This window comes from Triturus cristatus, chromosome 11 (genome assembly GCF_964204655.1).
Source record: "Triturus cristatus chromosome 11, aTriCri1.1, whole genome shotgun sequence".
Classification (NCBI taxonomy): Eukaryota; Metazoa; Chordata; class Amphibia; order Caudata; family Salamandridae; genus Triturus; species Triturus cristatus.
In genome coordinates this window covers 609,762,927-609,907,105 of record NC_140594.1, presented here as the reverse complement: position 1 = coordinate 609,907,105, position 144,179 = coordinate 609,762,927, and the positions used below count along the sequence as shown (strand labels likewise).

Genomic DNA, 144,179 nt, shown 5'->3' with positions numbered 1-144,179 from the left:
GCTGCTCTGTGTGGCTCCTCAATGGTCTTAGGGATGCACCCTGACAGCACCATTTTAGCAGATATATTGTGTTGCCTGATACTTGCTCACTATGTCTGCTAAATAAAATGGATTGTGCCTGTGTTAGAGGATTGTAGTTGACCTGCGCCTCTCACATGCACAATCAAGACATCCAGCTATAGAGTGCTGTGTTTTTAAACAGCACTCTGTAGGTAGATCATCGCACACCCCTCTCCTCTTCCTCCTGTCATCAGGAGCCTGGTGGACAGGCTGAGAGGGTTGAACTTTGCACTGCAGAGTTCATGTAAACAAGAAAGTTGTGTTTGCATGTACACTGCTAAATTTAAATTATTACAAGTGTAATAATCTAATAAACCAGTGGCTCCCTGAATTTTGTGCGGATCACAGGCAGAGGGCTACGCCCCGAAACCCTGAAGAGGAGCCACCCCTACTCTCATCTATTGCTTTTAGGTTGAACTGCTGCTAGTTGTCTGTTGTCAAAAGATATCTTCTGGACCATACCAAAACTTACAGTGGGCTTAATGGCAGCCTATTGCGTATTGCTTATTGGCGTTCTCTTGTTCCTTTTTTTAAAATCCTCCCTGAGTGCTGACATCTTAGCCAACAATCGACCCATATCCCAGCTGTCAGGGCGGACTGTATTTTTGTATTTCCAAAATTTCATAATGACTAACAGTGTATTTATCTCTTCTTAACTAGGATTTTGTCCAAGCTGCAGCACTGAAGTTGTTATTGTATCAGCCCAGGGAAAGTTGTGCCACTGTGCAGATCTTGATTTTTCCACTGCCCTGATTATGTTAGACCTATCAGCAACCGTTGACACGTTTAACCACAACGTCAACTTCAATAGGCTCTGAGAGATTGGAATCAGGTGTATTGCACTCACCTGGTTCCCTTGTTTTCTTTCTGGCAAATCATTTCAGGTGTCAATTTCGCCATTCAGTTGATCAGTACGAACCTTAAATTGTGGGGGGCCTTCAGGGATCTATGTTATCTCCCTTTTTATTTCATCTCTACATGATCACTTTAGCTAAACTGATTCGCTCCTGAGGTTTAAACCTATTGTCATGTGCTGATGGCACTCAGATTGTGCGGAAGATAACCAGAAATGTTTACAAGAGAGCATCTGCACTCTACAATTGCCAATCCAATGTTGAAGGATGGATGACCGGGGACAACACTCATGTTAAATGGGAACCTCCCTTTCTGACCACCTTCCTTTCGGTCTGTAATCCGTATCGTCCACCTATGTTAAACTCTTTGACATAAAAATTGATTCATCTCACTCTTTCCGGGGGTATCAAGTCAGCACAGTAATAAAGAGCTGTTATTTCCAGTTACGCTCTTTGTACCCCTGTGCCCGCTTTTTTTCCTCATTGTACCCCATTTTTCTTTCTGTCCCCGCTGCCTGTGCCACCTTTTACCTTTTTGTACCCCTGTGCCCGTTTTTTCCTCATTGTACCCCATTTTCTTTTCTGTCCCGTTGCCTCCGTGTCCCCAGCCGTTTCTTTCCCGCCGCTGCGTCCCTGCGGCCCCACCCCCTTGATTTCCATTGGCCGCCCCGCTCCCACCTCCCAGCTGCTCCTCCCTCCCTCTCCCCCTCATATGGAGGCCGCGCAGCGGTAGAGAGAGCGACCTTTGACCCTGCCACCAGGTAGGTCGCTCCCCTCACCGCCACACAGCCCCCTGTGTGTCCTGCATCTCGCCGCCTCTGCCGCTCGTGTCAGCCGCTAAGTACTGTTTCCTCATTGTTGTTTCTCTGCCTGTGCCACCTTTTGCCTTTTTGTACCCCTGTGCCCGTTTTTTTCCTCATTGTACCCCATTTTTCTTTCTGTCCCCACTGCCTGTGCCACCTTTTGCCTTTTTGTACCCCTGTGCCCGTTTTTTCCTCATTGTACCCCATTTTCCTTTCTGTCCCGTTGCCTCCGTGTCCCCCGCTGTTTCTTTCCCGCCGCTGCGTCCCTGCGGCCCCGCCCCCTTGATTCCCATTGGCCGCCCCGCTCCCACCTCCCAGCTGCTCCTCCCTCCCTCTCCCCCTCATATGGAGGCCGCGCAGCGGTAGAGAGAGCGACCTTTGACCCTGCCACCAGGTAGGTCGCTCCCCTCACCGCCACACAGCCCCCTGTGTGTCCTGCATCTCGCCGCCTCTGCCGCTCAGTACTGTTTCCTCATTGTTGTTTCTCTGCCTGTGCCACCTTTTGCCTTTTGTACCCCTGTGCCCGTTTATTTCCTCATTGTACCCCATTTTTCTTTCTGTCCCCGCTGCCTGTGCCACCTTTTGCCTTTTTGTACCCCTGTGCCCGCTTTTTTTCCTCATTGTACCCCATTTTTCTTTCTGTCCCCGCTGCCTGTGCCACCTTTTGCCTTTTTGTACCCCTGTGCCCGTTTTTTCCTCATTGTACCCCATTTTCCTTTCTGTCCCGTTGCCTCCGTGTCCCCCACCGTTCCTTTCCCACCGCTGCGTCCCTGCGGCCCCGCCCCCTTGATTCCCATTGGCCGCCCCGCTCCCACCTCCCAGCTGCTCCTCCCTCCCTCTCCCCCTCATATGGAGGCCGCGCGCAGCGGGCGCGCCGCTGGCGCGCCTAAGGCAAGCCCGTCTGCGCCCGTCCGCGCCTGGACCGCGCCCGGCGCCAGTACCCCTGGCCCCTGCCATAGACAAGAAACCCGGCTGAGATACGACTCAGCCGCCCTCAACGCACTAAACACCGGACGAACACTCGCCTGCTACGGAGCCACCCCGAAGCGAACCCACGGACCCTTCACCTGTCAAGCCTGCAAATACACCTGCCTCCGAACCTGCAAACCACCCACCGGACCTCGCAACAACAACAACCATCTCAAGTGCATCCTCCTCAATACCCGCTCCATCTACAAACACGCCGTCGAACTCTGGGACCTCCTCGACACAACAGCACCGGACATCGCCTTCCTCACGGAAACCTGGATGAACGCCTCCTCGGCCCCCGACATCGCCATAGCCATCCAGAACGGCTACAAGGTCACCCGGAAAGACCACATAAACAGAACCGGAGGAGGAATCGCCATCGTCTACAGGAACACCATCAGCGCGCGACTAACACCGATGACACACTCTCCGCCGCCGAACACCTACACTTCCAGATTCACACCGACCCCAAGACCACCATTAGAGGAACACTCATCTACAGACCCCCAGGGCCACGCACACAATTCAGCGAAACCATCGCCGACTTCATCAGCCCACACGCCCTAGCCTCACCAGAATACATCCTCCTAGGGGACCTGAACTTCCACCTGGAGAAAAACAGCAACAACGACACCACCACCCTGCTCGACAACCTCGCCAACCTCGGGCTCAAACAGCTGGTGAACACCCCCACCCACACCGCTGGCCACACGCTCGACCCCATCTTCTCCGCCAGCAACCACGTCTCCTTCAACCACTCCACCGGACTACACTGGACCGACCACAGATGCATCCACTTCACCTTCAATAAGAACACATCCCACCACCGCACGCAACAGATCCCCCGCAGATGCTGGAGCAAAATATCCACAGACCAGCTCCTCTCATCACTGAGCCAGAACCCGCCAGCCAACACCACCGACACCAACGACGCAGCCCACAACCTCGCACAGTGGATCACCAACTGCGCCGATGACCTTGCACCACTCAAGAACCCCCCAGGCATGACCAGCAACAGGAAAACTTCATGGTTCACAGACGCCCTCAAAGAATCAAAGAAAACCTGCCGATCCCTCGAAAAAACCTGGCGCCGCGACCAAACTACAGAAAACATGACAGCCCTCAAGAACGCCTCCCGCAAACACCACCAACTGATCCGCACCACCAAAAGGACATCATTCAAAGAACGACTAGACAACAACACCCATAACAGCAAGGAACTCTTCAACATCGTCAAGGAGCTCTCCAACCCCAGCACCAGCAACAACGACATCACACCGTCACAAGAACTCTGCAACTCCCTCGTCACGTTCTTCCACCAAAAAATCGCAGACATACACGACAGCTTCGGACCTCAGACTCCACCTCCAACCTCCGAACCAGCGACCCCCACCACCACCCTCAGCTCCTGGACCCCCATCAGCACTGAAGACACCACCAACATCATGAACTCCATCCATTCCGGCTCCCCCTTGGACCCATGCCCCCATCATATCTTCAACAAAGCCGACACAATCATTGCACCCCATCTCCGGAACATCATAACCAGCTCCTTCACGTCAGCCACATTCCCGAATAGCTGGAAGCACGCAGAAATCAACGCCCTTCTAAAGAAACCTACAGCAGATCCCAAAGACCTCAAGAACTTTCGCCCCATCTCTCCCCTGCCCTTCCCGGCCAAAGTCATCGAGAAGACCGTCAACAAACAGCTGACTGCTTTCCTCGAAGCAAACAACTCGCTCGACCCATCCTAGTCCGGATTTCGAGCCAACCACAGCACCGAGACCGCCCTCATCGCAGCCACCAACGAAATCAGGACCCTGATGGACAACGGAGAAACAACCCCCTCATCCTCCTGGACCTCTCGGCAGCCTTCGATACCGTATGCCACCGCACCCTAATAACTCGCCTCTTCAACACTGGGATCCAAGGAAAGGCCCTGGACTGGATCACCTCGTTTCTCTCCGACAGAACACAGAGAGTCCGCCTCCCTCCCTTCCGATCAGAGGCCTCCGAGATCATCTGCGGTGTACCCCAAGGCTCCTCGCTCAGCCCTACCCTCTTCAATATCTACATGAGCCCCCTCGCCGCCATCGCACGCAAACACACAATCAACATCATCTCCTACGCCGACGATACCCAGCTGATACTCTCCCTCACCAAAGACCCAGCCGCCGCCAAAACCAACCTCCAAGAAGGAATGAAAGACGTCGCAGAATGGATGAAGCTCAGCCGCCTGAAGCTGAACTCAGACAAAATGGAGGTCCTCATCCTCGGACAATCCCCATCCACCTGGGATGACTCCTGGTGGCCCTCAGCACTGGGCCCCGTGCCGACACCATCGGACCACTCACGCAACCTGGGATTCATCCTGGACTCCTCCCTCACGATGACCAAGCAAGTCAACGCCGTCTCGTCCTCGTGCTTCAACACCCTGCGCATGCTCCGGAAAATCTTCAGGTGGATCCCCACCGAAACCAGGAAGACTGTCACCCAGGCCCTCGTCACCAGCCGACTGGACTGCGGAAACGCCCTCTACGCGGGAACCACTGCCAAACTTCAAAAACGACTACAACGTATACAGAACGCCTCCGCACGACTCATCCTCGACATCCCTCGCCACAGCCACATTTCCGCCCACCTGAGAAACCTGCACTGGCTCCCCGTCAGCAAGAGGATCACGTTCAGGCTCCTCACCCACGCACACAAAGCGCTCCACGACATGGGCCCCGAATACCTCAAAACCGCCTCTCGCTCTACACTCCCACCCGCCAGCTCTGCTCCACCAGCCTCGCCCTCACCACCGTCCCACGGATTCGCAGAACCACCGCCGGAGGAAGATCTTTCTCCTACCTGGCAGCCAAGACATGGAACTCCCTCCCCGCACACCTACGAATGACCCAGGACCATCTCACCTTCAGGAAACACCTCAAGACCTGGCTCTTCGCGCCCCCTCAGCGCCTTGAGACCCGCACGGGTGAGTAGCGCGCTCTATAAATGCTCTGATTGATTGATTGATTGATATATCTTTTATCTGTTTCTAATTCACAATTGTGCAGCTTAATTGGTCCTTCAATTGAATATGAGAGACTAGATAGCTCCTGTGTCGCCTCTTTACATTGGTTGCCTGTGAAAGCCTGCATCCTCTTTAAGTCCATATGTCTGGTGTACAGAACCGTCTTCTGTTCATCAGACTCTGTTTTGAGCTCCTGAGGCAGTCTTAAACAGCCAGCAAGATTATTTAGATCAGAGCAAACTCCTCCTCACTGTTTCCAATGTCTACCTCCAAACCTTTGGTGGTCATGCCTTTACTGTTTTAGCAGTGAAGGAATGGAATGTCTTGCCCTTACATCCTAGACAGATTGTGAACCTCCATAAGTTGAGCTGTTCTTTTATGGTTTCTCCTTGGTTGTAATGTCTTACCATGTCTATTTCGTTTCTTAGTAAGATCATTTTGGGTGAACTCAACATCTAAGCTAAACTAAGATGGTTTATTGCCACTGATAACAGATGCTTATTGTCAGTCACTGGTACTCATTGCATGGATTGACCAAAAGGATTAAGGGTTGAGTGGATCCACTGGGATTTGAACTTGTGCCTGCATAGTAAACACAGATCCTGGGAGTGGATCTATTAGTCCAATAGTCCACCAGATAATAAGCCACAACCCTCCAGTACGAATGCCAGAGGCTGCTGTGTATTAATAAACAGCTTCAATGACAAATAGCTGCTAAACCTAGTAGTCTCTCAAGGCACATTGGTTACACAAAATAGTCCACATGGGCTAAATGTAGCATCATAGTGTCACAAGAGCCATGGCCAGGGGCTGGTGTCACTGCGGTGGGGGCTAATTTCTTTGATGCAGACCAACGAAATTAGCCCCCAGCTCGGCAGCATGCCAAAACGCCCGGTAGGCAGTCCGGCCCTGGCCATGGCTAACGAGAGCTACACATCAGTGATGTGTCGACGGTGTTCCTACTTTAGGCCACAAGCAAAGATGTCTTGTGCAGACTTGCAAAACAATTTGGACAAAATTATACGAAATTTGGTCAAATTATTTCCTTAAATCTCGCGTGAAAATCATCGAGCTATCGGGCAGTGCATACCTCGCGTTAAGATGCAGATGAGATACGTGCAAGTGTAGTGGATAAGGGAGAAAACATCTCCTAGAACACTTTTTCTGCACGAACCACTCTCCGGTAAGACATCTTCCACTCCAGCTGAAAATGAACACTACAAAAGAGAAATTTGCGGATTTTCACGCAATTGGGTGGGTTTAATTAACGTCTTTTTCACCCTTTATTTTGTAATCCTTATAAAAAGAACACAGCCATGTCCTTGGCAGCTTATACGAAGGTCAGACTGCACCAACCTGACCTCAGCTTTATATCACCTCTGCTACCTGAGGAGGTAATGTAACAGAAGCACTTGGTCTGTGGAAAGTTAATCATAAAACAAACATTATGTTGGCAGATGGGCCCTTGAACATTTAAAGAACAGATTTGCAATTCTCAATTGTTCCAGCCCTTAATCTGCAGTTTTTATCTCACAGCAAATAAGGCCAGGCGCTGAAACAGTCTTCAGTTCTACCAGGCTGAACCACAGTTAAGATAACACGTAATTTATTGGCTTCCACTTGTTTTTCCTACCCCTTCTTGGATTCATTTGTTACAATAAATTAAAATTTTCAGCCGCTATTACATACTGTTTGTCTGCAGGGATTTGAGCTATAAATTGTGTGCCAAAAACCCCATCCCAGCAGATTTCTCCAGGGAAATGCCGGTAGGTCAAACCAGTAGAAATAGACCTAGGGTGGAATGCCCTTTACATTGTGAAATTTGGTGCTGAACTCACTCATTCAGAATGTAATTAACATTTTCAGTGGGCAGTTTCAGTGGGAATGTCCCAAGGTTCTCCCCCAAAAGTGTGTTTATGGAGTGCATGGAGGGACCGACCTGGGACAGAGCAAGATGGCAGGCCTGTTGGGGACCGCCCTCTAGCATGATTCTTTGTCCCCTGCATCTCGGAGAGGCAGGGAAATCACGCCTCAGGTGGGATGAGGTGATGAATGTGGTGTAACATGTATAGCCAATGAAAAAATGTAGCCACACTCCAGTAGCATAATTTCCTCCTTCTCTATGCACTGCGTATACCATTTTATATTAGCTCATTTATACCATGTAAAATATGGTATTTAGAAGAACAGTTATGAGTTCACAAATCAAATTTTTTGTGAGAAGACAGCGCATGGCAGAGTGGCAAGTTATGGTTAATGTAGTGTCGCTGTCGAGTTGATTTCACTGGGTTCAGAGGAGTGTGAGTTATAATAAATTAACAGTGTTGCATAAATGATAAATTAAAGTATAAGTTCAGAAATTTTCATTTTTGTGTACTTTAACTTTCGTCTCTAGCTAAAGAATAAATACAGTTCTATTAATTTAAAGGTGGTGCAAAAAATTATAAATTGAAGGTATAACTGAAGAATTTTCAATGTTTGTGTATTTTAAGTTTGGTTTGTATAGAAAGAATAACTAAAGTTTTCCTAACTATGACAAAGGTTTAACCTTTAGTTTCGCATTGAATGTCATTTTTTTTAAATTTTGAATACATTTTGAATACATTTGTTTTTGAAATTGTAGAGTTTACTGTCTTCGAGTGTAGTGTCATTCAGAGGAGTGTGGTATAGAAGAATGGAGGCGAGTGTCGTAAACTGTACTGCCATATTTGTATGTCATTGTAAAGTGGAGTAGAGTGGAATATTTGGTACAGTGGAGTTTCTGACAGTGAAATAGCCTACAGTGGAGTGGTCTAGAGTGGAGTGGGATAGAGTGGAGCGTTGTACAGTTGAGTGCGGTACAGCAGAGTGGCGTACTGTGGAGTAGTGTATAGTGGAATAGCGTAGAGTGGAGTGTTGCAGATTGGACTGCTGGAGAGTCGAGTGGTGTAGAGTGGAACGTGTACAGTCAAATTGAGTACAGGGGCGTGTCAAAGAGTGGAGTGTCCTAGAGTGCATTGTGGTAGAGTTTAATAGCCTACAGTGGAGTAGTGTGGAGTATCGTGGTGTAGAGTGGAGCGGTGTAGAGTCGAATGAGGTACAGTGTAGTGGCACACAGTAGAATAGCGTAGAGTGGAGTGTCATAGAGTGGAATAGCATGTAGTGGAGTGTTGTACAGTAGAGTGTCGTAGAGTGTAGTGGCAAAGAGTGAAACTGTATATAGCGGAGTGGCAAGCAGTGGAGTGGCATACAGTGGAGTAGCGTAAAGTGGTATAAAGTGGAATAAAGTTGAGTGTTACTGGGGTACAGTGGAGTGATGTAGATTGGAGTGGCATATAGTGGAAAAGTGTACACTAGAGTGGCGTAGAATGTAGTGTTGTACAGTGCAATAGGTTAGAATGTCGTACAGTAGAGTGGATTGCCATAGAGTGGAGTGGCATAGAGTGGAATAGCGTAGAGTGGCGTAGAATGGAATAATGTTGAGTGTTACTGGCATACAGTTGAGTGATGTAGAGTGGAGTGGCATATAGTGGCATTGTGTACACTAGAGTGGATAGAAGGGAGTCTTGTACAGTGGAATAGGGTAGAATGTAGTATGGTAGAGTGGATTGGTGTAGAGTGGAGTGATGTACAATGGAGAGGCATATAATGGAGTGATATACAGTGAAATAGCATATAACAGATTGTTGCAAGGTGGAGAGGCGTATATTCGAGTGACGAACAGTGCAGTGGCGTAGACTGGGGTAGCATAAGGTGGAGTGGTGTACAGTGGAGTGGCATAGAGTGGAGTGGCGTGGGGTAGAGTAGAGTGGTGTAGAGTGGAATGCATACAGTGGAGTGGCATACAGTTCATTAGCGTATATTAGAGTGGCATACAGTGGAGTGATGTAGAGTGGAGTGGCATAGAGTGGAATACCATAAAGTGGAGTGTTGTACAGTGGAGCACCATACAAAAGAGTAATGTAGAATTTATTGATCAGTAGTGTACAGTGGAGTGGCATAGACTGGATTGTGGTGCAGTTGAGCAGTATACAGTGGAATAGCCTACTGTGAAGTGGTGTACAGTGCAGTGGTAGACACTGGTGTGTGTTAGAGGGGAGTGGTGTACAGTGGAGTGGTGTAGAGTGGAGTGTTACAGGGTGGACTGGCATAGAGTGGTGTGAAGTACAGTTTAGTGGAGTACATTTGAATAGCGTGGAGTGGTGTAGAGTGGGGTGGCAAATACTGGAGTAGCATACAGTGGAATAGCGTACACTGGAGTGTGTAAGAGTGCAGTGGCACAGAGTGGAGAGGCAGAGAGTGTAATAGCGTAGAGTGGAATTACAAATAGTGGAGTAGCACAGAGTAGCGTGGCATAGAGTGGAGTGAGGTACAGCGTAGTGGCATACAGTGAAATAGTGTACAGTGGACAAGTGTACAGTGGAATAACGAGTGTTACAGGCCTACAGTATAGTTACTTAGAGTTAAGTGGCATGTAGTGAATTAGCGTAGAGTAGAATGGAATAGAGTGTAGTGTAGTACAGTGGAATAGCATAGAGTGTAGTATGGTAGAGTGGATTGGCATAGAGTAGAGAGGCGTAGGGTGTAGTGCTGTAAATTTAAAGTGATGTACATGGTAATAGCATACAGTAGGTTGTCGTGGAGTGAAGTGTTGTATAGTGGAGTGGAGTACAGTGAAGTGGCGTAAAGTGCAGTGGCGTACAGAAGAATAGAATACAGTGCCTTGGTGTTCACTAAAGTGGCATAGAGTGGAATAGCGTAGAGTGTAATGTTGTAGAGTGGAATAGCGTACACTGGAGTAGCATGTGGTGGAAGGGCGTACAGTGTATTGGCAGACACTGGAGTGTCATAAATTGGAGTGGCATAGAGCGTAATAGCGTATAGGGCAGTGGTGTGAAGTGGAGTGGTATAGAGTGAAGTGGCATAAAGTGGCGAGGTAGAGTGGAGTGACGTACAATGGATTAGCATAGAGTGGAGTGGCATATGGGAGTGACGTACAGTGGAATGCTGTAGAGTGGAATACTGTAGAGTGAAATAGACTGGAGTGGCATAGAGTATACTGTGAAGTATGGGAATCGAAACAGGTGATTAGTATGCTAACAGATGTAGATGTAATGTGGTAGGAAAATAGATTAATTGGTGTAATTGGTAATTTTAGTGTTAAAGTTATAATTAAATAATTTTAAAAAACTTAGTTATATACTGTTTGCAGTAAACCGCAGTACATGCGCATGATAAGGCACTATGTGATTGGGTAATGTCTGTGTTTACCAAAGGTAAAAGGCAGCCATGTCATTTTCAGCACATGTCTGCGTATTCTGGGTTAGGGTCTTAAATGTGGGTAAGTAGTTGGTTTTATTATTGTTACCTACTTATCACTTTTTAAATGTGTTAATAGGTAGGGAAATGTATTTTTAATTTTCAACATATTTTTATGGCAGTTTAGAAAGAGCTGTGAATTAAAAAAAAAGTTTTTAAGCAGTGTAGTAATTTGTAGGTAAAACCACGGTACGCTGTTTTCTTTTTAATGAAGATTTAAATATGTTAAAAATGTAAAGTACACTGCAAGGCACTATATTGTTAAAATATGGGTTACTACAGTGTATTTTTAATATTTTAACATATTTTTATTTTCATTTTTGACACTTCGGTACTCCCAGGCAGTATTGCGGTACTCTGTTTTATTTTTGCAGAAGGTTTAAATATGTTAAAAATGGAAAGTATACTGTAATGCACTATAATGGTAAAATATAGGGTACTCTAGTGTATGTTTAATATTTTAATATATTTTCTTTTTATTTTTGATAACGCGGTCCTTCCAAGGCAGTATTGCGGTAATATTTTTCTTACCTTTTACCAGTTTAACCAAGTGGAAATAGCTAGGGGAAAAATATCAAACCTAATACTTACCTACATCTAAGGACGAAATGCATAACAGAAGAAAAGTGTACCTAAAAACAACATGGCTGCCTTTAACATTTGTAAAGTAAGTTATTAGTCAATCACATAATGACTTGCAATCGCTATGTACTACGGTACTTCTGCGAAATGCTGTGAAATTTCTCAAGTATCTTGCACCAACACATATAACTAAGTTAAAGTGCCTTATAACGTGACAAATACGTACCCTACTTATCTGTAGTACCAAAAAGGATGGTTTGTACACCATAATGTCTAATCCTGCCAAAATATCATGCAAATTGGTTCAGCCATTTTTGCTCTACGCAAGATACAAAGTCTGTAGGAAATGCATTGGTGGAAAATCACATTCTGGGACCCTCCTTTTACCTTTGCACCCAATTGACCAATCACAATGATACCTTGAATTTTGTGCAAAATATAGAGGAAGAATAGGTCTGCAAAGTTTTGTGGAGATTAATCAAACGGTTGCAAAGCTATTAATGGTGGAACATCTGTGGAATTCCTATGTCTGGTAACCCTAACTATAACTACAGATTGGCTACATCTCATATCCAGCGTACAGCTGGAGGAGCACACCAGCTGAAATTGTGCATATTTTAAGAAAAAAACACTTTTTCAAGGCCAAATGTAGTGCACAAAAATTATTTATTTGTTCAAGCATCTCCTGATGTTTTTTGACCTAGCAACTACCTTGATCACATGCCAGGCATTACAGTTCCTTCGCCAAATCTACCCCTGATCACATAGAAGGCAGACTAGATTAAATCAATTGGCACCATATTTGAATAGTGCAGGGTGGATATATCAAAGCAATATCAGTAGAGAAGCTGTGCAAATCACCTGACAGTACCTGACCACAGTGAGCTAAAACAGAATACATAAAGCAAGAAATCCTTACAATTGATATCCTAGTCATAAGGTGCATATTAAGGGTTTACTATGTATAGCTATATTATTGTAATATGGTGAACTAAAAGTCAAGGTATCGCTACCTGATACAGTATTTTTTGTGTCCAAATAGACTCAGTCTCTTGCCAGGGTCAATTTATTCAGAAATCTCTCCACAATCATCACTGTTCATTCTCATTCTACATGCAAGTCCACACATCTAAAATACATGCCTAAAGTGCTCAATATCAGTCAGTACGCAGCTTCTCCTGGTGATGGACCACACTCATGTTTCCGTAACTGTTTAAAGTAATTCAGAAGAAACACAATACATAAAGGACAAATGGCCATCACTTCAAGCAATGTCTAGCAACCCTCTTGATAAATTACATCAGGCGCCCCAACACAAAAACAATGAGCAAAAACATGAAAAAGTGGACATCTTATTTGTGACTGCTATTCAAACTCCCAGGTGCGAATCGGAAGAAAAGGGTAGGTGACTCCCACCATGAAGCCTCCCAAGATGTCAGTGAGATCCCCTTTCTTCCCTCCTGCAACAAAATCAAACATATGTACAGATTTAAATAAATTCTGGGATCTGTGAGTAAGGAGAAAACATTTTTTAACATAGAGATCAACATAACCAGAACTATTATCCATCATCACTGAGCTGTACCCTTGGTTCTTCATCAGTATTCCAACCCAGCAGACCTTTGGTTTCAAGGTCTAGAAAGTTTCTTTACTCTTTTTGGAGCAAGATCATTGTGTTGCCTCCCCTAATGTTATGTGGTACATTCTCAGTTGTGAAATATAAGAGCTTAGATCTGTCCCTATCATATATTTCACTAAAATGTCTAGCCATAGGATAATGAGGGTAACCATTATCAATTGCTCTTATGTGTTCTAAAATCCTTTTCTTGATAGCATGTATAGTGCTGCCTGCATATCTTTTGTTGCAAGGGCATTCCAAGGTGTACACTAACAATTGTGATCTGCAGGTCAAAAAAGGTGTTATACTCTTAGTGCCCCTGCCATAAGGTACCTAATATTCCTTCCTGCTTCTGCTAATATTGCATGCTTTGCATCTCCCACAGGGTAAAAGCCCTTATGTTTCTGCTCTCTGGCCTGACTTTTGAAAGTAATATCACTATATACCAGTAGATCTATGAGTGAGCATCCCTTCCTGAATGTCATATTGGGCATGTCTCCTAGCAAACCCCCAAGAGTGGGATCACTTTCAAGGATATCCCAGTTTTTACAGATGACGTCTGCACTACCTTAGAATTGGTGTTATATGTCATCACCATACTTGTGGTCTCGGGTTCCTCTCTGTTACTGTCTGCTCTGAATTGTTTTCTCAAACGATCCACTGGACACATTCAATGGCCTTGAAGAGAACTGACTTGGGTATCCTCTATCCCTGAATTTAGTCCCCAAAATACCCTGTGTTTTAGATAAGGATCTTTTCTATTTCATTTCTTTTTTTCCTTTAGCAGCTCTCCGAAGGGAATACTTCATTTGAGGGTCTCTGTGTGATTGCTGACGGCATGCAGAAGTCTTGCCTGCTGTCTGTTTTCTGACCATGCTGGTGTCCCAGGCTTGAACGTATCCTCAGGATCGAATCGATGCTCTAGTGGTCCACCTCTCAACAGCCCCAAGTCTGGATACCAATAAAGCGCAGACTAAAGGGGGGTTAAGCAGGGGAAGGGAAGGATGGGGACAGCAGGGAGGGAGACCTGTATGAGACACAAAGATGAACAATGGTTATTACAAGAACCTTACACCTCTTCTCCCTCTCTCTCTATTGTTCTCTAGTACCCATACTTCCACCTCTTCTCCCTCTCTCTCTATTGTACTCTAGTACCCATACTTCCACTAACCTGTAAAGGAAAATAACGATGACCAGCCAACAGGGGTGTTGAGCGTGAGTCCTCTATGCCTGTGGGTGGCTTAGTACGTGAGGGAAAACCTTGGCTCTGTCACTCACCCCTGTGGAAATGAAAGGATATCACAAACAACGTGTTTTTTGGCTGCGTTAGTCAATAGGAGGCAAGCAGTACAGCGATGCACACAATGATTAACTGCAATAGTTTGCCAACATCAGCTGGTATAAACAGGTACACTTTCAGTAGAGTTACGTCACTCATACATCGTGCAATGTCATAGAAGATAGCTGTGGACTGAGGGCAACCCCTCCTTCGTATAGGATCTAGTGGTAATTTCCCTCGCATGAACTCTGCAAACTTATGCAGGGAAGAGTTCGCCAACGTAGGGAAAAGCACACCACGACATTAAAGCAGTTCAGTACTAATTTTACCAACAGGGCGAGCGTCCCTGTTTGCCCATAAGAGCTTTTGGCAACTTAGTGTACAACTCTCAGGAGGAAAGACTTGGGAAGCAAAGCGCGCTCCTCATAGAACAAGTATTGCCAAGCGTAGAAGAAAGGCTACAAACGAACTCACCGCCTTCAAGGAACCCTCTACAAATGGAACGAGTGGTGCCACTGGCACCCTTACCCGACCTCAGGGACCAGGAGACAGCCAGCGAGGACCACAATTCCGGCGGAATAATCGGCAGCATTCCTTCCTGCTGCCTCGCCATATCACCGCTTCCGCATCACGTGGGTCGCGGTGATCGGCGTCCGACGTCTGGCGGCGTGCCGAGGCTTCCGGGAAATGTAGTTTTCTCCGTCTAGCGCCTGCCAGCGCGAACGGAGCTGCCGTGACCCCTGACAGCTGGTCTGAATTTTATTATCTTCCACCTTGATGACCAAATTCATGAACTCAATCCTTTTCTCACGGGTGGTACAGAAGCTAATACCACAAATATGGATAGTTCTTATTAAAAATAGTGGACCATGGTGGCACCACCACTGAAGCTTGTTAACCAGATGAGGGTTTATCAAGGTCACCAATCCGATATAGAATATGCAGGGAAACTAAATCAGTCTGCACATTGCTAGACAGACATGTTGTTTAGCCAAACAGTGACGAGTAATGAAAGTGCAGTCTATTAATGAAAAAAGCTCACTCTAGATATCATACATTTAAACCACAATAATTAGATTTGCTCAATACTAACATCAGAAGATTTGTATGTCATAGGTCAATAGCAAGTGCTGCCTAGGCTGTAGCACAGATAGCATGCTGCTTAGGGGCCTGTATTTTTAAAAAAAGACCGATAGTATCCAAATTTGTAGTTAAAGAGGAAACACCATCTCCATCTCCCTCGTGTATGTTGTCAAGAAACAGTGCCAAAGATTAAAATTGCACCGGGTTTTAACATACTGGCGTAGCTCATCATGAGCATGTAAGGAGAGATACAACCCCCAGCCCCCGCTGCACTTACCTGTCCGTCGCTACCCCGGGCTCGTTCCTGAATGTCAGCGGTAGCGATTGGACGAGTGCACGGCATTAAATATGAAATAAAGACTAATTGTTAAAGGTCCTCACCTGTGCAGGACCGTTAAAGTCGCGGGTCTTCCAGCACAAGGCGGCATGTCGTACTGGCCGCGACTCACCAACGCACGCTGTAGCATGTCCATTGGAGTCTCATGAAACTACCCAGAAGAGTAGGAAGTCTGGGTAATGTAGTTCATCATTGACAACAGAGTGTTGTAATGAGCGGTTAAGTGCAAAGACCCTCGTAATACATTTTACAAAATAAAAGTATCCTCTCAAAGACACATGGGTACTAGAGTAGAAATAACCAGCGCCCTTTATGTACTTAGTGGCTTCTCTTAAAAATGTATAAACATATATGTGCATATTTGCTCATGGCGCCTTAGATCAACCGATAGAACAACTGACAGAGGCTACGCACATTTTATGCAAAACTTATGCAAAACCCTTTTTGCTGGTGTATTGTACACCATGGAAATAGATGGTACAGGTGCATAGCCTCCCAGAATAAGGTAATGGGGCTACAAGCAGGGTATTTGTATAGCATTAAAAGTGTCATTATTGTATAAGAACCAGCTTCGTGTACAATACATGAATGATACACTAGCAAGGAGTTGTAGCTCCTTGGCTGCACCAGGCTGCAGCCAAGAGGAGATCCCAAATGATGAAGTATGCCACCTCAGAGGGTGATGGGATTCCGTCCTCTAAAATAGGACATCCCCCATTTGTTTTTCCTGTTGGAGTGCGTTGTCCACTTGTCTGTTTATATATATCTTTTAGGGACCCGCGGATTCTATGTTGTTGTTATATATGGTTAGGGGACCTATCCGCGCAGGTCTATAAATTTCCCTTAGACCCTTTTGCTTACCTGGTGATATGTTGTAGTTAAAATAGTTCCCCTTACAAATAAATTCAACACTCAATAATAGTTTGTCGATTTAGTTTCACTAAAGAGCCATGTTGACTTTAAAACTAACCTGGGATACTACTAGTGGCCTAAATGTATATGTAAATCCTCACCGGAGTTTAATCCTGACGGGATTTTTGTATTAAACAACAATATATACGTCGATTCAAGCTGTCACAACTTGCGCTCTCTGTTTCCTCCCCTTCTCATTTACGTCACCTGATTGATTGCAAAATATGTCAATTCATTCACATTACCCTTGTGTATCTCATTTATATGACGGGTCACCGGGTAGATCCTATCGTTGTTCTTAACGACCCGTAAGTGCTGGAGAATACGCACATGCACCATAAGGATAGTGTTCCCCACATATAATTTGGGGCAGGAGCACTGTAAAATGTAAACCAAGTATTCACTCCTACAATTTAAAAAGCTCCTGATCTTCCATGGGCTCATCATAAGTGGAGATATGACTTGTTTTTCATTTTGGGCAATTTTACAGGCCTTGCACTTCAGGCACTTATAGAAGCCGAGGTTAGCTGTCAGCCAACCCTCAGATTTCACCACTTTTGGACTACTGTCCATCAGTTCCTGCCTCATAGATCTTGCCTTTTGAATGTAATCTGTGGTTTACGTTTGACTACAGTACTCAGGGTAGGATCACTTTTTATTAAATGCCAGTGCCTACTCAAACAGTCTCTCACCCTGGTATGGTAGGCACTGTATCCAGTAATCATCCGTATCTCCTCATTGGCTCGCCTGATGTCACCGTTATGGGAGTTTTTGGGTCTAAGTAGTTCATCTCTTTCAAGTCCATTGACTTTCTATAATGCCTGGTTTAAAACCTCCGTATTATAGCCTCTTACAATACATCTCTCAGTTAGGCTGCTTTGAACTTCCTTCAAAGCTTGTACCTCGCTGCAATTCCTCTTCATCCTCTAATGTTCAGCATAAGGTATGCTAATTTTTAGTTTTGCTGGGGGGAAACTTTGGGCGTGCAAAATCGAATTTCCTGCTGTGGGCTTTCTAAATGTTTGTGTATGTAAGATGTTATCCTTTACATATATTTCCAAATCTAGGAAGGATACCTGGGACCTGCTAATAGTGTCAGTGAATGTAAGATTTAATGAATTGTCATTCAACTGCATGACAAAATTTTGAGCAAATTCCTCCGTCCCTTCCCAGACCAAGAAGAGATCATCAATAAACCTTTTCCACACAATCACATTTTTTCCATTCCTTAGCAAAGTTCTCTTTGAGCACCTGTTCCTCCCACTAGCCCATATGCAGATTCACATTGCTGGGGGCGAAGCAGGTGCCCATAGCTGTCTCTCTCACCTGCCTGTAGGCGTCGTTGCCAAACATGAAGAAGTTGTTTTCCAGGTACAATCTGCCCATTTCTGCTAACATCCCTGAGTCCTGGTATAGAGCTATGGGCCGTGTATTCAAATAGTGTTGCATAGCATTCAGCCCATCATCATGGGCTATGCTCGTCTAGAGAGAGGTTACATCGAGTGTAACTAGAAGGAATGACTCTTTCCAAACCAGGTTCTCAATTTTATGTAGAAAGTCTCTTGTGTCCTGAATATATGTAGAAAGTTTCTTTAAGAACTCCTGCAAGAAATAATCTAAATATCTGGAGGTGGGCCCAAATAGGCTCCTAATAGCAGAAATTATAGGCCTTCCAGGCGGTACCTCTTTATTTTTATGCATTTTAGGAATAAGGTACAAAATAGGTGTAACAGGGTTCTCCACCTTTAGATACAAATATTCCCTTGGGATAACATGCCATACCCCTCCATCACGCTAGGTCTTTGTAAAATTTGTTTTTCACCTCTAGGATGTTGCTAAGGGGTACCTTTTGCTGTCTCTCAATTGGGACTTAGCTTCTGCATTATACATTTCAAGTGGATAAAGGACCACATTACCTCCTTTGTCCAACTGTCGGACAACTATATCTTTCTTGTTCTTTATTTTTTCCCATGACCATAGCATATATTCTGTCATGGAAGTTACTACCTTTCACAAAACCCTGACTCGATATCAGTGATAGTTCTTTCAAATCTTTAATAACCGCTTCTGAGAAAGTATCAATCAAATCTTTTCGAACATTTGGAACAAAAATTGACATTGGTCTAAAAGTGGTTCTAACACCTTCAAAAATATCTAGCACTAAGGCCCCTGCTGTCTCATTCATAGTACCTGGTGGCTGTAAGCCTTCACATTCTCTTTCTAGTTCGCTCAATTCGTTCAAGATATTCAAATCACCAACTTCCAGATTTGATACTTCCTCTGGAATATCTTGCATGAAATCAGATTGTTTTCTGAAAAAGAAAAATGTCCTTAATTTTAATGTTCTCACGAACTTAAAGAAATCAATGCGGGTCTGGCTGTAATTGAAGTTTGTTCTTTTACAATACGATAAGCCTAATAAAAGTATTGTTTTCTTCTTCGGTGAGAGTCAAGTCCGTCAAATTGATCACCGTGGCCCGATCACCTCCTACTTTAGTTGGTGGGTTTCCTTGGTCTTGGCACCTGATCGTACTTCCATTCCCTCCCCGTCGGGCTTTGCGCCTCCTAGGTGTTTTTTTATTTTTGGGTGTTGCGGTCTCTGTCTGTTGTTCTGAGTCCTGTCTAGCCGTAAAAAACGGAATTCATCAATCACTGATGGGCGCTCTTCTTGATCTCTATTACTGTGGGAACTGCCTGCACCATCTTTCGAGCCAGTCTCTGCTTCACAGCTTACATATGCACTTGCCTCAGAACTGCTGTCAATTCCCTGATGCTGCTCAGGTCGTTTTTTCTCCACCATCCCACTGCTGGACAAGTTCTGTCTCCGTATATTGTCAAATCGACGGGCAAATGTATAAATTTGCCCTCTTTGGTAGTCCAGCCTGTCTTTTAAAAATTTAGTGGCTTTCCTCTCTCGTATTGTTTGTTCATGTTTTTTTAGCCTACACTGCAATTCAGCCTCAAATTTCTCCAGGCTTTCTGGTTTCACTATTTTTGCCAATTCAGATTGCACAATTTTATTTTCCTCCAATATTTTCTCTCTGTCCTTTCTGGCATATTTCACCAATATTTTTATCATGTTACGCGAGGAGTCCGCACTGTTGGCGGCCCACTCCTCCAGCATCTCAGGATCTGGGTTTTCAAACGTTGGGGCCACAAGTATTCTGAGCCCACAAGGGACTCTCCCAATTTCCAAGTCCCTATCAAGGGACTTAACTTCCCACCATTTTGAAACCTGTTCTCGTTTCAGCTTCTCCAATTTACGTATGAAGTTTTGCGAAATGGCCTCATTAGTGGGGATTTCTGAGCCCGGTTTGTGACTGACAGTCTCCACTGCCTTCTCGTCAAAGACGGAATTGGCTGCTTCCTCACTTTCCTTCAGCCACGTAGCCATAGTGGCTCACCAGTACAGAAACGCTTATTTTTCACCAATTTTTCACTCAATAAACTGAAGACAATGGGATTCAGAACCCCACCGGGTAGCCTCCCCGGCTCCTCGCCTAATCTGAAATTGCTTGGAAACCGCTGAAAGTGGCACAGGACTTACCGGACCGCATGCGTCCTCCGATCCACTGCTCCCGGTTTCTCCACACCTTGTGGTTATTTTCCAAGTGTCCTCCAATGCTGCAGGAGGACTTCCAGCTATGCACCGTATCTCACACCATCTTGCCGGATACCAGGAACCACCTGATCGAGGGCGTGCCGGTTTTGCCGCTTTCCAGCAACCACGGCCCAAACATAAACTCCAACTCTAGTCTCCATCAGACAAGAATACCAACACAGGGGTATGAATCACTCATTTGAAATCTCCTTTTATTTTTTAGCGAGTTGTTACGCGTTTCGGCATTTCCTGCCTGGCTCACACAATAAACGTCATTTTCACATTGACCATTAAAAATACAAGGCTCTCGGTCACATGGTATACTGCTCCTCTAGCCATAGAAGACAGACTCAGTATACTTAACACATTTCTCCGTGTATTGTGTTGAAAATTATTTGTAAAAAACATGATTACTTGTCTCATGCTTAAAAATATTAATGAATTGTCATAGTATTAGAGATCACTCTTCTCTCACAGTGAATTCTGTCCCTACTTCAATCAAACTGTATTAAACTTTTGCGGGCAAGTGCCTACATGATTCAACAGTTAAAAATATCACTGCAATACATGCTACCCTTAATTAAAGCACAATTGACCGCATGGTACACGTAACAAATATATATATATGAGGAATTTAAAAAATATTAGACACATTCAAAATTAATAATTATTGATAATCAATAACGGGTGGGGAAAAAGCATTATAACTATAATGGTGACCCTTCTCTAAATTGCAAGCTCTCATGGTTGGTTATTTGAGTCCTACACAGTTTTCTACTGCTTTCCTCTCAAAGCATATTGAATATTATAATATAATAATATATAACATCTGAATATTGATTGTTTGTCTTTTTTCCTTGGAATTCCTAAACTATGCAGTATTATGTATCGATCACAGTGAAGTACTCTTTGCTCTGATTTTTCTAAAAAAAAGCAATTACTATATACAATTACTTATTTCATTGTTTTCTGAGATTTTCTAAACTCGATATTTGACAACAAAAAAGAAAAACATAAAACAACTCGAAGAAAGAGGGGAGAAGGTGAAAGTGCAAGCGCATTAATAATTCTCCTGTTCACAAATATATTGATCAAACAGTACATAATAATCTATTTGAGAAGCAAAACTTCAATAATTTAAACAATGCCGCATATATATTTAATAATTATTTTTGTCAAATTATAACAAAAAGTTACATATAAAAAGAAATTGCATTAAAAAAGTCTTGAAGTGTAAAGTACACATGTTTCAACAATTGTGTTTATATACCATGCAACAGTGTACCAGTAGTATCTTATTGATATAAAGTGCAGGTGCCTAATCAGCTATTAATGCCTTTAGCTATTTGATAGCCGTGTTGTGCAAAATTTTGCAGGAAAAAAGAGCAGCTTATTTGGATACAAAGTGCAATTCTTAAAGTAACCCTCAGTAGCATATTAAGATGCAAAATGCCTATATACTAGCATATTTAAATATAAGGTGCAATTATCTAAGCAGCTCGTTTATACTTTGTCTTTTGGCATCATCTACCATATAAGCGTTAATGCATGCATAACTTATTTTTTCCTCTTTTTCTTTGCTTACAGAGACAGAATTTCATCTACAATTTTTCCTCATAGTTTTCTCCTAAATCTATCTCAAAATTATGTCACAGAGAGCTCCTCAATGGTGATTTTAAATTGACATTTCTAGAAACCTCTCTGCAGACTTCTTTTTCCTCTAAATATTTTTTTCTGTATTCTGTAAAGCTGCCACATAATATCTTTCTAATCAACAATTGTTTTGTATATTTTCAATAGGCATAATGTTACAGTTGTACATGTAACTCAGTATCCACGTTATGTCCCATGGGTGTCTCAGTTCCCATCTGGATGATGAGCCTCAACTCCATTGTTCTCAATAGCAACTGTCAATCCCCTTCTCTTTAATTCTTCTTTATATGTTATGTATATGTATATAAATATTACTTACTGGCGGTCACCAGTAGGTAGTTATAGTTAGAACCTAGTTTCCATAGGAAAAGCATTTTTTGATTTGCCAATATCTTTGGCGCCGTTTGACGAATCTTGGCGACATGTTCAAAACTAATGGGGCGCTCCGGTCAGCTCCTGTCTTGATAGTTTCGGGGTGATTCGTCAAGCGGGGCCCGAGAAAAAAGGGGGTCCCAAAACCCGTTTTCCCCATGCTAATTTCCATAGGAAAAATTGGAACATGCTGCAGCCCGAACTGCTGAACGAAATTACACCAAATTTGGCAAAAAGGTAGGTCTTGGTTCAGAAAGTGACCTTTTTGTTAAATGGTGTAAATCCCTTCAGTAGTTTCAGACAAATTAGAAAAAGAAAAATATCGATATCTGAGCACCGAGGAGGGTTCGCGAACCCTCCCGGGCATGAGCTTTACTTTGATTGGCTGCCAACACTCCAAACCAGGAAGTGTTGGCAGCAACCGAGTCACAAGAAATCAGAAATAAAACATGAAAAAGAAGAAAAGGGGGGCAGGGTAGAAACACCCTGACCCCCTAGGCCTGCTCAGGGGGTCCCACAATGACACCCAGGGCCCAAAAACGCATTGTTTTTTTTTTTTAAACTGCTGAATTTGCATTGGGGTCGCGAATCCTGCCATGAAAATTTTTAAAAAACGAAGCGCTTCGTTTTTTAAAAATTTTCAAAAACCCCCCGGGAGGGCCAGGTCTCGGGGGCAATCATTGATTTATTTGCGGGGGACCCCGCATCCCCAGGGACCGCCACCTCCCTGGGGCTTATGAAATTGAATCCGGGGGGCATTCAATATTTAAATACGGGGGTTTGTTGCGGACCTCCGGGCCCCAGGGACCACCACCTCCCCAGGGCTTTGATATGGAGGGAGGGGGGGCTGCGTAGTCCCCCTCCAGGAGCCCTTGATGGCCCTGGGGACCGCCACCCACCACCCACCAGGGCCAGCTCCTGTAGAGTCCCGGGGTGCCCACCCCAGGACACTGCTTTTTGCTATGGCAGGGCGGGAACACGGCTCCCACCCTGCCATAGCAAACTCTGCTTTGCTTCCTTGAAGCGAGAGCAGGGAAACCTGCTCTCGCTTCAAGGAAGCAAAGCAGAATTGCTTTTGAGCAAGGGGAGCTGCATGTCAGCAGCTCCCCTTGCTCAAAAGCTATGCCGGCTCCCGCAGGAGGCAGGGAGCTGGTGGGACCGTGGGGGCATTGGGGCTCCCCCCACGGTCCCAAACGGAGAGGCCAGGCCCCAGGGGATGAGGCCCCCGGGGCTAGAAGTGGCCCAGGAGGGGGGCCACATGGCCCCCCTCCCCTATAATTAAAAAAAACAAAAAAGAAAAATGGAAAGGCAGGCCCCGGGGAATGGGGTCCCCGGGGCCATATTTGCCCTGAGGTGGGGGGCCACGTGGCCACCCTCCCAACAAAAAAATAAAATAAGGAAGGCTGACCAGGCCCTCGGGGGATGGGGTCCCCGGGGCCAAAAGTGGCCCAGGGAAGGGGGCCATGCAGCGCCCCTCCCATAACAGACCGAAAAAAGAAAAAAGGAACGGGGAACTCGCCAGATGCTCCGCCCCCTCCCAGCAGCACTCTGCGAACACTCCCCTAGGCACGTTCTAAGTTGGGGGATTAAGTCCCCTTGAATACTGAGGGTCCCCGGGGGCCAACTAGCCCACCAGGTACCTTCAGTAAGCTCCACAGAGCTGCTTTGCAGAGAGGTGGTCTGTGGCCATGCCCCTTCTTTACACTTCTCTGCAACGCAGCTCTGTGGCGCTTACTGGAGGTACCTGGTGGGCTAGTTGGCTCCCAGGGACCCTCAGGGTTCAAGGGGACTTAATCCCCCAACTTACAATGTGCCAGCGGGTGTGTTTGCACAGTGGTGCATGGAGGGGCGGGCCTGATATGCCAGGTTAGCAATCCTGCTGTGTGGGACTTACTGGAGGTAATGAAAGGGAAAGTTGTTCACCAAGGTTGATGTTGGGAGTTAAGTACCCCTCCAGTAAATCCCATACAGTGGGACTGCTAAAAGGTTTTTGGAGGCCACGCTCACCTTTCTCCAGCACTCTGCAAATGCGACTGCTATGTTATAGTTAGAAATTAGAATTTAAAAACCTTTGAAATTCACTGAAAAAACCATAGGTTTCAGGGACGTTATAGTTAGAAATTAGCATTTGAAAAACCTTTGAAATTCACTGAAAAAACATAGGTTTTAGGGACCTTATAGTTAGAAATTAGCATTTAAAAAACCATAGGAATTCAATGAAAAAACCATAGCTTTCAAGGACGTTATAGTTAGTTAGATATTTCACTCTTACAAAACCAGAGAAATTCGGCTGTTATAGTTAGTTGAGCTAACTATAACTTGCGCCCCCGCAATGCACTGCTGATGATGTCACATATTACATCATTCATGACATGGTCAGTGACATCAAAAATGTATTGAAAACTAGACCTTTATTGCCAATAGATGCAGTCGCGACTGGATGCTATTGATCATTGAAACGGACCAGGAAGTCCTCATAATAGAAAGAGGCAAGATAGAAGAAATGGAGCTTAAACTAAGAGAAATGGATGCGTTAGAGAAAGCCAAAAAAAAGCTGGATGAAATCCAGAGTGATAGCTCAGGATATAGGGAATATATGGTTAATAAGAAATCCAACAAACTTAGAAAGGATATCTCCAATTATAATCTAGAGTCTGTGTATCCATATCTTCAAAAAGATTTTTATGACAGACCAAGAGAAGAAAACACTAATAGAAGACCATGGGTACAACCAACTAGGAATTTTCCCAGGAAAAATGTGAAGTTCTTTGAGACCTCATATACGAGTTCCGACTGTGAAAATGAAACACATCAAGATAATCGCAACAAAAAAGAAAGAGAGTCAGGCCCGAGTATTAATAGAGAGTCGTTATCTTTTTTAGAACAACGACAAAAGAACTTCGGACCCACAAGGGGAAGAGGGAGGGGGAGACCCCCAGAATCAGTTCCAACGACGTCCCTACATGAATACGAGAAGCCAACAAAAATGGGATTAGGAGATAAAGCAACCATTATGAACCTTTCACGTAGAGCTCTATCACAGGATGAATTTGGTGTTTTAGAAAAAGGTCTTGGTTATTCTATCGCCTCACCATTGATAAATACAACTTGGAGAGGGATTTACAGAGTTTTTTTAGAAAAATTTGATTGAATGCTTTTTTTGAGGGTAAAGAGAGGAGCCCGGCGAATAATAAGTCGGGTTTTACACCTAAAACAACATGGACTCCACAAATTAAATTTGTGAATAAAGATATTGAAGTAATTGAACACGTCGTTGAAAAAAGTATTGATGAAAAAAATTTGGGTAAGCAATAATTTGAGTAAACGGGAACAACTGGCCCTTTAATCTTTAGAACAAGATAATAATCTGACTATTAAACCGCCAGATAAAGGGGGTAGTATTGTGGTGATGGAGACCACAGACTACAATAATAGAATGCGGTCTTTGCTAAATAATGACCAACATTACCTTAGATCAAATAGAGAAGAGTGGAATACTCTGACCCATAGGATCAAAGGTATATTACATTTTGCTAAAGAGGATGGTATCATTTGTAATGAAGAATTACATTTTATGCATAATGATAATGATAATCCTGTCATCCCGGCACTGTATGGACTCCCTAAAGTTCACAAAAGTACGGAAGATCCCCCTATGAAACCTATTGTCTCTAGTATTAATTCATTAACGGAACCGCTTAGCAAATATGTTGATGTCTTTTTACAGCCCATGGTAGTGCAACAAAAAGCATATATCAAAGATACCACCGCGATGATTCAGAAAATAGAAAGGCTAGAGTTTTGTCCGGAGACACAATTTCTTGTGACCTTAGACATCGAGGCATTGTACACAAATATTCCCCAAGACAGTACTATAGATATGATCAAGAAGATGTTTTCATTAATGTTTTCATTAAATGAGGAAGACCTTTCTCCACATGTGACCTTTATTGTCGAGTGCGTTTCAATTATATTAAAAAACAATATCTTTTTATTTGAAAAGGATTTTTACAGACAGGTCAAAGGTACCAGCATGGGAGCAACTTGTGCTCCTAGTTTGGCCTGTCTATATGTAGCTCAATTTGAGGAAATACATATTTTTAATACATTGGCACCATTCTATGAGAATGTATCGCAGTGGTGCCGATACATAGATAATGTGTTTTTTATATGGACTGGCACTGAAGAACATTTGAGAGATTTTATTGAATGGCTTAATCTCGGTGAGTTCCATCTTAAATTCACATCAACTGTAAACAGATAAAAATGTGAATTTTTAGACATCATAATAAAAAATGTGGATGGTATACTAAATGTAGAACTGTTTACAAAACCCACTGATAGGAACACAATGCTTCATTATAATAGCAATCATCCAGCATGCCAAAGGGATAATATTCCCTTTGGACAATTTTTGAGACTAAAACGTAACTGTACCAGCATTAGAGATTATGATAAACATGCGGACATCCTGACCCAAACATTTTAAAACCAAAGGTTACCCTAAAAGACTGGTTAGGCATGCATACAAGAGAGCGAAATATTTTAATAGAGATTTCTTTTTCGAGAATAAACTGGCACCTTATTACCAATCAGAAAAAGGAAACATTGCCTAAACCCATGTTCTCCTTTAGATGTAATCAAAAATTGCCTGGTGCATACATATAGAGATGTTAAAGTTAATACACAACACTGTATTCCTAATGCTCCATTACCAGCAGGCACTTTTGCTTGCTGCGGCTGCAGCATTTGCATAAACATCATTAAAGGACCTCTAATAACGCTAAATGGAATAAGTCACAAATTTTCTAATTTAATTAATTGCCGTACAAAAAATCTGATATACCTCATTATGTATCCCTGCCAGTTTGGATACATGGGGGAAACTTCCAGAGAAATTAGAACTAGGATCCTGGAACATAAATCATCCATCAGAATAAATAAAAGAGCTGCTCCCCTGGTAGAACATTGGATTAAAGAGAAACATGTATTGGATGATTTGAAATGGTGCGGGATCGAGGTGATACACATGAACTACAGAGGGGGTAACCCCACTGTAAAAAGAAAGAAATGGGAACAATTTTATATGTCCAGTTTTAATACCTTACGGAAAGGATTAAATAGTAGAGAAGATTGGGAAAAGCTTATTTAGGAAACCTTACGTAATGCAAACAGCCCTTTTCCTTATGTCATTTTATGCCCGCCTTAGTAAAATATGCAGATTTAGTTTCGTTTTTTAATTTGCTTTTATTTTTCAGACCTTAGTGATGTTGAGCATAAGTTTGAATATTGCTTCCTTGCACCACACAGTTAATATCACGTTTTATTTTACAAAAATGCAGATCGTATTTAAATAGACGTGATGACAACAACGCGGCAAACTGGAATCCGGAAGTGCTGTTCATTGGATGCAGGGAGGCTTTTCTTTATATATCAGGTGAGCGTTTTGCTATCCCGGGGTAGGGAGAACTTATCTACTCGTTTCTTTCCCCTCAAATTCGATAATATAGATGAAGAGCGATACGAGGGACATAAAATTATAAAATTAGTACTACATGATATGTACAATAAAAATTTGATGGAAATGCTTTAAAAAACAGTACAATGATGCGATAACGAGAGTTTCTCCATTTTCTATTTTTATTTTTATTTTAATTTTTCAATATAGATCTCTTAATCTGAAAATACAGATTGTTATAGGCACGTAGAAATTAGAAATGGGGTGCTATATTAAATGCCCAATATTCGCTTTTTTATAAAAACACTGCTGTGATGAAGCTGTTGTAAATACGCAGAAATACGAGTTGTACAACAGGCGCCCCTTTACCTTCTATCAAATAAGGTCCGATTTAATTCTCAGGTAACACGTAAATAAGCTACCGAACAGAGAGCGCAGTGACCATGAATTTATCAAAACAGGGAAATAAACGATAGAATTTTGGTATAGCAGAAATTGGTTCACCTTGTTTTACATACTATGTCCTTGATATAATAATATATCTCACCTAGAATCTTATTGGAGGAGGGATATACTTGCGTCATAATGTCCAAGAAAAATTATAGGTAGAAAGGCCAATAACTGTTAGGCTAATACAAACCCATGTTCTATCTTTACAGGCCTGCCATGTGTTTCTAGAGTTGCCCAAAAGATAAATCATTTTGAGGTAATGTTTCAAAACAGTATTATATTGATATAAAATAAATAACTGTAAATTGAATTTGAATATAATCTATATATATGTTTCTTTGCACAGTGTGAAAACCTACATTAGGATCACCCGAAAAAATATTTTGGGTCTGTATCCAGTCACGACTCATCACTTTGGCTCGTATAGGATCCACAACAGGCTATTTTTAATAATTTTATCCACAGAATATTAAGAATACCTTTGTGATTATATTTTATTAAATACGCCGAATTGGGGGATCGGCTTCATGAAATGGGAATAATCCTTTGTTTTTGTATTTAGAGAATTCATGTTTTAATAGAAATTAGATGGTGGCTCCAACGAACATTTCCTATACCCCATGGGCATTGACCTAGCGGTATGTGAATACTATACAGTCTCTTAAAATAAGACAATATACTATGGATAGAACTAGGCAGTTTAAAGTTAATTTTTTCTATCTCTGTGTTTTTGTTTTCTCTTTGGATGATGTATAGGTTTTAAAGTTTGGGACATCATCAAGATCCCTTTCCCGGTCTAAATAATTATCAATAAAGAAGATAAACAGTCTTCCCTATACTAGAGGTAGGGAATATTCATATTAATTGTGTTGTGGCAATAAAACTCTATGTGACATATAGTACAGAATGAAAAGGGATGAATTATGAGTACTTTGCTATGATAGAGCTGCATGTTAAAATATTAATTGGACATTGCAAAATAGATATTAAGTTATTTTCTGTCTTTGTTTTTATAAAATTGTATTAGAAAATTGTAAACTTAGAGTTAATAGGGATAATTATGTTTCTTAACATTTGTATTGGGTACGTCAGCAAAAAATAAAATGTATAAATAATAAATTGTTTCTATTGTTTAGAAAACTGTCCTGAAGAAGGTGAACATCTGTCTACTCACCGAAATGCCGCGTCGACTTTGTTTTCTAAAAATGTTATGATGAAATGTTTGTTTATGTACAAAAACTGTTTTTAAATTCCTGATTGTAATAATATATAGAATGCATTTTTTATGAATTTTTATTGTGTTTGTCTGACGTGCCTTATAATAATAATATCTCTCGTATTATACCTTCTGTATTTTTCCTGATACTGTGGATGAGTTTATTTTCAATGTGGTTTGTGATATAATCTTGGTTAAGCTGTGCCTTTCAGTAGGGACACCCTTGGTTTTTAGACATGGTTTATCACCGTCAGACTCGAATTTAGATCATTTTTGTGGCGAACTTGGGATTGGACCATATACTATATGCTTTACGAAATGTTTGGGTTTTCAAATTTTTGGAGGTGCAATCGTATTCTGAATGGGGTGATGTTACGATATATATCTCCTAGCTATAATTGTGGAGTGTTCTTCCACTCTATGTGGTGTGTAGAACTTCGCTACTTTAAGATGTTTGAGAGAATGCATAGGTATTTGACTTTGCAAGATTTTGATATTTGATTGAGTACAGTACCATAAGTTTAACAAATGAAGGTAGGTAACAGAGTGATTCAACCAAGTATTGCAAAGTGAAATGTAAGTTAAAGTTATGAGGAGGAATTGACATTTATAAACTGCTATACAGATATCAACAGTTTCATGATCTGTCAGGAAAAATTCCAAGCATTGTGCAAGTTCTTCTGATTCACGGTATTGCAGTTCCTATCAAACCCTCATTATAAACATGAAGAAAAAGGCATTACCACCCCTGAATCTCAGTTTATATTGGAAAAACCTGTAGATTAAACTGAAACCTTACAATTAAGGAGTAAGGAAACCCAGATTAACAATCCACCCTTGCCTCTGCCAGAATTAGATGGAAGAGTTGGAACTGCATATAATGCGAAATGGTCATTGAAAGATACAGAAATTCCACTCTTTCTTATAAATTAATGATATTAAACTTCCGAATAAAAACAACCCAGTCCGTGTTTCAAAGCTCGGACCATATGACTTCTATGTTACAAACAACACAACTAAGAACAGCATGAGTAATGTTAGAGTTCAGGTCGTTGGATAATAAAACACCAACCACCTCAGTTTGGCTTAGAACATCGCTGTCACTTATACATGTAGAGGGGGACTTACATCTAGAGAGTCAATCAATGTCCTCAAGTTGTTCAAGGGCAGAAAACCTGTTAGAAAGTGCCCAAGTGATGTTAAAGTAATGCAGGTGAACAACAGTGTTATTGACAATAGGATATAGTAGTTTGTTACAATGCTTGATGGTCTGTGGAAATATCCTACTGGTTGGGCTTTGATCTCAGAAGGGTTATTGATCCCAAAATGTATCATATTGAGTAAAGCTGTCACCTGGCAGCCTCGGTCTTTTAAAATTGGCAAATACACAGTCTCTTCACTATAAAAGGTTTTCTTACCGATTAACCTACCCTAACAACCTGCCTGATCATGCTAATATCATACAATTTTGTAACTCGCATTATCTAGGATAACCCATTTTGCTTGCCTTAAAAAGGATGATTAGGAAACATTTTTAAAGGCTAGGAACATGTTGTTTCATAGCCTAATTGTATAAATGTTCTGCTTTGCGAGGGAAAACCTAATGTGCACTAGGGAAAACAGATTTTTTTTCTTTCTGGCAAAATTGCTTTGAACTCACATGCTGTTTGGTAACTGGGGATGGCGTGCGGTGTTCTCTTGTCAACAAAAATACTTACGCCTACATTTAGAGTGCTGCAGAAAAGAGACATGGGCTAATCGGATGTTTGTACCTTCTACAATTCCTATAGATTTTGAGAAATAAAAGTTCCTTTCTACATAAAAGTGCTTTTGAAGGATAACCACCAGTGAACAATTGCTGGTAAATGAATACAAATTACCTCAATAAAATATATATGGGCACCTTGCACCAGTCCAATTCGACTCTTATGGTTGGTGGCAAGGTGGCCACTATAACTAGTGACCAGCATATGCCAGGCCAACTTCTCACAATTATATAAAATAATAATAACTTCTTTTTATGTAGAACTTCATACTGCAGTTCTGCCTTTCATTATTCAATGAAACTCACCAACATTTCCTTCGTGAGGCAGGGTGTAATAATTTTGTATAGGGAAACTACCCAGTGAACTATGATACTGCACAATGAGTTTTTCCCAGTGTTCCTTTACCTTGTCATTCCGCCTGTCAGAATGAGGGATAATACAGTAATATCATTAGTTTTACCTCTTTCCTCTGAGCCATGCAATTTTTCCCTGCACAAATTTTACCAGGCATTACTACCTTGAAACTTTTGTGTTGGGATATACCGTGCAGAATGAATGTACCAGCTTAATCACAAATCCATCGCAAATGTAATTTGCTGCAAATGGTGGGAGTTCTGCGGGGCAGTGGGGCGGGGGAGGAGCAGGGTGGGGGGTGAACTACGGAATAAAGCCGAACGGAGGTAAGTAAACAAATAAATAAATAAAACAAATTTCGTTGCTAGTGCTGCATTGCATTTGCCGTATGCCGTAGTTTACTACCCCCCACCCTGCTCCTCCCCCGCCCTGCAGCACTCCCACCAGGAGCCGCTACTGTCATTTGCATCCGATTTCTGAGGCACTAGAAATAATGCCTTACTGTAATAAATGAACCAAGGTCAGAAGGATTAAACTTGTTACCTGAAGAGAACAAGAAATGTCAGAGCCAAGCAATAAATCACTGCACTGTCTTGACAGCTAAGCAGGAAAAGTTACACAAAGGTGGCGATTCCGATGCGGATCGGAAAGCACTCCAACCGAGCCGGATCCGGAGTGTTTTCCGACTGAGCCGGAGTCCTGCAGACCGAGCGAGTACGATGCGGCCGTATGCTGCCGGACTCTGTTTGGTCGGACTCCCATAGAAGTCAATGGTAGCCGGTCGTACAACGCGTACATGGGCTCCCATTGACTGAATGGGTACGTCTTGCACAAGTGCGCCCCCTACAGTGGGTACACGTCAGTGCCATACGCACCGTACATGGCTGCGTTGGGGGGACCCTTGGGTCTCCCCCTGTGTCCGAGTCCTAGGGCTGCGAGTGACAGGGGGTCCGACGTGGCCCCCTAAAAGCAACCACCTGGAAGTTTTGCGAGCTGGACACTCCAGCTCGCACTGGCTGTCCGACACGTGCATCGTACTGACTCGTCGTAAATCGCATCCATTGCGCGCCACGGTTAGCTTACAACCAAGACCTACGGAGCGGTTCGGACCCGGAAACGACTCGGTCGGTGAATTTCACATAGCTCGCATCGTAATTGCTCGCTCGTACAGCTGTACGAATCGGGTGGAAAACACGCGTACGGCTCGTAGTTTTTCCGGCCGGATTGCGTTCGGTGCCCTTCCGACCCGGATCGGAATCGGCCCCAAAGTCACACAAAAGAGTTATAGGGCCTGATTTAGAGTTTGGTGGAAGGAATACTATATTACAAACAAGCAGATGTCCTGTCCACCTTACTAAAAGCATGTTGTAATATGTGGCACTTGTAATACAGCAGTCAGGTTTAGGGGCGGCTCGTCTGCTATGGCAGAGTAGCGTTGCCCCCACTGCTTTGAAGCAGTGCAAAGTAAAGGAAACATAGCATGATAATAACTTTGAGTTATTATCATTTTATGTTTCTGTGCTGCTTTGCGGACGGGCGGGCTGCTCTGCTCTTGGAGCAGGTCAGGGAAGGACAGGGAAGGAGTGGTTTGCCCACTTCTAAGTGCACTTGACTGTTTGGCCTGCCCAAAACTGTCATGCGCACTTTCCCTGTTCTCCATGCAGGCTGCATTACAGCCTGCGTGGAGAACATGCCCAGGCCCCCATTCCCGGGCTGAGTGACGAATCAGGACGCTCAGACCAATCACAATTCTGCACTACAGGGTTGTCATTGGTAGGGTAGCCTGGGTGCTTATCAATCACAACGCAAGGCAGGAGCAGAGACGTGGGACCCGGTGGCAAGGTAAGTGTTGTTTTATTTTTATATATATTGCACAACCCCCCCCGCGCACACCCTCCCCTCATGCCTGCACTTCGCCCTGCCACCTGCGAGTCATGCTGGCCGCCACTGCTCAGGTTCTGATGGGGTATCCCATCAGCCACACTCCGACTAGTCACAGACTGCAAAGACATTCAAAGGCATGGGCAATGTGTCCTGACACAGGGCCCCCACCTGAGAGATAGTGAGGGTTAAGGAAAAATACCTATTAGATTCTTGTTAGCTTCAGCAAGCATTTAAAATTTCAAAGTGCATAGGTCCAGCCCAATTGCACAAGCCTTTGTGCAGTTTGCACCAATTACTATGCAGAAAAGATTGGCAAGATTTTAAGGTAGATGTGTACCATGCAGATCACAAGGTGCATATAATGTAAATAGGTCAATGGGTTACTGCATTTGTCAGAGAGATATTTTTGTTACTTGCAGTTTATAAGTTAAAATCCTTATATAGAACAGTGAGCTATTAATTGTCATCAAAGAGCTGCATGCAAATTGCAAAGTATAGATTAGAGCATTATGACTTTTGCCCCAGTATTTCATTATCCTAATGTTGCAAAAAGGGTTCATTTGGGTAGAAATTAATTTTTATTATTAAAGAGAACCTCCAACCATGGTGTTCCATTTTAAATTCCGAGTTTGTGCTTCTCCAGACCAAGTACTCTTAAAACTATACTGCCTACCAATATGGATGATATGTGGCTCCTACACTTTGCAGTCCTCTGTCTTATGTAGCATTTCCTATACACTGATTCATGCAAGTATGATTGAATGTCTCAGTTTGATGTGTATGTGATTTAAAGTGAACTGCCAGCCTACACTGGTAATAGTGGCGCTATAAAACTAATTAAATGCATCAGACTGAGAGAGTGGCTATAGAGACTTGATGGGCACTGCTAAAGGGTAGTAGTGAGGGAATCCATAGAGGAAGTGGTCATTGGGAGGAACCAATAAACATTGTCGCACCGGGCACCACCAGCACTAAATCCAGCCCTAACCGGACCCTGAATATTAGTCCCACACAGTAAAAGCAGTGCAGTAAACAAAAGCACACATTAGCACTGCATGCCTGAATGATGGCGATAGACAAACTACACCACACATTGTGGATGGAAGGCTTGGTCGGACCATTAGTCTTACTGCTTTTTTTGCCCAGTCCAGCTGGAGATAGCTTCCACCAATGTAGGGCCCCAGGGCAGGTCATGAGGGTACACCACTTGTCAATGTGCAGAGCAACATTACATGATCCCTTCTTGACTGCACCATCCATGTGGAGCCACTGCTGGGCCATTGAAATCAGAGCATAGTGCCAACTGACTCAGAATCCCTGTTGCTCGCGCAGAAGGACTGGACTGCATTCAACATGTGCCCTCTATATGTACATGCCAAAAAAAGACGAGTAACCAGTCCACTGCACCACATGCAGCAATCTTGTTCACACTACTAGTGTCTTTCTGCTTCTCTGATGCTGGCCAGCCGGAAATAAACAGTTTTTTGCAGGATTGGGCCCAAATTTAGTGTGGCAAAGGAAGAGGTTGTAGTGATCCCACAATAGTTACTGAGATCGTAAATGAGCCAAAAATGTATAATAAATTCATAATTGTTCTGAGCAGGGGTCCCCAAATTATATTTGGCCCGGGGCACCCAAAATCCTTAAAATGTCCCTGACAGACTATCTTTCGAACCAAATCCCCATTGAAACTGGCTATAAGAAGCATAGTGAACAAGTCACATTTGGTCTCTTCTTATTTCTTCTTTACCTGCTACTGTGGTGAGGGCATGGAAGGTCTCTTATTTCTGGCATTTCATTTTGTACAGTTCTGAGTTTACAGTGCAGTTTAACTTGGTTGGTTGGTGGAAGGGAAGATTAACTGTTCTACTCTACTTCAGTTGCCTGAGTGGGCTTTTTGCTCTTCCCATTTAGCTGCTGTAGCGTTGGACTCATGTGAGTATTCAAAGAACAGGTTGGGGACGTGATATGTGCTGCCGTAGGCTAAAATATTATTTTGCCCCTTCCTTAACTACTGTAATAAGGACACATTTGTTGCTTACCTGTTATTATGGAGCTACCTACTTGTGGTGCCCTAGAATGTTGTCTTCCCCTAGCACCACCCCTCCATAGACTCCTTGCTTTGGTGCTCCACCCCTGGGGTAAGCAGGAGAGGTTGATCTAGAACTTTTAGCCAGATGTCCTGGGACCCGGCCTTCTATGGGCTCTGAGGAACCCAGCTTCAGCGTCTGAATCTCAATGTAGCACGGGTCGAGCAGTCCTAAGTCTTTCAGGACGGAAGCAGATGTAAGGCAAGAACAGACTCACACCTCAGAATACACCTAGCAACCCCAATAAATGATTGTCCAGTCAAATACTTGCTTTTATGTAAACAAGTGTACTTATCTACTAACACAAAGTACAATACAACAAACTCAAAATAATATGTGCATGCATATAAGTCTTCTTCGTCCCAGGGTGCTCCCGGACTCGGGTAGGAGAAACTTCATTCCAACTCCATGGATCACAACCCACTGGTGATTAAGTTTTCATGCTCTCTTATTGCAAAGGACCTCTTCCTGGACTCCGGCCCCTTCCTAATGTGCATGGGGTCTTCACAGCGCACACAGGTCGAAGGCCCTTTGTCTTCTCCTCAATCCCTTCCAGACATACGACAATTGCTTAGCAGCATCCGTAAGGGTCTTTGGGTCCCAGCACTAACAAGTGAAATGGCCTTACCATTGTGGCAGTATGGCATCAGAGCGATGACACTTTATCTCAGCATTGGCCCCCTCCTTGTATCAAGGGGTCAGATAATGCACACAGGCTGTTAGTAGCCCTATCTGTGAAGTCCTCTCCACAGCTCTCACCTGGCATACAGGGTTTCAACAGCACACCTGGGCATCTGCCTCGATCAGTACGCTGTTCTCCAAGGACCAGCATCTCACATTCCACTCCTGGGATCCTCTCTGTAGGACCCCCACAGGACCTCGCTTTCTCCAGGCAATCTCAGTGTTCTTGATTCTTCTGGGTGATGTCCCATCTGGCAGACCCTTAGCCACAGCTCTGGTCACAACCGTCAGAATTCGTGCTGAGCTACTCTACATTGATATACAGCTTCAGTTTGACAACTTGGGAGTCTCAGTTTCCCTTTTTATAAACCATTTCTGGACCCACCTGTGATTTGGTGTTTCTGTCTCTGAAGTTCCTGTTCTGGAGGTAGCCCACTTTGAAGGGTTCACTCCTTTGTTGTGCTCATCCTCCAGAGAGCAGCCTCACACAGCATGACAGTATACAATCTTAATAACCCCAAACACCACCCATGGGAGTGACTAGAGGTTCACACCTTGAAGTCAGAATCAGTGACACATGCATCCAAAGATCACCAGAGGGAATCAGCCCTATTCTTTATGACTCTCTTATACCCCATCTCCTTCCTCAGATATGCCCAGGCCGCTTTGACTAATGGAATCCTTTCAGAATCAAAGAGCCCCTACTGATTTGCAGGCTCTTCCTTTCTCCAATATGTGTCCCAACCATCACTCAGGAATTCAGCAATCCACAAATCTGTCTGGTGGACATTTCTACCTCTCCCTGCTCCTTCAGCAAGCCCTGTGCCTCCCAAAATGGAACCCACTATCTTTCTTGTGTTGTGTCCATTACAAGCACACATACACACACCCACATCCACACAGACACACACTGTGCAGGCACATGTGTGCAGCCTCCAATGTACTGTACCCTCTCATGGGCATCCGTACATCCCAGCACGCTCACGCAACACTGCACGCTATCTCCTTGTAACGCCCTGAACGTCTCAGGATCGTTTAACAGACACGACAATGAGGACGCAACCACTTGTGAAGGGTTAGTTCTTTTAATGAAGGCAAATAAAATACAAAGAACAAACAAAAGTTATAGTCACTGGAATCCTCCAGGCTAAGTACGTTACCAGCCCACAGCACGGATGGTCCTAACCGTCCTCTGCATATACGCCGATCCCGGCGTATGCCAACAGAGGGCAGAAATGAAATGGCCGACAATGCCAATCGGTAGGCTGTGAGGGGCACGAAGAGTGTTGGGGAGAATCGAGGAGTCAGGGAAACACCCAGCCGGGGTCTCTACCTGAAGGGAGCAGCCGCTCAACCTCTTCCTCAGACTGCACCGGGACGCGGAGTCACCTCCTGGTGATGCGTCACCGATACCCCAATCACAAGCAAGAAGACTGAACCGAGAGCAGCCGCTCGATCGATCCTGTGGACTTCCGAGTCTGTAACGCGGCAAACACCTCCTGGTGTGCGTTACAGCTGGCAGTCCCTGTGTCTCTGGTCGGGCTGGGAGTTACGACTCCAACCAGCAAAAGCGCCACTGCGCTTGGACTCAGCCGAGTCAAAAAGCGAAGCTCAATGGTTGACCGGTAGAGCTTCCGGGTCCTTCACAGGTGACGATGGGGCAAGACACGGCCCAGGGAGTAACGACTCGACCTACCTCCGTTCTTGCCTTACTGGAGCACCACTCCGGAACACTGCTCTTCACGAAGCAGGTACGTCGGTGTAAACACAATATCCGACAGCCTTGTACCTCCCGGTTCCTCCCTTTATAGGGCGTGTTTTCCTTGAGTTATGTAACAGCTCTCCTGTTTACATAAGGGCGTGTTTCCCTTGAGTTATGTAACAGCTCTCCTGTTTACATAAGGGCGTGTTTCCCTTGAGTTATGTAACAGCTCTCCTGTTTTCATAAGGGCGTGTTTCCCTTGAGTTATGTAACAGCTCTCCTGTTTACATAAGGGCGTGTTTCCCTTGTATGACAGGAATTCTTGACACTCCTACATGTGGTACCAGCTCACACGCCCACATATAGCCCTGCACATACATATAACCTTGCATGCTATTTCATGATGCAATGCATCTTCTCAGAGGGCACATGTATCCCAAAACTTGCATGTGAACATACACACTATTTTTTGATGCACTGTACCTTCTTGTAGGTACACAAGTATCCCAGCGCTGCACACAATCCGGTGCGGGCGAAGGATAAGTTAAGGACACAGCAGTGGATCTTTACCAGAGCGAGCCACAAGGCTCCACTCCCATGAAACAGGTAAGAAGGCCTGTTCACTCAACTGATCACTAAAAACTAAAAACAGGGTTTACTGCCACCATTGTGGGCATGCTACTCAACTCCTGGTGAAAGCAGAAGTCTTCCACAACTTGAGGGTGGCGCTTTGGGCGCCCCTATCAGTCCAAGCAGACTGCAGTCCATGAGACAGCCCTAGGTCATAGTGCACATGCTTATCACCAAAAACCGTCACCAAGGATCCAGATATCACCAGTGCTTGGGCACTCAGGGCAGGGGGACACATCTATCACCCTGCAAGGGGCTTTTTCATCCCACAAGGGTCATTGGGTGGCGTGTTTGCTTCACCACTCTAGCCACTAACACAGGGGCAGATGAGAGCTGGGCTATTTGCTATATCACTTCACTTGTTGGGGAGATGGCAAGAGGTCATGCCTTTCACACACCTTACATTTTTTACAAACTCCACACTGAAGCAATACAAGCCTATACAAATTAATAGTGTCGTTTTAAACTGATTGTCAAGCAAACATAAACTCAGATTACCATGGGCCTTTGCTGATGACCGGTTTTTGCAATGGAGAGAGTCTGTATTTCATTGCTATCAATCAATGCATCCATTGCTTTCATTCAAACAGGGTTGCTCTCATTTACACATAGTTGCATAGCCCATTTTTTCATCCATGTAGGTAAAGAGCAAGTGTGTTTAAAATGCTGAATTTAATTTTTTCCATGGGACATTATTTAATCAAGTTACCATTATCTTTCTAAATAGTACAGCGCTCATGTCGAATCTTCCTGTTCCTTAAGTTTTATTAAGGATACAAGCCACCATTGACCTAATACCCATGTATTTAGACCATCACGCTTTATATATCTTGGAGCCCCTGTCCCTCTGATCTGTAAACTACAGAGAATCCAGAACACATGTGCAAGACACCTTTAGTCAGTTCGCTGTATGCCTGTGATTTACATATTACCTTTAAGGCACTGTGCATCACCCAATAAGCCAATTTATGACATGATCACTTCGCGCTAGACTGGCCCTAGTCCTGACCACCTCTTTGTTTGAAAAGTCTCTTCTTTGAGAACGCGCTTTCTCAGTTCACATGGCTAAGATATGGAGCTTGTTGCCGCCTAAGAAAAATTGTCAACCACCTTAAATTGTGGAGAGCATGACAGACCTGGGAATCTTCCATTGCACGGAATTATTTATGAAACAGACCACTTCCAAAGGGGTTTCCATCCACATGTGCAACAGCGTCTATGCTCCCGCTTTTCACCAACTTCTTCTTCAACCATGTACTCCAAAGGGGTGCCAAGAAATCAGTTGCAAATTGGAACACTTAACAATCCTATCAGGTATATAAAGCACTGCAAAAATTCTACAATACAATTTTTTACATTACAAGTGCTACCAGTAGGGGCATTGGAGAAGTTAGAACTGTGCTAAAATGTAAGGAAAGTTACAGAAAATGTTGTGGCATCTCTCTCTACCTTTCAATTATTAATGAACTATACATGAAGCAAAACAAATCTAGGCCAGTTAAACATAGGAAATAACAGATAAGAGTTTGTGAGCACTCTGACTGTGTCCTGCAATATACCAATAATCCTCAGGTTAGTAAGTGTCTGTAAATTCATGGGGGCTTTCGAGCAGCACAGGATTTACAGCTCCGTAAATCTGTCGAAAAGGCGATTGGCTCTTTAAAGTATTTACATGTGTACATTGTCTTCATGCTAGACGGCCATAAAGAATGTGGGGGTGTTTGCTTAAGATTTATGAAGGAGTGTAAAGCATGATTGATGAGAACAAGTGTGTCAGATGCGAAACCCAAATCATAAATCATTCCTGGTAGACTTTCAGAGTACATAGGAGGGCTCACACTCTAGTCTGCAAGTGCAAAAAATTAGCTAATAGCATTTACATTTAGGGAATGATGTAAAAAGCTCTTTTGCAGTCTCAAACCTAGCAATTCGCAAAATCATAGGGTTTGTGACTGAAAAGGGATTCGTACAATGTTGAAAATCTATTTTAATAGTCTTAAAAATCTTTCCATCTTTTAAAAGTGCTTTACAAAGTCTTTCCTGAATCGCAAATAGAAAGGAGGGCGCAAAACTGGCATCATGCTCTTATTAGCAATATGGAAAGGGGTGTGTCAAAGTTGACCACAATTGCAGGAGCAAACGATTGATCAGATACCGACACCTCAAAAGAGGTGGTGAAACTAACTGTCCTTGGGGCACAGCTTTCCCTGTGTTAGTGGCCTGACAGGGAACAGGAAATGATCACAAGGACCACTGCCTGTACAGAGGACCACTGCCTTCTCCCCCATATGTCTTCCCAAATGGGATTTTTTTTTAACACAGCACCATTCCATTTAAGGACATTTGGAAATGCAAATAAAGAGACATATGCGGACCCTAGTGGGTCTCCGTCAACTACGTTTGCAACCAATTACATTGTGTTACTAATAGTGATCTACCTAATTAATATTCATACGGCAAGCCATTTTGCGACGCGCCCCGCCTATGGGTAACTTACCATGTGATCTATTAGTACATAAGTCGCATCACATATTGCATTTCCGCTCAGAAACCAGTTGGTGTGAAAATTGTGCGTCCCTGTTTAGTAAATGCCACAATATATACCAGGCCCTTAGTCTTCTAATGCAATGGGGCAACAAAACGTGAGTGCCAGTCTCTCACCGCTAATTTGCATTACTATGAAATGTACAAACTAGGCTCAACTCGCACCCAAATCAAGTTTGACACCTCTGAATGGGGCATGATGTGCTAGCAAACAGCATATGAGTGCTATTTGCTCCTGCAAAGGCAAAAACCAACAATCTGTGCACACATTATTATCCCATTTTGGGCAGCCCAAACCTAAAATCTACGGGGGCCGATTCACAGAACTAATCTGAGACAATATCCTAAACATACTACTTTTGGTATTCACAGAAGGCATTTAGTAGTAGTAAAGTTAGCATTTTGTCTTAAGTTTGACTTAAATTTGACTTAAGACAGACTTAAGACAGACTTAAGGCAAACTTAAGACAAACTCAAGACAAACTCAAGACAGACTTAAGACAAACTCAAGACAGACTTAAGACAGACTTAAGACAAAATCCTAACTTTACTACTACTAAATGCCTTCTGTGAATACCAAAAGTAGTAGGTTTAGGATTTTGTCTCAGATTACTTCTGTGAATCAGGCCCAAGGAGAGGCCACACATAATTCCTGTCTTCATTGTAACATAAGCACAGTGCTAAGGCACTTTGTGTGAAGCAGCAGGAATCGGAAAATAGAATATAGTTTCATTAGCGGAGACAAAGTTGATATGTAGCCAGGTGGTCCTGTCTCGCTGGGCCTCATCTTGCATTAGGATGCATGGACTTTGCTGTTTTACAGCCCTGTGTGCTTGAGCTCCTTTGCCTTTGCTCATTTGTGATCTGCTCGTGTCTGCCTGCTTTTAGCTAGGCTTTTTCAGGCCTGTGTTTTTGGGGTCGCTATGCCTGCATGCCAGTCACTCTGTATTGGCCCTGTGTGCTGTGGTCTATGGGCTTTTTGATTCTGGCTTGCTTGTAGGTGGTGTTTCCTGCGCTGTTTGCTTTTGTGTTGAGCAGTGATTCATTTGTAAAAAAAATAGGTGCGGGGATCTCTCCTCAGGAGGCAGCTTGCACCAGCCCATTTCTCCATTGAGCACCGTCTAAACAGAACCAACTACTAACCATTAAAGCGGGGAGAGGATGTGGTGTAATGATCAGAGCTGCCGACTTCGGAGCTGGGGAACCAGGTTTGAGTCTCGGCGTGGGCTCAACATCCTGTGATTCTGGGGAAATCACTTCATTTCCCCGTGCCACTGCCTAACATAAATAAATGTGTCCTGAACTGGTGCTAATGAGAAGCGCTAGTGTTGATGATTAAGTGCCGGCACTGAGTACCGGAAACCACCGGCTCAAATTAAGCACTGGTGTTGAGTCCCCACTTCCTTGATTCTTCTTGCATTGCTTTGAGGGTTTTGTATGCTTTCTAGGTAATCAGCCATGGGTTTCTGCTTAGGTAGATCATCATAGCAGTAACGACTAGAATGAGGAATGGGCTGAGGAGGTAAAGGGTTGATTGCTATGATTACTGGCAAGTAATTAATGTCTTTGATGACACCATGATAATAATGAGCCTTTTTACTGAAACAGTCTACATACTGTCAGCAATTCAGAAACACAGTCACGTGATCTTACAAAGCAGAAAACACCTGTAAGGTGAGCAGTCATACGTACAGCAGGTGCAGGGGCATGAGGGGTTCGCAATAATCCCATTATGGCCGTCTTTTACTGGCTGTCCGAGTGAAAAGGATTCCGTTTTCCTTGCTTGCATTCGGACCCCTGCACTCCATGATGTTACAGAGTTTTGATAAATTATCACATGAAATATAATGATAATACTGTATTTGTATGGTCTCGCATTATGCGAAGTAAAGCCCGCTGCTGTCTGTAATCAGCCTGGGAAGCGGCGGTGACATCTCAGGGCACTCGACCTTCGCTCAGGTGCGCCATGACGTCCTCGGAGCCCGCGCGGCGCTGCGCGCGGCCTGATAAAGTGCCCCGGTAATCCTTCATTAAAAGTTTTATTACAGGTGACCTTCCGTTTGCTCTAATCACAGGAAGTCCAAATGCAAACAAGCCTGGAAACACCTCCGGCTGTTTTGTACCGCGCGTTCCACGTGGACGGCGGATATTTGCCTGGGGCAAATACTTATGTACACTGATATCTAAAAGTTATTTAATCATTAAAATAGATCGCATTCCCCTGCCCGTTCCAAGTGCAGCAGATGGGTCTAAAATGCTCTGAGAACACGGTTCTCATTTCGGAGAGACGTGGAAGGGTCGATAGGAGCTCCTAGGTGGGGGCTGCCTGATCCGTGGGCATGAGCGAGCTAAAAAATGTAAAGAGAGAGCAAGGCCTAGGGCCTGGGCTGACTCCAAAAGCCCCTGCACGAGCCGAGCCTTGAAAATGTTTGGCATGCAAACAGTAAATCGTGTTACAAAAATCATATAAAAATATGATTAACGCTCTTCAAAATTCTAAAAAGTCTTCTCTGACCTGTGGGCGCATTTCACTGTAGTACAGCCAGTGATATCACTCCATGGGGACGCAGTTATTAAAAGTGATAGTTTTTAAATCTGAATAAAAAAAAAAAAGTATGTTTCCCTGCCCTTAGAACTTATGACAATGTCAGTTAATGAAGAGGCAAGTCGGACTTCATATGTATTTTCTATGTGGACGAAGTCCTTGTTGTAAACGAAGCGACATTATAGTGTATTCAAACAGATAGCATTTTTGAAGAAGGTTTTGATATGTGGGCAGATTTTTGGATGAAGTGGTTTCTGTGTTGAGAGCCTTTGTTAAGCAGAAGATACAACTGAATGTCGAAAGGATTATGGCACATGGGCTGCGGATTGTGGCACAGGGGCTTTTGCTGCCTGACATTGCAATTTTATGTATGAGCAGCGTAGCGTCCTGCTACCCAAGGCACTCGCCAAAAAGGACTGCCCACACGGAGAGTAGTTGTACACGTCGCTATTCTGCTGCGTGTAAGTCAGAACTCAACATTCTAAGCCTGCCTTCTACTCATCCCTCCTACACTTACGTCATGGCCCATGGTATACAATGGGAACCAAAAGAGTTCCATCGTTCTTCATTTACAAGACACTACAGGCAGTAATGATGTGTCCCAACATGGCTGTAAAGGTCTAACTGATTTATTGATTTCAGAGTTATGTGGGCTTACACAGATTTTTTCAGGTTCAGGGGTGGCATGTTCACATCTTATCCAGGAAAGTTTGAAGGGATAGGGCATCTGTTCGGGTACAAAATGAAACTATTAACTGCTTTAACAAAAGAATGTTAAAACTACTCAATACTTCTCCCCAACGGTCCATACCGCATGGGTGCCCCAAGGTAGAATAGATTTTTCACCCCAATGGGGTTAAATTTTACTCAAATGAAATGGAATAAGGTACACCCAAAATACTTGGTTGAATTTGTCCACACAAGAAATGGCAACTGAGAATGATTAACATGGCTTAGGCGGAGTGGAGGCCCTAGATGAAATAAACTACATGTACTTCCCTGATGGTTAAAGAAGTGCTTTTATAGTATGCATTGCCCAAAAAAGTAATCTCCCTGGTATTCAGCTACACTGAGAATAGGAGTTGTGATGTCATGAAAAAAGCCTGAAGTTACTGATCATCACAAAAATTCCCTTTTGTAGTTAGCTATATCATTTCTTAATTTATTCGACTTTTCACTAAATATTAGCTCCGTTCAGCCAAAGAGCCAGGTCTTGAGACTCTTCCTGAAGGTGTTCAGGGAGGTGGCGCGTCTGATGTCTACCGGTAGTTCGTTCCAGGTTTTGGCTGCGATGTGAGAGAATGATCTTCCGCCTGCTCTGGCTCTGTGGATGTGCAGGGTTTCAGCCAGTGCGAGGTTGGAAGATCGGAGGTTTCTTTTGGGTACGTGGAAGTTTATTCTGTCATTGAGGTATTTGGGTCTGTTGTTGTCTAGACATTTGTAGGCGTGGGTGAGTATTTTGAAGGTGACTCTCTTCTCCTCAGGGAGCCAGTGGAGCCTCCGCAGGTGTTGGCTGATGTGTTTGTGCCGGGGATGACGAGGATGAGTCTGGCTGCGGTGTTCTGTATAGTCTGGAGTTTGTGGAGTAGGGACTTGTTGATGCTGGCTGTCTTCTTGGCGTTGAGTTTTAGGCAGCTGTTGGTCATCCAGGCTGCAATGTCTTGCATGCCTCTCTGAAAGTTGAGTTTTGCGGTGGTGGGGTCTCTGGTGAGGGAGAGAATGAGCTGGGTGTCATTGGTGTAGGATACTATGTTGAGGTCGTGGTGTTGGACGATGGCTGCAAGGGGGACCATGTAGATGTTGAAGAGTGTCGGGCTCAGTGATGACCCCTACGGGACTCTGCAGGTGATTTCCGTGGGGGTGGAGAGGAAGGGAGGCAGTCTGATCCTTTTGCTTCTTCCGGTGAGGAACGATCGGATCTAGTCCAGGGCGGTTCCTTGTATTCTGGCGTTGTGCAGCCTGGCAATTAGTGTGCAGTGAGAGACGGTGTCGAAGGCTGCAGACAGGTCGAGGAAGATGAGGGCTGTGGAGTGGCCTTGGTCCAGAAGGGTGCGGATGTCATCTGTGGCAGCGAGCAGGGCGGTGTCGGTGCTGTGGTTGCTCCGGAATCCAGATTGGGACGGGTCGAAGATGACGTTCTCTTCGATGAATCGTGTTAGTTCCCTGTTGACTGTTTTCTCTGCCACTTTGGCTGTGAAGGGGAGGAGCGAGATGGGTCGGTAGTTCTTGAGGTTGGTGGGGTCAGCCGTGGGCTTCTTGAGCAGGGTCCTGACTTCTTCGTGCTTCCAGTCATCTGGAAAACTGCTTGTTGTGAAGGTGGTGTTGATGGTCCGTTGCAGTTCAGGTGCGATGGTGTCTGCGGCCCTGTGGTAGATGTGCGGGGGCAGGGGTTGGTGGGGGCCCCCGAGTGGATGCCTTTCATGGTTGTGGCGGTGTCTTCGGTCGTGATTGGTGTCCAGTTGGAGATGGTGGGCTGGCTGGTGTCTCTGGAGGGTAGGCGGTCGGCTGTGGCGTCTTGTGGGCGGTCAACAAAGCTGTCGTAGAGTGTCCTGATTTTGAGGTGGAAGTAGGTTCCAAGCTTGACGCAGAGGTCTTGGGACAAAGTGATGTCTGTGGCTTCACTGCATGGGTTGGTGAATTCATGAATGACACTGAAGAGTTCCTTGGAGTTGGTGGAGTTGGCAAGGATTTTGTTGTGGATGAAGTTCCTTTTGGTTGTTCTGATTTGGTTGTAGTAGTCTGTCATGGCGTCCTTGTAGGTGGAGTAGTTATCGGGAGTGTGAGATACAGAAAGAGAACAAGGCAAAGAAAAATAAAGAGGACAAAGAGACTAATTAAGATGGAAAAGGGAGGTCAAGAGACAAAGAGCAGGAGAGGCGTGGAGAGGGAAAGATGAAAGAAAAATGAGGCATAGAAGGAGACAGAGAAAAAGAGAGGAAAGACAGTTTGAGTTAAAGAGACATAGAGGAAGACAAGGAGTGTGTGCTTGAGAAAGAGTTGTTGGGACAGTGTGGACAAAGAGTAGTGAAGACTGTGAGAGTGAAAGGGAGACAGAAGAGCGACAGGGAGTGGTGTGTGTTTGAGAGGTAAAGTAATGGAGAGAGAGAGGAAAATGGGAGGAGGTGTCTGTGCATAAGAGAAAGAGAGAGAAATTGCTCATAGTTCACTCTTAGAGTTAATGGTTTTGTTTTCATAAATCTTTGTTAGAGGTGAGCCAGTATATTTGATAACATCTTCTTCTTCCTCTCTCGTCCTCTCCTTTCCTTCCCTGGATCAGATTGTCATATCCTGGCAAGAGTTTTAACGACAGGAGTCAATATTGGTGGCACTACAATGATCACTGAAAGCAAAGAAATCCTACAGCTGAAAGGTTCCTTTATAAATCGTAGTAACTGGTTATGACAACTAACTTTGGTTCTGGCAGGTGTTAGCGGAATAAAGAGATTGCTTTCCATAATCGAGTTTCCATGCAGATATAAATTACGTTCCCAGCTTAAGCAGCATGTCAGCTAACTTCAAATATAGTGTAACGGTTTTGTGAGATTTGCTTTCCTTTAAATATGACGTAGTATAACATGTCGATATTGGTATATTCCGCCACTAAAATTACTTTTGCAAAATATGTTTTAGTTAGTTCTGCCATCAGTATTGAAAACGAAAGTGACACGACTTGACAGTTATGCAGGTAAGGTAGTGTTACAGCAACACTATTCACAGGTAGGAAGTATATTACTACAACAGACAATACCCAAGGTTGGTAAAATATTATTTATTTTTATTTATTTATTGAGTTTACTTGAGTGACATGACATTTCCAGTGTTGGCTGGTGACATTTGAAAGTGGTGGGGGATAAACGTTGAGTATGACTTTTTATATAGCGAGCAATGTGAACAAGATCAATGGACAAATCTGGGGTCCAGGGTGAGTCCCTCTACCGAGAGAGAAAGAAGAAATAGATTTGCAAATGATACATTTTAAAGCAAATGATTGTAGTGATAAAGCAAGGCTTATTAAGCAGTGGGAAGTATAGTCTTGAAATATTAAACACATCAAAAACTACCCCATATCTTCCTGCATTAATTTGCTCAACCGTTAATGTAATGTGTAAATTGTACAGCATGACAACTTTAGCCCTTTAAAATGTATACTTGCCCATTGTCTTGCACTGCATGCAGCATTAACTGTGGAAAAATATGCTCTAACCAGACTTCGAGAAGCACCCACAGATGCTGGCTGTAACCAGTCATATAGAAATATGTGCAAACAGGCCTTTAAGTGGGATGAAAAAGTGGGTGCTCTCTATGAAGGAACATGTCATATAAATGTCTGTGATTCCCATAGTGCGCCACCTGACCGGTATTTTGGTTTCTCTCTGAGATGTAATTTTATCCAGATGAATGACACGATAGCTGACATACACCTAAAGCCTGTCAGGATGATTGGCTTTGTCAATGGGTGTCAGCTGTTTAAGATAAATGAGTAACAACAATGATTTCTTATAAATAATTAACAGTAGAAATGTTTAATTTCTGAAATAGTGAGTCTGTGAATTAAATAGCATTGAGGCCTGTGGAATTAGTTTTGGCCTTCAGTTATGTGTGCTTTATGTTAGATATGTATCCTCTTTTTCTCTGCATATCTTGTCCATCTGAATATCTTCAACCCCCTCTCTTTCCTCTTCAGCATCCTCTTGTCACTCTTCCCTGAATGCACTTCCTTGCATCTCTGTCACTTCACCGCTCCCAACATGCACTGCACTTCCTCAAATATAAGCACTTTAATTTCTCTTACTTTTGACATCTGTGTACCCCCTTCACACACATATCCATGGAATTTCAGTTGCAAATGTAATACACAAACATTGTTCTGTGTGCTCTGCAGAGAGGCCAACCCACTGACAGACACTTAGGGGGTCATGATGGCGGAAGGCCCGCCATCGCCAGCTGCGCGGTGGCAGGCCTTCCACCATCGGAGCGCGATTTTCCCCCCGCCAAATTAGGATGGCGGGGGGAATCCGAACGCGACCGTGGCGGGGGCAAAGACCGCCCGCCACGGACCTGCCACAGGCAATCGGTCCGATTGCCTGGCAGAGCGGTCAGCATCCTTAAAATGGTGGTGGTGCCTAGCAGGCACCGTCCGCCATATTACAATGCTGCATTCCCACCAGCTGTGTATGGGGGTGGAACCGCCATTCACAGGATGGTGGGGATTGGTTTTGGGGGCCCGTTGCGGGCCCCCCTTGTGTTGGGGGGAGGTGTGGGTGCACTGGGTACCCCCGTACATTTCACTGCACTAAGTGGCAGGCACCGTGTGGTGCCTGCCACGTAATGCAGTGAAATGCACAACCTGCATTTTTAACATTGCGGCGGGTGCTGCTGTCAGCAGCACCCACTGCAATGTTAAATTGCAAAATGCGACCGCCATGGTGGCGGTCGCATCCTAATTTGGAGTGCGGGACTGCCGCATGCATGGCAGCCGGTCCCGATCCCCACCACGTTGGCGGGTGGACTCTAGTCCGCCTACCATCGTAATGACCCCCTTTGTTTGGCTTCAGCCTTAGCGCTCAATCAAAGCCCCTCATAAACACCTGACATGGCTCAACCCTCAAAGTATGCACAGAACAAAATACAGATAAACATCAACATTATAAAATAGCTAACTCTTGGGGAATGCAAGATTAAGTAAAGCATGTGAACTAAGAGAGGAACTAAATCACTGAAATGCATTCCCCATTTTTTACATTTATTGTTTGCAAGTCAATCCATGTTTTTGGGATCAGGGTTAACTTAAGTGCATGAAGACAGGGCCCGTTTTGATGTCATACATCAGAGAACTGGCCACTGTAAGCACAAATTCCGCGGTAAGTACATATCTCTTGCTTTGGGCTTGACTCTGATATTTTGATCAACTTTGCAAAGAAACAAGAACGAACCCTGCTCCTTATTTGGATCCATTTCGCGGGGCAACAAATGCTGCAGCTCCACTTCTAAAGGAGCGAGCGATGTGCAGCGAGGGCGTGGGGTGTCACAGTGTGGGAGGTTAGCATGATGTGGGGTCTCAGCACAATATACAGAACACAGCATTAGCTTGCAAACACTTACCATTACCGAGAACAAGGCACCGAATCAGAAGTGCTTGCATCCACTCTCAAGTATGAAGAGAGAGTGGGATCTACGACTTTGAATGACAGAGGTCTGAAATCCCGCAGGAATGAAGTCTCCGACGCCCGAAACCATGACGCTTATTGCATCACTGGCCTACAGACCCTAGACCACAATGGCAATGAAGGGCTTTAAAACACAAAGCCCTGCATCACAGTTAAGAAAGTTGATTTACTGCCTGGCTTCTGTCTCCTTCTTCTTGGGGAGGCGGGGCAGGCAGCCTGAAACAGACAGCCCAGACTTAAATACATCAATTTATTTAGAGATCCGATCGTATCTCTAAATAAATCGATCTGTTTAATATCTTTTCATGTAAATGATAGAAATTTCAGAGGGGCGCAGCCCTGGAGCCCTAATGGAGAAACCGCCCCTGGACATTTCTATGAGAAATGTTACACAAACTGGCAGGAAGGAGTGTAGCAAAGTTAACAGAATAGTGTGAGAAGCACAACTCAGATTGGAGGTTGGAGGCATTGTGAAAAAATACTGCGGAACAACAGGAAACAAAAACGAAGATACATGGTAGCCTTATTTACAATGTAGCATTATTATGTACTGTCAGCTGCACATATTTAGCAGAAGCAACAGAAACAATGTGAATAACATAAATGCGAGTGGCTGCTGTTTCAGGTGCTTGTATTTTATGTTTCTTAAGGCAAAATGCTTTGGATGCGAGAATTAATTTCACACTATAATATAGAACCAAATGACAGTTTTGTATTTTGCGCAAGTATGTATAATTTTGTGTATTTGTTCACAAATTTTGTGGAATTGCGCAAAATCAAATTACGCAAATTTCACGCATTCCTAACCTTTAGCTTGAAGCCAGCTGACCACAAGGAAAAAAAAGAACTTCTAACTAATTATTTCAATTGGTTTTAAATTTTGCCCAACCAAGTTACCAAGACCTCATTTGTCGAATGAGTGCTGCCAATACTCATCCCTATAAATGTAGTGATTCTCTAAATTAGTCCAGTGCTGAAACAGAAATGTTTGCAATCCTCTCTCACCTGAGAGTTTCCTGCTCCTTTCCTGGGTGCTGTTTTTAATGATGCCCCCTGCTGGCAGACTTATGGATCTTGCTTTTCCTGATACCCAATGGGCACTGCTTAGTAAATATGTCCATTTGAACTGATCCTGAAAAGGTTTTTGACAAAACTCCATTTTAGCACACTCTTCTTAGTCCCCCAGGGCTCCTCCCTGAGCCCCATCATCTTCAACATCTACATGGCCGCGCTCGTAGCCATAGTCAGGAACCACGGACTCAACATAGTCTCCTATGCCGACGACACCCATCTAATCCTCTCGTACACCAACGAGCCCACAATCACCAGAAGCAACTTCCACGAAGGGATGAAGGCAGTTACCATCTGGAAGAGAGACAGTTGCCTCAAGCTCAACTCGGACAAGACCAAAGCCCTCATCCTGGGGCCACTAGGGAAGACTCCTGTTGGCCCGCCATGTTAGGAACCCCTCCCCTCCCCACACCCACGGACCACACATGAAACCTCGGCATCATACTGGACTCCTCATTCACGATGAACCGCCAGATCAATGCCACCTCTTCATCATGCTTCCACTCTTCTATAGACCTTCAGATGGATCCCCACTGAGGCCAGAAAGACAGTCACCCACGTACATCATCAGCAGCAGACTCAACTACGGCAATGAACTCTACACTGGGGTCGCCCAGACACTCCTCAGGAAACTACAGAACGTTCAGAATGCTGCAGCCAGACTGGTATACAAAAGATCATATAATCTTCATGGGATCCATACATTTAGTTACCACCTAGGTCAAAATAGTAAAAATAGAGTGTAAAAACTGCTCAACAATTTGTACAAATAGAACAAGATGACAGGTTAGTAAATTCCTGGACTTGTTTGTTCATTGTAAAAACTGAATTTAAGTACTGCTGGAATCTTATTATAGGACTTAAAGACAAAAGTCCCTAAATCAAAGCGTATGGGCAGAGAAAAAGCCTCTCACTGGGCCAAACAATTCCTAAGAGTGGTGAATCATTTTAAGAAAAAATCTCTTCTTCCAGTAAGAACCACTATCTAAAAAAGACCTTTAACTAACTCCTATTTATAGTAACACAGTACAGCATATAGTTTCCTAAATATACTATTCAATTCAATCACGATGATAAAAAAAGGCAGTTTATTATAAAAATATAATATTACATATTCAGTCAATTACCATGTGTGGCCTTCCTCCCACTATAGGTTACAATCTAATCATAAAAACGTTAAAGAGCATTAAAAACAGTCGACGCGGCGTTTCGGTGTTTAGTTCAGTATTTTCACCTTCTTCAGGACAAATAATTTTCATAAAATCTAAACATAAATAATATATAAGTTAAGAAACCTAACTTGTACTGTGTATCCTATAAAGCATTTATACATTATGATATATATGTATACATCTTCTCTCCTTGTTTGCTACCATCCATTTCTAATATGTCAATCTTTTGTATCAATGTTTTATTCTTGTATACCACTTCAATGTCTTATGATAAAGGACTTAGGCATTAAACCACAACATTTTATAAAAATGAGGCCAGAGATCTGGTTTACATATATTATTCATTCTATACAATCAGTTCTTAAAGTAACCAGTGCTAAATCTAAACACATCTATTTCTGAGATTTCTGTTGGTAGTGCTTTTTTCATACCTTAATTGTGCGATGTATTATGTTTATTCAATTGCATAGTCTTGTGGAGGAACCTATCTCACCACAGTTACGGCCTCGATGTAGGAGCCTCTAAACAATAAGAAAGAACATACGATATATTCTTTATCTTAGATGCAAATAATCCATGTATTAATTATACATCTCCCGTTGAATTTAATAAAATACATGTACCTATTAAAATGTAGATCCTTTCCTGATATCCGTTAGCGCCACCGTATTATATTTTGAGGTGGAGGAATATTATCAGTTTGAATTCCTTTGTATAAGAGATTCTATAAGGAAAAGAAATGTTTATGGATCTATTACGTTTTGAGATAGCTAGATTAAGTTTGGGATATATTTTAAACCAGGCTCACCTATTCAAATGACGTCAGAGCAGGCACTTTATTCTTTATCACCACAGCTTTTTAGAATTGCTTGTATGGTTATGTACTCATCATGGTACAATATTTTAAACCTGAAAAAACAAAAATAATTTCCTTTGTAGCCATATTCCTTTGAGAGTGTAGATGCTTCTCATATCTTTTAACTTATGGTGAACAACAATGTACAATATTCTTATATCTACTAAGAATCGAACAAATTGCATTTTATATGCTATTCTGAAGTATATTTATATATTTACGTGACATACTGACAGTCAAGTATTATTCATATCGATTCTCTAGAATGGATTAATTTACGTGACGTCCTGACAGTCTGATATTATTATTAACCTATATAATACACTACGTGTTACCTTCTATACCGAAAAGGTTAGGGCTAAACTCAAAACACGGTGTAGCATTAGTTCTTAATGTAAAAAATGGTTGCCGTACCGCGGTATGTTACAAGCAAATGATATCATGGATAACGAGAATAACCAGATTCACAAATCCTGCTTGCATCCTATTTAGTTAGGTTTATATTCTCCTCAATCTAGATTCAAAAGGTCTCACGGTTCGCTCAATTCGACGTACCTGTATAGATGGAACCGGCCTCCCTGCGTTAACGAATATCCGGGATATAGTCACTAAATGGCTTCCGGATCCCTGTCTACTGATATAGTAACAGTCACAGTGCCCGGATGTCATGTGAACACCTTTTGTTACGATAAAATTCTTTTTTACCTGACCAGTTAGAGATATTATTGAGGCCATGCGCATTTGTTAAAAATCATTGTAAACTAAAGTGTGAAGACCGTTCGACATACACTTACGATTTGACGTGCTGCGTGTTCATGGCAGCCATCTTGTAATGTCCAGCATTACACATCAATGTGTTGCATAAGCATAGTGTTTTTGGGACAGAAAGACCAACCCACTCGTTTTTATGAAAGTCATTTGCAAAGGTTTATAAAGATAATATTGTTATTGTTTTAAACTAACCATTGTATACTCCTGGTTAGTGTAATATATACTTATACCAATCATCTTGAGTGAACTAGAGGCTGATCGCAGTTTATTTTAGAAGAATAAAAATAAGAATTAAAAAATATTTTTGGTTTAGGTTTCATTGTGTACTAAAGCGTGAAAACCATTCAGCATACGATTATGATTTAACGCGCTGCTAGACACTGTGAGAAATGTTTGGTTCGCAAAGGTATGCACCCTGTCCAAGCAAAAGCCACAATCCTCGTCAGGGTAAGCTAGATACACACTAAAACATAACCTGTGCTCACCTTCTGGTAGCTTGGAACAGAGCAGTCAGGTTTATCTAAAGAGGCAATATGTAAACTATTTGTGTAACACACACACAGTAACACATTGACTACACAACAAAAAGACTCCACACAGGTTTATAAAAATAGGTTATTGTTTAATAAACAAAAAATGATCAACATGACAAAATTCCAATGTATAGAAGTTGAGATATTGAGTTTTAAAAGAATGCAGTAAAGCATTTAGAAGGAAGTAGCGCTAATAAGGTTACTTTAGGTTTAACTGGACCAAGACAAATTCAAAGTCCGGGCTGACCTTGTGGAAGCACAGGCTGACCTACAGGACCCACGCAGGCCCCGGTGAACAAAGTACCTTTTCTGGTCGCCAGCAATGAGATGCGTCGATCTTCTCCATGCAGTGAAGGAGATGCGTCAGTTCTGAAGATGGGTGTAAAGTCAAGAGGCGTCGAGCTATGTGCCGGATTCTGCCACGCAGTCAAGGGGATGCGTCAATCTCACCAAACTGCCGTGGCGGCGATAGTCTATCCGATGCCTCGATGCAAAGTGTTGGTTCCGATGCAATACACCGATTTTACTCTCACAACCAGATTGATGCGCTGGTTCTGTTACTTACATACAGGAGATGCATTGAAATCTACGTTGCAAGTATCTAGGACACTTCTAGTGAGCTACGCACAGGAGCCTGGATAGGGACTTTGATATCCCTGAGTCTCAAGCAACAGGAGGCAGGCCAACGAGCCCTTGGAGATCACTTGGAACAAAGGCAGAGTCCAGCTTTCCTTCTGGGGGAGTCAGAAAGCAGCAGGCAGCAGGGTAAAAACCAGAAAAGTAGGCCTTCCCAGGGGCGTAACACAGGCCCCCGCAGCCCCCGCATTGCGGGGGGCCACCGCGCTCCAGGGGCCCCCTCACTCTGCAAGCCTCTTCATCATGATGGTGCGCAAATAAATTAAATGGGGCGCACGCACGCCCGAGCCCCAGCAGGGCCTCTTCATTAATTAAATCGTGCTCGGGTCCCGGAGGGGCCCCTGAGGCTCTTTATTAATTAAATATGCACAAAAAAACATAGTAGCTAGAGACAGCAGTGTAGTGGTTGCTTCAAGGAATTTAAGTGCCATATTTCCAAAAATACAACCTTTTTGCACTTCTCAAGATGTACCCGTGTGTTGGAAAATTGTCTTTTTGCGTGCTTTTTCGATAGTTAATCTTTCGAAATATAGGTAACAGTTGATATGTGACGGATGCCTTTAATTAATGGAGCACAGTACCTTTTAAAATATAATTCTCAATCAAACACTTATACTTAAATTAAGTATGCCTTGGCTAATTGAGTTTTTTTTGCAATTTATGATTTTACCGTTTTTAGTTTTAAAACAATGTTTTCCGACTGAGCTCCGAAGAGCATCAGTGATGTAAATGCAGCTTTAGACAGCAGACCTGTCATTTTTTTATGCTAAAAGCAGCTGCTTACCTTACCTTGAAACAGTTATAATGTAAAAGCAGTCCAGGCTCCAGTTGGAGGTCATCTAAACGATGGTGTGCAAATAAATTCAATGGTGCGCACATACGCCTGGGCCTCTGAGCCTCTACATTTATTAAATCATGCTCGGACCCCGGACAAGCCTCTGAGGCTCCTTATTAATGAAATGGTGGGCGGGTGGGTGCGCGCGGCGCGCCGTTGTCTCCCCGTCACGCGTCTGCGCGGTCTTCAGGGTGTGGGGCTGGTGACCAATGCCAGATTGAATTTGTTGTCATGCGCATTGCAGAGCGCCCGCAATTAAAAGTGTGCGTGATACTTGTGAGGTGCATCAGAGACTGAGAAGGACCGTCACCGGACATAATTTAAGTCACCGGCCATAAATTAAAATTATTACAAGCCCCTGCCTTCTGCTGCCCGCTCGCGCCTGCCTCTGAAGCTGCAGGCCAGCCCTCAGGCCAGGTGACTGCCCCGGGCCCCGGCCGGGCCTCAGAGGCTCTTCAGTAATAAGGAGTATGTTGAGAACAGTAATAGCCGTAGTAATAATAGTTGCGTAGTTAGGGTGCATGTCTTAGTCATTCGGCTTCACAGCTCTGTGAAATACACTATTGGAGACTGCAGACCTCTAGTCTGTTTTGAAACCTGGTTTGTCTGCAGCCATGTAAGCTGCAGGCAGTTCACGTCATGTACACCTCATTTCGAGTTTTAACCCTTTTCTCTACATTGAGCTGTGTTTTGCTTCATGCTTAAGTTAAGGCACTTGATTTAAACGAGGTTCTTTTTTAGGTTGTATTGTTTACCGAACTGGTTTATCTATTTTCGTACAATGTAAAATGATTATAAACCGAAAGGAGCATCCTTGTGACTGGACCATACACCTGGCAGTTAAAGAAAAGAATTTACTACCTTTTATAGCAAACAGTAGGAATTCACCTTTGTACTCTGTGCCGAGCCTGGTGTGATGTTGCAACCATGCTGTAAGACAACCAAGTAGGTAAACGTTCCTGCTACTGAGAACTGTTTCCATAGGCGCCAAACTCTGTGGGGATAGGGGCGCCAGGAGTATTTCAGCGGAGGGGACCTACGTTTGTAGGGAGAGGGTGTGAGCTAAAGGGGCAGGGAGCAGAGAAGTGGAGGGCAGTGTAGTATTCGAGTGACCCGTGTGCAATGGGGCAGTGTTTGTGCAGAAGGGCCAAAGAGACTAGAGGGCAGTGAGTGTGCAAAGGTTGCAGGCAGTACTGAGTGCAAAAGGCAGGGTGAGAGCTAAGTGGGCAATGTATATGCAGAGGGGGTCGAGTGTAAACTCCTGGGCAGGGTGCAGAGGGGACAATGTGAGAGCAGATTGGGCTTGGAGCTGAGAAGGCAGTGTGTGAGCAGAGTTAGAGAGTAGTCAGGGTGGGCTCAGAGTGAATCTGCAGGGTGCACAGCGGGTGATAGTGTGAAAGAGGCGCAGCAGCACAGGAGGGGTCCTGCACAGCACAATGCAGCTTCAGGACCAGGTTCAGCTATTGAGACGCAAATCTAGGCACACAATAAATGCCCAGAATGTGACTGAAAACCATTTCTGGGGACCCGCTCCGTGTATATTGGTCCTGGTGTTTGTTTCTTCCATTAAGCATGTGTCAGAACAGTGAATGGAGGGGCTATGACGTGCACAGGATCGAACATTTTGTTAAAGTAGTAGACCCGAGAAGGCATTTCACTGCCATTTGTTGCAAAGTCTTACAGTCACCACCATGTTGCATTTTGGTGAATATACCACGAGACCTGGCACTTCTCCACTCACATTTAGAAGTCAAAGAGTTTCCCTTTGGAGACTTGATATTATACGATGCCGGGTGCACAAAAAGCAGTCGTACACCACTTACAGCTAGCACACTGATGCCGTCCCTAGTCAAATATAATGTGGTACCTCAGAAGTAATAGATTACGAAGAGCTTTAATGTCACATACGAAAATATATATAATTCGGCAAGACCGTAAGGTTACATACCGCATCTTTATATCGGTTGGTAGATTTAACAATGTTAACTAACACAATTAAAAACCTCAGCAGCAAATTTCGGCGTAGACGCTTAAAATATTTGTTTCGAAAAATCATGCAAGTTGGTTTTAAAAGATACTATTTATCTGACATGGGGTTTGATTTCTTTTCGCCTTGCACCAGAGAATCTGGCAAACCAAGCAGACATAACCAGCGACAACCTTATCTACACTGCACCTGCTGCACCCTCTGCTTGAGTGGCTCCCCTCCCCGGATTGTGCAGAGGCGTAGGTGAGGTGGAAGAGGGAAGACCACACCTGAAAAGGTTTAGGCAAGGCCGGATCATCCATTCCCCCTCCTAGGGCAAGGGCAGAAATGTAACTGTAGAGCAGGAAGGCCCCACACTCGAAATCGGTGAAACTGCGTCATCAGAGGAAAGCTGTGTGAGGCTGTTCATGTTTTAAAGCAGAAAGCATAGATGCCAATGCCCAAAAATGCCAGGGATAGTGAAAGTGACATCAGACGCCCTTCGAACTTGTGGTATCACAGTGTTGACCCGCATTCCTAGACACTGTGGCTGACCCTCAACAGCCTCCTATTTGATGCTGGTGGGCGCAGATAGGCTGTCTGTGGCAACAGTACCCTGCGGCCAGCCTATATGGCGTTTGCCTCATCACTCTCCCCATTGGCTACGTCACAGTGAGCGTTACTGTCAAGAGGTGAAAGGCGTCCAATGTGCAGCACTCGGCACCCACAGGGGCCTAACACAGGCCCCTGCAGCCCCCATGTTGCGGGGAGGACCCCACCCTCCAGGGGCCCCCTCACTCAGCAGAGGCGGCTTGCGGTTCCCAATCTGTGCACTGTGGCACCCCGGTGCACCATCAAAACTAGCCAGGGGCGCTGTGAGCACTAATGGAAATTCAGTGCTTTGAGGTCCTTAGGCTGTGTGGGGGCCGCTCTGCACTGCAAAGGCATAGGTTATGCCCCTGAAGTTTTCCTCACATTTCACAATTCAGGCATCTGAGGGAATCATGTGATGAACAGCAAAGGAATCTTGTTGCTAAGGGTTTTTTCTCTTACGAGTATCGCTTCCTTTTAATGGTGCGACTGACGTAAGACCACGTTGCGTGCATGTCGCAGTAGCGGTACTGCGCAGTAGGCAGTTGTGTGTCTGATGGGAGCTATCGTTCTTTGAGTTAAAACGCACATGGTTCACTATGGTGGCTCCGATAGATATGGAGCTGAAAAAGGTAACATGTAATTATATAACTCTATATTTTAATTACAGATTCGAACGGCTAAAAGTACATTCAATCCTAAGTACCAAGACTAGCTTTGTTCCAGACACAAGATCACTTGTATGTACCCAGGGCACAAGTCCTAAAAAAAGAAGTGGGGGGACGCTTCAAGTTAGGTGGTGTCACCGGAAGTGACCTCACAGCCGGAAGTGACGTCACGAGATGGAGTCCCCACTAATTAACAAAGGTTAGAAGGCGATGGGGGCAGGTTCAAAGGGCAAAGGAGAATGTTTACGTTGGAATTAGTCACCATATTGACACTCAAAGGAGCGGGGAAATTAAAGATGCGCTTGTTCGGTGCGTATTTATTGCCCACAGTAAATTTGCCGGTCTCCGTCTGAAATGCATAAACACATACTGACCTTTTCTAATATACGGCCACGAGCGCCCGTCTGTCATACTGAACGGCTCCATCAACGTGAAACAACGTAAAGAGCTCTGTTCGCCCTCTCTCGACAATAGAAGGTTAGGTTTGGTGAGTGCTGAGCGCGCGCGCAGGCTCGGGTACCGGCTCCATCTTTTGGGCAGGGTGGACGGCGTCCACCCGGTAAAAACCCGGTAAAATAAGTGGGGGGGACGCCGTCCACCCGCGTGGTACCCCGACTCGAGCCCTGTATGTACCTTTATACTGGAACCGAGAAGAGATGCCTGCATATTATAACCGATACTCCAGTTTGCCATACGTAAACCCAGTGATGAAGGACACAGCCCATATTTTTTCCTAAGCCCTCCCCATCATTCAATCAGGAAGCATCTCCTTGTGCCCCACGTATATGTATGTATATCCACCCGATGCCTCTCTATTCTCTGTTGTGCCTGAAAGAAGGCACATGGCCGAACACTGATAGAGCCATTCATCAGTGGCATGTTGGACAGTGTGGAACTGCGCACATTTCGGCAGCTATGCCCCTCTGCCTTATAGTTGCGCTGTAACGCTTAAAGGATAGACATACCTATGTTCCTTGCATCTCTGCAACCAACTCTCTGCTTCGGAACAATCGGGGCGTGCAGGTGTCCCAGACACACTTTACTTTATCTTTGCCCGAAGAGCAGCACTTTTGGTCAAACGTGTCTGTGTTTCCATTCTTGAACAAGAGACCTATTTGGTAGAGTAATTTAACTGAGAAGGAGACCACATTCCTTGGCTTACAAACAGAACATAATGGAGACTCATATGCAGGGCTTTAAGTGGGCCAGGTCTTGCCTGTGCATAGCACTGGCAGTTCTTATATGCATGTGCCAAGACGGGTCCCTATCGGGGTTCTCCCTTTTTGAACTCACCATGAAAAAAATGCATCTTACCTCTGGAGCGGCACCACCCTTCAGTGCATTTGATGTAACTTCACAGAGACTCGTTATAGTTCCATTTCAGAACTGAAGCATTCTCAATATGCTATACTACGAAGGCATGGTTGTTGCTGATTTATCTACTGGCTTGCTGTAAGTGTAATGTTACTTGCTGTAGTATATATCTGGATGTAATGACAGAAGTAGCAAAATACCAGTGGGGCAGCACACTAAGCTAAGCATAGATTTTCAGTTTATGTGCTTTTTAAGCCAAGCCCTTAATTACATCAGCCACGACCCTTTCTGAGACTATTCAGTTTTTTAATCCTACTCAAAGCCCTGCTTATATGAGACCCTTTACAGACGGGCCACACGCTGAGCCAAGGTATATGCGCAGCCACCCTTTACCTCCCAACTACTTGCTACATGACCCAGCGCTTACCTACCCAGACTCTCAATGCGCGCTTCACCCAACACACAGACAAAGCTGGTGCTGGTGGGGTAAACGCTTTTGGATGCATGCCCGCACAGTTCTCTATGTAGCCTGTGTGAGAGAACTTTGAAATACTTGCCATGATTAGGCACATGATGTTACCTGCAATGTGCCCATAACCCCCAGGCTTCACATTTTTTGATGTTTGAGCATCAGGGGATAAGTTATCTTCACCTTGAAAGCGACACTGTTTACACTCTGGGGTTTCAGGAGACAACTGTACTTGACATAGTTCTCGTTATCTAACACTGTTTGCCTGAAAGCAACGGTGTGCACTGATGCATAAGATGACTAGCACTGAACATGCCACAAGCACTGTGCATGCCTCTTCCCGGTATCTCCCGGTATCTCCTATCCTAGATAAATCTCACTCCCCAAATGCGATGCAGTGCACGCAACGAAATTCGTTTTTATTACTTTATATGTTAACTTACCTGTAAACCTCCGTAATCCATAGTTTACTACCCCCCACCCTGCCCCTCCCCCTCCCCACATCACCGCCCTGCAGTTACTCCTACTACCGACCGCGGCTGCAAAAGGGCATTTGTTGACTAAAGTGGTTTGATTTTTGTATGCAACTGCCTGCTGTACTTGTTACTGTTTTGCTAGTCACTTTGAAATATTTGAGCCTTCAAAAAGGGAATTGTTAGTTTAAAATGGTTTGATTATTGTACGGTGCTGTAGTTGTTATTGTTTACCAGTTGCTTTGAAATATATGTGTCTTTATGCACACACCAAACAGGGTACTGCTGGACTTGTTTTTATAATGCACTTTGAATGTATTTTCAGGTTGATGCAAGAAGTTAATTGTTTTACTAAACATGCTTGATTTTTGTTTATTGCCAGACTGGTGATTGCTTTATTGTGCACTTTGAAAGTATTTGCACTTTTCTTTTGCTTTACCAACTACAGTTTGTATAGATTGTCTTTAGGTACTTGCTGATATGGTTTGTTTTATTCTACATGCAGTGTTATTTATGGTGTTGCTTGCACTTGTCGGTAATCTGTGTGCCTTAAATCTTTTATTGACTGATACCGATTGTGTCCTCCGTGTGTACTGACTGACGCGCTCATGTACAGCCAGCTGCGCTAATATTTCCGGGTCGCGTTCCCGCTATATAAACATTAACACAGTGCAGAGTGACTACTTCTCTAGATTTAGTCTACATAAAGTGAACAATACGTTAATCATAACATTTCTTCTTGAATGCTGCTAGTTTGTGACCTGTTTAGTTGTTTGTTTAGTTGTTTGCAGTTTAAATTAAAAAACAATCTGTGAGGTTCTCAGCATTGTATCTTGCAGTCTGTTATGAAGATCTGTGGTCATACTGAATAAGCAGCTACCATGTTGTTATGTCATACCTTTATTAATGTAATAACTGTACTTTCACAATTGCTTTATTAACCTTCTTGCTTCTCAAATTTGCAAATGCACCATTTACCCACTCTTTTTAAAAAAAATTCTCGGGGGTGAACCCCCCGAACCCTGCTTTAATTGGACAGTGATCTCCCATAGAACGTTTCTGCCTCACCACTTTCAAATGTCACCAGCCACCACTGATTGTCAGTTGAGTTTTTATGGAATTTCAGGTTTGGGTTTGTCTTTCAAAGTTTCATGTTATTGTCCATTAATGTCCATTCTAATTCAGACCCTTCATAGTTATTCTTCAGTCATAGGCAGTTCCTGAGACAATAGGACCCCTCCTTGGCATTGTTCTGATTGCTGCCTCAGTTAAATAATCTGCTTTTGACATTATTGTTACAAATGGCGTAGCTTATATGTTAAGAGGATTTCCCACTTTCTCATTAGAACTTTGAGAAAGACAATATAGAGGCATTTTGTTTAAATGTTGGAGGTTTCAAATCAAAATATGCCAGATTTTTGGGCAGTGGGGAAAAGTTGTAGGTGGAGGGCCGGGCCGCCGTGGGGGGCCCCCTCCATGAGTTTTGCAGGGGGGGGGGCTCAAGTTTCGTTACGCCACTGGGCCTTCCAGATCAGCAGGCCAGTTGAGACCTCAACATTTCTTCTAGCAGTGCTTCAGATACAAGTCCAGCAGTGTCTAATTTTAAGGGGTCAGAGACCCAGTTCCTATACCCAAAAGTGACTTTGTTGTGGAGCTGACTTCAACCTGACCTGTCTGCCAGGCTACCTGTGGGGGATAATCAGCCCTTTGTGTGGGGACAGGGCACTGCCTATTCAAGTGAATTGCTAGCCCTTCACCTCCATCCTGCCCAGGCAAGGTCATCAGAATGCAGATGTATGTAGATGGGTACTGAGACACACCTATCCTTCCTGTGTTGTGGTTGTCTAGGACAATACACAAAGCGTAGTTGTCACATACCCCAGATGTGTATTGAAGACAGGCTGTCAGGCACACAAAGCAGTAAGTGCAGAGAAATGTTCACTTTCTTAAAGTGTCATTTCTAAAACAGTAATGTTAAATCCAACTTCACCAGTAAGTAGGATTTATCATTACCATTCCAAACATATGAAACATGAAAAAGCTACTCCTCTCTGATCAGGATTTACAGCTTGTGAGAAAGTGCCCTCTTTGTGCATGGTTGTCCCCATGTTTTGCTGAACTGCTGATGTGCTTTGACTAAGTGTGCCCTGGGTTCCTGCAAAACAGGTACCCAGGACTATGTTCTTTCCCTAAACTGCATTGCAAACAAATCCCAATTGGCACGCTTTGGTCACAGGTCAGTCCCTTGTCAATGGTACCACAGGTACCAAGGGCACTGTGGCCAGGAGAGGCCTCTAAGGGCTGCAGCACTTATTGTGCCACCCTTAGAGGCCCTGTTCCTTTACACACACACACACTGCCTCCAGAAGATGTTAGTCCCCGAGCCTGCAGTCTTTGTTGAAACCGGAGAATCCCCATTGAAATCAACAGGGCACCCAACGCCAAAACAGCACCCTGCACCCAGCCGCCTCTGTGCCGCTGCAGGTGTACTTTGGGTGCTAACACAGATCCCCCTTTGCCCTGAGTCTAACACCAGGAGCTTTGCTCCCACAACTGTGTGGCCTGCCCGTGAGCAGCCACCAACCAGGGGTCCCCTATCCCCCATTGGATAACACTGGGCCGCAGCACTCTCCACCTGGCCAACCTAGTGCCGCTGAGGGTGTTCTGAGAGTGCATCCTCAACCCTGGGGGAACCCTGGTTCTAACCCCAGAATACCAACTCCCACCATTGCCTACTTACCTGAAAACCGATAAACTCTATTTTCCTCAATAGGATTGCATTGACTGCTTTTTCCTAAAAATTGTTCTAAGTGTGGAGTTGGTTTGTATGGAACATTGACAAAACTGCAAATGTACTAAAAGTGATTTACCTACCTTATGTCTAATAGATGTCTCAGTGTGATATCTAGGCATATCACACTAATTAGCAAAAGTAATCTGAAAAGTAATCCAATAAGTAACGTGTAGAGTATTTACAAAGTAACTGAAAAGTCATTTAAAAACAGTAACTTACCTGTAATTCATTCAACTGCATTTGAACCTGCATTCAATTCTAAAACAGTGCATAAGATATTGCAAAGCATTTATTTCACCTACCTGCACCAGGCTTGGCTTGGTTCTAGAAATAAAATAACTTAATAATATTTTTATACAAACAAAATTGGTCTGGGTTCAGTCTTTGAGTGTCTGACATCATTTTCTAATTGAGTGTGTACAACAAATTCTTAACACTACCCTCTGATAAAGCCTTATTGCTTGCCCACACTACCACAAATAGAGTGTAAGGTGCTATCTACTTTTACCTCTGCTTACCTTTGGGGTTCCACTGGACTCTGTGCACACTATACCTCAAGCCAGCTTCCTGCACAGCTTAAAAGTGTATTAAGGAATTTCCAATGCCAACCTATGAGAGGAGTAGGCCTCACAGTAGTAAAAAACGAAATAGTCTGTCACTACTAGGACGTGGTTTACATAAATGTACATGTCCTGCCTTTTACTTACATAGCACCCTGCCCTTAGGGCTACCTAAGGCATACTTTAGGAGTGACATATAAAATAAAAGGGGAGTTTAAGGCTTGGCAGATAGTTTTAAATGCCAATCGAAGTGGCAGTAAACTGCACAAAACAGGCACTGCAATGACTGGCCTGAGACAGGATTGATAAGCTACTTCTGTGGGTGACACAATCAGTGCTGCAGTAGCGTTTAACTTACAGTCCCTTGGTATATGGCATACCACCTTACATTGGACTTACAATTAAATTAAATAGATCAATCAGGTATACACCAATTACATACATGTTTAGGATAGAAGCACATACACTTTAGCTCTGATTAGCAGTGGTAAAGTGCCCAGAGTCTTAGGGCCACCAAAAAGATTTCAGCAAACATGAGGAGGAAGGCAAAAAGCTTGGGGTGACCCTTCAGAGAGAGCCATTTCCAACAGACACAATAAAAGGCAACATTTGTAGAGAATACGAATGGTATGGAGAAATTATTTAAAATATTTCAGGAACGTATTCTAGTGGTCATAACAGCTGCATAGATCCAGCAATTTATTGCTAAAATTAAAGAGTCCCCAATATAGAAGGAAGAACACGTCGTGATGTCTGAATAAGCTCAACCCCATTCATACTGCTGCAGTCAAAATTGGTGCTTTTGACTCCTCTTGGTGAAGTGATATTTTGCCGACACCTTTCCTTCCCAAAGGGAGAGAGGATAATTTCATGTGTACAGTGGCCAATCCGGAGTTGACACTGACCCAAGAAGGTCCCAGTAGACCACTTGTGTGTTAGATAAAGGTCCATGAGTAAGAATAGGTTAAAATATTGAAACAAAGCTGCAGCTAAGCCACCCTCACCTGGCATGCTAACCGTAACGCTGAGACTTTCAGGACAGCCGGCACAGTCAGGCACCAATCAGCTCTGACTGAAAATACTTGGGCCATATGTGCTAACATTGGGTAACGATTTCCAAATAGCGATTTTGTCAGAATTGCAATTAGGAAATCGATATTCCTAATGTATGAAACTTTTATTTTTAAATTACTTATTCCTTGTGGGTCGCAAATCGACCTACCTCATGAATATTAATGAGGTATTTAGCAGTTTGCAACCCATTAGGAATGATAGCCATCACAGGGATGGTGGCCTGTTGGCGCAGCAGACCACTATGTCCGTGATTGCTTTTAAATAAAGCAATCGTTTGTTTTAAATGCAGTCCATTTTCCTTAAAGGAAAATGGGATGCATTAAAAAAATTAATTTGCAATACAACTTTCGTTTTGTAAGAGAATGCAGTGGTCCATGGGAACACTGCCTACACTTAAAAATACTGTTATAGCATCCTGATAGGGGTACAGGTCCCTTGAGGTCCTCTTCCCATTTGCAAATGGCTTACCATCCCCTTTGAGGAGGTGGTCACGTATTACTGTTTTGCGACCAGAATTGATTTGCAAAACATTAATACACCTTCTCAACAGCCTCTCAAATAGTGATTCCTTATGATTTCCTAAACTCATTTAACAATTTGATAACATGTTACCGAATTGCTAAATGCATTTAGTACATTTGTGCAACCCATTTAGTGGTCGCTCATCATGTGATTTAGCGAATTGCAGACTTAGGGACCGCTAAATAGCTTCCTACATCTGGGCCTTAGTCCTGAACAACCAACACAGACCTGGTCTATTAGGATTCTTGAATGTACCCTTCCTTCCTGACTGAATCCTGATTTGACAATAGAATTGCGTAAATTAACATAATGCGCATAATCACGCATAACTGTGAAAAAGTGACGCATTTTACGAAAATGATCAAGTGACAGGCATCTTATAGGTCATAAACCAGTGACGTGCCTCAGCTGTGGTATAGCCGGCCTAGCCTAGCCCAAAATTAGCAATAACCTCTGATCTCAGGTAAGGCTCAATACACTGAAAGAGAAGGAAGAGTCTCATACTTATGTGTTTGATTACTAGGCACAAATGAACGCATTCTCTAGTCTGAGCAGGATATCTTTCATTCGTGTTTGTGTTTCTTAATGCGTATGAAATTCTTGAGTCAACTGAGATCTGCAGCTTGCAACTCATGTCTTCATACGGTTTGGCTCCTCTTCTCAGTTTCTATTTCTGTGCACATTCCACTGCATCTGAATGTGTTTAACCAAACAAGGGGAAGGAAGGAATGCAGAAGTGAGCGGGCACTTGCATTCCAAGAAGGTTAAGAATAAAAAACAAAATCAAGAATTTGCAAAGCAAGGAAAGATCTTTCCTCTGGACACAGAAAAAGCTAAGCTTATCGCACCAGATGCTCAACATCTACATTGAGGGTTTGGCTAGATTCATCCAATTGCAAGAATTTTGGTTTCACTTGTATGCGGATGGTGCACAGCTTATCATTCAGCGGAGAGGTGATGCACTGTTGACAGGCTAGCATAATTTTAGTTACGCTGGCATAATACTGTGTATATTAATTTCTGGCATTTCCTATTATGCTTTTTAGGTGAAATGTCCGAAACTACATCATCTGTCATGCTGTGTAATTTTCCGGAAAAGTCCTATCGAGGGAGCACGAGAATAGTGCAGATGAACGGAATGTGAGCAGATGCTGTTCACCTCTTTGCGCTTTTCCAAAGCACAAAATGTGCCCACGTGTCCAAAAACGGCACAAGGACGAATTTTGTGCTAAAAATAACCCTAATAGTCAAGTTTGCAGGTCATATAATTTCTTGTAATTTTCACGAAATTTCAAGTCATGATACAAATGGAAATTAAATATCAGTGTAGAATGGATCACTTGTACCTGTGTAACTAGGGTCAGGTATTCTAGCCGTCTTAAAAACAATCATTCACGCACATAGAAAAACTGGGCAGTATCTCTTGATTGTCTGCCTGATTATAAACGTGACAGCATCATCATTGGGTTTTTTTTGTAGTCCTGAGCTCCACCTGGAAGTTGACGTACTGGTAATACAGTAGTGATCAGGGATTGTGTGGTCAGAGAAAAGTGGTGCTCAAGTGAGGTGAGTTAAAATTCCTTATACTACCAAACATAGGTAAAAACAGTGTGGTGCGTACATAGACAAGTTACTGGTCTGACACACTCAATCGTCCAAGCGAGTGGTCGACATGTTTCAGCCCCTTATATATGCACAGCCGGCTCTGGGGGCTTTCTTCAGGACCTTTAAATCTTCAGGTTTTGTAAATTTTACAGCCTAGATCGGTAGGTCATTGACTCACCATTCTTGTACTTCCATTAAGTGTCAGGTATTACTTATAGCTGTTGAGAGAAGAAATGAAAAGAGAGGTCGTGGTGGTACATAGGATTACTTCATTTTGTGACACTCATGTGTGCAAAATTTCTCATGGTGAAAATATTGGATGTTTGGTAGTATAAGGAATTTTAACTCACCTCACTTGAGCACCACTTTTCACTGACCACACAATCCCTGATCTCTACTGTATTACCAGTAGGTCAACCTCCAGGTGGAGGTCCGCACTACAAAAAAAACCCAATGATGATGCTGTCACGTTTATAATCAGGTGGACAATCAAGATGTACCACTTTTCCTATGTATGTGAATGAGGGTTTTTAAGACGGCTAGAATACCTGATCCTGGTTACACAGGTAGAAGTGACCCATTCTACACTGCTATTTGATTATTATTAGGAAGCCAAATGGATCACAGCTTCTTCTTCCTCCCTCCATTGATCTGACACAAATGGAAATTACACATATTTCGCACACCCCTCCCTTCAAGACTGAATGATGCAACACTGGGAAAGGGTCGGCAGTAATATTCTCAAACATAACTGACTACTCGAGGGAATCACTGTTTCTTTGGATATTACTGCTACACAGGAATATTAGGGCTAGCCCCTCACAAAGATTGGTGATCAGGCAGATCCTTGGGTAGAAATCCACTGAAAAATCTAAAAGTTAACTTATTCCGGCCCTGGAAATGTGGTTCACAGCCTTGGTGTCCGATTTGGCTCTTTCTTTCACTCCTCAAATGTCAGCTGTTGCGTCTGGCTGTTTCTTCTGTCTTTGGAGGCTGAGGAAGGTGCTTTCCTTCCTTGGTGACAGGACTAAGTGTCTTGTGCTATCAACCATCACTGCCTTCTCTCCAGACTATGCCAATTCACTTTATTTGGTCCACCCAAATACTTGCTATGTCTTCTCCGGTCATTTTAAAACCATGTTGCCTATCTGGTGAAGGGCACTCATAGTTTAAGTAGTACAGGACCTCTTCTTGCTTCCTCCATTAGCTTCTAAAATATACTTTGTTATCCTTCAAGGTTTTGTGTATTACACATCACACCATCAACAGTCTACTCAGAAACATTTTTGTACCTATACTTCTAATAGACTGCTTAAATTTTCTTCTGTGAATTTACTGTCCAACCCTCTTAGGAGGTTGCAGTGCCTCTATAGTGGCTCTCTTTGGAAGTCCTTACCTTGGAGCTGCTTCTGCACAATGTCTTCTTTCTGGTCTTCTGCAAAACCTTGAAGACCCAGCATCCCTTGAGGGCTCATTAATCTGAGCGGTTATGTTGTCTTCTTCACCCAAGCTCTCTGAAATCCTAGCAGGTGTACAATCATTAAGTAAATTATAATTTTTCATAAGGTAACCTAACAAAACTTGGGATAAGAGTGCAAGGAGAAGTTGTGAGGTACAACATCACTGTTTGCGCCATTAGGCCTAAGTAGAACCTGCATAATTCTAGAGTAGCATTAACAGTCACAACTAGAAGATCCACACTGCTGGAGCGCTGCACAGTAGAAAGCACACCACCACTCACCTTTGACATATTCACATTCACTCACACAGACACACACACAGAGAGAAACACACAGACACTATTCAAACTTTTTATTCACCACACACAGGGTGGAAAGAGTCACAACGTTCACTCCTACACTGTTCACAATTACATAATTCAGGAGAACAACAGTGTTGTGGTTTGCACTCATGACATCTGTAACGCCCTGAACGTCTCAGGATCGTTTAACAGACACGATAATGAGAACGCAACCACTTGTGAAGGTTTAGTTATTTTAATGAAGGCAAAAATAATACAAGGGATAAACAAAGGTTATAGTCACTGGAATCCTCCAGGCTAAGTACGTTACCAGCCCACAGCACGGATGGTCCTAACCGTCCTCTGCATACACGCCGATCCCGGCGTATGCCAACAGAGGGCAGAAATGAAATGGCCGACAATGCCAATCGGTAGGCTGTGAGGGGCACGAAGAGTGTTGGGGAGAATCGAGGAGTCAGGGAAACACCCAGCCGGGGTCTCTACCTGAAGGGAGCAGCCGCTCAACCTCTTCCTCAGACTGCACCGGGACGCGGAGTCACCTCCTGGTGATGCGTCACCGATACCCCAATCACAAGCAAAGAAGACTGAACCGAGAGCAGCCGCTCGATCGATCCCGTGGACTTCCGAGTCTGTAACGCGGCAAACACCTCCTGGTGTGCGTTACAGCTGGCAGTCCCTGTATCTCTGGTCGGGCTGGGAGTTACGACTCCAACCAGCAAAAGCGCCACTGGGCTTTGACTCAGCCGAGTCAAAAAGCGAAGCTCAATGGTTATCCGGTAGAGCTTCCGGGTCCTTCACAGGTGACGATGGGGCAAGACACGGCCCAGGGAGTATCGACTCGACCTACCTCCGTTCTTGCCTTACTGGAGCACCACTCCGGAACACTGCTCTTCACTAAGCAGGTACGTCGGTGTAAACACAATATCCGACAGCGTTGTACCTCCCGGTTCCTCCCTTTATAGGGCGTGTTTTCCTTGAGTTATGTAACAGCTCTCCTGTTTACATAAGGGCGTGTTTTCCTTGAGTTATGTAACAGCTCTCCTGTTTACATAAGGGCGTGTTTTCCTTGAGTGATGTAACAGCTCTCCTGTTTATATAAGGGCGTGTTTTCCTTGAGTTATGTAACAGCTCTCCTGTTTACATAACCTCTCAACCGCTAAGCATCCTGGGAGATGTAGTCCGTTTTCGCTGGTTACCGTTTTCCTCCCCTCGCATGACAGGAATTCTTGACAGTACATCCTCCCTCTCAGCGGCTCCCCCCGGGTCCAGCGCTGGCAGGAAAACGCCGATGGAACAAGGAGACCAAGCGCGGAGCATGAACCCCTTCAGCCGGTTCCCATGACTGCTCCTCCGGGCCATAGCCTTTCCACGCAACCAGGTACCACAGCTTCCCCCTGCGCCATTTGGACGCCCGTATGCCCGACACTTCATACTCCACCTCCGACTCCACGCATACCGGCCTAGGTGTCCCAGACGACTTGGAGGGTGCTGGTTTGAGCAATGATACATGAAAGACAGGGTGTATCCGCAATGACTGGGGCAAGCACACCTTCACGTTCACGGGACCCATACACTTGGTAATTCGATAGGGGCCCATGTACTTGGGATGGAACACACTGTTCTTTCGAAACCTCATGTTTCTTGTGGATATCCAGACGTAGTCTCCAGTGCGGTACAGTGGCCCGGGCCTTCTCTTCCTGTCTGCCGCAGCCTTGTATCTTCTCTTGGCCTCTATTAGGACAGCCCTTGAGCGCATCAACGTGTCTTTTATGTGTGCCACCCTGTCCGCTGTGGCGGGAATCCTGTCCTCTCTGAACGGATGTAGAAATGGCAAGAACCTGGGATGTTGGCCATAGTTGCTATAGAACGGAGATGATTGTGTGGAGCTGTGAGTGGCGTTGTTATAGGCTATCTCTGCAACCCATAGCAAGTCGACCCATTCTTCCCTGCCCTGGTCCACAAAACATCGCAGATACTGTTTGAGCGTTTGGTTCAGACGCTCGGTTTGGCCGTCCGTTTGAGGGTGGTAGCTGGTGGACAGGGCGGTCTTAACATGCAGCGCAGTGCACCAAGTCTTCCAGAATTGCGCAGTAAACTGCGACCCCCGGTCCGACACGATCACCCCAGGTAATCCATGCAGCCGTACCACATTCTTTAGGAGTAGTGACGCCAATTCCCCGGCCGTAGGGACTCTCTTGCAGGGGATGAAGTGCCCCATTTTCGTCAAGTAATCCACCACCACCAGTATTGCCGTCATCCCCTGGTCTACCGGTAGGCCCACCACGAAGTCCAGTGATATGCTATCCCATGGTCTATCCGGGGTCGGAAGTGGATGTAAGAGCCCTTGGGTTCGGCCATGGTCGGCCTTCATGGTAGCACACGTAGGACACTCCTGTCCCCACCTCCTGACATCCACTCTCATGGTTGGCCACCAGAAATGCCGTCCCATGCTAGCCACCGTTTTTTCAAAGCCCAAATGACCTGCGCATGGAGAGTCATGGCACCAGATGAATGCTTGTTTCCTTAGCCTAGGCGTGGGTATCAATAGGCACCTGCCCTTCAGGGGTATCCCGTCCTTCAGCTGCCATTCTCTGTGACTGAGGAGCCACCTCCGCCATGCGAATGACCTGATCCCTCTTTTTATTCCCCTCAGGAAAGTATCCGGTTGGATAACCCCCAATACCATCCTCGGGGAAATGATGGAATGCTCGGTCGCAGGCAATGGTTCCTTAACTGCAGATTGATGGGACAGGGCGTCCGCCTTCCGGTTTTCCGTCCCCGGCCGATATGTGATGCGGAAGTTGAACCCCGCAAAGAAGATCATCCACCGCAGCTGTCTGGGAGAAAGGTGTCTTGTGGCCGTCATGAACTGTAGGTTCCGATGGTCCGTGTACACCGATACCACATGTCTTGCCCCCATCAACCAATGCCTCCATTCGGTGAAGGCGTCCTTGATTGCGAGAAGCTCCTTCTCCGCAATATGGTAGTTGCGTTCGGCGTCGTTGAGTTTGCGGGACATGTACGCAACGGGATGAAGCACCCCTGTGTCGTGGTTGCGTTGGGACAAGATAGCCCCCAGCGCCACATCCGATGTGTCCGCTTCCACCACGTAGGGGAGATCCGGATCGGGGTGAGCCAACACCGGCGCCTTACCAAAGGCGCTTTTCAGGGCCTCAAAGGCTTTGTTCGCTTCAGGGGACCAGACAAACTCCTTGGACTTCCTCAGTAGCTGTGTGATTGGGGCCACCAATCCTGAAAATCCATCTATAAACCGCCTGTAAAAGTTGGCGAAGCCAATGAAACTTTGGACGTCCTTCACGCTATGGGGCACCGGCCATTCTTTCACCGCCTTGATCTTTCGTTCTGCCATCTCCTGTCCCTCTGGACTCAGCATCACTCCGAGGAATTCCACGGATGTGACGTGGAAGTCACACTTGCTGAGTTTACAAAACAGCATGTTTTCCCTCAGCTTTTGGAGCACAGCTTTGACGTGGTGTACGTGCTCCTCCACACTGGACGAATAGATGAGGATGTCGTCGATATATACGACCACGTAGATATCCAACTCCTCTCTGAATACCTCATTCAAAAAGTACTGAAAGGCTGCCGGGGCGTTGCACAGACCGAACGGCATGACGAGGTACTCAAAAAGGCCGAACCTGGTCTTAAAGGCGGTCTTCCACTCGTCTCCGTCCCTCATGCGCACCAGATGGTATGCCCCTTTCAAATCCAACTTGGTGTAGATACGAGCTTTCTTGACCTGTTCCAGAAGTACACTGATGAGAGGCAAGGGGTACCGATTCTTTACGGTTATCGCATTCAATGCCCTAAAGTCCACACAGGCTCTCAGCTCCCCATTAGCCTTCGGGATGAAGAAGAGTGGCGAGGCGGCCGGAGACTTGGACGGGCGGATGAATCCTAGCTTGAGGAGTTTATCCAGGTACCCCCGGAGATGCACGTTTTCAGGCTCCGTCAGGGCATACAGCCTGCCTCTGGGAACGCTGGCCCCTGGCACCAGGTCGATCTGGCAGTCAAACTGTCTATGTGGTGGTAGCACTTCCGCTTTCACCTCATCAAATACATCCTCAAAACTGTGATAAGCCTGGGGGAGAGCCACATCTTTTTCTGCCGCTGTAGCCACCGTCTGACTCCCGCTCTCATCTGCGTCAAGGGATTCCGTTCTTATTCCACAATGCAGGATGCAATACGGTGACGTCAGTTCGATGCGATGTGTTGGCCAATCCACAGAGGGGTTGTGTTTCTGTAGCCACGGAAATTCAATATGACGCCATATTGGGGCGCTCGGATGATGTTAAAATCGATTTGTTCCAAATGGTTCCTCCCACATCTCATCGGAAGGACCCCCGTGTGCTGCCCGATGGGCCCCGTCACCAATCGCCTTCCGTCTACAGCATAGACGTCTTCGGGTACAGCTTTGGGAAGAAGCACTAGCCCTAGCCTGCATGCCTCGTTGTGGTCCATAAACATGCCAGTGGCCCCTGAATCCACCATGGCCACAACGGGTATCCACTGGTCATGCACTCCCACGTGCACCGTGAGAAACAGGTGTCGTTGTCCCTTAGTGACCGAGTTGGAAAGTGAAGGGATGGATGAGTGACTCCGAGATGCCCCTTCTTTGGTCTGGGAGTCCTCTAGTTTTCCGCCGGTACGTCCACCACGGCTGTTACCGACCGGTTGGCCCGATAACGTGACGTCTTCGGTTTGGCAGGGCATTCACGTACGTAGTGGCCTTTTTTGCCACAATATAGGCACAATCCTTGTTTACGGCGTGACTCTTTCTCCGTGGCTGTGAGGCTCGCTCGTATTGCGCCGATGTCCATGGGTTCTCCCTTGGATGCGGTGGAAGTTTCAGGACTTCCCACTGTCACATAGGATGGAAGGGATTTTCCTTTTCTCCCATGATCCCCCTTTCTTTCACTTAGCCTATGTTCCAGCCGTAATACCAGGTTGATAAGGCCCTCACATGTCTTGGGTTGTGGGTCAATATGAGCCACGGCGTCCTTGAGCTCATCGCACAGCCCGTGATGGAAGAGCGCTGTCTGTTTAGCAACAGGCCACTTGGTTTCCGCAACCAGCCTTCGGAACGCGTTGAGATACTGCACCAGGTCGTTGGATCCCTGTCTCAACTCAAGCATTTCATGGTCCGCCGTGTACGAGTCAGCCCTTCTGTCGAAGACCTTCAGGAATTCCTCGCGAAAAGCACCCCAATCACATAAGATGGGGTCGTCCCTGCTCACCAGAGGTACGGCCCATTGTGCCGCGTTTCCAGCCAAATAGGATATAAGGAAAGCCACACGAGCCTGACTCGTGGGGAACGCCCTTGGTTTGCACGATAAATGTAGCGCCACTTGTGTGAGGAATACCTGCACTGTGTTAGGATCCCCACTGTACCTCTCTGGTGTTGCCAAGGGGACGGCTACCGGCATTTCCACTACTACCGCAGGGGTCTGGTTCATGAGGGAGGTGCTGGGCGTGAGCGGGTCCAATTGGATAGCATCCAGTCTGGCTTTTACATCGGCTGTTTCTTGCCTGGAGGCAGCCAATTCAATTTGCACGGTCGCCAAAGCAGCCAGCACATCATCAAGTGTTGCCATGTCTGTTATCGACCGGGAGACAGTTAGTGTTATTAAGGTCGGATATTTTGTAACGCCCTGAACGTCTCAGGATCGTTTAACAGACACGATAATGAGAACGCAACCACTTGTGAAGGTTTAGTTATTTTAATGAAGGCAAAAATAATACAAGGGATAAACAAAGGTTATAGTCACTGGAATCCTCCAGGCTAAGTACGTTACCAGCCCACAGCACGGATGGTCCTAACCGTCCTCTGCATATACGCCGATCCCGGCGTATGCCAACAGAGGGCAGAAATGAAATGGCCGACAATGCCAATCGGTAGGCTGTGAGGGGCACGAAGAGTGTTGGGGAGAATCGAGGAGTCAGGGAAACACCCAGCCGGGGTCTCTACCTGAAGGGAGCAGCCGCTCAACCTCTTCCTCAGACTGCACCGGGACGCGGAGTCACCTCCTGGTGATGCGTCACCGATACCCCAATCACAAGCAAAGAAGACTGAACCGAGAGCAGCCGCTCGATCGATCCCGTGGACTTCCGAGTCTGTAACGCGGCCAACACCTCCTGGTGTGCGTTACAGCTGGCAGTCCCTGTATCTCTGGTCGGGCTGGGAGTTACGACTCCAACCAGCAAAAGCGCCACTGCGCTTTGACTCAGCCGAGTCAAAAAGCGAAGCTCAATGGTTATCCGGTAGAGCTTCCGGGTCCTTCACAGGTGACGATGGGGCAAGACACGGCCCAGGGAGTATCGACTCGACCTACCTCCGTTCTTGCCTTACTGGAGCACCACTCCGGAACACTGCTCTTCACTAAGCAGGTACGTCGGTGTAAACACAATATCCGACAGCGTTGTACCTCCCGGTTCCTCCCTTTATAGGGCGTGTTTTCCTTGAGTTATGTAACAGCTCTCCTGTTTACATAAGGGCGTGTTTTCCTTGAGTTATGTAACAGCTCTCCTGTTTACATAAGGGCGTGTTTTCCTTGAGTGATGTAACAGCTCTCCTGTTTACATAAGGGCGTGTTTTCCTTGAGTTATGTAACAGCTCTCCTGTTTACATAACCTCTCAACCGCTAAGCATCCTGGGAGATGTAGTCCGTTTTCGCTGGTTACCGTTTTCCTCCCCTCGCATGACAGGAATTCTTGACAACATCCAGCCTGGCTCTTTAGCTATGTTCCTGAGCAACCATTTCATTCTGCTTGGAATGCCATGAGCTGAGAGCCAGTTGGAGGCTGAGCTGCTGTTGGACTGGTGGTCCTTAAACCTACTTGCTGAATAAACGCTTAATTTGGATCTACGGCCTGCGTGGTGACTTTATCTTAACAAATAGTTACCCTAAGAGAGTTACGCCCACACAAACAATTTGCTATCACATCACTTAGAAAGAACATCTTATTGCGGATATCTTCACACCTGCAAACCCCACACATGGGGTGTGATTGAAAGCTTTTGTGGGCATTCTGAGGATTAGTTAGCCATGGAAGTTTAGTAAATATGTTTATGGACATCCACAAACTACTAATATTCCCTCTTGTAGGCTGGAAAGTGTATTATTTTTACTTCTGTAAAGAGCTGGAGGCAGTATTTGAATACATTTATGAAATACATTGAAATTAACCAATACTTATATTTACATTTACAGCACTACAAGAATACAATATATTTATAATGTAAATGTGAAATAAATGTAATTCATTTAACATTGAGTCCTAAGATGTGTTTATTTACTGCCCCTTTGTTTTCCATAAGAGTATGTTGCAGGACCAGTGACTTGCTATGTGTGGTGCTTGACTTACTCAGTGCTGGAGTCAAGTCTATTTTGACACTATTAGGGCTATAATAATTTTAGAAATTTATTTTGTGAATGGTAATTGTCTTACTGTTCTATGGGTGTGTGTTTTGTGTTAGCATGTTCCACCATAAACCCTTCTGCAATTTTCCCTTAACCTCACTCATTTTGTAGTAACTATTCCCCATTTTCCCAACACCTGAGGTCACTCCCACATTCACATAAAAAATGTACATCTACGTGTGTTGATATCTCTGCCACCATGGAGGAGATCTCAGTAGAAAAACTATAGGTGAGATGGAGGTGAAGATCTCCAGCCACGGGTTGTGAACTACTTTTCGTACTTCAAATGTCTTTTGTGAATTAGACCCTTTATGTGCTGCAATACTTCTAAATTTTTTGTGTACCTGGATTTGAGGTTCATTAATTTTATTATATAGTATATTTTGGGTGTTTTTTTTAAATTGAAAGGGCATGTTGTGTGAACCTTAAATATTGTAAACACTTTTTGTTATTAAATATACTTTATTTGAACACCACACCACATACATCTCACCACACCATGTTTGTTACACTAGAGTACGCATAATAACTTTCACCCCCTCCTAATTTGTACACTTTCTCCAATATATATTTTGGACTGCAGATAAAATATTGAATGATACCTGTCACCCCTCAATTTGTGCTCTTCCTTAATGTTTGTGAGAATAGAGACTGTTTAGTAAATCCCCTCCCCTTATTTTATTCACTATGACCCATTTTTGGTGGACTTGATTTAAAATTGTTAATCTTGCCTTTCTATTAAGGCCCTTTACCAACCCTGCTTGGATTATAGTTCGAATAATACATCTAACTCTCTTTATTCATACACTTTCATCAATTTATCTTGCACTGGAGTTAGGATAGTCTATCTCACCCTCTTTACTTATTCACTACTGCCAACGTTTGTTGGCCGTTAGTGAGAAAAGTAAACTTCAACTTTAAATTTATGTACTTTACAGAGTGTTTGTGAGCTGGAGCTAGAATAGTACATGTTACCCACTTTATTTATGTACTTTGCCTAGGTTTGTAAAACCAGTTAGAATATTAAATCTCGCTGCTTTTATGTAAGCACTTTTACCAATATTAGTTGCATTGCTGTTAAAACGGTAAATCTTACCACCCCTCTGACTTATGCACATTTCCCAACATTTGTGAGACTGGAGTTACTTACAATAGATGATTTTTCCTCCTTTTATGTAAGCACTTTTGCAAAAATTATTTGCATTGCTGTTAAAATAGTAAATCTTACCACCCCTCTGACTTATGCAGTTCATAAACTTTATTCGACAGTTAAAAAACGTCATAAAAGTACATGGATAAAAACATACATGTGACATTACACAGGAAAAATACATATCATCATGGGTTGTTTACAGGGCATACAAAAGTCTACAGTAAAAAACCAGGGAAAATAGCTAAAAAACCATACTTTTTCTTGCAGCAACAGATTTCAGAATAAAAGTTGCTATATAAAAACACAAATCCGGGCTAGCAAGTGAAAATAACAATTTCATGGCATTTGAGGTAGAAGACACAGAATGTTTTTTAAATAACGGTTTCAAGTAAACAATACGTAGGGCTTTGTAAAGGGGGCAGATTAACATAAAATGAAGGGTACTTTGCTTGGTTAATTCATCACATGGACAGGCAGATGTTGTATAGTGTTTCATTATAGGAAAGGCCACAAGGTTGTGGACAATACCAAGCCTAAGTCTGGATAGGACGAATTGGTGAGATTGCCTGTAGATTATTTGGAGATAGAGAGGCAAACCAGGACCCTCGTTTACATTGGAGGAATAGAAAGCATGAGTTGAGTAATTACTTGTGTCTGCTTTCCGTTTAACAAATTTTACCCTCAAAAATTCCTCTTTCACTTCCTTTTTGGATAAAGTGGTTACAATCTCGGGATCTTTGCGTACATCCAAATCAAAGATGTCTCTAAAAGTAGTAAACACATACTTTATCCATGGTATATTCTTGAAATTATCCAAAGACAGACAATCTTGGATAATACTCTTTGTGAAGCCTGTTTCGTCCTTCAGCCAAATAGACCTCCATACCAGGAGGGGTCTCAATTCAATCAGATCGGCTATATGGTCCAACCTTAATTCCTCGTGGACCAGGTAATTAGATGCCGATGAGGGTAAACAAAGTAGCCGTTTCAAAAATAAATTTTCCAGTATTTGTAAGTCTTTGTTACACCCGTGCCCCCATACCCCTGAACCATAAAGTGCTATTGATGAACATCTGTGTCTATAAATATTTAGCATTGCTGGGATTCGTCGGCTTCCCAATTTGCAGGCAAATCGGAAGACACCTAGTGTGGCCTTCTTCAACCTGGCTTTTATATTAATGTGTTCAGGTGTCCATGAGCCCCGACTGTTAAAAGTAATGCCCAGATAACAGAAGTTATCTACAACCTCAATTCTGTTATCTTTAAAATAGAAAGACTTGTGGTGATTCACCTTTTTGCCACAGACCATGATGAATGTTTTAGAATTGTTAATTTTAAGTTTCTTACCCTGGATAAAGTCATAAAAACAGTTCATTAGCCGCTGTAGGCCGATTGGGGTTCTAGATAATAAAACGGTGTCGTCCGCATATAACAGCACTGGGATTGGAAGGCCACCTGCTTGTGGTGCGTCAGCTTGGACCTGTTTTAGTTCATGTTCCATAGAATTAATAAAAAGAGAGAAAAGCAAGGGGGCCAATACGCACCCCTGCCTAATGCCTGATTTTACCATAATCTTTCTCGTACACTCTCCAGCAGGTCCATATCGTATCTGAGTAGTGAGGTTGGAATACAACCTAGCTAAGAAATGGATAATGGCTGAGGGAGCTCCCATATCGAGAAGGGTTGTCCACAACAGGGAGTGGTTCACCAGGTCGAAGGCACTAGAGAGGTCCGCAAAGCAAAGAAATAAGGAACCCGATTTGGCCTTAGTATATTTTCCTATTAAAAGGTTGAGGTTAATGCACTGGTCAATGGTCCCCAAACCCTTTCTAAAGCCATATTGTGATTGTGCCAGGATATTATTATTAGTCGCCCACTCCTCGAGGCGTAATAGTAGTACGCGACTCATAATTTTAAGGGAGGAATCTAAAAGGGAGATGGGACGGTAATTTTTAGCCTCTCCTCTATCTCCCTTCTTATAAATCGGGATAATAACGGATTCACTCCAGGTTGCCGGGGTGGAGAGATCATTGGCAGCATTAAAGACCTGGGTCAATAGGGGGCTCCAAAGGGCCAGATCGTGTTTATAAAGATCTATAGGGACCCCGTCAGGTCCCGGGGCTTTACCTCCTTTACTAGAATTAATCGCTGTGACTACTTCTCGGATGGTAATTCCCAAAGTCTGCGGGGTCGACTGGGGATTCATACAAATTTTATCATAAGACTCCTCGGGGGGTCAAATATTCCTGAAAAATATCGGACCCAGCTATCTTCGCTTACTAATGCGGTAAGTACTGGGAAATCTTCTTTCTGGAGGAATGGGGCATTAATCGTACTCCAGAACAATTTACAATCCCGGAGAGCTGCTGCACAATCCAGATTGTCCCAGGCTTGTTCCCGGAGTTCGTTTTTCCTGCGTTTGAGTTCAGTGTTATAGTTGGACCGCAAGGTTTTAATCGCTTCCCTGTCTCTAGGATGGTTGGATAGTGCTTGCTTCAGGGTTTTTAACGCTGACGTACAGGCTTGGTCGAACCAGCCAACCTTATCCCGTCTAGAAATCATCTTATTATTAGTAAAAATTCTATTAATAATAGTGCCTAAATCCTCAAAATCCGCTATAATACCCTTAGAGAGGGCATTGACTTCCAGACAGCGAAATATCTGCCTGGAACCACCTGCCACAACTGCACTATGTAGTTTTTCTGATTTTTCTGTGCACCACTTTATCCGGGTTCCATTAGGCCTATTTGGGACAATATTGTCGACAACCCTGCCTGTATGCGTAATTCTGGGGCCCCAGATAAGAGTGGACATAGTTAGGGCATTATGATCACTCAGGCAATAGTCCTTAATTATTGGCACAGTGCAAAATGGCATCAAAAGGGTTGAAATCAATACATGATCAATAACCGACTCAGTATCCCTCCCTTTAAACGTGGGAACAATATTGCCCTCTTTATCAAGAGCTGGTTGGTGGATAACTAGATCAAGTTTTAACAGAAGACCATTAAGGGAAGTCCCATATTGGGTATGTTGAAAATGTGCTAAATACTCCCCCGAATCCCCATCGAACCCACAAACTGAGGTTTGAGAGTGCGGGCACGTTCTGATATTGAAATCCCCTCCCCAAATAATGTCGTAAACTGTGTGGAAATTATTACAGATTTTGTCTAGGGAGGCTTCCAGTTCGTCCACAACCAGGGTGCTGGTCGGGTCAAATGTGTTATTGTAATGATTGATCAGTAAAGTATTCCTACCCTTTTTGGATTGTAATTCCAGGATTTGTGAATGTGTGCCAACAGTAGAATATGAGCCTACAGTTATAGGGAGATCGACTGATATGAGGACAAGCAGACCCCCTTTAGCCCTCCCCATAGCAGATTCCTTGGCAACACAGTTATAGGAAACAAAACCATCAAAATGGATGTCTAAAGTGGACCATGTTTCTTGTAAACATAGAATATCAAACCCAAGGATAAGTTCCCTCCACCCTAGAGCCGAAGCTCTCTGTCGCCAGCCAGCTATATTCCAGCTCATCATAGAGTACCCTTGATCCCTTGGGGTTGATATCTCTTCCAAGGGAGTAATCATTGTACGTCCGCTATCAGCAATAACCTCATCGTGTGGTAAAAGGTAAACTTCAGTAGGTTTGTCAAAAGTTAAGGGGGTCAGATCAAGTAGATCAGAGGTTATTTTGCCAACCGTTACTGGTAAGATATAATCCTCCCCAGTAGCCCCGCTATCGACCGGATTAGTCACGGTGGGTAGGGGGGGGACAGTGGTGAAAGCACTGGATAGTCAGTCGACTCCCTCTAGCCCATCGAGACAACTATATCGATTATAATCCCAGAAGGTGTTCTGCGGGGTTGGAAATGGGGGCAATCTGGAGTATCTTGGGCGAAAAGGTCTTCCCCTACGTTCAACCCTTGTCCATTCATCGCTTACATCATAGTACAAGGGGTTAATGGGTGGGGGGAAGAAAAAGGAGACAGGGAGAGTCTGGATAGTGGAATCTAATGATCTATTAACGCCCGCACATATGTAAGACACAGTACGTGGGTCTCTAAAACTGACAGTAATACAGTCTCCCTTAATGGATTTAGGGGTTTTACCAATCCATGGTACCCTCCTCACCATGATGACTTCATTGTGCAGATGTGCCGGTAATGGTCGATTCCAGTTAAGCCATTTTATGACTTGGTTTTTAAGGGAGCTATAGGTTTCGGTTTCACCCTTGTCTAATGGAGGTGCTCCTGCCAGAATTACCATGAACCGGTTGGCCTCCGGTGGTAGGTCGGGCCGTCTAATTTTTGGAGTTTTGAGGTCTTCAGGTGGGGGCCCTTGGGTATCAATAGGCAAAAGTGCGGGTGGGATATGCGAACCTGGGGGGGGGACTTGAATATTCTGGGGGGCAACTAGGCTAACAGAACTTGGGGAACATGTTGGATGCTTGTGGCCATTGAAACGGGAATTGGGGGCACAGTAGTAGAAGGGGTAATTTGGGGGGCAGGCATGCTAGGAGGGAGACCAGAACTATTAGGCTTGGGGGAGTTAGCTAAAAGTAAAGCGGTTGATTTCTCTATATTAGACATTCTAAAATCAAGCCTATCTAGTTTGGCCTCTAAGGGAGAAAAAAAGATTTTAGTAGGGTTGCAATTTTATCCATGGAGATATCGTTACTGGGTAAACTCCCTCCACCTTCGGAATTCAACAATGCCGATACTCCGTCTATTCTAGCTGTTTTGGATGCCCTCCCGTTATTTTTACCTTTTTTGTAATGCTGTCTCTTCCGTTTCTTAATAGCCCCTTCTTTTCCCCCATGAGTTGAAAGAAGGGGAGAATTTCCATCAATTACAGAGGAAAGGGAAACATTTGCACAATCAGAGACATGGCTAAAATCAGCAATGACGGTGGAGGGATTAGATATAACAACAGAGTCAATACTAAGCTGGGGGGCAGAATCGGGTAATAAAGGATGAGCATCCACCACAGGCAAGCAGTCAGTAGGTCTTTCAAGAGTTTTGGCATTAGCAAAAGGACCCATACTGGAGCGTTTAAGAGACATTAGTTCCTTGGACAAACGTTTCTCCAGTGTAACAATTTCTTTGTCAATAATATTGTTAGCCCTAATGAGAAACTTCTCCATACCTCCTGCGGCAGATTGTGATCCTCCAGCCAACCGGGATTTGCTCCTGGTTTCGCGTGATACACAGGGAATCAGGCAGCAGGAGGATTAAGGGGGGTAGCCCGGTCCGGTCACTACCGGTCACGAACGGGCACAAACGGGCCCTGCTCTTAGCCCGGTCTTCGCCCCGAGCTTCACCCCGCGCGCGTCCCACTAGCGCGTAAGGGTGTAGTATATTAAATAGGGGGGGAGTCGGAGGAGGAGCTGGCGGGAAGAGGCCACAGGTGCTGCGGTGAATTCCGCGCTGTGCACAGTTGTCCTCGCAGTCCCGCCAGCGATTAGGCAGCAAGGCTCGGGTCCCCCAACACTCCAACCAACACGGGCAACAGAATCCTGTGGTTTCAGCAACGAGCGGCGCCCGCGAAGCGGGGGCCGCGAGTCTTAAGAGGAGGCGGTGCAGATTTTCCGGGAGGAGCTGGCGGGAAGAGGCCACAGGTGCTGTGGTGAATTCCGCGCTGTGCACAGTGGTCCTCGCAGTCCCGCCAGCGATTAGGCAGCAAGGCTCGGGTCCCCCAACACTCCAACCAACACGGGCAACAGAATCCTCTGGTTTCAGCAACGAGCGGCACCCGCGAAGCGGGGGCCGCGAGTCTTAAGAGGAGGCGGTGCAGATTTTCCGGGAGGAGCTGGCGGGAAGAGGCCACAGGTGCTGCGGTGAATTCCGCGCTGTGCACAGTGGTCCTCGCAGTCCCGCCAGCGATTAGGCAGCAAGGCTCGGGTCCCCCAACACTCCAACCAACACGGGCAACAGAATCCTCTGGTTTCAGCAACGAGCGGCACCCGCGAAGCGGGGGCCGCGAGTCTTAAGAGGAGGCGGTGCAGATTTTCCGGGAGGAGCTGGCGGGAAGAGGCCACAGGTGCTGCGGTGAATTCCGCGCTGTGCACAGTGGTCCTCGCAGTCCCGCCAGCGATTAGGCAGCAAGGCTCGGGTCCCCCAACACTCCAACCAACACGGGCAACAGAATCCTCTGGTTTCAGATTATTGTTGGACTTCAATTAGAACAGTACATCATTCCCCATTTTTTTAGCACTTCCCTCAATTTGAGTTAGATTGGAATTAGAATAGGAAATATGCGTCCTACGATTTATGCCCTTTCTCAATGTCTGTGAGACTGAAGTTAAAATAGGTAATCCCCTCGCCCCACCCAACAATTTATGCATTTGACATAATGTTGGGGGGCAGGAGTTAGATATTATATTTGTTCTGTTTAAATTTAATGCACTATGCCCAATATTTGCTGGTCTGCAGTTAGAATAGTAAATCTCACCATCCCCAATTATGCATTTAAAAAAATGTTTGTAGGATTATAATTAATCTAGTATACTTTAGCGTTTAATGTTAGTTTGTTTTAGTGCTTTCTTTTGTTGTGCTCTGAATTTTATAACTATTTTAAAAGTTCACGTTATTTATGCAAGAACCTAAAACTGTTGTGATATTTAATAAATTACGATTTAAATGAATTATAATGGTTCAATGAATACAGAACAGATGTTTTGCTATGTAATTTATTATTTAATTTGCTATATTGACGATTACATTTTTTATTCATACGTAGGTTTTATTTAGCAACCCCCCTGGGGGCCTACTCCTTGCTACATATCGGAACGACTAGACTTCGCCGGCGGCCCTGCAGGTCGTATTCATCCTCCAGAATTGTTGCTCAGCCGGCGGGGGCCCCACTGGTACTCTGCTAAGGAAGTCAAGGCTCCCATCCCCTGTACTAAGGAGGCTAGGCATTGGACATCTGTTCCCCCTGCCTCTGTGTGATATCTCCCCCCCTGCCGCCCTGAGCCACATTGCTTGCTTTAGTGCGGTGGTCCTCCCGGTTGTGCTTTCAGGCACGTCGGGCCTCCCGTGGCCCAGACCGGTAGAGCCCCCCCAAACCTGCGAGTGGCTATACCTGAGGTGTCCCTGCTGAGTCACTGATCCCCAAGAGACTTTGGATGCAGAGAGAGCCACCTGCCCCGGAGGGACACACAGCCTGGTGGGAGTCTGGTGATTACAGGCAGACGAACCTGGCAGTGGCTACATTGTTGTGGCACTCTGGGCCCAGACTTTATCCCCCCGAGAAATATGCAGCAGTTGGAGGTGAGGAAACTCCTTTCATTGTGCTGAATTTCTCCTGCATCGTGTGACCGGGGAAAGACCGGGCCAAGAGCGGGTCCATCTGCGCCCATCTGTGGCCAGAGGAGGCTGGGCTGAGCCACACCTCTTTCGTTTGCTTCTTCGCCATAGTTCAGAGAGAGCTATCATTAGGGTGGCCGCAAAGTCTGAGTTTGACTTTACCTTTGCCACTGTCTGTTTTGTAGGGGCCATTGTTGTGTCTGAAGCATGGCATCTCTTTAGAGCAATATATACTGGTCTTGAGCCATTTATTGTTGAACGCAGCACTAAGTAATTTTGATCTACTGGTCCAAGCAACGGGGAAGCAGCAATAACCGGGGAGGGCTCTGTCTCCAATATCCTCCCCCAAACCCACTTTGATTGACAGAATGCTACAAAGGTCTAAAGTGGTGGTGGCCACGGAAATTGAATTAACAGGGAGACAGCTCTCTCTGAGCACTGATGCCAATTGCTCCAAAACTGGCCCCAGCTTGTTTCATTTACCATTCCTGAGCACTCTGAAAATGAGATTCTCTTGCCATCTGATCAGACCGGATTTAAAGGCCCATGACGGGGATTGGATAATGAATGCTCCCTGACAGACAGAGGGATTGCGGAGATGGATTAGGCTACCAAGAAGAAGTATAACGCCTGCCACACTTCAAGTCCACTAGAAGCGACAGAGATGAACTTGCACCACCCAGCTCCATGGAGGATGCAGGTCCTATGTGTGATAACATGGACTACAGTGAGGGCTTTCAAACCCCTTGGGTAATGTCTCTAGTAAAAGAAATCTTCGCTCAAGTTAAAACCATTCTTCTTGAAGAACTTACACTGCTAAAAGCTCATTTGGCATGATGGAACAGTTATGGAGGGATGTCCTTTGTGTATCATCCAGGGAGTCAAAGGTGTCAATGGGTAGAGGTTGTCAGACTGATTCTGCCCCCATGGTTGCCTTGCCCAAGGCTAATAACATAAATGCAAAGGGGAGGAGCAATTGTGCGAGTAATTGTGGGGGCATTGTGGAGCCAAATGGCACAAACCAGAGGGGTCCTTCGTTTGCAAAATCTGGTAGGAGTAATCCCATGGTTGGGCAAGAGGGAGTTCCTACAGAGGCTGCCAATGTCCGTAATGCAAAACTCCCAATTGTTATTTACCTCCAGTTTCATGCCCTTACGTTGTGATTTTATCAGGGGTCCTATAGCTAAAATGGGACAGAGGGAATCTCTTGAGGACCTAACCAACACATGTCTGCATTGGCTTACAAGATATAGGAACTTTCCCCCTGATATGGCTGACAGCATTTTCTTAACTCGTAGGGTGAGCTGGATTGGAAAGGGTGCCATAGATAGGTCTAGTGAGTGAGTCATTATTAATTTTAGGAATCCACAGCTGGCTTACAATCTTCTGGCAGGAAAACTGTTCATGCAGGAACCAGGTGCGGCCATAACACTTTTACCTCCGGGCTATTTTCATAGACACCCACTTAATGGTAAATTCCACCAGATGGCCCAGAATTATTTGAACCAAGCTCCAAAACAAGGATATTCTGATCGTCAGGTGCTGTGTGCCTTGACTGTGGCGTGGTGGAGAAGCAGACAGGGAAACTGTTTTAGGTGACTCAATTCTCTTTATTTCCAACACAAGACATTGGGTAGTCCTTAATGATTCAGGAATTTACTGTGGTTAATGGGGTGATTGCCGTCTTCTCTCTTTCGTCAGAGAGTGTGGGAGGGGGACTTTGGGCGTTTCTCTCTGGTCCCGTTGTCGTCCGTGGTTCACCGGGGCTCCCAGCAGTCAAGGCAAAGAAACAAAAATAAAGAAAAGAACATGAGGACGAGGTTCTGATGTCCTAAAGCGTGCTCAGGGGGTGAGGAGTGAAGGGAGAAGACACCCAATTCCACCACCAGTGCCTTTGTGGATGTTTTACAATGTGAAGGTGATTTACGCGCAGCTATGGTAAGTGGTGCTTAGCGGGAGTTCTGCGCTTTGTCTAACTCCCTCCACCCGTCCGCCTCGTGGGAGCTCCAAGCTCCGTGCCCCAGACGGACCCAAACCTACCCTGTACCTTGTCTAGCCACGTCCCTCCTGGGACGCGGCTGGCTTTTCCACTATGCCGAACGGGGTCCGGCTCCCTCTTGGGCTCTTCGACACTGGCGGCTTCTCGAGGTTCCTGCGCTCCTTCTTCCTCATCTCCGATTTCTGTCCCTCCTCGGCTCATCGGCGCGATGAAGAAGGTCTGGACGCCTCTCTCTTCCTCCTTCTGGTCCCAGCCTATGGTTCCTCTGGCTCAACACGAACGCCGGCTTCTTTCCGTCTCTTCATTTTTCAGGGCTGTTGGATCACGTGACCCCGTCACGTGATTGGACAAAGAGCTCCAGAACGCGAGTTCCTTAACCCCTTCTGTGCCACACCCTTTCCCCCTCCTGTGCCGGGCGTTGTATTAGTGGGTGGGGTCCATGACGAGATAGTCTCGTCATGGGCACAGCGCGACCGTGCTCCATGACGAGACTATCTCGTCATGGGCACTGAAGAGGTTAAAGGAGTGGACCTGGTTTTGGCGAGCCCCTTTGTAGTGTAACCAACTCTAAGATAGGGGGATTGAGTCAGGTCTCTATAAAATTGGGTGAGTCTAACTCTTTGGGTGGCATCATGGCAACTCTGGGCATTTTGCAAGGTACAAAGCCTATTAACGGGGTGACATGGAATGTTGCTGGATTGAAGGGAACATTGGATGTAGTGATTGGGGGTCATTTATAGACTAGTATGATAGTGAAACATAAGAAACCTGGCTGACTAAGGGAGTCCAGCATCCAGGCTGTTCAGCTTTCTTTAAAACGACCTTCGGAGGGGGGAGGGGTAGACGGTCAGGGGTGCTGTCTATGTGGGTAGCTACTCATCTGGGATGTTCGACCAAAATGGTAGAGACCCTGTCTGATTACATTATGTGCGTCTTACTAACCTTCATACACAAAGTTGATGTGTATTTGGTCAATGTCTACTCTAGACCAGTGGGCATTGGTCATGAATCTCTAGTAGTGGAGCAACTTAACTACTCTTTTGTCTACACTACTGGAGTGTGCCTTTAAGGTGGTGGGGGGCAATTTTAATTTCCACTTTGAGCACCTTGATGCCGACTATGATGATATTTTGTATGATGAGGACAGGCTGTGGACCATCCAAATGTTTTCTATAAACCCCATTAAGAAATGGTCCCCCCTGGCACTCCAAATCAATGCCCTTAATTTGAAATATTCTTTACGGGCTTGTAATGGGTGCACTAAGTCAGACATCCAGGGGGTCTGCAAGTTTTTTCGGATATGGTGCTCATCCCCCTAATAGATTACATCCTTGTTGATGTAAGGCTAGGGCCCTTAGTATTACATCTGGAAATTCTGCCCAGACATGACAGTTACTTGAAGCACAATGGAAACGCAAATTGATCAGATGGATGGTAGACTTAGACTGACTTCCTCCAGACATAGAATACAATGGAGTGTGTTGGAGCAGTCTCCTGACTCAATTGAAGCACTGTATAAGGTGGTGAGTAATTGTCTTATAGAGTTGAGTAAAATTATTACATCTGATGGTAACGTCTGCCAACTAGTAAGGGTGGCCGAAATTCATGCAATGCTAGCTGGCAAACTTAAAGATCTATTTTACGTAGAAGCACGTTCATGGAACCCTTGGAAGAATACATCTTCATGGTTTAATAACCAGTGCAGAGTTGCCAAAGTAGCCTTATTAGAGATACTAAAAACTAAAGACAGTGTTTTGATTTGAATTTTGAGAATCGTTTATGAAAATGCCATTAATTTCGTCAAAAAAGAGTGGGAATTTGCAAAATGGGATTCTCTCCTCTGTGCTGCTAATTGTCAGGATTCTAAGGCATTCTGGTGTATAGTTATAACTGGGAACTGTGAGGGAGAGTCAGCATAGAACACAATATTTTATTTGATGTGTGAAATAAGCACTGCCGGTTCTGTATGGTGCCCTGAACCAGCAAGGTGATCATGTGGCCGGACTTACTAGCAATGATTTGCCAACTAGGGAGTTGCCCTCCTTTGATTGGAAGGATTACCTTATGATAACCTTTGCGGAAGTGTATAGGGCCATCAACAAGATCGCCCCTCATAAGGCCCCTGGCATTGATAAAATACTGGGGATCTTTATCTTTCAGAACCTGAAGTTTGGGGCCAATATCTGTGGGTAATCTTCAATGCTATCATGAAGGGGATGCCCATCCTTCATTCTTGGGTGACGCAGAAATAATAACCATGTACAAGAAAGGTTCTCCACTGTTGCCTGGTAACTACAAACCCTTTAGTTTGATAGGTATGATGCAAAAGGTGTTCTCCAGAGTGCAGGGTCGGATTGGGATCACAATTAGGCCCGGGCACTCTCAAAAAAGTGGCCCACATTCCCTGATCACCTCTTTCATGGATCACTATCTGTTTAGTCTCGCTGGAATCTGGACAGTTATTTTTTGTTATAGTTTTGTATATTGTGAACTCAGCCCAAAGTCATTGTAGCAATGTACATGATCACCAGTTACCTTACATAAGATCAAATTCATTTTAATGTTCGGTATAGAGATTAAGTGATTTGCTCAGAATCACAGGATGTCGAACTTAGTTTCAAGGTCTGCAACTCTGATCATAGTGAAATTTTATGCAACCTTCTCCCCTCTCCCAACAAGTCCAAATAGACACTGGGGATTAGGTCACAATACTTGGCTGCTAGGGAGGCCACTTCTCTTACCCAACCCCTTTCCAGCCCATTAAACCCTCAGGGCATTTGCCTGGCAAGGGAGGTGTCAAAAGCATATTGCTGCTGCTCAAGAGGGGGGTGAGTGGGTAGGTGAGAATGTCCCAATAAAAATCGCCCTTCCCCTGTGAGGCCCTTGCATGCTACTTGCCATGGCTGAAAAGTGATGGCCCGGTGGAGGATAACACTGCTTCTGGAAGGGCACGCGAGGTAGGGGGCCAAGGTGAAAATACCCCAAAGGCTAAAGCAACACTGGGCCCCCAGCCTCAATTTACAGCACGGCAGGTGAGTGACCCAGATACTGGCGTCACATTAAAGTGGTCTGGCGGGGACTGGAAAAGAAAGTCAGTCTCTTGGGCCGGTTTACAGAGGCCTAAATAAAACAGCCCACAGTTTACCCTGGGGCACCGGCCCATCGACAAATGCCCGATTGCCCTCCTTCCCAATCCAAGTCTGTCCAAGCGATATTAGAAAGACTACTGGATTTGATGGAGGAAAATATGGTTGTTAGCCCCTTTCAGGCAGGTTACAGGCAGTGCACATCTATGATAGACCAAGTCTTCAGATTACAACTTTTTTATGGGAAAACTGTTGTTTTAGAGGGTGGCAGCCTCTATTTGCTATTTGTCGATCTAAAGTCAGTTTTTGACTTGGTCCCGATAGATTTTCTCTGTTGTGTTCTGACCGATATGGGGGTTCCATCTTATCTGTGCCATATCATCCAGAGACTCTATGAGAAGAATTTTGCACAGGTTTGTTGTGATAAATTAGGGGAACTCTCTGAACCCTTTGTTATTAGCAGGGGAGATAGAGAAGGATGTGTGCTGGCCCCGACATTATGAACACACTGAACACCACTAACAATGATGCACCCAGGCTTGCCTCTGTCAAGGTGCCCTTGTTGATGTTCGTTGATGATACCCTTCTTCTTTCTAAAACTCCAATGGGTATCTAAAGGGTACTGGATAATTTTAATGTTTTCTGCAAATTAAGATGTTAAAAAATTGACAGCACCAAGACCAAATTTGTGAACTTCACTCCATCCCACTCTACATGCCCAACCCTAGTTTGAATGGAACTCCCTAGGAGAGGGTATCCACGTTCGAATATCTAGCGATTATGCTTAGTGAGCATATGGATTGGTCATTCCACATTGCCAAGCAAAGGCTTTCACTGACACAACACAAGGGCGGGCTCTCCAGGGTGTATAGTAGGGGTCTTCAAACTGGGGACGGGCCCTCCTGGGGTGGCCTTAACTGATTCCAGGGGGGGTACCAAGCCCTGGTCAAAAGAAGCATCATGATGTAGCATTGCTTTGTTTTAAGTTGAAAACAAATGATCAGCAGTAAGTCACTCTGTAATGGGCCATTACTAGCATCTTTTTACATTTAAATCTGTCTGAGAGTATCTGTCAAACCTCCCGCCCCCATTCCGGATAATCACACTGGATACTTTTACATGTTAGTAAGGCCTAGCTAACCAGAATAGTATGTTTGGCAATCATGTATTTGATTGCATTTTTTAATTGGTTTAACATAACTGTAATCTTCAAATAAGTCTAGACATATTGTACACTTTGCAAATTTGATTAAATAATTGCTAAAAATTTTGGGGTGGGCTAAAGATTTTTTTTATACTGGGGGTGAACAGCATTTAAAAGTATGAAGACGGGGGCGTGGCCAAGATGGCGGGGTGAGCGGACGCTTCCTCCCGTGGCTCCTCCGGCCCGGCCAAGCTTGAGCCCTTTTCTTACGCTTTTCTCCCCCTGCTGAGGCTCAGCGCGGGAGAGGAGAGTGGCGGAGCACCAGGGGTGCATATTGGTGCTGTTTTGGTTCAGATCGCCTCGGGGGAACCCCCCCAAAAGTTCGATCGAGTTCAAGGGACGACGGCGAGCCCGAGGGGCGGAGCGCATTGGAGTGCTGTCCGGACACCGCAGTTGGGCCTGGTGCTGAAAGTTGCGATTTGGAGGGGGATCTGGCCCGCCGCTCGACGGAGATTGAAGGAGCCTTGCGGGAGAGGACCCGATGGTGCGGAAGGCTTGAGACGGGCGCCCCGGCACTCAGACTTGGGACGGCGACATCTCGTACTGCGGGGGGCCCTAACTCCTAGCCGAGGTACAGCGGACTCCCTGACGGGGTTGGACCATTTGGGCCCTGTGCGTGACGGACTGGGGCCGGTGGTGGAACTTGTTTGACTGTGGGGTGCTTCAGGGGCCCCGGCGGTGTCGTCGGGCCTGGTCATTTTGGCCTGCTCCGCCCTGCCGCCATTTTGTCCCCGAAGGAGCAGTGGTGGCAGCCTTCGCCGGAGTCCTGGCAGCAGGATGCAGGTGCCCCCGCTGCTGCTGGGCTGACTCTCGGAGGGATGTGCTGATGGGACCCCCCCCGCTGCGGCCCCCTTGGTTGTCTCGCACGGGCTCCCGCGGCTGACGGTGACCGGACTGGGCCGCCATTTTGTCACCTGTGACGCAGCGACTTCGCTCGTGGGGGATACCCACGTCGAGGGCCTGCCGGCGGCTGAGCACCCCTGGGGCGCCTGGATCTGTGCTCGACTGCGGAGCTAACGATGTCTGGAAGAGGCGGCCCGAAGAAAGGGGACCGTACCCTGCCGGACATGCTTGGCAGGGCCCAGCAATTGCGGGACAGGACGCAGCCCTCGCCGGGGTCCTCCCGGGCTCCGGCAGATGTGACTGGGGGGGAACCACCCGTCACGAGGGCCTTTATGGAGGAACTGTTTAGCTCCCTCAGGGAGGACTTCCAGACACTGAAGCGGGAGGTGGCCAGCGAGGTCCGAGAAGTGCGCAGGGAGGTGGAGGGCCTAGGCGAACGTGTTGAAGCGGTGGAGACGGAGGGCCAACATCGAGCGGAGGAGATAGTCCACCTACAGCAGGACGTTCTCCGCCTCCGTGAGCAGTGTGTGGAGCTCCAGGCCCACTCTGAGGACCTTGAGAACAGATCTCGGAGAAACAACATCCGAGTGCGTGGTGTGCCGACTGCGGATGAGGGGTCCGATCTGAGGGGCTACCTGCAGGCCCTGCTCCGAGAGATCCTGGGGGAAGCTGCGGACTTTCCCATCAGCATTGATAGGGCGCATAGGGTCGGCCGGCAGCGCCAGTCATCGGCACCCCCACCGGACATTCTGGCCTTCCTGCCCGACTTTCCACTGAAGGAACGCATCATGGTTGAGGCCCGCAGGAAACAGCCCCTGACTTTCCGGGATCGGCCGGTGGCGCTTTACCAGGACCTCTCCGCCATCACGCTGCAGAAACGCAGGTCCTTTAGGATTGCCACTGACTTTTTGCGCGAGCACGAGACACCGTACTCTTGGGGTCACCCCTTCCGCCTGATTTTTCGGTGGAATGGGGTGTTACACCAGCTACGCTCCTTGCAAGACATTTGTGGTGTCCTGGGGCTCACGGCGGCGGAGGAAGAAGGAGCTACGCCGTCGTGGAGGTCCTCGGAGAGACGAAACCGGCGGAGGTCAACGAGGCGGCGCTCAACGTCCAGCGTGGGACGTCCGGACTCCCCTACCATCAGGGCGGACATGGCCGACGCTCTGAGGGCGGCGGCCGGGGACTCGACCGGCTCCTCTGGCGTGGCCTTGACGGCCTAACACACACTCCGGGGGGAGATGTCTTTAGCTTCTCTACATGCTTGGTACGGGGCGGGGGGGTTGGGGGGGGCGGACGGAGGTGAGTGGCTGGACGTCCATTTCGTTTCTTTCTACGGACTTGCCCGTCTTAGGGCTTGACTGAGACAATGGGGTGTTTGAGTTTGTGGGTGGCTAGTTGCCAGGGTTGTGTTTGGGGTGGGGGAGGGGGTTGTTTTGGGGTTGGGAAGGTCCCGTCCGATGTTGTCTATGCCCGCTTTGTTTTGGCTTGTCCTGCGCGGCGGCCCCGCGCGCCCCACCCGCTGACTCCCTGCCCATTGCATGGCGCTCCCGATCCCCGCGAGGAATGCCGGGCCTAAAGGTAGTGACCCTTAATGTTCAGGGTCTGAATAACCCGGTGAAGCGCAGAGCGATCCTATCGTTGCTGGAGGGGACACAGGCGGACATTTGCCTTTTGCAGGAGACACACTTATTGCCCCGAGATTGCCATAGGATGCGTTCTGCCAAGTTCCCCACCCAGTTCTTTTCCTCGGCAGCGAACAAGACGGCGGGGGTGGCCATTCTCCTAGCGAGCTCCTTTCGGGGGGAGGTTTTGCATAAGTGTGCCGAACAGAAGGGGAGGCTCCTTGCGTATCGCATGCGCCTGGGAGGCATAGCATTTACGGTCGGCTCCGTTTATAGCCCAAATGATCACCAAGAGCGCTTCCTAGACTCCGCGCTGGTGGATGTCACTGCTTCCCCCGACCGCCACATTATCTAGGAGGGGGACCTTAACATAGTCTTCGATTCTGTGATGGACAGATCGGCGCAGCGCTTCCCACAGACGGGGGAACTGTCCCAGGCTGGGAGGGCCCGGATTGCGGAAATGGATTTGCACGACCTCTGGCGCTCCATGCACCCCACGGATAGGGACTACTCTTATTTCTCGCACGCACACCGAACCTACTCACGGCTGGACTACCTCCTGGTGAGTGGACCGATGCGTGCCGCTGCCACGGCGACGGACATCGGGGTCTTGACCTTGTCTGACCACTCCCCAGTCACCGGCGTTTTCCAGTGGCCGGCGGCTTCCCCCTCTCGGGGGGTGTGGCGCCTCCGGGATACCCTTCTACACAAGAAGTCGGTGGTGCAACGCATCGGGGAGGTCATACGGGACTATCTCACCCACAATAGCAACACTGACACCTCGCAAGCGACACAGTGGGCGGCATTGAAGGCAGTCCTCCGGGGGGAATTTATCTCTATCTCTGCAGCTGAAAATAAGGAGCGGCAATTGAAGAGGGATGAGCTGACAGCTCAGGTCCGGGAGCTTGAGCAGGTCCACCGCCGCACGGGGGCGCCGAGGGTGTGGAGGCAGTTGAAGGCAGCGAGGAAGCTCCTGTCGGCGCTGGATCTTGACAGGGCGGAGTATGCCGCCCTGCGCTTGAAACATGCCTACTACACTGGGGGGGACAGATGTGGCAAGCTCCTAGCACACCGGCTCCGGGTCGCGCAACAGCGTAGCGTTGTGAAAGAATTGGTGGGCACGGACGGGGGGGTTGTCTCCGGGGACGCGGAGGTAGCGGAATCTTTCCGCGGCTTCTACGAGGCGCTGTATGCTGAGGAGCCCTCCTCGCCACGGGATGCCGACGGCTATTTGGAGTCGGTGACCCTCCCGGTACTGGATCCGGCTCAGGCGGACAACCTGGAGCGGGACATCCATGTTGAGGAAGTGATTTCCGCTATCGCGCGGCTGAAACATGGCAAGGCCCCGGGCCCGGACGGGTACACGTCGCTATTTTACAAGACTTTTTGCACGGCTGTGGCCCCTGTCCTTACTCGGCTATTTAATTCTTTCTCCGAACCGGGAGCCATCCCTCCGGATCTCCTGAGGGCGACGGTCGCGGTAATCCCGAAACCTGGGAAGGACCGGGCCCTCTGCGGCTCGTACCGACCCATCTCGCTTTTAAATGTCGACCTCAAGTTGTACACGGGGATTCTCGCGTCCAGGCTGAGTCCACACCTCCCCGGTCTGGTGGAGGCGGACCAGGCTGGTTTTGTGCCCGGCAGACAGACGGTTGACAACACCAAGCGGGTGATGCATGTTCTGGAGAAGGCCTCAAGGATCTCGGGGGAGCGGATGTTGCTGTCCGTCGATGCGGAGAAGGCCTTCGACAGAGTCCACTGGCCGTATCTTGAGCTGGTCCTCAAGAAATTGGGAATCGGCGATAAGTTCCGCACCATGGTATTCAACTGCTATAAGCATCCTTCAGCGTCGGTGCGGGTCAACGGGTGTAGCTCCGGTGGCTTTGCCATCGAGCGCGGCACGCGGCAGGGCTGCCCTCTTTCGCCGCTCTTGTTTGCCCTCTACATGGAGCCGTTTGCTCAGAGGATTCGTAATAATCCGGATGCTGTCGGGGTCCGGATGGGCCAGTACGTCCACACCATCAGTCTCTACGCGGATGATGTCCTGTTGACCTTGGACGACCCTAGGAGGTCGCTGCCTGCTTGCCTCCGGGAACTGGACGCCTTTGCGGGGGTGGCCGGCTTCAAAATGAATATGAGCAAGTCGATGGCGTTAGACGTGTCCCTGGCTGCGGATACCAGGAGGGATCTTCAGCGGCTCTTCCCCATGCAGTGGTCCTCGTCCACGGTGCCGTACCTGGGGATCCTACTGGCGCCTACATTACCGGAGATGGTTACGGCCAATTATGCCTCCCTCAGCAGGAAGATCAAGGATGAGCTTGGCCGCTGGAACAAAGGCCTGCTGTCCTGGCTGGGGCGAAACGCGGCGGTCAAGATGACGGTGTTGCCCCAGATACTATATCTTTTCCGGGCCCTCCCGCTCCAACCCCCAGTGGGCTGGATACGACAAATGCAGGCTGACATCTCCCGCTTTGTCTGGCAGGGCCGCAGGCCACGCATGAAGAGGGTCCTCTCCACGCTTGCTCCGGAGGCGGGGGGTCTCGGCATTCCAGACCTCCGTAAGTACTTTCAGGCGGCTCAGCTACGCTATCTGGTGGAGTGGAGCAGGTGGGAGTCCGACAAACATTGGCTCTTTCAAGACCAGGCAGTGGCGGGCCGCACCTTACAAGAGGTTCCATTCCTGCGCCGCGCGCATCGTCCCCCTAATCTTTACGCTTCCTTTGTTACGCGGGTCCCCTTGCGTGTGTGGGACGCGGTCTGCGAGGCCCGGGGCCTTACCACCTTCCCTTCGCCGCTCACGCCCATTGTGGGCAACCCGGACTTCTCCCCAGGGATGGAGCCGGGGGTTTTCTCTCACTGGGTGCAGGCGGGCTGCAGGGCACTCTTCCAGATCTATGGCCCGGAAGGAGTGGTTCCTTTTCAGCAACTCCGCCAGGAGTTCGGCCTGACGGAGCTGGACAGATTGCGCTACATGCAGGTTCGGCATTGGGCCCTCCAGCCCCAGGTGCGTGCCACCGCCGCCCGCCCCATTACACTGTATGAGAGGTGGCTGGCTACTCGGACCTCCGACGCCAAGCTAATTACCGATCTGTACAAATACCTACAACCCCCGCCGTTTCACTATTACAACCCGGGGAGGGAGCGCTGGCACAGGGAATTGGGTAGGACACTCAGCCACAAGGAATGGGACAAAATTGCGTATCGGGCGCGGCACTCTGCATATCACACGGGCCTTACGGAGACCTTTACTAAGGTGTCCACATACTGGTACTACACCCCGGAGAGACTGTATGAAATGCATAAACACACTGACAGGGGGTGCTGGCGGAGCTGCGGGCAGGAAGGTACCCTTTCACACATTCTTTGGGATTGCCCAGTGCTGACCGCCTACTGGAAGGAAGTTCTGGACGAGGTGGATAAGCACTTTGGGATAGAGCTGCCGCGACTCCCGGCGTATGTCCTGTTGGGCCTCCCCAATGACCTAATGTACCCACTGAAGTCCCGTAGGGGTAGGCAGATCGCAATTGCGCTGGGGTCTGCGGTTCAGAACATTCTAATTCACTGGCGCACAGCCACCGTCCCCTCCATCACCGGTTGGTTGCATAGGCTTTGGCATGTGCTGGGGATGGAGAAGCTGTCGCTTACGGTTGCGGGGGAGATAGACCAATTTGAAGAGCTGTGGCAACCCTTTCTAGCGCTGCTGTCCACTGAATTCCGGGAGCTCACCTGCCCGAGGTATCTTAGGCTTCTCAGGCTGACGCCGCCGGTGACCCCGGCGGACTAGTTTACATGTGAGGCGGGGACCTCCCAGGGGGGGGGGGGGGTGCGGGGCTTCCTGGTGCGGATTACTCTGGTGCGGGACCATAGGACGGGGGTGGGGGGGGTGGGGGGGGGGGGTTTCGTTACTGGGAGGATGGGGGATGGGGGGGGGGACTGTGTCCTGTTGAGTAGCTGATGGCTTTCATTGCTTAGATTTGGGGTGTTGGATACGCGGGCGGGGATTCCATAGCTTGCATTTCTAGCCTTCATTTACCGTGTTTTTCCCCCTGACTTACTGCGCTACCTATTGCCAACCCTCTGGAGTTGCACCCCTTTTTCTTTGACTGTATTCTATGTATCCTGACCTCCTATCCCCCTCCCCCATGGTTTGTTTTTGTCTCAATAAAACGTTTTAAACATAAAAGTATGAAGACCACTGGTGTATAGGGAGTCCTTTTTTAAACCCACTATTGAGATCTATAAATCACAAGCTTTAGGCCCCACTAAGTATGGGGATGAGCTTTGGGGGCCACTATGTATGGGTCTGAGCTTTGGGGACACAAGCCTGTAAGTGACGTCATGCAGATAGAGAATAGCTTCATTAGGCATTTGTTGAATCTCCCTCCAGCACCCCATTAGTCCCCCTTAGATTAGATCTAGGCATCAGACCTATATCGGAGAAAATTGGTTTTAGGCCCCTTCATTTTTGGAGGAGAATTTGGGCCATTCCCAAGATGCTCTCTTATAGATTGGCCCTAGAGGAGATTTTAAGGATACTGGGGGCGGGAAGTATGCCATGGCACCATCATATTAGGGAACACCTAAAAAGCATGGGTTAAGCCAGCCTATGGGATAATCCTGCTGAGGCCTGCTTGACCGTGTCAAACGAGGAACTTTTTAAAAACTGTAAGTCGTTTAAGTTGTCATCCCTTTTGATGAGCTCTTCCCTGGCATCTCTGACAGTAAGATTTTTAAGGCAAAAAGATACCTACAGATTGGAAGGTTTTCTGGGTGAAGTCCAACAAGCTTTAGCAAAGAAGCTTTACATCCAGTTAAGGTATGGATTTCTCCTCCGCGCATATTTACTAATCGGTGCAGAAATATCCATCTTGCGGCAAAGCTGAGGCAACAGAGGCCCATGCTCCATTTTTCTGCCCCGTTTATAAGAAATCTAGGTCCAAGTGGCTAGTCCCAGGTACATCACACTGTTCTGAGGCACTTAGAATTCTGAAAACTGACACACATCAACCTATTGTTTGTTTTTGGATATCTATTTTAAATTTGGTACTTGCGAAAAAGGTTTTGGGGGCTGTTTGTTCATTTTGTAATTGGCCTATTTATTAGCACTGTTGACCGTAACGAAACCACGCCCCACACTTTTGATTAGTCTGAATTGCCATGCCACCATTTTATTATCTACATTTTATCTGTTTATAGGTGGTAGTAGTGTTTTTAAACTGTGTAAGAAAATAAATATGTGTACATTTAATGTTGTTGAAATGAATGGTTCACAGAAAAATTATGTATGCCTTAAACCTCTTATGTTATTGTAATTAATAATTTTTTTTAACCAACTTTGCTTGGAACCAATGTGTTGGTGTTTATGTACTTTTATGGTTCTATGAGCTGCAATTAAGTTGAATAAAGATAAAGACAAAGGTTTTATTTAAATCAAACAAATGAAGTTTAATTCAGGCATTTTGTTATAGTTTTATAAATGTGCATACTAATTAAAAAAACTTGATGTAATGAATATTGTAAGATAAAACTAAGTTGTTTTAAAAATTAGTAAACTTTTATAATTGCATTTCTTTTTTAAACTTTTATTTTAAAATGTGAACGAAATGATCATTTAGATTTTTTAAACCTAAACCTAAAAACACATTTTACATTTTAAATGTTTACGCAGATAAAAAAACCGACACTACATATATTTTAAAAAAAAATTGTCTTTTAGTTGACGATTTTACATGATTACATAGACATATTTGTTTACTAGTTTAATATGTTTGCACACAATATGTTTATCACAGATATTTTGGTTGAAGCTATAGTCATTTCATAATACTATATTTTGTAGTAAATATTTTGGTATTAAACATTTTCATATAGTCAACAAATTAGAGAGAAAGGGTTAATTGTCATAGGGAATACTCCCAGTCCCCTTGAGATGAGTATAATAAACAAATGAAGGAGTAAACCCCGAAGAAAAGAGATCATCGAGATATGTAGAGGAGGAGAAAAAGGAAAAAATGATCCTTTTAAAAAGACCCTTCACTCACCAACCTAGTTGGTGACATGCTTCATCATTGGGGTCCCACCCGAGTAGCCGAATGCCACCCGGGTGTGCTTCAATGCCTGATTACAGGGGAGCAGGTTTTATTCACAACAATAGTGCAAGTGAGTGAGAAAATTTATTTATTGTTCTCCCTAAAGTTTAATATGGAGCAATAAGACAAGATTAAAAGCAAGGTGTGATACCTAAACAGGTTAAATTGACCTATGGGATCAATATAAAGTGATGGTCGTGGTGGTCTATGTGTTTCAACCTTTCATGGATATTACTAGGTTTTCTTCAGGAGCTATGCAACGACCCGGGCGGTGTACACGTGCTAAGGTGCACCCATCCCTGGGTCAAACATGAATCATTCCGTATACTTACAGGATGACACCTTTCAGCCTTCTGTGAAAGGAAAAAATCTGAAAGACAAATAAACAATCACACACAGTCCTAGTTATAACTGTGTACTAGCCAGTTCATTTCTCTCATTCGTGTCTCCATTGTGAAGCCTATAACGTGGTATGTATAATTGTACACACACACCATGCACGTTGTATAATTTGTGCATTGTGAGTTCACATAAAAATAGTGAATATTATTCAGAGACAAACCGGAGTGCAAATCCACCCCTATTCGTAGTGTCATACCCACAATAAATATATTCCCGAAGTAGGTGTCACAACGCTCACCTGAAAGTGAGCATACTTTATAGTGGAGCTATTAAAATACACATGTGCACATATCGTACTACTGTACTTGTGCCAGTGTGAACAGACTAACAAACAGCCCAATTCTCTTTAATATATACCTTAGACCGTTGATCTCTCTCATCAAAAGCTTCGGCATCAGGATTGTGAACTATGCCGACGACACGCAGATGATTTTCTCCCTGGAAGGCGAGGACTCAACCTCCGTGGAGGCTTTACATAATTGTCTGCGTGAAACGTCTAGTTGGCTGAAGGATAATTCCCTTCAGTTTAATGCAGGAAAGACGGAGGTGCTTTTCAGTGCAGGTACTAGGATTCCCCAACCTTTTCCAACTAATTTTTGGCCTCCGGAAACAAGGTCCAACGTACGGCCGGTGGAATCTGTGCGCAACCTTGGGGTCATGTTGGATCAGAGGCTCAGCATGGAGACGCATGTTCAAAAAACGTCTGCATGCTGTTTTGCCACCCTTCGCTCCCTAAGGAAAGTCTTGCCCCTCTTACCTACCTTTGCCCGCGCCCAAGTGGTTAGATGTACCATTCTCAGCAGGTTGGATTACTGTAATGCCCTCCTGCTCGGGTCCCCTGAGTTCTTGCTGGACAGGCTCCAGAGGGTCCAATCAGCTGCTGCTAAACTGGCTTTGGGGTGGCCGCGAAGTTCTCATGGAGCGTCCGCATTGGCAAAACTGCATTGGCTTCCTATAAGGCAGAGAATTCATTTTAAGGCCCTCTGTATAGTTTTTAGGGCTCTCCATGGAGCTGGTCCAGCTCCCCTGCAATCTAAATTTGCCTGGTATACCCCATCTAGACAGTTTCGATCTTCTGTCGCTAAACTGGTAGTTGTTCCTAGATTCAGGAAGTTCAGAGCCGGGGGCAGATCCTTCGAAGTGACTGCCGCCAGACTGTGGAATACTCTCCCTATCGAGATTTGACACACCAGCGAACTCCTCCCGTTCAGAAGGAAGATTAAAACCTGGCTTTTCCCTTGCTAGCCCGCTTTCACTACAGTCTCTTTTTCTTTCAGCGCCAGGATGCCTGCAATGGTGACAGCCGCGCTTTACAAATGTCTAAAATAATAAATAAACATGTAGGAGGGAACCAAGAATCAAGCTTACTAGAGATTAACTTCTGTCACGCCCCATGGAAACCATGGGGGGCGCTGCTTATACTCACACACTGTGGGCATAAAACACAAAATAGCATTGCGGTTTGCATCACATACCTTTTCTCAGAGTTCGTGGCCAAGCGGAGCCCACCCACATTTGGTTCATACTAACGTCTTCAAACCATACCGCCCGCCTTCCAATCTAAGGAGACAACCTACACGGAGCCCCGAGGATCCTGCGGTGTTCATCTCGGCAGTTTACATGCCGGAAAGGAAACTTTACTTCCTGGAACGGGACACCTGATGTTGTCACGTGGGCAGGTGGTCACGTGATGACGTCAAAGGGGCATGGCGGGAGTCGGTCAACTTCGCCACACCTCACGGAGGAAACAGCATGAGACCTCACGTGTAATGTACGCGCTAACCAACAGAAATGAAAAAGATTGTAAGAATATGTGTACCATCATGTACTATTCTAGGAAAATAATTTGGGGGAATTGCCAGTGATGAAACAGTCTTATTCATACCTTATATTGGGAGCTAACGTGCTCAGCATTACGGTCTCCTTCCTAGTAAGGTATGAAAACGATATATAAAAAGCATATTCTGGCAAAACAACAGTGACAAAAACCAGGCAAGGGAGGGTCCATTAAAACAGAGGTGGGCCATATTAATATTTACCTCTGCTTCAAGGAGTTCCACGGGATGCTGTCATCTAACCCGTTTTTATGTGTGGACAGTCTATTAACCCAGCGTTGTTCTTTTTCAAGTAGACGCTGTTGGGTGTGCTCTCTGGTTTTGACTCGGTCTATTATTGTCCATCTCATGTCATTTGTAGTGTGGTTTGCCTGGAGGAAATGCTCAGTGAGTTTAGTTGTCACTTTCTTGCACCCGATTGTGCTGCGCTACTCACATATCCTTTGTTTTACTTTCCTTCCAGTCATACCTACATATTGTAGACCACTTGGGCATGTTATGAAATAGACAACGTTCATGCTGTTGCAGTTAGTGTGCCCTTTGTGTCCAAACCTTTCCAGGTTCCAGGTCTAGGGTTTTTGTTGCAGTTGTTAGATGGCACACACTACAATTGCCACAGGGAAAGTGGCCCGTGACATTTGGTAGGCCCCATGCGTTCAGTACAGTGGTTGTATTCTCTTGTTCCACTCTTCTCGGGCGGGTGGTTACAAGTATGTCTTTTAGACTCCTCGCTCTCTTAAAGGAGAATAAAGGTTTTTCCCAGTGTAAATTCCCTGTCTGTAGAATTCCCCAGTGTTTGTTGATACAACGTGTCACCTGATTGGAGATCATGCTATATGTGGTGACACATGTTAGTGGTGTGTCTTTTACTGTGGTTGGTTTTTCTTCTAGAAGGGCTTCCCAAGGTTGGTTCCTTGCACGTTTTTGGCAAGTGTTCAATATTCTTTCTGGGTACCCCCTTTCAAATAACTTCACGGAAAGATTGGCTGCTTGGGCTCGATATTCGGAGGTTTTGCTACAGTTACGTCTCAATCTGAGGTACTGTCCGTAGGGGAGATTTCATTACAAGACCGGAGGCTACATTATGCAATAACTTTAATTGCGCCGCTCAAGATGCAGCCCTTTAAAGTGTAACAAATACATCATAATAAGAACACTCCAAACAAGACAATAGAGTCCCATGGTAACCGATAGACTTCCTCTTTTATTCGCTGCACAGGACAGTTAAGTATATCTTTTTTACTCTCCCATTTTATGGTTACAATACGACTGTTTATTCATATATTATTATTAACTTTATTCTTCCTTTAGTTTAAGGTAAGTAACCTTATTTCTACCACATATGGTTTATACATTCTTTACCCTATCAGGTAAGTTTTTTATTCCCTTTCCAAACCCTTCCAATTTATGGTTGGGGCATTTTCTTTGTTTTTATCCTTATATTATATTTAGATTAAGTGCCTATCTCAAACGCTTCAAAAACACTGAGACATGGCTTGGGATGCTTTAAACCCGCTTCCTTTTATAAGCAATTGAAGCGGATTGACACCGCATCGAATTATTAGGATTGAGCAACTGAAGCGGATCGAGACTGAAGGGCATTGACATCGCATTGATTAATATACACTCTCCCCTCTCAAAAAAGAAATAATGTAGGAGTTATTTACTTTCAATACCAAACTCCTCGTAACGCCCAAACGTTCCTTTCCGTAGCACGCATCAACCTCTTGCGCGATCTACTTCCGCGTCAGGGATTGTGACCCGCTCGCAAAAATGAGCGGTCACATCCCTGACGCGTATTGTGTGTGACCCACAAAGCGATAATTTGAAAGAAGGAAGAGAGGCTCGTTTGTGCTCGCGCTGTGCGTTTCTATAACAACGCACAGCGCGAAGTTAACGATCAGAGCCTTCCTCTCTCCACGAAGATTTTAACCAAATTAGACACTGAAATTTGGACTCTAACTCTGATTAGTCCTACGGAGAGAGTGTATATTACTCTAGCTTGACTATACCTGGACTCATTTATTTATTTATTTAAAATAGAAGCTTATACTTAAAAAAAAAAAAAAGCTTATACTAAACCAAAAATCAAGGGGAGAATGACAGAGACTAATGACTCTAATGACATTGATATGTCTAGCAATATACAAACCCTTACTGAGAGCTCCTTATTGAGTCTCTTCGAAAAACAATTTAAATCCTCCTTAAAGGAGGCAGTTGAAGCGGCACTGATTAAAAGAAAGAGGAATACCCCTGAGGATGATACCCTTTCTTCAAGTGATGAGGATCCCCTTCCTAAAAAAGACGGCAAGGTCTTGAAAAAGACAAAACACCTAGAAAATCAAGAGAAAGTTCGCGTTTCAAGCGATCACATAATAATTATTGGTAGCCCTTGCACTACAAAAGATCAAGGTGTCCCGAGCGGCACAAGAAGATTGAGCAGCCTTCTTGGCGCAAAAGGTTCAGGTGCCCCTCGCGGCACAAATAGACAAGGTGTCCTTCACGGCACAAAAGATATCACCTCTTTTGATGATGATGATTATTTTTCACCCACTGATGATAATGACGAGCCTGACGAATATGTCTTTGACCCCTTAGAAAAGATGGACGACCTACTTGATGAGGATTTAAACCAACCCACCACCTCAGGTTCCATTAAGGATCCAACAGGGGTGGAGATGTTCAACCCATCAAACAAAAATTTCTCACCCTAGAGGCTCTGACTGGTGGCCTCTTGACCACGTGGCCAAATTTATTAAATTCTGGATAAGAAAGCCCCTTGAAAGGGACTCACGTAACCTATTGAGGTCCGAATGTCCTAGACCCTTTTTAGATAACAAGGCAGGCATGACCACTAATTTGGACCCTGAATTACTAACCTTCCTTTTCAAAACAGGAAGTGACCCTCGTAAAGGGCTTGAACGTTGTCTCAAACAGTGTCAGGATAAGCTTTTGGACACGTTAGGCCCTCTTGCCAGAATCATGGACTTAGCAGAAGAGTACTCCTTAAATGGTACCCCAGTTGACACAGAACTATTAAGAGGGTGGAGTCAACGCGCTGTTTGCCTCCTCGGCAACGCTAATGCTAGCCTTACATCTGAGAGAAGAAGAGGCATTCTGATGCGCATGAACGCAAAATTGGGCGATCTGGCTAATAAGGATATTGAGGGAGATCCTAATGGCCTCCTCTTTGGGGAGTCGTTTATCAAGATTCTCAGAAAATATGTATCCACCTTCTCAGCTTTTAATAAAGCACAAAGTAACATGAGACGTATGTGCGGGGGAAGATTTTTTGGAAGGGCTGACAGGGGAGGACCGGCTGACAGCCGTGGATACAACAGGTCCTATTTCTACCAAAACCAACGTGGCTACGGAAGATTCTTCCGAGGGAACAACTCATTCTTCCCCCAAAGAGGTCTCAACTACCGCCGAGGTCCAAACAGTCGCGGAAGATTCCAAGGGCAAGGTAATCAAGGTAACTACTCCTCATTTTGTTTCTTTCCCCCCAAAGGTAGGGGGAAGACTTGCTATTTTCAACCAAAATTGGTTATCAATAACAAACGACCCATGGGTTCTAGAAACCGTAAAATGATTCAAAATAGAATTCAGTACAATTCCTCACCAGAAAATAATTCAAAGGGAACTTATTTTAGATCAGGATCAATCCGCTCTCGTCGAGGAAGAGGTACGCCAAATGTTAAACAAAGGGGCAATTTTCAGCGTTTCAAACACTGGCCCCGGTTTTGTGAGCACTATATTCCTTGTGAAGAAAAAAGACAAAGGTTGGCGCCCTGTAATAAACCTAAAACTCCTGAACTCTTTTCTCGTCTACAGACATTTCAAAATGGAGGGCATTCACCTTCTAAGAGACATCCTCCAAGTAAAAGATTGGCTCATAAAATTAGATCTCAAAGACGCGTACTTTACAGTCCCTATGGATTCGGATTCTCAGAAATACCTAAGATTTCTATGGAAGGGAGTGACATATCAATTTAGTTGCCTTCCCTTCGGCCTCTCTTCGGCTCCTTGGTGTTTCACCAAGATCTTGAGACCGGTTGTAGCGTCCTTAAGGAAAAGAGGGGTCCGTTTGACTATTTACCTGGACGACATCCTATTGATGTCTCAGAGCCAGGAAGAATTACTAATCCATATGAAATGGACTGTGGACCTTTTAGAGAACTTAGGTTTCATCATCAACATAGAGAAATCTGTCATGACTCCCTCACAAAATCTGGAATTTTTGGGATTTCAAGTAAACACATCCTCAGCTCTCTTACAGCTTCCTTTAAAGAAATGATCAAAAATAAAGAAAGAAGTCTCCTATGTTTTATCAAAAGACTTAGTGAGTTTAAGAGAACTAGCGAGAGTTATAGGTCTTTTATCCTCATCCATTCAAGCGATCTCTCCAGGACCGCTTCACTACAGAGCCCTTCAGAGGTTGAAATCTTCGGCTCTCAAGAATGGTGTTTGGTACTCAGATCATATTCCCTTATCCCCAGAGGCCAGAACCGACCTCCTTTGGTGGAAGAACAACCTAGAGAGTTGGAACGGGAAAGCTATTTTTGGAAATTCGCCGGATCACATTTTAGAATCCGACGCGAGCAATTCAGGTTGGGGTGCCAAATTAGGAACTCTAGAAACAGGTGGGAAATGGTCTCTAGAAGAGATCAACTTACATATAAATTGTTTGGAGATGATGGCCAGCTTGAATGCCCTTATGAGTTTCAAATCATTTCTATAAAACAGTGTAGTCTTGATCAAAATAGACAATTTTACAGCCGTTTCTTATATCAATCGTTTGGGGGGAGCAAGATCTATGACCTTGGCAGACTTAGCCCAGAAAATTTGGTACTTCTGCTGGAGTCAAAAAATAATTCTAAGAGCAGAATTCATTCCGGGTCATCTGAATACAAGGGCAGATTGGAATTCAAGATTCCTGAGGGACTCAAGCGATTGGAAACTGAATCCTTTAATCTTCCAGAGAATTCAAGACTTATGGGGCCCCTTCGATATAGACCTTTTCGCCAGCAGACTGACGTCCCAGATAGACCAATTTTTCAGTTGGAGACCAGACCCTCTTGCTATAGCGGTAGACGCACTTCTCCAACCTTGGAACAATCTCAATTGTTATGCCTTCCCCCCTTTTGCTCTAATCCAGAGAACTCTTCTGAAGGTTCGTTCAGATCGTTGCCGAATTGTTCTAATCACTCCTTTTTGGAATTCACAAATTTGGTTCCCAGGTGTGATGGAATTGGCCATGGAAGTTCCTCGTCTTATCCTAGGGAGTTTAGATCTTCTCCAGGGTCTGGAAGGAGAATTACACCCTCTTCTTTTAGAAGGAAACATGAACCTTCTTGCCTGGAAGATTTCAGGGAATCTTCAAGATACTCAGGTCTTTCAGGAGAAGCTAAAAGCCTTTTGGATGAATCATGGGCCCCCGGAACTAGAAAAAGATACACCAGTGCTTGGAAAAGATGGTGTAGTTGGTGCATGGAACGGAATATGGATCCCGTGGAAGCACGTGTAGTTGAAGTAGCAAATTTTTTAGCAGATCTCTTTAATTCAGGACTATGCTATAGAACTGTTAATTGCTATAGATCTGCAATTTCAGCAGGACACTCCTTGTTAAACGATTTCTCTATTGGTACCGACCCTTTGATCCGCAGAGTAATGAAAGGTATTAAAATCAAACGTCCTCACAAACCCAAATATGATTCATTATGGAACGTTAACCTGGTTTTTGATCTTTTTTCATCTTGGCCAGACAACCCTTTTCTTACAAGGAAACAAATATCTACTAAACTAGCTACTTTACTTTGCCTTATATCTTTTAGAAGAGTATCCGATGTAAAAGCCCTAGAAATATGTAATAGATTTTACTCCCCTGACAGAGTAGTTTTTGAAATATGTAAAAGGACCAAAACCATGTCTGAGAACATCTTCTACCCCCTTTTTCCAGACTCTCCAAAATTATGTGTAGTCAGTTGCATGAAGGTTTATGAACAAATGATGAGTGCCTTTAGACCTCTCAATGAAATGCAATTACTCATTTCCTATGTAAAACCCTTCAAAGCCGTTTCTTCTGCTACTATTGCTAGATGGGTAAGATCAGTCATGTTTGAAGCAGGAATAGATTTGTCTAAATTCGGCGCACACTCCTCACGTGCCGCTATGGCAAGTAAGGTTTTTTGGGGTGGAGGATCACTTTCCGATATTCTTAAAGCAGCTGATTGGTCTAACGCTTCAACATTTGTTAAATTTTACCTTAAACCTGTTGAACATGTAAGCAATGTTGCACTGAGGAGCTTTGAACTTGCATAATGTAGCCTCCGGTCTTGTAATGAAATGACGATTCTCCAATTATCATACAGAGAGAATCTTGATTTCATTAAAGACAACGGAGGCTGACATTATCCCTCCCACCACTCCCAGGTGGATGTTTTATTAATGTTTGTACTTTGATGATTGTTTCTTACCCTTGATTTAATGTATCTTTTTCATGTGAGCTTTGTCACCTTTTATGGTCAATACTAACCTCTTTATTTTTTCTTTCAGATTCTTCTTCGTTATAACCTTTCTTTTCGTGGAAGAAGTTTAAGCTACAGTTACTTTTTTCATCGCAGCTCTAAGAGGAAGTCTATCGGTTACCATGGGCCTCTGTTGTCTTGTTTGGAATGTTCTTATTATGATGTATTTGTTACACTTTAAAGGGCTGCATCTTGAGCGGCGCAATACAAGTTATTGCATAATGTCAGCCTCCGTTGTCTTTAATGAAATCAAGATTCTCTCTGTATGATAATTGGAGAATCGTCATTCTCCCTCAGTGCCCTATGATGAAAACTCAAACCTAAGGAGATTGTTCTTGGCAGTAGGTTTATGATATGTTCTTGTCACCAGGCTTCCATCTTCCTTGGTGATTACGATGTCTAAGAAAACCATGGAATTGGTGTCCATTGAGTGGGTGAACCGCAGGTTTCTGTCACAAGTATTGATCCATGTGATGAAATCCAATAAGATGTTGCTAGGTCTTTGCCAGATGGCAAGGACATCATCAATGTATCTCTCCCAAAACACAATGTGTGATTGCCGCCCGCCCACGCTGCGGAGACCACCCGCCCACGGAAGCGATTGCCGCCCGCCCACGCTGCATCCTCGGCTGCTCTGTCACAATCAGAAACAATCAGAAAGTAGAGGGAGACTCCCGCGCGTTGCCGGGTGGCCGAAGAAAGTGAGGTTGCCGTGCTAGGGGGGTCCCGTGTGAAGAGGCAGTGTGACCGAAGCGGAGAGCCAGCAGGAGGTTGCCCCCGACGAAGCCCCGCTTGGACAGCGGGACACTCCGGAGTCGCTCTCTTGCCTGATTGAATCACCAGCGCGAGGGGGACGCCATTTCAGAGGCCATTCAGAGGCTAAAATCGCCGGGACTGCGAGGACCAGGGTGCCTGTTGTCCAGTTTACCTTGCACACCTGCTTCGCGGATTCAGGAGGGTGAAAGCTGCTTCTAGGCGCTGGGTTCCGGAGGCGCTGGGGGGGTAACATCGAACTGGCGTTGGCGTTGTAGCAGGGACTCGAAGATCCAGGAGTCCCTGCTCTCACAGGCGGACGCGCCCACCACCAGCCACGCCCCCCGCCTGCAACACTCTCTGATTTAACGCTCTGTCAGGCGCTCTGCGGGACGCGAGCAGGACGACGAGCGAAGCCCGAGCAAAGGGCGGGCAGTCAGGGGCTGTCAAGGCTGGGCTGGGCCACGTCCCTTTCCTCTCTAACAACAGTGAGTACATACGCCCGGTGTGTGTCCCTGTTCTGTTTCCCGAAACCATGTCTACTCGTTCTGGAAAGCTTTTTAGGAGTGAAGGCGAAAGGGGGACAAATGCCGCAAGCCCTGTTATAGGAACTATGGATCGCTTTATCACCAGGGTGACGGCGGTGATTGAAAAGGAGATTGCTATGTCTGAGCGGCGTTTATCTGAGGTTTACCTCCCCTCAAGACGTTCATCCTTGGGGGCCGCCGCTCAGTCGCTTACACCGGCCAGTGTCCGGGTTCAATCTGTTTCCCCACCTAGTGTGCCTGGTGTTTCCACAGACCCCCCCCAGTTGGCTGGTATAGAGCAAAATATAGGTAGGCTGGAAAATCTGGCCGCTCTTCTCCCTATAGTTATAGTGGAAGACGGTGGCCTTAGTAAGCTGTCCACACCATTATCACCTAATCTCCCAAGCGAAGCCACCAGTGATCCTGAGCCCCCAAAACCGCTCCCTCCCTCCATAGTTATATCAGAAGGGGAGTCAGTTAGGGCTTCCCCCAACACCCAAACTCCCGATACTAGGCAGGGGAACAGGCCCTTAAGCAGAAAGCCACGAAAACGCAAAAAGGGTTGGCTAGTGAGACAGGCCGCTCTTTACCAAAGAGTAAGAAAGCCTTCTGGATCCGGTACGAGAACCATAAGGGGTATGCCTATAGTGAATGAAATTGACATAGAAGGGGATGTTCTGATCTCTCCCAAGGGGGTACACCCAGACGCTAACACCGCCAAGGTCTCAAAGCTCTCTGACTTAGTAACAGTTGAAAATATCTTTGAGAAGGTATACAGCCTCTTGAAACCGTTACTAACACAAGTCAAGGGTCTAGGGGAGAGGATAGACAAATTAGTGCAATTAACCCTTGACGGGTTTCACTCACTCAAAACAACATTTAAACAAATAACCAGAGTGACTGAAAATAAGGACTTAGGCGCAAAGGGGAATGAACCACCATCTCAGAGAGTCCCTAAGCCCCCAATATGTCTAAACAAAGTTGTTCCTAATAGTCCATTAATTCCAGCTCTTAAATCTCCTCCCCGTCCCAAAGCAGGGCCAAAACATAAGGGTCCATCAACACACTTAGAGCCTGACAAAAATAAGCCTAAGTTTCTTCCACAAAAGCAGCCACAGATAGTTAGTGGCAAAATGGAAGACTCCCAAAAACCTGGGGCACGCAGCAAATCCAACGGGTTAGCGACAGGGAAAGCCCCTAGGTCTGTATCTCAACCTACAGCCCCATCTACCCCCTCACCGGCCCCCAGTAATCCAGTACGACGGATCCCCCCAGTAAACCTCCCACCAGACTGTCAACCTTTTGTTGCTGTCATGGTTAATGTGCCCCCTTTAAAGGAAGGACAGTTGGAAAACCACCAATCACTCAAGAACAAGTGTATCCACTGGCTGAAGGCAAACAAGCCAATCCCGTTGGGTGTGGATGGTATTATTCTAAGTGTCCTCAGAGTGGGTTGGTTAGGGCAGGGGAAAAAAACGCAGGAGGGGGATTGCATAATCATAAATTTCCAAGACCCAAGAGTAGTACCATCGATTTGCACTCCTATTAAAAGTATGGGGGCTCCGGGGGTTAAAGTGGTAGATCTTTCTTATTTTTACCCCAGGCAAATTGTTAGCCCAACTGGAGGAAGTTTAAGTTCCCCCATTTTTGGTCAAAACTGGGCTGGGGTCTCGGGGGGTACTAGGGAGAACCAATTGTGGGCACCAGGGCCTTACTGACTGGAAACTGGGAGTAGAGTAGAGCCAGCAGGAGTATCACCCACCCAGGCAAACCTTGCAAGTGGGATAGGAGTCTCTATAGCCACCCCACAAGATCCCTGTTCCCCTCAGATACCTCCGAGGAGGCCCATAGACAGGGGCATTCTGGCGCCCAGCGACACTTCAGCTGTGACGGACCTAGTCTTTAAGGTTTTCAGCTGGAATGTCGCAGGGATTGCAAGAAAACTGGCTCTACCGGACTTTACTGCTTGGGTTGATGAGTACTCCCTGTGCCTTTTCCAAGAGACATGGAGCTTGGTGCCGGTCCATAGGGTGGGTTTTTCTTCCTATTCCTCCCCTGCGCAAGTCTCGGAAACAGGGAGAGGGCGACCTTCGGGTGGCCTTCTCATCTGGGTCGCGGCTTCTTTAGACTGCAGAGTAGTGGAGTCTCCCACAGGTTCCCCTGACATACAAAACATCACCCTAATAGATCAAAGGGGAAAAATTGTCTTAAATGTTTTTAATGTTTATGCCCGGGGAACCAAGGGTGGGAGAAAGTCTCCTGTAATATCTCTCCTCGAGACCTTGCTAAATAATACTCCATATAAGACTCGTACATTGGTTGCAGGTGATATGAACTGTACGTTTGAGCCCTTGGGCTCAGACGTCTCCCTCGACCAAGACGAGGAGGATACCAGGTTGGGGATCCCGGTACTGGAAATCCCACCGATCAGAAGGTGGACAGAAGTGGCGCTCCAGATATACTCCCTTAGCCTCGAATTCAACTTAAGGGCAGCTAATGGGAGGACATCCTCGGATAGGGGGGGTGCCCACACGTACAATAGACCAGGACACACCTCTAGGCTAGATTATTTCCTAATAGATGTATACTTATGGTCTTATGTAAGGGACATGCAGGTGGTCCCCTCGACTGAAAGTGACCACAATTCACTCTCCTTAAGTATGGTCCAGTGGTGGCGCCCCTTAAGGAAGGACAACATTAACCTGGTAGCCGCACCCCCGGATGAGTCTGAAGTCTCCCCCTGTGGTAGACGAATAAAATGGGCGAAATTGGTTTTATCCGAGGCAAAGGTAGGGGAAATTCAATCCCATTTAAACCATACGGTAACAACCCTCGGAACCTCCTTAGAAGGGGTGGGTAGAGCGAGTGGGCTTTTTGTCTCCCTGGTAGAAGCCTTAACTAACGTGTTTACCTTATACCCTAACAAGTCGGGCAACAAAGAATTTAAAAAACCAGTTGATGGTTGGTATACCCAAACATGTAGGGTTCACAAGGCCAAGTTAGTTGAGGCGGTTAAACTCAAGTCCCGTAGTGTGATACAGGAAGCAAGGAAGACCTATAATAAGTCCCTTAAATTTGCCAGGAGGGAGTGGGAAGACAAATTCTGGGAAGACCTGCTCCAGGCTAGTAAAATCAGGGATTCAAGGGCCTTTTGGAATCTCATAAGCACACGGAATAAACCCGATGCATCTGTGAGACCCTGCAACATCCCGCCTCAAAGCTGGGTAAAACACTTTGGGACCCTATACCTCCCCCCAGATGGGGAACTGAACGTGGGGATGGACCTTACACGAGCAATTGAACCTCATGCCTATGATCTCTTCACTCCCTTAGAGATTGAGGGGGTTATAGGGTGGGTAGCGCCTCGCAAGGCAGCGGGCCCAGACGGCCTTCCGGGGGACCTTATGAGGGCATACCCAGCGGAATGGGCAAGGGTCATAGCAGCTCTCCTAAACGATATCATGATGGGAGGGGCTGTGCCAGAATCCTGGAAAGGGGCGGTGGTGGTCCCGATTTATAAAAAAGGGTGCAGGGAAACACCGGGGAACTATCGCCCTATAAGTCTGATAGACTCCACCCAAAAGATAGCTGGTAAAGCTATCCTTGGAAGGATTCTCCATTGGGTGGAGGAGAATAAAATCCTATCAGACTTTCAGGCAGGTTTTCGGGCTGGTATGGGGACAATAGAGCAGGTGTTTAGGCTGGCACTATTGGGGTGGAAGGTGGTGGAACTGGGCAAGGGTAGTCTTTATTTGGCCTTTATAGACCTGAAGACTGCCTTTGACCTAGTCCCCCGGGAAGAGCTCTGGAGGGTGCTTTATGAGTTGGGATTACCCCCTTACATCTTGTCCCTTCTCATTAGCCTTCATGCCCATACCTTTGCACAGGTCCGTTGGGGTAAAAATGGAGAGCTCACTGAGAAGATACCAGTGTCCAGGGGCGTAAGACAGGGCTGTGTCTTGGCACCCACCCTATTTTCACTATATGTGAATGGGGTGGTAAAACATCTTCAACAAGAACCAGCCGACGCCCCCTGTCTCGGAGGAGTCCGTATCCCTACCCTGCTTTTTGCGGATGACACGCTCCTGATCTCGAAGACCCCACAAGGCCTCCAGAAATTGCTAACGCGATTCCAGGAGTTCTGTGCTGCAAAAGGCTTAATAATAAATGTGGACAAAACAAAATACCTAGTCCTAAATCCTCCTAAGAAACTGGGCCGTCCACCTACACTTAACTCGATTCCCTTAGAGAAAGTAGCCGAATTCGATTACCTCGGTATTCGGATTACGGATAGGATGTCTTGGGCAAATCATATTGACAAAATGGTCCTCAACTATAGAAGAGTAGGAGGAGCTCTCATGAGGGAGTTCAGGGCCTCACCTAGGAGATCACTTACCCCAGTAATCGATATCTACAAGGCCAAAGTAGTGACATCAGCCTTGTATGGGGCAGAACTGTGGGGCCACTGCCGATTGGACGCCCTAGTGACAGCGGAGAGCAAGCTACTGAAATCCATTATCTCCATTCCACTGAGCACACCATCTGTACCAGTGTGGTTGGACACGGGTTGTACAAACATCAAAGATCAGGCCCAGCTTCGCCCGCTCCTGCTATGGACACGAATCTGGAGGGGTGAAGAACTAAAATCCTATGCTGATGCCCTGGGGGAAATAATGAGTCTGGGGGGTTGGGCTAAGATAAGATGGCTAAGAGAAACTAAAAAGCTTCTGGAGAAGATCGGTCTAGGAGACTGTTGGTCATCACGTTCAGCCCCTCCAAAAGAAGTTGTCAAGGCGCTTTACTGGAAATGGACTGTGGAGCGTCTAATTACAAACCCTAACCACTGCAAGTCCACTGTCGCCTTTTTACAAATCAAAGACATTGTGGCTTTTGAACCCTATCTGGACCTGATCACCCTCCCCTTTGACCGAGCCCTTTATTTTAAATTTAGAGTTGGATCCCTCCCCCTAGGTGCTGTGGTATCGAATTGGACATCAGTGGCCCGTACTTCTCCAAACTGTGCATGTTGCCTGAGTAGGGTTGAGTCCATTGCGCATGTCCTATTTGAATGCCCGGATTATGCAAGGCCTAGGAGTTTCTGGTTGAAACCTCTTTGTCGAAATATGGGCACACGTAGCCACCTAGTAGCCTTGCGTATCCTAACCACGGACACTTCCCCCCCTATAGTGTGTGGAACAGCAAAATCTTTAAAGCAGTTTTGGCTTATTCGTTGTAAGAGATTGTCAGTAGCTGTTTAATTCCTTTTTTAGCTAATTTAGTAACGGGCAATTCATGTCCTTTTATCTTTTCTAATGAATTTTATACTGGCTTCTTGTAGCAATGCTTTTTTGTACACTGTAATGATTGTATTTTAATTGTGCTTATAAGATATCTTGCATATCGAATAAAAGCTTATGATGATGATGACAATGTGTGACGAGAAAGGGTCGGCATCATCTAATATATACTTTCTCTCAAAGTCAAAGACATAAAGCCCTGCCACACTAGGGGCGAAGGTGCTTCCCATGGAAGTCCCGCCAGTTTGGAGGTACAGATTTCCCTCAAACTCAAAGTAGTTCCTTTTTAGGGCTAGAGCAGCTCACTCAAGAATGAAATGTTTGGGTGTTTTATATGTCTAATCTGTCTCGTTTAGAGCTCCCCTAAGAACTTCCAAAGTATCATCCTATGGAAGACTAAAAAGACTTTCGGTGTCAAACCTCACCAGAATCCTTGTTTCATACACAGTGATGTTCTTCAGGAGATTGTGTAAACTCTTGGTGTCTTGTAAGTAAGTTTCGGTGTTCTGTACCAGGGTTTTCAGAACAAAATCACAAAACCGTGATAGGGGTTCAAGAAGAGACCATATTCCAGACATGATTGGTATGCCAGGTGGAGGATGTTTGTTTTTGTGCATTTTGGGCAGTGTATAGAAATAAGGTACTTTTTCTTCACAGTTCGTGAGAAAATCAGCTTCCTGTTTTGATATACGACCATTCGCCTCAGAGGAGTTCACAGGGGATTTTATTTCTTGTTTCAACTCCTGTGTGGGATTGGTACACACCACTAACATGTGTCACCACATATAGCACAATATCCAATCAGGTGACACGTTGTATCAAAAAACATTGGAGAATTCTCCAGACAGGGAATTTACACTGGGAAAAACCTTTATTCTCCTTTAAGAGGGCGAACAGTCTAAAAGACACACTTGTAACCACCCGCCCCAGAAGAATGGAACAAGAGAATACAACCACTGTACTGAACGCATGGGGCCTACCAAATGTCACGGGCCACTTTCCCTGTGGCAATTGTAGTGTGTGCCATCTAACAACTGCAACAAAAACCCTAGACCTGGAAAGGTTTGGACACAAAGGGCACACTAACTGCAACAGCATGAACGTCGTCTATCTCATAACATGCCCATGTGGCCTACAATATGTAGGTATGACTGGAAGGAAAGTAAAACATAGGATATGTGAGCATCGCTGCACAATCAGGTGCAAGAAAGTGACAACTAAACTCACAGAGCATTTCCTCCAGGGAAACCACACTATAAATGACATGAGATGGACAATAATAGAACTAGTCAAAACCAGAGAGCCCCCCCAACAGCGTCTATTAGAAAAAGAACAACGCTGGGTTTATAGACTGTCTACACATAAAAACGGGTTAAATGACAGCCTCCCGTGGAACTCCTTGAAACAGAGGTAAATGTTAATATGGCCCACCTCTGTTTTAATGGACCCTCCCTTGCCTGGTTTTTGTCACTGTTGTTTTGCCAGAATATGCTTTTTTATATATCGTTTTCATACCTTACTAGGAAGGAGACCGTAATCCTGAGCACGTTCGCTCCCAATATAAGGTATGAATAAGACTGTTTCATCACTGACAATTCCCCTGAATTATTTTTCCAGAATAGTACATGATGGTACACATATTCTTACAATCTTTTTCATTTTTGTTGGTTATCGCGTACATTACATGGGAGGTCTCATGCTGTTTTCTCCGTGCGGTGTGGCGAAATTGACTGGCTCATGGCCACACCCCTTAGACGTCATCACGTGACCACATGACAACGTCACGTGTCACGTTCCAGGAAGTACACTGTTTCCTATCCGGCATTTAAACTGCCGAGACGAACACCGCAGGATCCTCGGGGCTCCGCGTGGGTCGTCTCCTTAGGTTGGAAGGCAGGCGGTATGGTTTGAAGACGTGATTATGAACTAAATGCGGGTGGGCTCCGCTTGGCCACGAACTCTAAGAAAAGGTATGTGATGAAAACCACAATGCTATTTTGTGTTTTACGCCCACAGTGTGTGACTATAACCAGCGCCCCCCACGGCTTCCATGGGGCGAGACAGAAGTCAGTCTCTAGTATGCTTGATTCTTGGTTCCCTCCTACATGTTTGTTAGTCTGTTCACACTGGTACAAGTACAGTAGTATGATATGTGCACATGTGCATTTTAATAGCTCCACTCTAAAGTATGCTCACTTTCAGGTGTGACACCCACTTGGGAATATATTTATTGTGGGTATGACACTACGAATAGGGGTGGATTTCACTCCGGTTCGTCTCGGGATAATATTCACTATTGTTATGTGAACTCACAACGCACAAATTATACAATGTGCATTTTGTGTGTGTACAATTATACATACCACGTTATAGCCTTCACGATGGAGACACGAATGAGAGGAATGAACTGGCTAGTACACAGTTTTAACTAGGACTGTGTGGGATTGTTTATTTGCCTTTCAGATTTTTTCCTTTCACAGAAGGCTGAAAGGTGTCTTCCCGTAAGTATACGGAATGATTCATGTTTGACCCAGGGACGGGTGCACCTTAACGTGTGTATACCACCCGGGTCATTGCATAGGTCCTTAAGAAAACCTAGTAATATCCATGAAAGGTTGAAACATGTAGACCACCACGACCATCACTTTATATTGATACCATAGGTCAATTTCACCTGTTTAGGTATCACACCTTGCTTTTAATCTTGTCTTATTGCTCCATATTAAAGTTTAGGGAGAACAATAAAGACATTTTTAACTCACTTGCATTATCGTTGTGAATAAAACCTGCTCCGCTGTAATCAGGCGTTGAAGCACACCCGGGTGGCATTCGGCTACTCGAGTGGGACCCCAATGATGAAGCATGTCACCAACTAGGTTGGTGAGTGAGGGGTCTTTTTAAAAAGGATAATTTTTTCCTTTTTCTCCTCCTCTACATATCTCGATGATCTCTTTTCTTCGGGGTATACTCCTCATTTGTTCATTATATTAAATATTTTCAAACATACTTCAGGGTCTAGTCACAAAAGCTATATTGGAGTATGTAAAGTTGTATTACTTAATGCACTGCAAAATGCAATCACAAACCCTTGGTTGGAGATCTCTGCCGCCACTCCAATCTTTTCTGTATGGAAATCTCCACATGTGGGAGATCTCCGAACATGTAGGCATATGAAGTAGTAGTAAATGATGAAGGGACAAGTAGGTTGGTTGGAAAAAGGGGAATATCTACTATTAATTGAGTGGGCCACAGGGAAATTTAAGGGGAGATTTAGAGAGGGACATGTAAGTACTGAAACACACCCACTAAAAAGTGAAAAGATTACTAATCACAAAATACTCTTCTAATTCTACTATAGTGCTACAACTGACAAACCAGGCTCGAATTTACTCTAGGCAAGGTTTAAAATAAGTCATACATCTCAAATCACCAATCACTGGCACTGCAAGATACTCTGATAGAAATCAATGCGCCAAATAATAATATTAACAATACAGATGGAAAAATATGCGAAAAAACAGAAAATATGTTTGTCTTTTAAAATGTTTATTTGTTATATGTTTGTAAAAGTCATATTTTTTCATACAATCATTATTCATATTTTTTAACTCAACCGTCTTAAAAATATTGCAACAGGGCTCGCATTACATGTAACACACCTGCTAATGCAAGGGATAGGGAGTTCACAATCAGGACTCCACTACTCATCCACAGACATAGCTCATTAGAACTGAAGCCTGTCACATACAAAGTAACTACATAAGAAATAAAGTCACACATCCAAAAACGTTTTGGGTGTACTTTGTTGGTGAACATCTTTGTAGCTTTACCAATCATTTTGAGGGACAATTATTTGACGACATCACAAAAAGCACACACAACCATAATAGTGGGAGCATGTATGTATAGATTAGGTAGTAAACTTAGAACTGAATCACTACATAACAAATAGAACATGTACTTGTTGACAATTATGCGGGGTATGCTCTCTCTCCTCATATCATAACACCCTTCTGAGACCCACCTACCTAGCCTACTATGGAGGTACATTAAGACAGCTATACGTACCTGAGTCATCATTGAATGTACTTTTGGGATCCTTACGTCATGCTTCATATGTCTTGGCAGTACAGAGGGCATGCTTATGTACTCCCTAGATGTGTTCAAAATGGTAGTAGCCTATTTTGTGTTGCAGAACATCACCATGTGAAGGGGCTTATATGTAAACATGAATCCTGATCGATGCCTCCATCCAGTTTTCTGGGGTGGGGCACAGAACAAGGGTCGGTGTGTCCATGTTTGTGATTGCCTAGTGGCCTAATAATTCACCAGAGCAGCTAGTAGTTTTGCTGCATTATTGTGATTGGACAGTATCCTAGCAATGATGAATGATGGGCTAGTACACCGTCCACATCCTGCACTACCACTGCCACCTCTCATTGAAGTTTTCCAAAATAGATTTTTTAAAGCATTTCCATTACCTTTGATGAAATCAGGCTGCTTTAAAGAAAAGTTTTCAAATTTGAAATATAATCAAGGGGATGGTTGTCCGATAACTCTTGCAAGCCACCATTTCTGTGATTGCAAGCAATCGGAAGGTTTCACAATTGGCAACCTACCTAATTAATATTATTTAGGCATGTTATTCTGCAACCCCCTCTAACCTGGTATATTGCAAGCCAACCTATAAGTACATAGGTTTGTTTGCAAAATAAGATGTAGGGCACCAAAGGTTGACACGAGAAAATAAGCACACACAATACCCATTTCGTGAGTATCAAGTACTAACCAATATCAAATTGGTGCCAGACACAGCAGGAAGCCCATCATCTTGCCATGCATCCAATTTGGGACATTACAGAACACTACTACTGTCAGTAGTTGAATAGTTTGCACACCAGTAAGTACTCTCTTTGTGTTCTCAGGTAATAATTCTTCATATTTCCAAACATCTTTTAAATAAAGCTTGTGTTCCCAAGTCAGGTTTGCAGAAATATCTTATTCTTTTTCTTCCTCAGCAGATTCCAGCCAAAACATCTTTCATCAAGCAGGAGAATATCCCTTCAACGTCTTCAGGGCTAGAATATCAAATATACCTTTAATCATATGAATAATACTGTGAAGCAATAAAATGTGGTCTATTATCCATTTACCGCTTGTGGGCATACCAAATAAAGCATCAGATGAAAACCATAAAATACACGAGGGCCAACCTAGTATTACATCCAGTCACTGCGACTGTACAACAAGTTAATCAAAGTCTTGTCAATTCCATGAATAGATGAAAATAGACTTAATGGCGGTTTGTCATGACAGTGGAGCATATATAGACTAAGCTAACAGATCTAATAGATGGAAAGAGGTTGCAGACCCATGACTCTACATGAAAAGCTCCAAGTAAGATGGCATATACAGGAGGCCAGAACTACACAGTAAAGAGGCCACTGTAATGTGATTTCAAAGTTTGTCTACACTGTCATCAACAGTGACCCCAAATGAATGAATCAGCACCATCAAATGTACCAGAGAGCATAGACATAAGTGCAGCAACACTAATCAGTATGTATCACATGCAGTCACACATAATATGTGACCTCTGTATAGGTAAAAGTGTGGGCAACAGGTCACAACTGTGTAAAATTAAGGGGTCTCTGAAAAGACAAGTTTAAAGGACTCACCTACATAGGTGAATAACTGAACCAACTACGTGCTGAAAAAACACTGACTGTTCCCAATGCTTACAATCTTCATGAAACATTTACATTTTTGTATAACTAATACAAAGCATCTACAGTAAAGCACTTAGTTGGGTGCTTTCAAGATTTATTTACAAAAGTGCCCAGAAGTAGGAGTGTTAGAATAAATGATTTGTGAATGTCACTAACAAATTAATATAAAACGTGTTTGAGTGAGTGAAGTGTTTGGAAAGAAGGCAAGTGGTTCAGGGAATGGTGTTAATGTCCAGAGGCTGGTAGTGTGGGGGTAGTTCGTAAACATCTCCAGCTATGCTAAACTGGTTGCATTGGAGGTTCTGATTATAGTTGCCGAGGTAGAGTTGGAGTAGAGATGGGATTTGTGGGTGATGCAGGTGGAATAAAATCAGGATTTGAGGGTGGTGCGGGCCTGAAAGGTTGTTGTGAAGTCTAAGTTGCATCTTTTGTATGGATTAATCCTGCAGACTGACATTGGTGTGTTTTTTACTGTTGCCTTTAACATCTGCATGGTTAAGGCATGCTATTTTGCACTCTCGTCACTCAAACAACCAAGATGTTCATGGTGCAACTTTTCCCTGTCTTGGTAACATTTCTCAACATTCTCCAAGGCATGGGCCTTCTTGCCAAAAATCTTTTTTTTTGTAATTCTTTTTAATGAACAAGCTCATAAGACAGTATATCATTAGGCATATGTGCATGTACACCGCTAGGTTGATTAATATCTAGAATACAGCTTGGAAGGGGGTAAAACAATCATCATAGGAATAAACATAATAGTTGAGTAACAGTTCTTTTCAAGACCTTCAAGTGAGTTATAACAGGCAGATTGTCTTACATTGCAAAATAAATGGATCAATTCCCCAGGGGCAGTAGGCCTCTCTATGCATTTCTATATCTATTCCATGCAGACCATATTTTTTCCAATTTCTTCAAGCACGCTCCTACTTTTGTATACTACTTCTTCCACTCGTTGGCACCAGTCTAAATCCTTCTCCCACTCTGTCACTGATGGGGGGAGAAGCGCACCCCAGCGCCTGGCGATGTTCTGTTTTTCAACTCCAGCCGCCAGTGCCAGCCAGAGTCTAGTATGCTTAGGCCAATCTTCCTCTCCCTTAATCATTAAAGGAGCCATCTGGCATTCAACGAGACCTCCGTCTACAATACCCTAGACATTCTTGTCAGAATAAGTTGATTTTGGGACATTCCTATAGGATATGAAAAAAGGAACCCTCCTGTTGGCAGCCCCTGACACACAGCATCGTCTGTGCCTTCCCCCATTTATGAAGGAGCGTACATGGGTAATAGGAGCGGTGCAGTATCTTAAGTTGTATCAACCTAAATCATGTACGGAATGCGATTTCTCTGGGGCTTTGCAGGGCTTCAGTCCAGTCGTTGTACTCTATATTACATACGACATCTACCCAGGCTCTGCGAAGGGAAGCCAGGGGGTCTGGTGCATTGTTAATGAGTTTCCAGTGTATTATTGAAGTCCCTTGATCGGTGATGGGACCGACCAGCAGCCTGTCTTCCAAAGGGGAGTGTTCTGGAATGAACGTACCCCGTTGTCTGTGACTTTGTAGGGCATGTGTGAACCTCAAGTAGGGAAACCTTTGAAGTGGTGTTAGGTTATATTCTTGTTGTAATTTGTCAAAGGGGAGAGGTGCACCATCCCTCCACACATCTCCAAGGTGGTCAATATCTATTGTCTGCGAGTCTCTGAATCCTACTGGAATGGCCACCTCCATCAGCCGATCCCCGTAACATAGGGGTGTCATGCCAGTCAGCCTTCCTTGCCATCCCAGAAACCTGCTTCCTCGTTCCAGCATGTAACCACTGCTGCTGTATGTGCTGGCCAGTCTGGGTGTGTCTTACGGACATAAAGGAGTGGCTCGTAGTTCCCGCCCGGCATCGCATCTCTGTCTATTCTATAAGCCGGCTCCGCCTTGTCTGCGTAAACCCAGTCTTTTATAACCAGAAGTTGTGAGGCCCAATAGTAAAGCTTAATATGAGGGACGGCCAAGCCACCTTCATACACCCCTCTCTGCAGATTGTGTAGAGCTGTCCTAGGTGTGCCTCCCTGCTATAACAATGTGTGGAGCTCTTGCGCTACTTGCTTAAAGAAGGTTGGGGGGACCGGATATGGAGTGTTCTGTAGAATGTATAGGAGCCGCAGTAGGGCCATCATTTTACATAGGGCAGCTCCGCCGATTTGGGACAGTGGCAAGGTGCGCCAGTGTATTGTGTCTGTGTGGAGCCTATCCAGCTGGGGGGTGAGGGTCCTCTGGAGGAACAATTGAGGTTGCTGGTTATCCGAATGCCCAGGTATTTAAAACCTTCCACAGTGATTGGGGCCTCACACCTCGCTGGGAGTTTCGGAGGGGAGCCCGACAGTGGAAACACCTCCGATTTGTTCCAATTTATGGTGTAGCCCAAGTAGCTCGAAGACATGTAGAACCCTTGCTAAGGAATTGTATGGCCTTTAGAGATGCAGGATTATGTCGTCGGCATATGGAGAAATGTGCTCCTCCCACCCTCACAGTGCCACAATGCCCCAGATCAACGGGTCTGTCCCAATCCAGTGTGCCAGAGGCTCTAGCGCCAGAGCAAACAACAGTGGCGATAGAGGGCAGCCCTGCCTGGTGCCCCTTCGCAGCCGGAAGAGTCTGGCTAGTGCTCCATTGACTCTCACTCGGGCTGATGGGCCCTGGTAAAGCATACTTACCCATCCACAGAACTAGGGGCCAAAGCCAAGTCTTGAAAGCACAGCAAATAAATAGGGCCATTCTATACTATCGAAAACCATCGAGGTGACCAGTGCCATCAGTGTCGTCTGCTGGGTGAAAGGTTTTTTGTTAAGTGTAGGACTCTGTAGAGTCTCCGTAGATTGTGGCCGGTGCTTCTGTGTAGCATAAAGCCGGATTGCTCCTTCATGGTGGGTGACCCTACTTTGCACCCTTTCCGCCTGACCGTCAGCCAGTCATCCAGCCAGTCCCATGCCTCTTCCAACGATGTGAAAAAGTTGGATTTTCCCTCAGCAATAACCTTAAGTTTTGCTGGGAATAACATCATGTATTTGACATTCTGTGCCCGAAGGGTCCGTTTCACTGTGTCGAAGGTGGGCCTTTGTTGCCGAACCTGGAGCATGAAGTCTGGAAAGAAACGGATGGTGGCATTTTTGTGTTGGAGGTCACCGTGCATACGTGCCGCTTGCAGGATTGCATCTCTGTCTCTATAATTTAGTGTGCGGGCTATGATCATGTGGGGGGAGCCCCGGGGCGTGGACGGGGTCCCAATGCACGATGTGCTCATTCCATGGAGAAATAGGTGGACAGGCGCTTAGGCTTGAGCGTGTTGAGGATTAGGTCTTCAAGGAAGACGTCCGCTGACTGCCCCTCCATTCCCTTCAGACGCCTACCACCTGGATGTTATTCTGGCAAGCTCTGCCTTCCTGGTTCTCCAGCCTGGCCATAATTTCTATTTGATTTTTGGTCAGCGTGGACACATGCTCTTCCAGGTGCTTTGACTACAGCCCCCCTATGAAAATCTGCTCTAAGTAGATTTACTTCCTCCGTTACAGAGTCAAGCTTATGTTCCAGAGCGCCCCTCAGATCCCTGATTGCCAACATTATGTCTCTTAGTGAAGGATCTGGGAACTGGCCTTCTTCTCTGGCTGGCGTTGTGGTTCCAGTGGCGCCCCCTTCACGGCCCACCGCCACCTTGTACTTGTCAATTTGATTGACCCGACTTGGGCCCGTGCCCTTGTTACGCACCATTGCTGTTACCTTTCGGCTGTCACGGGCAGCCTCTTGGTGTATTCAGGTACAATGGTCAATTACTCCTCCCTCGTCTCTGTAGGATTCAACTGATTGGTGGCCCCGCTGTTTTGCCTTCCCTTTTCCGGGTGTACTTGTGTATGGAATGGAAGCAGTTGCCCGGTGGATGAACAACAGCTGCCTGCAACTAAACACAGACAAGACCGAAGTACTCATCATGGGCCCACAGCTGAACGCCTGGAATGACACCTGGTGGCCCCTGCTCTTGGAAACCCGCCAAACCCACAGACCACGCACGCAACCTTGGAATCATCGTAGACTCCGAACTCAAAATGGACCACCAAATCAACGCTGTCTCCTCCTCCTGCTTCCACACCCTCCAACTTCCACGAGAGACCTTCAACTGGATTCCCCTCTAACACAGAAAAACCATCACCCATGCCCTCATCAGCAGTAGACTGAACTCTATGCCGGAATCAACAAAAACCTTACCCGCAAATACCATAACGTCCATGACACCTTTGCAAGACTAGTCCTCAACCTACCGCGCCCCTGCCTCATCATCCAACACCTACTTACACTACATCGACTCTCCATCGAGTTGAGAATCACCTGCAAGATTCTCACCCACGCCCACAAAGCCCTTCACAACACCTGACCTGCTTTCCTGAACCACTGTCTCTCGTTCCGCACACCCCAAAGATCCCTCCAATCAGCACAACTCTCCCTCGCTATGGTGCCGCGCATCAAGAAGACCAGAACGGGAGGCCGCTCTTCTCCTTCCTCACGGCCAGGGTGTGGAACACCCTCCCTCTCTACCTCCGACAGACCCCAACACTCTCCAGGTTCATGAAGGACATCAAGACTTGGCTCTTCAACGAATCTCTGTGATCTAACCGGGAGCTGGGGCCCTCAGCGCCTTGAGACCCCTCGAGTCCAATAGATTATCGGCATTGTTATTTTACAAATATCATGTAAATTAAAATGTGAACACATTTATGTGCTGGCATAGAGCCAGTTGCATAAAGAACAATTGATGGACAGAATGAAGATGATAATGAGAAAAACGTTATTTCTAACTGATATGTATCGAAAGAAACTAAAAACGCTGCCATATGGGTCCTCGCACTGTCAGCGCCCAAACGTAGCTATAATTCATAAGCACAATCGTTCTGTGAGAGAAAAAGTTGTATTCATCTGAATGATATGGGATATGGGAGCTCCAGCAAGCTGTCTAACAAAGACGAATATGACACGTTATTTTGCATGCCATTACTTCGCATGCCATTACTACGCGGTTATTACTTAGCAATAGCCGTTACAGCGCAAGTTTTTAGTTCGCATACCATTACATTGAAAGTGTTACTGAATACGAAGTAAAAACTTGCCTAGTAATAAAAATGGTATGCGGAATAACGTGTCATATTAAAAAAAGACATTTAACCCCTTTTTTATAAATTTTTAAAACACAACAATACTTTAAATAATAAATAGAAATACACTACCCTACACATCTAAAAATGGAAAACACTACCAAAACACTCAAAACTACACTACCCTACACTACTGAAACACCACTACACTACCCTTAACCCTAAATCACTACCCCCTGCACGAACACTCCGGTCCCTACACTCATTCACTACCCATCATAACCCCGACACTACACTAAACACTAAAACAGTAACCTACACTACACTAACACCACAACACTACCCTGAACCCTAAAACACTACCGCCAGCCCGACCCTGCCCCTAGCCCCAGTCCTGTCCCTACTCCCAAACACTACCCTGCAGGACCCCCGACACTACCCTAAAACCTACAACAGTACCCCCAGCACGACCGTGCCCCTAATCCCTAGCCCCAGTCCTGTCCCTACTCCCAAACACTACCCTCCACAACCCCCCGACACTATGCTTAACCCTTAAACACTAACCTACACTAACACCACAACACTAACCTAAACCCTAATACACTACCCCCAGCACGACACTACCCCTAACCCCAGTCCTGTCCCTACTCCCAAACACTACCCTACACGACATCCCGACACTACCCTAAAACACTACCTACACTAAACAAACTCCACACTACCCTAAACCCTAAAACTGTACCCCCAGCATGACACTGCCCCTACCCTCAGTCCAGTCCCTACACTACACTACAGAAAACACTACCCTTCACGAACCCTACACTACTGTAAACACAAATACACTACAATACACTACACAAACAAAACTACACTTCCCTAAAACAATGCCCCCGGCTTACCTCTCCTGACGGCCTCCTCGTAGGTGTTGAACACTCCCTCCATGATGGCTGGTCCCGCTCTCACAATCCTTAATCCGCCGCTTCTTGTCACCACTCCCCCTGCCTGGGACATCACGTGATAACAGTGGAAACAAAGGTAGTAAATTACTTCACCTCAGTTAGTGCGATACGTACAACGCATGCGTTGTAACACTGTAACGCTTGCGTAGTAACGATATGTGCACTAACAGCCGTAAAGTAATGGCTGTTCATCATTCGAGCCAAACCCTTCCGTGGATGGAACTCCTCCTGCCCCAGCTACAGCAACCAAAGCACTTGGAACTGGGAATATTTGAGACAAAGAAAGAGAAGTTTACTGTCATAAGAGCTCCGGTTTTAGTGCCTGTGGGAGGGATATGTGTGTGATCCGTGCATACCTATTTGTAGATAGTAAAATGAAATAACATAAGGGGTTAAATAAACATTCGTTGGGATAGAGGCGTGTAAACTCCTTACCTGCCCAGACATTGGGGTTCGCAGGAACAGGCAGGAAATATATTGCAGTTCAGGGTGTATTGTGAAGAAAACACTCCACATGAAGGGGGTGGGATGGAAATGGGTTCCAGGTTCGTTTTTATGACTAGCATTTGCCATATAAATCCTGGAGAACTTCTCCTTTATACATCTCGTCTTATCCTGCCGGTTATTATCAATATATCCTACAGTGCGTGCCTCCTCCAGAAATGCATTAACTGATCCTGCAACTTTCGGCCACATTCAGAGATGTGCACCCCAGTGGTGACGTCCGACCTGGTGGTGAAGATCTCCCCAAATAGGCTGATAATAGAAATATAGGTACATATGTGCCAGGAATAAGTCTACATTTGTAAATTCAGTTGGAAGAGAGTCTATATGAGAGGGTGGATATTCGGAAATCTACTTTTAAGTAGATATTTACACTCTGATTTGGTTATTAAGTTCACCCGGGTGGAGATCTCTGCTTAAGCGTAGCCAGATATCGCTGTACATGGATGAATGCTTACAGCAACTTACATTTGAGAAGATGGTCCTGTAATTTTGCTGTTGATATTTTTATAGTCAATATATTTATTATTTACATGATAGGTGCATAGACTCAATATTTTGGCAATCGATACATTTAAAGCAATATTTTTGTGCCACAGTATTTTTGCGGTGGACACTATGATGTGAAACCCACTTGGATAATTTGAAGCACTTGCAGAAAGCACTGCTTATTTGTTTTGTCCGGGACAATCTATTTCATTATGTTATTTCTCACTCAATTTCACTGACTGGTCTTAAATTTCAGAGTCTGGTCTTTAGCTGTAGATGCTAAAGTGTAGGACACCTATGGTGTTTACTGTACTATGTAGACTGAAGGGATATGAGTGGACTATATGGTTCCGTAGAAAGTGGAGTCGTCTCTGATGGTGGGCAGAATGGTGGTTTTGTGCTTAGGGGTCTTCTTTTGAGTCAGAAGAGGTGTTGCAGAGTCAGTCATTAAAGTAGATGTAAGGTAGATTATTTGTCCTAATAGAGTTGGCACTAATGGGAGATTCCAAAATAAATAATTATTAGGGGTGTCAAAATAAGTAGATAGTGAAATGTGTGAAAATCTTCCTCAATAAGTTCAAGTCCTGAGGTGAATACTTACTGCAGTTACTGAGTCTTCCACATATGTGTGCAGGGTTAGTCATTTTTTGGAGGTTGTGGCTAGAAATGAGAGGATTCCATTTAAGTAGGGTATTCATGGAATGTAAAAGGGTCTCAAATCCTAGGAAAAAGTGCTTGCGAAGACAAAGATTTTAAAATTAATTTATAAAGAATGTAGGAGGGCTAGTTTGTGCCCCACTTTGTAAGGTACGCACTTAAAACAATATACAATGCACCATACACCTGTCTCCAAACCATTTTTCCCTCTTCTCCAAACCTACTTCTGTCTTCTTCGACCAACGAGGCAATCCTGAAACCTGACCGCAAATCGCAACCAACCTTCAGCCCCAACTGCTTCCCAAGCACCTTGGGAGATAATGGACAAATATTGCATGGACCATAGTCCGATTACGCTCCACACCAAATAGACAGGCATATGTATGACAAACACAAAATACCACAATCCTCGCCCCTTGCAGTGCTCGTATCAACAATGTCTGCTATAACAGCCAAGAATGGATGAGAGCCAGGCAAAACAATCTAATGTGCCAAAAGCAGCTATCAAGTATAGACAACAGAATGCAATGACCAAGGGAAGGGGTCTTGTGCTCCACTGCCAAGCAGGTGGCTCCAAATATAATTTTTTTGGCTTGCATGTGCTGAAGCGGGTAATGCAAAAATGTTGTATACCCACCCCACTTTGCATGTTTACTAATTAGATTAATTGATTAATTGTAATTGAATTAATGGATTGAAGTGGAAAATAACTAATCAACCTTATTAATGACTGAAATATACGTGGGATTGCTTTGCATGTTTTTAATAAATCGTAAACTAAATTATGTACGCATACTAACGATAGACAAGTAGAATATTGCATGATATATGTCGCTTTTGTGATGTATTTGTGATTTGTGCTTTATTTTGTAAGTATAATCTCGCATGAGTGTTACTAAATGCTAGATAAATACACACATATGGGTATTAGTGAGGGAATCACATTTATTTAGTCATTTCTATGTATTAATTATGTTTTGTGTTTCTTTGGCTTAAGTTGACCATTTGGGCCTGTCGTAAAATTGCTGCCTCTGGTGCCTAACCCGACTGCCGACGCCGAACAAGGCTTGGGTGAAGTGCGCCTGCGCTGACGCCAGCTACAGTGGCCTCGTCATGACCCTAACCAGACTGTACCCTTCAAGGTTACCCTGGGAAACAAGCCAGCTTTTCTGAAAGAACAATACTGTGCTTCTAAAAACCGGAACAAGCAAGAATAATGACTTCAGAGACATTACTTTGGTGGGAATCCCGTCAGACGATTTTGATTGACCAATCAGAACATTTGAAGACCCGTTTTTGATACAATTTGTCAATGATTTTTACTATAAATTATGGTAGAATAGAGAGGTTGGTGCGGGTTCGTTTCTGGCCTTTCTCGATTTCCTGACGTTATGCTGACGGAGAGGACGGTGACACTGCAGGACAGCTGTTTGCCTGAATCTTTGACGGACTGAATTAATGCCCAAACTCCTGATGAACTGAATTTACTAAATTTGATGGGCATAGATTTGCGAGACTGCCAGATTTGACATAGAGGACGACAATTAGCCAGAATAGGTAAATATGAATGGCAACTTGATTAAATTAACGATTTAATTTGCATTATTTAGATAAAGACTGAAATTGATTAACTACAGAAATGAGTTGGGTTGTTTATTCATTGAAAATGAGTTAATGAAAAGGTTAATTAGAGAATTAGAAATTAAGCTAAACCTGCAACTAACTGATCCATCCCGATTTATGAGAGGAATACTAAAGGTGAAGTTCAGGGCCTAATGAGTATCCGAAGGTTGTGTAGATTTGTCACTCATTAGGGTAAAGTGGTATTTTCTTTCATGCCAGCGTTTGGAAGATAATCGCCTCCCAAGAAACACGGATTAATGGTGAGTGAATGTTGGTGTTATGGGCCCCACCAGGGAACGTATGGATAATGTGTGTATATGAGATCTTTGGTCTGTGACGGAGGGAGGGATTTTGCACTCTATGCTGGAGCACATGCATCAAGGTCAATAGGAAAACATCCAACTCGTTGATGTTTCTTACTCAGTATTTGTTGGTTTCTTGTTCCTAACCATATGACAGCTGCGGATTCTGTGTATTGGTCAAACTGAAGATTGCATTTCCTCCTTTTGTGCTTTTTTCACTGCCTTCTCTCCCACAGGATAGTTGGGACTGACTTTGAAAAGGTGCAAGTTCAGAACTTACTTGCAGCTCTCCCTAGTGAGAGACGCTAGGGCTGCGAGCGTTCTCATCTGGAATCCACTTGCTGGCATATGTATTGTGAAAACTGTATTTAAACTTGTAAATAGATCGTTTTTATAACTTTTACCTGGGGGCTTTAAATTGAATAGCTAGTTGGGGAATCGAGTTAGGCACACTGACACTTCTCCAAGACGCTGATCTTCCTCTCTCTGCCTCGCACAGCCGTCTTCTGTTATTTGCTGCTGGAGGCTGTGGGCGCCATTTTAGGTAGGGCTGGGGGTGCGCTCTAGTCGCGCCGCCCTCCCGCCCTCCCAGGCTATTTAGAGTGGTTCTTTGAAGCCCTCGTTGCCTAATTAGAGCTCTCCCTAGTGAGAGACGCTAGGGCTGCGAGCGTTCTCATCTGGAATCCACTTGCTGGCATATGTATTGTGAAAACTGTATTTAAACTTGTAAATAGATCGTTTTTATAACTTTTACCTGGGGGCTTTAAATTGAATAGCTAGTTGGGGAATCGAGTTAGGCACACTGACACTTCTCCAAGACGCTGATCTTCCTCTCTCTGCCTCGCACAGCCGTCTTCTGTTATTTGCTACTGGAGGCGGTGGGCGCCATTTTAGGTAGGGCTGGGGGTGCGCTCTAGTCGTGCCGCCCTCCCGCCCTCCCAGGCTATTTAGAGTGGTTCTTTGAAGCCCTTGTTGCCTAATTAGAGCTCTCCCTAGTGAGAGACGCTAGGGCTGCGAGCGTTCTCATCTGGAATCCACTTGCTGGCATATGTATTGTGAAAACTGTATTTAAACTTGTAAATAGATCGTTTTTATAACTTTTACCTGGGGGCTTTAAATTGAATAGCTAGTTGGGGAATCGAGTTAGGCACACTGACACTTCTCCAAGACGCTGATCTTCCTCTCTCTGCCTCGCACAGCCGTCTTCTGTTATTTGCTGCTGGAGGCGGTGGGCGCCATTTTAGGTAGGGCTGGGGGTGCGCTCTAGTCGCGCCGCCCTCCCACCCTCCTCACACCCTATATAATGTGCATCCCGGCCAGACGGCGCAGCGGGCTGGCGCAGCGGGCACGCCGGATGCGCGCCGAAGCCGTGCCAAAGCCAAGCCCGTCTGCGCCCGTCCGCGACCGGACACGGCCTAGGGCACCCACCCCTGGCCCTAATCGCAAGTGGAGTTGGAGTAGGAGTGACTTAGTAAGCTTTTCCTCGATTGTGTGCACCCTAGGTCACCACAGTGTAAGGGTAGGGGAGAATGAAGGATGTAGCCATTGTCAATTCCGCTTCAGCCCAGCCCTACCAGACACTAGGGCAAGCAATCCCTCGCTGTCCTGCGGCCTCGTCAATGTGAGGTCGCTTAGCTGTCACAAACATGACATATATGACCTTCTCACGGATAAACACTATGATCTGCTGTTTATTACTGAAACGTGGCTAGACGCCAATTCTGATCCTGATATCATCCAGGCTTTACCTGATGATTATCAGATGGTGCGCTTGGACAGACCGATAGGCAGAGGAGGCGGGATTGCGATCGCCTTTAAACAACGATGGCCTTGCAAACTAGAACTAGTTGACCTGGTGGGATGTGAAGCGGGTGTTTTCTCCATAACAATCGATGGGAGCATGACTGTAAAGGGCCTGCTAATTTATCGCCCACCGGGACCTTCGGCCAGTTTTAAAGGAAATCTCCTAGAGTGGGTTACAGAAACAGCGATTAGGAGAGACAAGTTTCTGCTGTTGGGAGATTTAAATGTCCACCTGCAAGACGCACTAGATAAAGGGGCGGTGGAGTTCCGGGAAGAACTTCACACCCTACAGCTAGAGCTAAAAGGTCAGCTGCCAACACACAATCGTGGGCACCTGTTAGACCCAATATTCGCCAACTGGGAGGGTGTTTTAGCTGCTCCCCCAGTGCCCCTGCCCTAGACAGATCATGTTCTCGTTCCGTTTACTATTGACTTGCCTAAGCATAAAGCTAGCGCTCCCACCCCTCTTAACTATCCTCGACGTAGGTGGGCAAGATTCTCCTTGCGAGAGTTTAATAAGGCTCTCACTGTGGATGGGCCCCCAGGAGGAAATGACGTGACAACGGCAAATAAATTGCTTATTGACCGTATCACGGCTGCTCTGGACCACACAGCCCCATTGGGCTGGTCAACTAAAGCTGTCCACAGACAAAGAACTGCTCCCTGGTTCAGCGAGGCGTTGCGCTGTGCCAAAAGGGACTGCAAACGAGCAGAAAGACAATGGAGAATGACCTATGATGATCGGATGAAAGAGGCCTACCTCACAAAGAGACGATTCTATCATAATAAAATCCGGATAGAAAAAGCCACCTACTATGCAGATAACATTTCTGGGGCAGAAAACTCGGCCAGAGAATTGTTTAGTATATATAAATCTCTATCCACCCCAAAAACCGTTACTGGAGATGAAGATTACTCAGTAACAGCATGTAATCGTATTGCCAACTACTTTGGAGACAAAGTGCGTAAGATTTACTCCGCTTTTCCCGACACGCCACCCCTAGCGGAAGAACCTGCAGACCTAGCAGGAGCTGAAGTCGATCTAGATCTGCTACTTCACTTCACCACTCCTCCCTCGGAGGATCTTGTCAAAATCTGCAGATCCGTTAGATCTGGCTCCCCACACGATCCTGCTTCCCCAAAAAGGTTGAATGACAGCCTAGAGACACTAGAACCCTACATCAGGCATTTGCTAGATGTCTCCTTTCGTTCCAGTTCTCTATCCGAGGACTGGAAACAGGCTGTGGTGCTTCCTCTCCGCAAGAAGCCCAATATCGGCTTCGACAAGCTGGATAACCTACGCCCCATCTCTCTCCTGCCTTATTTTTCGAAGGTAGCAGAGAAGGTGGTGAATAAGCAGCTAATGAAGTATGTGGAGGACAGTAACCTTCTTCATCCGACTCAATTTGGGTTTCGGCCACGCCATTCCACGGAGTCCGCCCTTCTTAGGGCTTCCGAAACCCTCAGGCAGGGCGCTGACGAGGGTCAAACCATGGCTCTCATCCTTTTAGACCTTAGCGCGGCATTCGACACTGTGGCACATTCCATCTTGCTACAGTGTCTGAGCAAAGGTGGGGTGAGAGGGGCAGCGTTGAAATGGATTTATTCATTTCTTGTAGGCTGAGGCTTCCAAGTAAGACAGGGTGACTATTACTCTGAGCGAATCGCTCTGGACCAGGGGGTGCCGCAGGGCTCGTCCCTGAGCCCAACACTTTTTAACCTTTATGTAGCCCCGATTGCCTCCTTGGTAGAGAGCTACGGCCTCCGAATGGTATCCTATGCCGACGACACGCAGCTGGTGATCTCCCTGTCGCGCGCACCCGATCTTTCGGCGGGCATCTTCAGAGCCTGTATGCAAGATCTAGCTGCCTGGATGTCCGCTAATTGCCTTAAGCTTAATGGTAATAAGACAGAGGTGCTTGTCGTAGGGGGAGACCACTCGGCGTGGACGTCGGCATGGTGGCCTCCATGCCTAGGTTCAACACCCATCCCGTGCCAGAAAGCAAAGAACTTGGGCATCTGGTTCGATTCCGACCTAACCTTCGGTCCTCAGATCAACCGGGTGGTCGGATCATGCTTTGGGACCCTCAAAAGTCTCAGGAAGGCACTGAAGTTTCTACCGGTAAAGGCCCGTCAAACTCTTGTGCATGCATTAGTCACCTCAAAGATGGATTATGGCAACCTCCTCTATCTAGGGACTCTGAAAAAGAATTTGAGCCGTTTACAGGTCCTACAGAATGCCGCTGCTAGGCTAGTACTTAGACTACCCAGAAGAGCCGCATCTTCGATGGCCCTTTGGTCCTTGCACTGGCTCCCGATCAGAAGTAGGGTTGATTTCAAAGCACTCTGCATGTGCCATCGGATCATCAATGGGAGGTCTCCTCTCCCTTTGAAAGGACTGCTGACGCCTTATGAACCACCCCGCTACCTCAGATCTTCTGGCTCAGGACGCCTTGTTGTCCCCAAGGTATCAAGAGCACGGATGGGCGGAAGATCCTTCAGGTACCTTGCAGCTGTCAGATGGAACACTTTACCCTTAATACTGCGTCTTGAACCTTCTGAACTTATCTTTAGAGCTAAGCTCAAAACTGCACTATTTGAACAGTAAGTATGCACATCTGTAGGTTCCAGTTAGCAGTCGCTCCTTAGCGCGGGGACACGCCGCTGTGCGTCACCAAGCGCTTTACAAAACTCCCTAAATAGAAATAGAAAATAGAAAACCTAGTTGTTTTTTCCGACTACTTTCACTGCTCAAACCCAAAACCGAAACACAGTCCGCAATCAATACATCATGGACAGCTTTGCCCACACACAACCCAGTACGCCTCGGATAATCCACGTTTGCGCTTTCATCTGCTTTTCAATAGCACTTTGTAACATGCAGATAATACTAAAAGTAATTGGAAAATTGATCCCACCTCCACCCATGTACATAAAACACCACAAAGATCTTCAAAGTTAGAAAACATTTTACTTTAAAACTAAGATACATCAACCATTTTAAAACGAAATGCTGAGCAAACTGTACTACCCTCACACAGGTCAAACACCCACAAAACAACATACGCTATTAAATAATGATGTATGGACTAATGGCCTTGAAAGAGTCTCACACAGGAGTCCACATAGATTGTCAATTGTTAACTAAGTTTTATTGTTGGCAATCACGTTTAAGAACCAGAAGCAAGGGAGTGCATGATGGGTGAATCTGTAAATCTTGTCTGGGCAGAAAATGAAGGGCTATACCTCAAAATGGTCATGGCTTTGCAGCAACCAAAAGGAAAAGGAACGAGTAAACTAGGTGAATGGAACCTGTCGATGGCATTTAGTGACGTGGCTCCTGAATATCCAGGTTATCGTAGGGCACGAATATTGAGGGACAAAATATCAAAATGTGTGAGGTCGTTTTGATGGCGTACTATGATTTGTGTTTTTTCCAGTCAAGCCCACCCAACATCTTTTTCGTGTGTTAATATCTTTTAAAGCTCTACATTCATTCCAAGTTTGAAGCGAATCCTGCAAATGCACTCAGTGGTTTTTGCTGTAACAGAGAACATTTCTGTGTAAAATATAATAGGAAACATTTGCTTTTTTATCCCTGGTCTTAATGTTTTTCCATGCACAAATCATCACAAAACTTGGAATGCTGAACAATATCCATATTTGTTAGGGCAGTGCTAAATACCTGAATAATAACTACAGAGTAGTTATTGCCACACTATGTTAATATATATATATGTGTGTGTGTGTATATATATATATATACACATATATCTATATCACAGATAGACCACTCCCAATGAAGAGATCAGAGGCCACAACGGGGAACTTGTGGAGGAACCTTTTACTGTGACAGATTGCAGAGCGTAATGCATTTCGGCGAGTATGCCTTCATCAGACGCTGTACCAACAACAGGATAACACCAAGCCCCTCCTTTTGAACTCCTGCGGTCCCAAACCGATAGGGAAGTCAGCTGACACCACCAGATTGCCTGCAGCTGTAGTCAGATCGTTGAAGACTACAGCTCCCATCATGCAACAGTCAGGTAAGTACCCTGGCGGAGTCCTGGTTTGATGAACACTGAATTACCTGGCAAAACGGGGGGTGTTGTAATTCTTGGCGAAGCCTGTAATTGACGTCAAGTTCCTCCTCGGGTCCCCAACGTTCTGCCTCAGTACACCAATGTCAGGTAGGACCATAAAGCGTGGATATAATAATCCCGCCTTCACGTGCAGTCATGAGCTGCTCCTGGCAGTGGCCACTTGCCCAACCTGGTATCCGAGGCGGTACTACGGCAATTCGATCCCTCGAAAAACAAAATAAAGTGTTGCCACTTGAGTCAGCAGAGCCGCAGCACACTTGAAGAACGGGACCTCTTACACGTGCTGCCAACACGCACGCGAAAATATCACAGATAGACCACTCCCAATGAAGAGATCAGAGGCCACAACGGGGAACTTGTGGAGGAACCTTTTACTGTGACAGATTGCAGAGCGTAATGCATTTCGGCGAGTATGCCTTCATCAGACGCTGTACCAACAACAGGATAACACCAAGCCCCTCCTTTTGAACTTCTGCGGTCCCAAACCGATAGGGAAGTCAGCTGATTTCTTTTTTAGCCAACATGGACCCACATCTCCTCCTCATTATTTAATCCTCTTGGGGCCTTGCTCTGCAGTTTTATGATGTATTTGGATTCTAGGGTGTGTAATCTTTTCACCCTATCCCCGCCTCTCTCACCTTTTTGTACTTGATCCAGGCAGAAGAATTTTAATAGATTACTGTTACTATTATGCATGAGTTCAAAATGTCGGGCGACCGGATAGGTTTGATCCTTGTTATTGATCGCCCCGGAGATGCTCTAAGACCATTTTCTTCGTGGGATGGATTGTACTTCCCACGTACTGTTTGCCACATGGGCACTCTAAACAGTATACCGTATGATCTGAATTACAGTTAAGAAACTTCAATATTATGGTCTTAGATTTCTTGCCTAGTATCAAGTATTCCTTTACTTTACTACTATTCCTGCAGGCCTTACATCTCGTGCAAGAGTAAAACCCCTTGATTGGATTCAATTGTCTAGGTTTCACTTTATAGTGACTCCTAACCAAGTGGTCTTTTAATGATGTTCCTCTTCTGTAGGTCAATAAAGGTTTGTCTGACATCAGTTCCCCTATTGCACTGTCTGATTTCAACATACACCAATTCCTTCTTAGGATTTGGAATACTTCTGATGATTTTTCAGTGTAGTCTGTGATTCATCTGATTTTATTCTCCTCTTGTATCATGCTGTTCCCCTCTTTGTCAATTATGAGTTGGCTCTGCTGTACCTCATCACTCCTAGATTCAGCTTTGTTTAGAATCCCCCTGCAGTACCCTCTTCTGAGAAATCTCTGTTTTTCTGTTTGTTTCGCTTTTTTATATTCGTATGTTGTGGAGCAATTCCACTTCATCCTCAGAAACTCCCCAAAGGGGATGTTATCAATCACGCTTCTGGGATGATAGCTGCCAGAATGCAGGATTGAATTTCCTGCGGTAGGTTTGCGATATAGCGCCGTTTCTAGGGTATCATTCTCTGCACACACCCTAAGGTCCAAATAGACCACCTCCCTTTTGTTGATACAGCTGGTGAATTGCAGATTCAATTTATTCTCATTCAGAGCTTTTATATAATTCTCTGCTTCACTCTGTGGACGTCGCCAAATGATGAAAAGATCATCAATATAGCTTATCCACAGAGCTGCATTGTCCACCCATTTCTCATTTGTACCTGCCCAGGCCACGTGGTTCTCCCACCAGCCCACGAAAAGGTTAGTGTAGCTGGGTGCAAAGCACAATCCCATGGCGGTACCCTGTTTCTGTACATGTAGTTGGCCTATAAAGATGTTATTATTGAGACAGAACCAAATCAGTTCAATTAACATTTGATTATGATCTCGAAACTTGAGGGGTGTTTTTTGTAGGAAAAATGTAATGGCCTCCAGGCCTTTTTTATGATCAATGCATGTGTATAGGCTTGTGATGTCTAAAGTTATTGAAAGCATGTCTGGCTCCCAACGTGTCCCTTCGATGATTCGAAGAAAGTCTTTCGTATTTCGTAGATATGAGCTGAGATCTTTCACCATAGGGGAAATAAAGTAATCACATTGAGCTATTTTCTAGAAGACTGTTCTTTGATGACACTATTGGTCATTCTGGTGGAAATTGTTTGTGTTTGTGAACCTTGGTAAGTGATAGAAGGTTGCTAACTCAGGAAATTCATAGTTCAGGAATGTCCAGTCCTCCTGTTCTAACACTCCATCATATTTCTATTTCATCAATAATTCCTGGAATGCTGTTATACTTTCTTCATATTGTTTTCTTGTGATGGGGGTGTAATGTTCATCTTTTCTTAGCGGTTACAAGGCCTCACCCTCATATTGTTCTTTATTTAAAATCACCACATTTCCTCCCTTGTCTGAGGGTTTGATTATAATAGTGTCATCCTCTTTTAGTTTCACAATGGCCTGCCATTTTTCTTTAGTTAGATTCCTCTTATTTGCGTTGAATCTCTTTTCTTGCAGTTTTTTCAGATCCTCAATTACAGTCTCTTGAAATGTGTCTATCCAATCATGTGGTGTCCGTGGGATTGTCTTCGATTTTATCCTCAGATTACTCATGCAACTCTTCTGTGCTATGCCTGTTTCTTCAAGCATTCGCGTTGCACCACCTTCCATGTCTCTTAGGAAGTTTGACTAATCATCCAGTTCATAGAGAGTCCATAATATCTCTAAATCTGCCCCTATGAGTTGATCTAAAGGCTCTGTTCCCTCCATTTGTGTGCCTTCTCTCCTTCTTGGGTTAAGCACATGGATTTTCATTAACTTAATTTTACGTACAAATTTGTAGATGTCTATACGTGTCTGTTTGTAGTCGAATTCAGGAGTTGGACAGAAAGTTAATCTGAATTGCAGTACTCCGATCTCCGTGTCAGTCAGCATACGATCTGACAGATTGTGTACTGTTTGTTTGTGTCAGGGTCCGACCTCCAAACGGGAGGTATCCAAATCTTCGGGAGCGAAGAACTATCTCTACTCTCCCCCCAGGGCACCACTGAACTCGAATGGCACTCTGTCGACTACCCTGATGGGAGGGACGAGACTGTGTAGGACCACTACGCGAAGACTAGCCACGGAGCTGTACAGGACTGTCAGGATGTGAGAGTTTCCTATAAAAAAGAAGAGGGACAACAGATAAATAAGGTTACTCTTAATGTCAAGTATGTGAACCTCAATTATAGATGCATTTTGACTCAGCCCCAGAGTGCTCCCCCTACGCCGCTACCACTACTCGGTTGTGTGCTCTCCCAGACTCACCGTCGGATTCTTTACAACCAGGCCTGAACGTATAACAGAGAGAGAGTCAGGAATTCGTAAAATGCAGCACCACTGAAGTCTATTGCTGCTTCAAAGATCACTGAGACTTGAATGACTGGCAGCCTAAACGTGCAGCGATCAACCCTGAAAGGAGTCCTGGTAGTGTCTTCAACATGTAGTCTCGAAGGGGAGGGATGCCACCTGAAAGTGAGGACAATTGAAGATGCTCTGCAGGAGCAAAAGGAGTCAAGCAGCCCAATGTACTTAGTTGTGTCCAAGAATCAAGAAAAGAAAAGCGATCGTCGGATGTCCGGCGTTCAAATGCTCGTAACTAACAAAGGAAAAAGATACGGGGACGCCACCTGCTGGATGTGAGCGGAATGCTCTGCAGCACAACACCGTCACCAGCCATGAATCCGCGGAAATGCGGAAAGCGCAAAAGTCCGTGAAGGCAATTCTGAAAGCCGCCGGCGTTCTACTAACGCGTACTCCACGCGCCTTTGAATGCAGGCCAATTCCAGGAAGCCGCGAGGTAGCAACACGAAACTCAGGAAAGGAGCAGTCGGGCGTCTCTCCAGAGACCGGGGAAGCTGGAAACAAGGTAGGATGGGAGCAACAAGCTCCTCGAGGATTTTTCCCAAACGCCAGTAATCAATGGTTTACTCAGGAAGGCGTGGTCCATCCAGAAGGAAGGTTGTCAAGCACCGGTGCTTGCTTGAGGGAAGCTTATATGCTCCTCCCATGACACGTGATCACTGTGAGCGCACACAACCACCCCCCTGTACTGCTGCATTCTGGGTAATGTAGTGTGCCCACAAAACGGGCCCTAACTCTGAAGTGTAACAGTTCTCCCCCTAACGACCGTCCCACAGGCCTGGGTTTGTTGGGATTCAAAGCATAGAATCTTCTTACAAGGACATGGGCATGAACATGAGCAGCGTTCTGTCCTCCGGACCATATCCCACCTAATCTACTAGATAGTGTAGTTTCCCTCTATATCATCTAGAGTCAAGAATACGCCTTACATCGTATTCTTCCTCTCCGTTAATGAGTAGAGGAGGGGGTGGAGTCTCAGAACAGGAAGGGGCTACATAGGGTTTAAGCAAAGATGTGTGAAACACTGGATGTACTCTCATTTCAGATGGGAGGTTCAACTTCATGGCTACAGGGTTGATCACTTTCTGAATTTCATAAGGTCCCACATATCTGGGTTGAAGCTTTCGGGGTCCAGGCAACCTCAAATTTCTCGCTGACAACCAGACTTGGTCGCCCTTTTGATAATCTGGAGCTGGTTTTCTATGTGTGTCTGCATGTCTTTTCATTCGGTCTTTAGCTTCTGTGAGCTCATGTATGGCTTACTTCCAGATCTGTGTAAGAAGGGTGTGGTGTTCCTCTACTGCAGGGAATTGGGAGACAGAAGGGGGTAGGTATAAGGGTAAGAACCGGGGGTGGTAACCATAGGAAAAAAAGAAAGGTGATATTTTCGAAGCAGAGTGATTAGCATTATTGTAAGCGAATTCTGCCAAAGGGAGTGCTTGTAGCCAGTCTCCTGTGATAGTACTGAGAAGGCATCTCAGGAATTGTTCTAAAGTCTGGTTAGTGCGTTCTGTTTGCCCGTCAGTTTGCAGGTGGTATGCAGATGAGAGACGATGATCTATGTGAAGGGCTGTGCAGAGCCCTTGCCAAAACTTGGATATGAATTGTGGGCCTCTGTCCGAAACTATAATAGAGGGCAATCCATGCAGGCATATGACATGCGATACAAAAGTGTCTACCATATCTTTAGCTGACGGCAGTTTTTTGAGGGGTATAAAATGCGCCATCTTTGTCAGCTTGTCGACTACGACCAAGATAACAGTGAACCCATGTGACTGTGGTAAGTCAGTGATAAAATCCATCCTAATGGAAGACCAAGGGACCTGGGGAATGGGCAAGGGGTGTAATAACCCTGTGGGGGCACCATGAGTGGATTTCCGTCTAGCGCACACAGGACAGGCCTTTACGTATTCATGTATGTCTGGGGACATGGTCGGCTACCAGAACCACCTCTTGCATAGCTGTACAGTTTTGTCTCCCCCTGGGTGTCCTGAAAGGGGCAGCGCGTGACACCACTCGATTATGTCCTTCTGTAAATCCTCAGTCAGAACATACAGTGCTTCCCCATGGAAGAAGAGGTTGTTTTCTATCTTATTCATAGGATCAACCAACCATTCCTGGGTACTAAGTGAGGTGTATGTATCAAGTAGTTTGTTAAGGAAAGGGTGGTCTGCTTCTTTTTGCCCTAGCCCCACAGCCACTATCTTGTTAGCAGGGATTATCGTCAATGGTGTCTCAATCGTGTGTTTACTCTCTTTTCCTATTCGTGATAAGGCATCTGCTCTGCCATGTTTAGCCCCTGGTCTGAAGTTAATGACAAAGTCGTATTCACAAAAGAAGGATACCCATCTCATCTGACGTGAAGTGAAAGCCTTTGCAGATTTAAAAAACTGAAGATTCCTATGATCCGAATATATCGTGATGACATGAGGGGACCCCAGCAAGTAGTGTCTCCATTCTTGAAAGGTCAATTTTATAGCCAGAAGTTCCCTATCGTATAATTTTGTTCCGCAGGGGCAAGGGATTTTGAGAAGTAGGCCACTGGATGGAGTGTTCCCGATACGAGGTCTCTTTGTAACAGAACCCCTCCAACCGCATACTGAGAAGCATCGGCTTCAACATAATAAGGTTGTGTTTCATCTGCGTGCTTTAGAATAGGAGCGGAAATGAATTTATCTTTCAATGCCTGGAAGGCACTTTCCGCTGTGTCATCCCATTCGAAAGGTACTCCCTTTTTTAACAGTCTGGTAATGGGTGTAATAAGGTCCGAAAAATGGTCAATAAAGCGCCTGTAAAAGTTGGCGAATCCCAGGAAGGATTGTACCTCCTTAACTGAAGCAGGACTGGCCCATCGGGTGATAGCTGATGTTTTAGCAGGGTCCATATGTATGCCTTGGGGGGAGATCACAAACCCCAAAAAGTCTACTTTTACTGCATGAAAGAGACATTTCTCTAGTTTGGCAAAGAGATGATTGACCTGAAGCTTCTGGAGTACTTTTTTAACATGGGTCACGTGCTCTTGTTCGTTTCGTGAATACACCAAGATATCGTCAATGTAGACAATAATGAACACGTCAAGGTATTGTCTCAGGACTTCATTGATGAAAAATTGGAACACCGCCGGGGCGTTGCAGAGCCCAAACGGCATTACACAATACTCATAGAGTCCGAATTTTGTGCGAAATGCCGTCTTCCATTTATCTCCTTCTTTAACTCGAATGAGATGATATGCTCCTCTTAAATCAAGTTTGGTGAAGATTCGCGCCTTGCGGACTTGGTCCAAGAGACCAGAAATTAGAGGGAGAGGATACTTGTTCTTGATCGTTACCTTATTGAGGGCTCTATAGTCTAAGCACGCTCTCAAACCCCCTTCACGTTTTGGTATGAAGAACAGCGGGGAGGAGACAGGAGAAGTCGAGTGACGTATGAAGCCTTTCTGCAACATATCCTGTAAATAGTCTTGTAGATACAGACTTTATGGTTCTGTTAACGCATAGACTCTACTCACTGGTAATTCGGCGCCAGGGATAAGGTCAATGCGGCAGTCAAACGGTCTATGTGGAGGAAGGGCCACTGCCTTGACCTCATCAAATACCGCCGCAAATTCCTGATATTCTGTAGGTAAAGTGTGGAGACCAGAATCCGTAAGGGCACAACTCACAGAAGGAGTTGTGGGAGAGACTTCAGCATAACAGTGCTGCATACAATAGGAAGACCGAAGAGTAACTCTTCTCGTAACCCAATCGATGTGGGGGTTATGTTTCTGGAGCCAAGGTATACCTACAATAGCACCGAAATTGGGTGCTGCTATTAAATCGAACCTTACGTCCTCTGTATGA

At 45.3% G+C, this 144,179-nt stretch overlaps 1 long non-coding RNA gene across 1 annotated transcript; it reads right to left on the bottom strand.

Moving 5' to 3' along the window:
- Positions 1 to 52,084: 52,084 nt before the first annotated feature.
- On the bottom strand, positions 52,085 to 127,552 carry LOC146785154 (uncharacterized). The gene is made up of 6 exons (XR_014970928.1): positions 127,448 to 127,552; positions 69,231 to 69,356; positions 52,976 to 53,076; positions 52,791 to 52,891; positions 52,599 to 52,688; positions 52,085 to 52,259 (listed from the first exon to the last, which is right to left on the bottom strand). It is a non-coding gene; the product is annotated as an uncharacterized LOC146785154 (long non-coding RNA).
- Between the last annotated feature and the right edge of the window lie 16,627 nt (positions 127,553 to 144,179).